This window comes from Piliocolobus tephrosceles, chromosome 10, assembly GCF_002776525.5.
Source record: "Piliocolobus tephrosceles isolate RC106 chromosome 10, ASM277652v3, whole genome shotgun sequence".
Lineage (NCBI taxonomy): Eukaryota > Metazoa > Chordata > Mammalia > Primates > Cercopithecidae > Piliocolobus > Piliocolobus tephrosceles.
The window spans coordinates 17,230,011-17,374,189 of record NC_045443.1 but is presented as its reverse complement, the minus strand read 5'-3'; positions in this window follow the sequence as shown (position 1 = coordinate 17,374,189).

Sequence of the window (144,179 nt, the reverse complement as noted above, 5' to 3'; positions counted from 1 at the left end):
TGATTTTGAATCCTTTAAGATGTGTAGACTTTAAAAACTGAGATAAAGTATTCCTTAGACATAAGATTTTGTCCTTTTTAAATTTCATCAGGTCTTAGCCATTGACCTATTAAGACCATAAACCCTTTGTGGAAATTTTAGGGCAGACTCCTGTGGGTTGGTGTCAATCTCTGTGATGTTTCTTGAGAAATTGCTTTGGCAAGAGAAACAAATGTTGACTACTAAACCCAGAACTGATTTGATAAAAGTGGTAACATAACATGACCTTCACAGTTTTCGCAGGAAGACAGTTTTCTGTCAAGGGTCAAAAGCAAATTTAATAAGCAAATAACTGAAAATGTAAGTAAACATAAATAGATATTAAGGATACAAAAAAGGAAGGTAAAGTTGACATGAAGCAAGCTATGTCAAAATCAATTTCATGTTAGGGGTTTAATGGTCTTGTTATTTATCATGTCTGGGATGGTTACTTTTATGTGTCAACTTAGCTGGGCCACAGTTTCCAGCTATTTGGTCAACCATTATTTTGGTTGTTTCTGTGAGGGTATTTTTTGGATGAGATTGACAGTGAAATCAGTGGACCTTGAGAAGACCATGTTATCCTCCATAATGTGGGTGGTGTGGCCCTCATCCAATCAATTGAAAGCCTTAATAGAACAAGGAGTGACTTCCCTGAGCAAGAAAGACTTCTGCCAGCCGATGGCCTTCAGAATTGAATGACAACATTTGCTCTTCCCCATCCACACTGCAGGTTTTGGACTTGTCAGCTTCCATAATTACATGAGCCCATTCCTTAAAATAAACCTCTCTTCTTTAAATATACACAGGCATCCTGTTATTTCTATTTCTCTGGAGAATCCTGACTAATATAATGTCTATCTGAAGCAACTCAACCAATTTGATTTGGGTGAGATGATCTCATACAAGGTAAATATGACAAAATTAGTATAAGTATATATAGTATATATAACTATAGAGTGAATTGACATGGGCTGGTATCTGAGTTTAACATAGATTCAAATACACTACAATGACCCAGGTTCATAGTGTTCTTCTCCATCAAAAGCCAAGTCACCTTTCTTGATTCCATATTGAACATGGGCAATCCCTAGCTATATCCCAGATTAAAGCCACCTCTTCATTTGTAGACTTTATTCAAATTACTTAGAGATAGTTACGTAGGAAGAAAATGTTCTTATATGCTTGCTAAGCTTTTGAAGCTGTAAACAAACATGTTTAAAAAGTGACCACAGCCAGAGCATATTGGTAATTAGTTACTTGATAAGTCAGATAGAAAAAAATTACTAATTGTTATGAAGTCTGATCTATTTAGCTAACAGCCTTCATAAAAGATAAGAAAAATCACTGACAACACTGAGAAAAAATACTTGTCATGTCTCCAAACACCAAAAAATAAAAGTAATAAAATTATTTAACTGTTAGTTAATATATTGACCAGGTATGGTGAGCAAGCTGCCATCTGGGACAATAGAAAAATTTGGTATTTGATTTCTGTATGAGTCATAGATAGGCCAGTGTTCAAATCATAAAATGAACTGGGTTTTTTTTTTCTATCTCTTCATTGTTTCTTTTCCACAGTGATATTTTTCTAAGACAGTCATTTCTCATGGCTGTAAAGATACTGGGCTACATTATCTCACGTTCTTTCCACTTCCAATCTCATAAGGGAAAAATAGAAATCTCTTTTCTAGCCACCTCTTGATTCTCATTGGTTTTGAAAGAATGATTATGTGGTGACTATCACTTAACTGATTACTCTGTGATGATCTCCTTGGTTTAGGCCTGAGAACCATTCTCTGCTAGCCAGGAGTAAAGCACTTTCTGAAGCACAAGGACTAAGAAATGAAGAGAAAGCCTTCCCCCAGAAAAGCTAGTGTAGGGTTCCGTAAAGAAGGACAAAGGGATACTGAATTATCATACATAGAATTTCTATTCAAAACATAATAAAATACAATTACACAATACTACAGCCAAGGTGAACCTAATTTATGTTTTTTTTTTTTTAAATTCAGAAAACAATTCCCACTAGAATATATATTAATATCATTTCAAAATAACCGCACAGTAGAGGACAGCTGATGGGTGTAGAAATATCCTAATAGCTATTTAAAAGTTTAATAAAGGATTAATTGTGTAATAGCAACAATATAAGTAAACTTACCTTTTCTACAGAGAAAATGTGATATACAGGTTTACAAGGACATACACAGAGCTCCAAATTTAGGATAAAATCTGGAGTAAGGCAAGGATATTTCATTTCCGTGAACATTTACAGAAACCTAACATGCACTAGGCACAGTGTTAAGTGTCAGGAGTACAATTGTTATCTGCTAGAAATAACATTTTAGCTGGGAAGATGAAATGTTCCACACAAAATTGTAGAAGTGGACAATGTCTAATAAATGAAAAGTATGTAAGTGGTACAGGCAATAAGTGAAGTAGAATTTGGACTATGAAGTAATCATCTTCAGAGGGAATGGTCAGTTAACAGGAAGAAGGAAATATTTGGGTATTCATAGGAGAAGATTTAAAACAAAAGGAAATTGAGAATCAAGATCTAAATTAGACAAAGTCTTGAATGTCAATAATTGTTTTCAGTTCAGGAAACTTGGAAACTTGATTGCATATTTTAAAACAACACTAATAGTTATCATCATTTATTTTTTCTCATTTATTGTTTAAAATATGTTTTAAATTATTTTTTCACTGATATGAAAAAATATGTTTTAAGTTTCTAGAAAATATATTTAACTTTTGCCACTATTGTGAGGAAAGTACTCTAGTACCTATTAGGATCACTTCTTCTGTCTTAATTAAATTTAAGCTCTTAAATTTGCACTTTCTTCAATAAGAGTACAATACACATTGAAATAAATATTGCACCCATTCTCCTCTGAACACCCCATAGTGTGTCTTCAACATATGAAAGGTATGATTCTTCAGAGGGAAGGTAATGTTCCAGCAGGGTCTCTTTAGTATAAGTAAGCATGCTTTTAAAGTATTCTGTTTCCTAGTTTCCAAAGTTAAGCTCTAAATTAAGCTCTTTATCCTTTTCTTTACTTCCTTTATTTTTCCAGTTTCTTTCAGTATTCATTAAAAAGTCAAAATATTTTAAAAATTAATCGATTAATCTAAGAACATTGAAAATACATAGAACTGAAAGGAAAAAACAAAATAATTTGATCTGTTGTTATTGTTTTATAATTATGTGAAGTGTGCATAAAAAATCACTTCATAAGTTTGGTTATATCAAACATTTAGTAGGAGATGTATGCTAGCAAGTATATGACTTTTGACACTAGGCTGTAAAAGGCAAGGTAACTTCCTGTTTGTCTCTCTTAGACATCTTACTCTGGTTTAAATTAGCTGCCCATATCATGAGGATACTCAAGTTGCTCTGTGGAGAGATCCACATGACAAAAACCTGAGACCTACCAACAGCCAGCAAGAAATTCAGGACTGTAGAATTGTAAGCCACTTTCTAAGCAGATCCTTCTGCTCCTGTAAAGCCTTCAGACAACTGCAGCCATAGTGGATACTTGACTGCAACTTCATGGCAGACCTTGAGCCAGAACTATCCAGCGAAGCCATTTCCAGATACCCAACTTTCAGAAATTGTACAAGAGAATAAATATTTATGTTTTTAACGCCAAAGTTTTAGGATATTCTGTTACCCAGCAATAGGTAAATAATATAAGATGACTGTAACATGATTAAGTAACTATGATATTTATAATACTTTTAGCCAGAGAATGAATATGATTCGATTTCTAGGATTCTGTTAAAAGCAACAGCAAGCCTTTACCAAATACCAATTCTGCATCAGATTGTACAGGAGTGATATGATTTGGTTCCTGACTTTAAATTGAGAATAGAAGATATACACTAAGAAAGTATTGGAAAGCAATTGATTTTGTTTTGGAGAAACAGATTTATGAAATAGGCAGCACTCTGCCGCAGAAAAATCAGCATGATGGCATGAGTCAGGGAAGGCTTCCAGAAACAGACTGGAGTTGAACTGTTTTTTGACAAATCTGTGAGATTCGCACAGAAGAAGAAAAAGGGAGGTTATTCTTCTTTAGGAGTATGACATAATCAGAGATGTAATGATGGAAACAATATGTGAGCAATCGTATAAATATAAATTTATCTACAGTAGAGACTGACTTGGGAAATAGAAAGAAACAGATTGATAGAGCAGGGTCCTCCAGAAAGGGCCTGAATACGAGGCAGAACATTTTGATTTTAACAGCAGTCAGGGGACTTACAAATGATCTCCAACAGTGAATATACCTTGACATTTCTACTAGTAGGGAATGAGGTTTACTGCTGAGAGAACACATTATATCATTGTACAGGCATAATTCTTAGCAAGTTCTTACTTATCTTGAACAGCAATTTGCCTTCTCTTAATTTCAGTACTTGCTCTTACTTACGTAGCAGAAAATAATTATCAGACACTCTTAGAACATTTGCGTTGGAAAGAACCTGGAATCTGATCTTTTCCAACCACCCAGTTGATTCTTATAAATTCACATAAAACATAGCCATACATCCCATGCTTGAATAACTCCTGTGATGTGATTTTCAACCAGTTCTCCAAGCATCTGTATTTACTTTTAGACAGTTTTGACAAATGAAAGTTTGCCTAAAACTGTGTTTGTCTGTAAACACAGGCCCCAGTTTTAGAACTTTGAGTCACACAATTTAAATAAATAAGTCTAATCCCTCTTCCATATGGCAAGCTGTTAACTATTTAAAGATGGCGTGCTCCCCTTGGAATTAGGGGATAGAAAGATTCCATTCTTCCGGTTTTCCCCACGTGGCACGGCCTAGAATCTTTACAATGAATATTGCACCAGTTCCCCTCTGAACACCCCATAGTGTGTCTTCAGCATGTGAAAGGTGTGGTTCTTTAGAGTCAGGGTAATGTTCCAGCAGGGTCTATTTAGTATAAATAAAAATGCTTTTAAAGTATTCTGCTTCCTAGTTTGGAATTTCTATTTCCTTTTTTTTTTTTCTTTTTTTCTTTTTGTTTTTTAAATTTTTTTGAGACAAAGCCTCCCTCTGTTGCCCAGGCTGGAGTGCAGTGGCGTGGTCTCGGCTCACTGCAGCCTCTGCCTCCTGGGTTACTGTGATTCTTGTGCCTCAGCCTCCGGGTACCTGGGATTACAGTCATGTGGCACCATGTCCGGCTAATTTTTGTATTTTTAATAGAGACGGGATTTCACCTTGGTGGTCAGTCTGATCTCGGACTCTCGACCTCAGGTGATCCCCTAGCCTGGGCCTCCCAAAGTGCTAGGATTACAGGCATGAGCCACCACGTCCTGCCATTTCTTTTGTTTATAAGTTGCTTTCACCAATTATTTATGCTTTTATTTATTAATTTTTTTCATTTCACCAATTCTTTAAGCTTTTTTATGGCAGTGCTGTCAAAGCTGAGTTTATTGTTCTCAAAATTCTCAAAATCAGTTTTAAGAATGCTGGATCTCTACCACATCTCACGGGAGATAGGTAGGTAGGTAGGTAGGTAGGTAGACAGGTAGGTAGGTAGGTAGACAGGTAGGTAGGTAGGTAGGTGGTTTATTTGTGTACTGTAAGACCTAACAGGTCACTCTATTATAATTGAGGTTGCACTGATATGACCTGCCAATCTAAATTTTGAGATCCTAAGTCTATCTCCCTGTGTAGGGCTGGTAAAAAATGTAGACATTAATACTCTAGCCACTCATTATTACAATGAGGAACCTAAACTCCCAGAAAAAATATTATTTGAGTAAGCAAATGCATTTAACTGTTCATAGAAATAGCAGAGTAACTCCAGCCTCATAATATATTTTCTGTAACTGTTTTTACTTTTTCTGCTTAATGTGGATTATGAGTATGAAGAATATGTGCTTTTTTCCTTATCAAAAACAGTACCATTTTTGATAGATTTTTCTCACTCATTTTGGGTTTACTCTATTACTGCTTTGGTTGCACTTGTTAATTTAACACTTAAATCTATTGACTGGGCGCGGTGGCTCAAGCCTGTAATCCCAGCACTTTGGGAGGCCGAGACGGGTGGATCACGAGGTCAGGAGATCGAGACCATCCTGGCTAACACGGTGAAACCCCGTCTCTACTAAAAAATACAAAAAAACTATTCGGGCGAGGTGGTGGGCGCCTGTAGTCCCAGCTACTCGGGAGGCTGAGGCAGGAGAATGGCGTAAACCCGGGAGGCGGAGCTTGCAGTGAGCTGAGATCTGGCCACTGCACTCCTGCCTGGGCCACAGAGTGAGACTCTGTCTCCAAAAAAAAAAAAAAAAAAAAATTAAATCTATTTTATTTACAAGTCACTGCAGCATGTATGGTGTGGCAGATCCAATAAAACTGCATATACTCAGCTTTCAGAGAACAAAAACATGTTTTTTTGTTTTCACTTGTAAAGAAAACAAAGATCCAGAAAGAAACTAAGGCACAAAGATGCAACCTATGTCTTTTTCTTTACTTTGGTAAAATGTATGTAAACATTTTTTGGTAAAATGTATGTAGGTAAAAATGTATGTAAACTAAAATTAACCATTTTAAATATACTATTGAATGTAACTTTAAAAATCATATACAGGTATGTTAACAATCCTCACAAACAAGATATAGAATATGTCCATAACCTTGAAAAGCTTTTTTTTGCCTGAGTATGGTAATCCCTTTCCTCATAGAGAACTTGCTAAAAATTAGTTTCCTGACTCTCCCCATATATTTGTCTTTCCCAGACTATCATAAAATGGCATCAACATAATTCTTTCATTTAGCATATCATCGAGATCCCTCCATGCTTTTTGTATGTATCACTAGTTTCTTCCATTTTGTTACTGAGTAGCACTCCATTGTATAGACATATTACAATCAGTTTTTATATTGACCAGCTAATGCACTGGTTGTTTCCAGTTTGGGGCTAATATGAATAAACCTGCTATGAATATTCCCTTATGAATCGGTTAGTGAGTATATATTATCAGTTATGCCGGGACAATCTAAGGCTGAGATTTTTAGTATTGTAAGGATGTGTTTAACTTTATTAGAAAATCCACAAAACTATATTCCAAGTGGCTACTGTAGTGCTACTGTAACAAAGTACCACATATTGAGTGGCTTAAAAAACAGAAAATATATTGTCTTACAGTTCTTCAGGACGTAAGCTTGAAATCAAGGTCTTGGCAGATTTGGTTATTTCTGATGCTTGTGAAGGAAGAATTTACGTGGTCTCTCTGCTTGGATTGTAGATGGTCATGTTCTCCTTGTGTCTCTTCACATCATCTTTCCTCTATGCCTGGCTTGTGTACTAATTTCTTTTTATAAGGACACCAGTCATGTTGCATTAGGTCCTAACCTTAGGACCTCATCTTGACTTAGCTAATTACATCTGCAATGATCCTTTATCCAATTGAGGGCACACAATTCAATTCATAATAGTGGCTGTACTGTTTAGCATTCTTATCATCAGTGTATGAGATTTCCAGGTGTTCTATGCCCCCACCAGCACTTGGGGTTGTTGTCTTTTAAACTGTAAATTTTCTGATAGGTAAGTGTTTGTGGTATCTCATTTATGGTTTTAATTTGTATTTTCCTAATAGCTAATGATTTTAGCATATTTTCATATGTATTTTTGTCATCCATATAACTTCCTTGGCAAAGAAACTATCCATATCATTTGTTCAATTTTTCACAGATGCTTTGTCCTATTAATATTTAATTGTATGATTTCTTTATATATTCTGGGTATGTCATTAAATATGTATTTTGCAAATATTTCTAGTGAAATAAAACTTTGTGTTTTTATTTTTTTTCAGAGCATCTCTGGAAGAACAGCAGTTTTTATTTTGAATACATTCTAACTTATTAATTTTTTTATTTTATAATTTGTGATTAACTTTGTTCTAGGAGTTCTACTGAACTCAAGTTACAAAAATTTTCTTCTACATTTTATTCTATTTTTTTAAAGTTTTAGATATCCTAATTCTATGATTATTTCAAGTTAACTTTGAAATATGGAGTGAGGTAACATTTTAAATTCATTTTCTACCATATGGATGCTCAATTTTTCCAGCACTGTTGGTTGAAATAATTTTTTATGTCTATTACTAATTACATTCTCTTGGCATCTATGTTGAAAATAAATTGTTCATATCTGCATGGTTCTACTCCTGGAATCTCGATTCTGTTTCATAGTTTTATATGTGTATCTTTACACCAATACCTCACTAACTTGAATACAACACTTTTAGAATAAATCTTGAAATTAAGTAACATTAATCCTCCAACTGTGTTATTTTCAAAATTATTTGGACTATTCTAGATTCTTTGCATTCCCGATCATAATACTCCATGATTAGCAATTTGCCAATTTGTTTTTTTTTTTTTTTTTTTTTTGAGACGGAGTCTCGCTCCGTGGCCCAGGCTGGAGTGCAGTGGCCGGATCTCAGCTCACTGCAAGCTCCGCCTACCGGGTTTACGCCATTCTCCTGCCTCAGCCTCCCCAGTAGCTGGGACTACAGGTGCCCGCCACCTCGCCCAGCTAGTTTTTTGTATTTTTCAGTAGAGACGGGGTTTCACCATGTTCACCAGGATGGTCCCGATCTCCTGACCTCGTGATCCGCCCGTCTGGGCCTCCCAAAGTGCTGGGATTACAGGCTTGAGCCACCGCGCCCGGCTAGTTTGCCAATTTCTACAAAAATTAAATAATTTTATTGGGTTTACTTTGCACCTATAAATTGAGTTGAAAAGAATTATCAGTTATTGCTGTTTAGTCTTCTGATCCATGAACATGCATATTTCTCCATGTATTAAAGGCTTTGTTAATGCATCTTTGTAATGTTTTGTAATTTTCAGTTTAAAAGTTGTGCAAATATTGTAAAATTCGTCTCCTATGTGTTTTAAGGTTTGGGATACTTCAAATTTCTCAAAAAACTGTAAAGTCCAAGTGTCCCATTATATATGTATTTACATGTGTATATATCTGTGTGTGTGTATATATATTAATACCAGATCCAGATATATACAATTATGTATAGCACATCACTGATGTATCTTTCGTTATTGCTAAACTCACCTAGTTCTACACTCGGTTATAAATAATTTGGGAATTTCTATTCAATAATATATTGTCCTTTCTAATTTGTATGGATTTTCTTTTTTCACTTTCTTACCTTATTGCATGGGCTACAGCATCCAATACAATATTAGATAAAATATTAGATAAAAGCAGATACATTACATATTTCCAATTTGAAAGTTTTCCTATGCTATTTTATTGTGCTATGTCCAGGGTTTATAATTTTAAAATGGTAGGAACTAGGAGAAATACTCCATCATGGCCAGAGGTCTGCCTCCATTTTGGGTTATGATTTGTAGTGTGATAGTAGTAGTAAAATTTTGGTACTTGTCCTTTATCAGATTGAAAAATTTCCCTTCCCTCTCATTCTTAAAAAAAAAGCTTTCAGTTTTTCACTGTTGAGTATAATATTAGCAGTGATTCTTCATATGTGACCTTTATTATGCTGAGACAATTTTCTTCTATTTCAAGTTTGCTGAGTATTTTTATCATGAAAGGGTGTTAAATTTTGTCTTGTAAATTTTCTGCATCTATTGAGATAGTTATGTAACTTTTATTCTTTTTTCTGTTAATATGATATATCACATTAACTGATTTTCACTTGTTAAATTATTCTTGCACCCCATGAATACACCCTACTTGGTCATGGTGTATATTTTAAGACGTTTTAAAAGCAATTTCAGATTCACAGTAAAATTGAGAGGAAGGTCAGAGATTTCCTATGTACTCCCTCAAAACATGGATAGCCTCCCACCATTAACAGTATTCTGGGTGTTACAATTGTAACAATTTGTAAGATTACATTGACACATCGTAATCACCCAAAGTCCATAGTAACATTGTGGTTCCTTCTTGGATATATAATGTTTCCAATTGTTTGGACAAATTTGAGAAAGACTGGCATTAATTCTTTAAATGTTGGTAGAATTCCAGCTGTTCCTGGACTTTTCTTTGTTTAAAGTGATAATTATCTCTTCTTGATCATTTGACCCATTTATCATATGTAATGTTCCTCTTTATCTCTGGAAATATTACTTATTCTGATGTCTTCTTCAATATTAATGTAGCCTTTTAAGCTATTTAAATCTACATTTATATTATATACCTTCTTTATGCTTTCACTTTAACCTATATCGTACATTTAAAGCAGGTGTTTGTAGTTAGAATGAGTTGATTCTTTCCATTTTATTCAGTCAATAAAATGTCTGTCTTTTAATTGGAAAGTTTGTATAACGTATCAATATCAGTAAGATTATTTTTTTATCTACCACCTTGCTATTTGTTTTCTATTTGTTTTTCCTTATTTTCCTGCTACTTTTGTATTAGTAGAATTAAATATGATTACATTTTCCTACCATTGGCTTATTGATATGTTATCATTTTTTATTTAATGGTTGATTTAGGGTATATGATATACATTTGTATTTATCAGAATCAACAATTTAATGTATTATACAACAGTATAGTATGTAGTTGGAACCCTCCAACTATGTAATTTAAATTTATTTTTTCCAGTCTTTATGTTATTACTTTTATAGATTTTTTCTTTGTATCTTAAAAACCCCACAATGCATTGGTTTTATTTTTTGTTTTAGTCAACTGTCTTCTAAAGAAATTAGAAATAGCCCAGCCTTCCGTTACCTCATCCCACCTCGTTGATGCCAGCTAAGATGGAAATGTAGCTCACCATTATGCCTGCTTACACAAAAGTGAGGGGAAAAGAACGGGAGCACTGATTAGTCCCAGTTCGTACCACCTTGTTCAGTCTCATTGATGCCAGATGGGGGCACAGGACCACCATCTCTTTTAGTTTTGTTGACATCAAAGCTGAGGGGGACCAAAGTGCTGACTAGACCTGTCTTGTGTGGGCTTTGTTAAGTGTTCCCACTGTTGTGTAGGGCATAGAAGTTCAGTTCCCTGCAGCGTCTCTCCAACATCATCCCATTGTTTGAGCACCTCCTGCTTTTGTCAAGTAGAGGGTAACAGATCAGTTTCCTACCCAGCCCACCAACACAACTTGGAAAGGGTACTGAATCATAGTGCTTTACTATTGCAGGATAAAAGAGATAGGATGAAAGATAAGCTATTTACTCCCTTCTGAATCTGGGTGTAGAGAGGTGGTTTCCTTTTTGGTGTTTGACTGGAATTAGTCAGATATTAGCAGGGAGGTTTTCTGTTTTATTAGGCTGCACTTTTCCTGGTCATTTGACTAGGCAGAACAGAATTTTTCTGGAGATTTTTTTTTCTTTTTTTTAAAACTGTGTATTTTTGTCTGTGTATGTTGGTAGTTCCAGGTTAAAAGTTCCTGAAGTTATCTCTCCTGCTCTCCAAAATATACAGGAAGTAATAAAAATAAAATAAAATAAAAACAAATCCAGAAAACCAGCATGTTGTTCCTTAATTCTTGAAGTCCCTAGACACTTCATCTTCTCTTTTCCAACTTTCAAAAGTTTTCCTATGTTTCCTTTTGTGTTATGTCTAGGGTATATAGTTTTCAGAGGTAGAAATTGGGAGAAATGGAGCTACTCCATCTTGGCCAGAGCTGTAAGTCGTCCTCCAGTTTTGCTATGTCTTTGCTTGGTATAGAATTTTGTATTAATATTTTTTAGTGCTTTAAGGTTGCATTATCCCATTATCTTCTGCCTTGGGTGTTTTCATTTTTCTCTTTTCTTTGTTTCTTTCATGAGAAGTCTGCTCTCATTCTTTCATTATATGTTCTCCCTCACCTCCCCTGGAACCAAGCTCTCTCAAATATTTTTTCTTCTCCATTCTGTTTTCCTCTCCTTCTCCTTTTTGAAGATCATGTACAGTGTATTAGCATGTTTAGCTACAACAGATGTAGTATTGTCACAAAGCTCTTGAATACTCTGTCCCTCTTTCTAAATTTTTTTTCTTTTGTGCTTCACTTTAGGTTACTTCTTTTGATCTATTTTCAAGATCAGTAATTATTTCCTTGCTGTGATCTGTCCTTTAATAACCCTATTCAAAATATTCTTCTTCTCTGATGTGCTTTTATTATACCTTTTCTTTTTAACTCTTGTTTATAGTTTGTATATCTAGTGATGTTTTTCAGTTTTATATGCCATTTCACCTTTGTCACAAAATCCTTTAACATATTATTCATTGCGATTTTAAAGACCCTGTCTGATAGTTCTAACATCTTGTTCATCTCTAGGTCTGGTTCTGCTGACTGATACATATCTCGACAAAGAGTATTTTTTGTTGTTGTTGTTTCAAAATGTATCAGCAAAAGCCAGAAATTTTGTCTGAAGAATAGTAAAAACAGAGGTAGAAATAGACCTACATCTTCTCTATCAGAATGATCATGTGTGAGAATGAATCAACCTAGTCAATAATGGCTCACTTTGATGTTATTTTTGCCCTCAGTGTCCCACAGTGGTGAGATGAAATTTGTCCTCTTACAGACTGCTGAGACTTTGTTCTCAGTATTGGCGCTTCAATACCAAAGAGTCTTTCTAATCTACTCCACTCTCAAGTTTTCCTTGTTGTTGTTTTTGGTTTTATGGCATGACTGCATCTCACAGAGTTTCATTCTTCATTCCTGGTTTTCCCTTATCAATGAACTATTACCTGTTGTTTGGTAGAAGGCAAATGACAGGGGCAATGGGGTCTCTCATTGCACCTGCTTCACTCTTTATCTGAACCAAGACCACTGGACCTCAGCCTCATCATTTGATCTTTCTCAGAATTCCTGGCCCTCCTTGCCATAGGCAAACTCAGACTAGTATCAGTGGAAGGTGTTGGATGGGAGCAGATTTCCTATGCATCTCATAATGGTAGCAGACCCCTGTTCTGAATCAAGGCAGGATTCCTGGCACTTGGGGAGTTTTGCTCTTCTTCCATAGGTAGATGACATTTTCTTCTACCCCTTCCCAAGGGACATTCCACCTTTTCATTTAGCATTTTTCCCCTATGAAATGAGTGTTCGATGAGTAGATGAGTTCTAGGACTCTGTGCAACGAGGAGGGCTTTCTCAAGTTTTTTGACCTAACTCCAATCTATGTCATGAGAATCTTGTAAAGCCGACCAATAAATGGGAATTTTGTATATGTGTTTGGGGGCTCTCAAGGCTTCTGAATGGTCAACCTAACTCACATTCACTTTCAATAATTCTTTCTAATTTCAGCTGTGTCCTTCTTACCTGCTTTTATGGCTCCAAACGCTTCCTCCCATGCTTAGCTAATGGTTCACCCAGTTACATTTCCCAAGGAGTTTATGACTGTTTGGGATCTAGTTTACCTATTTGCCTTGTGACTACTGCTATCTGATGTCTTCACTCTCCAAAAAAAGAAAGGTAATTATTTCATAGATTATACACATTCTCTCAGTGGGAATGACATTCTTATTAGGATTGCTATATTCTGTACAGAAGCAAAACTTACCTTTCTGTTAAAACACATTTTTAGCATACTGTGGGTGCCAATATTCTACTAGGTGATTTATTTATGAGCTAATGTTTAATAAGTTAGAAAACTTTAGATAGTAGGTATTGAAAATAAATTTTGCCTACTATTTTGAAAATATTAATTTATTGGATTGATGTGGAATAGCTCATCAAACTGAAGGAGACTGTAAAACCACACTTAGGAAAGAACAGGAAGAAGAACAGCTTCAGGGCTCTTCTTATCCAGAATTAAAGGACAGGCTCCATAGAACATGCACACTATTATCAGGGAGAAGATACAATTCTAAGTGACTTTCCTCCCAAACAGTAATTGCTGGAGACAAGGTACTCTTGTCAAGAAAAGAATAATGAAGGTATAGACAGGGAAATACAGTCATGGCCACATAATTATTTTATACATTTTCTAATTTTTACCAAAATATACAGCATTTATTTCATTCATACATTTACATTTTTTATTTCTCCTTTTGAAGAATAGATCAATAGACACAAAATTGTAACAGTTACATATCCTATATAGTCAAGTTTCAACTAACATTTCATTCAACAACAGAACACATATATGACAGTGGTCTCATAAGACTAAAATTGAGCTGAAAATTTTCTATTGCCTAATGACGTTGTACCTGTCATAACGGACATTGTAGCTGTCATAAGTCTTTGTGCAATGTATTGCTCAAGTGTTTGGGGTGATGCTGATGTAAACAAACCTAGTGCTTTTCCAGTCATAAAAATATGTATAGTACATAATACTTGGTAATTATAACAGAGGAAACACAGGACACGTGAGCACAAGAAAGGGGGTGATTCAGGGGGTTACTCTAGTAATTCAGGCAAAAGCAGATGGTGGTTTAAGCAGGGAGATAAGAGCAGAAGTGCTAATAAGTGGTCTGATTTTAAACATATTTTGAATGCATACCCAATTGGCTTTGTTGAAAGATTTCATGTGGTAATTGATTGAGAGAGAGAAAAACAACTCCAATAATATTGGCCTGAGCAACTGAAACAATAAAGTTGCCATTTACCAAATTTAAGAAATAAGCAAATGGAATAGATTTGAGGAATAAAATAATGAATTAAGTTTTAGATAAACAAATCTCAAGTTGAGGTGAGAGTTCCACACAGGAAACATAAACTTGGGACTCATCAATCTGTAAGTGTATTTAAAGCCACCAGACGAGATAAAGTCTCCTTGGAGGTAAGTATCAGAAGGATAGAGGCAATCTGAAGACTGAGATATGAGGCACTCTGGAGATGAAGCAAATCAATAAAAGAGAGTAGAAAGGAGCAGCCAATGAGGTAGAGGTACAAATATGAGAATGTGTTGCCCCTGAAGCTGCTTAAGAAATGCACAGATAACTCACCGATAGTAAAGAATAGAGCAGGTTAGCAGGATGCAGGGAAGTGGGCAGATGTGGTCACAAGAGTTGTAGAAGTTCCCTCTTCAAATTACTTCTTTTGTGTGTGTATGAAGCAGGATCATCAGCACCATTTGCAAATAGAGATTTAAAGAAAGAAAATAAGATGCAAATAAGATAGAAAGTAATTGTTAACACATACACAAAACAGTGAAATAAAATATTAAAAATCCCTTCTTTTCAATGAGGCCTTTCATTATATCTTGCTTAAAATTGTTTATTCTGTGGAATGAAATAATAAATAAATAATAAAACCAGGATACCTGGATTGTAGAAATAATGTGTATATTAAAGGGGGGAAAGAGAGAGCAATCAGATGAGAAAAAAATCAAGGGCATCCAAATTGGTAAAAAGGAAGTTAAACTGTTGTTGTTCACCGATGATATGATTGTATACCTAGAAACCCTAAAGACTCACCCAAGAAGCCCCTAGATTGGATAAATAATTCAGTAAAGTTTCAGGATATCAATGTACACAAATCAGTAGCACTGCTATACACCAACAATGACCAAACTTAGAATCAAATCAAGAACTCAATTCCTTTTACAAGAACTGCAAAAATAAAATAAAATAAAATATTTATGAATATATCTAACCAAGGAGGTGAAAGATCTCTACTAGGAAAACTACAAAACATTGCTGAAAGAAATCATTGTTGACACAAACAAATGGAAACACATCCCATGCTCATGGATGGGTAACATTAATATTGTGAAAATGACCATACTGCCAAAAGCAATCTACAGATTCAATGAAATTCCCACCAAAATACCATCATCATTCACAGAACTAGAATAAACAATCCTAAAATTCATATGGAACCAGAAAGAGAGCCTGCATAGCCAAAGCAAGACTAAGCAAAAAGAACAAATCTGTAGGTATCACATTAGCCAACTATAAACTATACTACAAGGCTATAGTTACCAAAACAGCCTGATATTGGTATAAATATAGGCGTGTAGACCAATGAAACAGAATAGAGAACCCAGAAATAAAGTCAAATACTTACAGCCAACTCATCTTCTGCAAAGCAAACAAAAACATAAAGTGGGGAAAGGAAACCTTATTCAATAAACGATGCTAATAATTGGCAAGCACATGTGGATGAATGAAACTAGATCTCTATCTCTTATAGAAAAATCCATGCAAGATGGGTAAAAGACTTAAATCTAAGACCTGAAGCCATGAGAATTCTAGAAGATAACATTGGAAAAACTTTTCTAGATATTAACCTAAACAAAGAGTTCATCACCAAGAACCCAAAGACCAATGCAACAAAAACAAAAATAGATATATGAGATCTAATTAAACTAAAAAGTTTCTGCACAGCAAAAGAAATAATCAGCAGAATACACAGACAACCCACAGAGAAGGAGAAAGTATTCACCAACTATGCATCTGACAAAGGACTGGTATCCAGAATCTACAAGAAACTCAAACAAATCAGCAAGAAAAAAACAAATAATCTGACAAAAAGTGATCAAAGGACATGAATATACAATTCTCAAAAGAAGATATATAAATGTCCAACAAGCATATGAAAAAATGCTCAGTATCACTAATCATCATGGAAATGCAAATTAAAATCACAATGTGATACCACCTTATTGTCATTCTACAAGAATGGCCATAATTAAGAAAAATAGATATTGCCATGCATGAGGTGAAAAGCAAACATTTTTACACTGCTGGTGAGAATCTAAACTAGTACAACCACTATGGAAAACAGTATGGAGATTCCATAAAGAACTACAAGCAGAACGACTATTCCATCCATCAATCCCACTTACTGGGTATCTACTCAAAGGAAAAGAAGTCATTATATGAAAAAGACATTTACACACATATTTTTAGCAGCACAACTCACAATTGCAAAAATAAAGCCTAAATGCCCATCAACATGCCCATCAACCAAAAGTGGATTACGAAGTGTTGTGCATATGCACCATGAAACACTACTAAGCTGTAAAAAGGAATCAAATACTAGCATTCACTGCAACACTGGATAGAATTAGAGACCACCATTCGAAGTGAAGTAACTCAGTAATGGAAAATAAAATATTGCATGTTTTCACATATAAGTGGGAGATAAGCTATGAGGAACCAAAAGCTTAAGAATGATATAATGGACTTTGGGGACTCTGGGAAAAGGGTGGGAGGGGGATGAGGAATAAAAGACTACATATACGGTACAGTGTACACTGCCTGGTGTATGGGTACACCAGAAATCCCCACTAAAGAACTTATCCATGTAACCAAAACCACCTGTTTCCTAAAATCTATTGACAAAATAAAGTAAAATAAAATAAAATAATAAAAGTCATCTGGTTATCATAAACATAAGAAAAAAATAAGCCAGAGGTAGGCACACACAAAAAAAATAAATAAAAAGAAAAGAAAAGAAAAGATGGTAAGGAAGAGAGAAATAAGAAGTCCTGTTGAAGTCAGATAATCCATTACATGAATGATAAGGGTGAAAAGGAATACATGAAAAATGTAATTCAAGAGTCTATAAACCAGTGTGCATAGTTCTGCCTTATTATTTTATTATGACTTGGGTGTTATCTATTAACTATTTCAAGAAAATGCTATTCTTATTAAGCTAATATTTAGAAAATTGAATTTTGAAATTGAGCATACTGCTTTAGATGTAAGTGCAATTTAAATAAGCTATAGATTTCCATCCATTTTAGCTCACATCCACACATGCTTTGAGAAACATTGCCTGTTATATGCTGATTACATGCAAATAGCATACACTGAAGTTATGAGGACCACAATGGGATAAGTGAGCAGGAATTAGGTATATGAGGAAAACTGTTGACTTCAAGTTCTAGATTACCAAGACCCAAGGGATTTATTTACCTCTAACAGTAATCTCTATGTGTGTGTTTTACAGGCCACTTTATTCCATACAAATACCTAAGTAAGATTTCCCATTGACAGGGTTATTTATGTGTACCAAATCATTTCTTTAAACAATGCTTAACACATGATAATTATAAATATTTGCTACTAGGGTTTCAGAAATGAAGGGTAGATTCCATTCTGGGGAACTCACAATATAGGCAGAGTGATGGATAAATTAGTAAACAATTATAAAATGATGACATAAGTGACATGGTGCTATCATTGATGAGCAGGTGCTAGGTAGCAAAAGAAAAGAGTAAACAGCATAAAAATGATGTGAAAAAGCACAGGAATAAAAAGACAGACTGCTGTAAATCAGAGAACTGTTCATTGTTCTGTATAGTGAACGTGGAGTCCACTTAGTCAGGAGGGCTGAGATATGAGAGGTAGTCAGGGAAAAGATGAAGTGAGGTCTCCTACAGCAGTCTAAGAAAATGAACCTTGACATTGAAAGCAGTGAGTATTCTAAGTCAGAGAATGACATAATGAATTTTATATTTTACAAAGACTACTCTAGTATCACATAGGGGACAATTTGAAAAGCAATAATAAATGGGGCGGAAAAGAAATTAGAAGAGGCTTTTGACAAAATCCAGATCAAAGATGTTGGCTTAAGATGTTTACATAAGACAATGGCAATAAGAATATTTTCAAAATACAATTACTTTTAAAGAATAGGACTGATTGTTGACTGAGCATGAAACTAACAAGATTTGAAATCTAACATGATCACATGTTATTTCCTTTGTTAGAAAAACACAAAAATTAACCAAATAACACTTATAAAAGCAGCCCCTGAATGCTGGTCCTGTGGTCAGACTGCACGGTTTATTTGGAAGATTTCTCATGAAGCAGCTGAGTGCACATTCCGTACCTCAGTTCTATCATTTATAAAAAGAAGTCAGAATTTTAATATTTTGGATTATTGTTAGGATGTAAAAAAACATAGATGATGTATGTGAGTTAGAATAGTCTCTGGAAATTGAAAAATCTACTACAAATTTTAAGAAATAATGGAATATGGAACACACTTATTACCCTTTGATATAAAAATGACTATAAAATATATTTCATAATCTTGATTTTGCCAATTTAAAGAGACAGATTCTAATATTGTTACAGGAAAAAAATGTTCAGAATTGTATGAGAGATCTTTTCAGCAAGGAACTTCAGAACTAACAATTTAAAATCATCAACTTGAATTTCCTCTAATATAAAACAAATGAAATATTTAGATTAAAAGAACTTTCATGTAGAAATGCTTTGCATATAAATTTTATAATCCAGAACCCTACACTAATTCTCAACCAGTTTATCAGTTCTTAGGCAAAAGAGGTATGAAGTTTTAAAATTTTTCTCAGAGGTCTGGAATTTATTTCAGACATCGTAAATGATCGCTTTATATGTTTCATAGTTCATTGCATGATTTTCTCTATATAGTACTACATTGAATTTTATAATAAATGACAAATAAATAAGCCACAAAAGCAAAAAAAAAATTATTCTGTAATTATTATGACTGAGACTTAGTAAAAGGATGACCAATTATAGGAATAAAATAAAGTATATTTTGCTTGCACACTGATAGTATTAAATTATGGATATCTTACAACATTGAATGTCTTTGTATATGTACACTAGTCTATATTGAGGATCCAAGACAAACACAAAATTGCTGAAAATGCCATTTGATATCATGTATGACACTGATACATGACAGTCAGGCTTTCCAAGCAAAGTATAATTTATCAGTTGAACAGTGTCAAAAAAGATTTTGAAGACCAGTGTAACCAGATGATTACTATAAATCAGGAAAATAGAGTAACAAACATTCAAGAAATTACAAATCTATGAATGGTAAGTTGTCTTTTCTTAATATTCTCAATGACATTTGGAAGAAAAGTAAGATTTAAGATATAGAAGTCAAAAGTTATTAGTGTCTTGTGTTAGATTTTTAACAATTCTTTCCTTCAAAGAAGTCAAACAGCTATACAGATATGCGATGGAGAAAACAGTCTCAAATCATAGCTTCCTCGTGTTCAGCAATTCACTATGACAATGCTTATTTTAAGAAGGAAATTCGTATCACATTTTGCATCTCTAGAAATGTGGGTACTTCTATCTTGCCAATAACAGGTCACACCACAAAATACACATTTTAATAATTCCTCCTGCTGAAGATTTGCATTCAACATAGAAATTTAGTAGACGGCACTCAATCTACTAAATGAACACCTGCCTGATGATCTTTCAAATTCTTTTAGAAAAACTATCATGGAAGAGTTAAGCCTCTTTCTTAGAATCTTAGAACAGTAATTTTGCTCAAAATTAGTTAAGTGTTAACTATTGACTTCTAAATTTTGTTACAAAGGGAAATTTATCCTGCCTACTACCTCTTTCTTACCTACAAATCACACGATAGTGTAAATTGTTTTTTCCATTATGGTAATTTGTCAAGCAAATGAAATTTCATATTTATAGTGATGGTTATATTACACCGGTTTCACACAATTCAGAAGAAAGAAATAATTTGGTTATTGTTTGATTTACTTAAATTATGGAGTCAGTCCAACAATGTATTTTCTTAATGCTAAATTATTTAAATTGATTTTTAAAATTCTAAGGACATATAATGTGCATAGTTACATATACATTGTCCAACAATTTTAATTTCAAGGTTAATGATACATTTTAAAGAGGTGGCCTGGTATTAAGTTTATAAATTGTCATTTTTTTTAGGTTAATTAAAATGTCTCAGTTAATGAAACTATTTCTAAACATTATTAATATTTAGTTCTTAATTTTTCTATATCATATATCATGTAAGTTTTTAAAAATATATTTGGTAGAGAATTACATATCAGGAAGAAAATACTGCTTATGAAGAGTTTTGTTACTATGCATTAATCTTTTACATCATAAGTGAAAATTGCATCCAGGAAAGTGGATGTTCTCCCCTCAGAAAATCTACATTTTTGGCTCTTGTTGTTATTGTTGTTTACCTTATAGGAAAAAGGTGCTTCATATCATTAATTCTTCAGGTATAACTATATCTCACACTTTTTCTTGAGACTGTGTAGTGACTAGGGACTCCCTGTTCATATTTGATGCAATACTCATTTATTAAGCAACTACTACAAATATGTGTTATTGTTATATATTTAATAAGTCTAGATGTGTAACAAGTAGATTGTCTCTCCGAGAACAATTGATTTCATGGAAGAGCAAGACCTTCATATGTGAAATATTCATATTCATGTTGATGCCAAATCAATACTAGCTAATGTAACTAATATACTTAACATTTCTAGTAGAAGATGCTATTACGAACAGGGTCAGCTTGCAGAAATTTTCATGGAATTTGATTCTATGACTTGAAACTGACCTGGGAAAACAGATAGGATAACACAGGCGAAGAGCAGGGAGCAGCATCCTTGGCAGTGGCAATATTATTATTCATGTGCTCTCTGATTTGGTCATGTGCTGGGTAGAATCTGTAAGTGTAGAAACTAGATCCTGTGACATCTATGACAATGTGTTGTTAAGATCTCCTGCTACGGGGAAGATAACTAACTGATGACTCCAGCTGCTGCCCTTCTGGATCTACCATCACATTTGTTCCTGGGTCATGTTTTCCATGTTTTCCAGGCTGCTCTCACCAATTACTAAGTACAGTGAACTTATAATGCAGCCCCACTGCTGTGAGACACTAGGCTCCTTTAAATGGTAACACTGGCATAAAGATTCCTCATTGGCCCAGTTGCCACTTTCTTGGAAGTACAATGCAATCTGTGATTTTTCTTACCCAATTCTACTTCCTTCCCCTCTCCTGTAGAGGAGTCAGACATGCAGTTCAGTCTGAAGGCTTTCTGCACCCGCTCTGGCTCACTCCTTATCCATCCCAGGCATTTCCCTAAATACTTTTCATGTACTTTTAATTCCATCTTGTCATATGCTTCTAGGATAACTCAGAGACTTCTTGAATAACACAAACTAAAGCAAGCTCTATTCTTAAGAATCAAAATTTTGAGGTTTTAAAAAAATGTATTGCAAACAATTGCAATACAATAAAATTATTGCTCTAGTGAATGTATCATTCAGTCATTTACAAATATTACAGTAAATAAGAGCCCGCTGTAAGTCTAACATAATTCTGAGTCTTGGGGTACAGCAGTCAGATAAAATGCCTGGCATCAATAGATTAAGAGTAGAGTGGGGGATGGAAAAAACAGACAGGTAAATAAAGTGTCAGATGTGGATAAATTCAAAGACTTCACCTATGGTAACTGAGGGATCAAGTCATGTACACATCTTAAGGAGGATCTTTCCAACCAAAGGAAATAGCATTTGCAAAGCTTGAGAAGTTTTTTTGAAGTAACTGACAAATAGCAAGGAAACAGTGAGGACAGAGTGAAAGGCAATGCAGGGGAAAAAAGATGTGAAAACTAAAAGGTGGTATCAGAAAACTGACTAGACCCGTGAAAGCTATGTAGGCTGTTGAGAGGAGTTTGGATTTAATTCTAAGTAAATTAAAATCAATTGATGCATTTGAGCAGAATAGAATATGATCTGGATTATACTTTAAGCAAATCCTTCTGACAACTGTGTCAGGGCAAACACAGAAGTTAAAGGGCTAGGTGAGTAACTACAGCAATGCTCCAGAGAGAAGTGAAAGTGTACAGGCAGTAAGAAATGGTTAAATGCTAGGTGTATTAGAAAAATAGAGTACACTGGATTTTTTGATGAATTGCATCTGGCATGTAAGAAAGAGTCAAGGATGATTTCATATATTTTGGTCTGGGTGACTGGTGAAAATGAGTGACTGTTTACTGAAATAGTTAAAAATAGGAAAATGAAAAATAAAAGGGTTGATGGTAGAAATCAGGAATTTGATTTTAGACCTGTGAAATTTTAGATACCAATTAGTTGTTCAAATGGCTTTTGAAAGATAAAAAAGTGGACAGCTAAAAGGGGGCAAGGTAATGATGGTGTTGGATTTGGATGCTCCTTAGGACTTACAACACACTCTTATTTCTACAGGTGATCTCCAAGATCCTACTCTTCTGTTGCTATTTAATTTGGGTTCAAGTAATAATAAATCATTTCCCCTCTTTCCCTATCTCTCTAATAGCATGTGTATTTCTTCCTACCTGATACCCTTTTTGGGTCATCAAATGGTTCTCCATCTCTTTATTTTGTTCTTTGACAGACAAGGGTGACATTAAGATCCAGGTTTTCAGCAATATAGTGGTTTAAAAAGTTAAAATACTGTACTCTCATCTCCTGAAAGCATTAGATGGCATCTCATTCATATCCCATAGTGATACCAGTCAAAAGTCCATCTCCACTGCCCAATTCTCCAGTACCACCAATCTACTCTGAAGCCTATCACATGCCAAACCCTAAACCTCTGCTTTATGCCCTACCTGTAACTAGTAATCCTAAACCTCTGCTTTATGCCTACCTGTAACTAGTAACTATTCTCTCTCTTCTCCATCTGTCAGAAATCTTTGTGACTCTTTCAACACAGCCTTAACTAGAACTTAAATCTCTTTTTCATAGATTGTACAATATACACAAAAAATAAGAGGCTCTAAAAAAAATTCTCTCCCTCAGTGAGTAGTGAGACATATAAAAGAGGGTGATGTGGTGTTGACGAAAAGGCTTTACAGGCAGGAGAAAGGGAGAAATTATTATATCAGTATATCTTATCTGTTTCTCATAACAAACTATATTCCCTTATGAATATATGTAGATTGCTGATAAGCAGATAGATGATAGATAATTAAGAGAGAGCCTCTGCTAACATTTAGCACAGTTACTCCAAGTGCCAGTGCTCAAAAAGATAATAACTTCTTACTACAAATGTAATGTCAGTGGAAACAATGAGTGTTCTTAATGAAATATGTGGACCAGTAACACGTGGATCAGGCAATCAGTCCATTTATCACACTTTCCGTCAAAGGGTCAGGAGGCACTGATTTAGTGCATGTATACCCAGACCTTACCAATAACCATCCTAAGGTAGTATGACTCTGATTTTTATCAAGATCTTGTATATTGCACAAAGATTGCATATCACTTCTATAATTTTTAAATGCTTTACTCTCAATTATTTTTCTATCTGCTCTCAGTTTAAATACACTTTTATTCTATCCAAGTGCTTATGATTAGTTATATGAAACTTACTCTATTTCTTTTTGGATGGTGTGTTGTATTAAAATGGAAGAAAAATTACTACATGATGGAATCCACACAAAATCAATGAGTTACAGCCATAATAACTATATCTGCCTCAAAAATAAGCCTTTTGTGTCAACAATTTTTTAAAGTTTTTATTGCACTGCCATTGAATGAGGCTGGAATCTCATACCACTTTAAACATAATCCATTGTTCTTACTGAAAATGGGGTTGTTTTAAAATCGGAAAGCCCTGTTCTTTATATCTGTAGCATCCAGGCTATCATTTAAAGTCATATATGAGCTTTTTTTCACTGAGGCATAAATGTTTTACTTTACTTATTCTTTACAATAAATATAATATTTTGTTGATTGTCTTCATTTTCACCATAAGATTGATAAAGGCATTTCTAATTCATTGGGCATAGCATTTTACCACATAAAATTTGCAGTTTAATGTAAGTATTAGGTATAGGTTCCATTATATGTGTGCAGAGTTGTAAATGTCTGCAGCATTTGTTAAATTTTATAGCTGGTCTTGTTCAAAGTAGTCCCTTTGGTTGGAGATTTTGTGTCTAGATATTATCACCAATCATATCTCATTTTACACAGACATGCATATTAGTTTCTGGGTAAAGACAGAATATGCCTTGATTTTTTTCTTCTTTTTTAAAAGTGATATAACTAATTTTGTAATTATTTTAACAACTTTTTATAAATGCTGTTCATATGGAGGTGTTCATATAAATGTGAATTGTAAATGTGATAATACCTTAGGTAATTCAGAATTTTTTTATTACAAATAAAAAGGAAGCCCACAGATTATAGTCAAAAATTAACTTCTCATATATATTTCAGTGGAGTAAAATTATAGACTATACTAATTTAACATGCACTTACAATACTAACTATCCTTTTCTCCAGAAAGCTGGTATCTAAGGCAAGTGAGCCATTTTCTTACCTGTTACTACATAAGGGGTTCATGATTAGCAAGTTACCACATTCATTCTCTAATTTTTTTCCAAAGCAGTTAACTTCTTTTTTATATTGCTCATCATATTCAGAAGTTCCATAGAAAAGGAGGTGAAAGCTAATCTTAAAAATAGCAACCTATTTTTCTGTTCTTTAATAATCAATAACTATCATTTATTAACATGACTTCACAAGTAATGTCACACAGAATACTAAGAAATTATAAAATTGAAGTTGGTAATTTCTTACTAATGATGAAAACAATAAATATATGTATAATTTTATGTCATTTCCTAAACCGTTTTTTCTCATTTAAACTCTAAAACAATCTTGTGAGGTGGGAATTATGAATCATAACATTCATCATCTGCATATAATTTGTCCAGTGTTTTTGAATGAACTTCATATGAACATTTGAGGGCCTTCTTCTGAAAATGATGGAATGGCTTGTGGAAGAACAACATTGCCACATAAAACATCAAGAAACACTGCTGAATATATGCACACATAAGAACATGTGGAGAGCAGGCCGAAGCAACCAAGACTTTAGGAACCAGTATTGCAGAATGGGGAGAAGAAACACCAGTGGAAGTAAGCTGACAGTTTGAGACACTCTACTCTGAATGTATCTGCCTTTACTGGATTCAAAACATGAGCCTAAGAACTCAGATCTTGCCTGGGCAGATGTCCACTACTAGCAGATAGAAAGTCCAGGCCGATAGGATTGGAAAATCAAGATCAGAATCTTGAGATGAAAACCTCTCAGGGAAGGATAGAGAACTAAACTTTATGAATTCTGGCTGCCCCTTAAGTCATTTTACTAAATTCAGAAGATATTTAGGTAGAATCCTAAAAAGTTTACCAGAAGACAGAGTTGATGGTAGTCAGAGAATTATCCCAGGAAAGATGCTGCAATGAACAAACACTCCAGGATGTGCCTGAAAAGAAATGGAACGTCTGCTTTGGGAGCAAGAGCAAAACTGGTCCCTTCTAAATTCTGTCCATTACCGGAATACATTGATTAGTACCAATTCAATTTGCCTAACAGAAGAAAGAGTAAGGCTTCATAGGAGGAAGAACACTTAATCTTTTTGTATAAAACGTTCTGCATTAAATAAAAAACATATAGCCAATTAATAATATAGGATGATAAGACAAAAAATAAAAAGATAAAAACACCTGTACCAGATTTCACAGTTAGAGGGAAGAGGTCTGAAAAGACGATAAATAATATGTTAAAAGAGTAGAGACTACCAAGAGCATAGATTAAAAATATGAAGAGATGATTCAGAGATTTGGTATAAAATTTTAAAAATCAAATGGAATTAAGAACAAAAAGTAGTAATCTTTAGTCAAACAATCTACTTAAATGCAGATTAGACAGAGAAGAAAGGATTGGTGAACTGAAGACAGTCTAGCATTAAAACATGTAAACCAAATGTAAATAAAATGGAGAATAAGGCCAGGCCCAGTAGCTCACGCCTGCAATCCCAGCACTTTAGGTGGCTGAGGTAGGTGGATCACCACTCAGGAGTTCGAGACCAGTCTGACCAACATGGTGAAACCCCATCTCTACTAAAAATACAAATATTAACTGGGCATGGTGGCACACACCTGTAATCCCAGCCACTCAACACCTGTAATCCAGCTACTCAGGAGGCTGAGGCAAGAGAATCGCTTTAACCCAGGAGGCAGAGGTTATAGTGAGCAGAGATCACCCACTGCATTCCAGCCTGGCAACAGAGTGAGACTTTGTGAAAAAAAAAAGGCAAATACTTGGAGCCTGAAGAGAATTAGGAAAGTGGAACATAGGCAATATTTAAAGTGGCAATAACCAAAAAATATTCAAAATTTAAGAAAGTAATTAAACCATAGATTAAGGAGGTTCTGAGAACACTAATAGTTACAAAAGCAACACCTCAGCATATCTTTAACTGTTGAAAACCAAAGACAAAGATCTTAAAAATAGCTGAAGAAAATATAAAATACTTTCAAATGAGTGACAGAGATATTGATAACTGATGCTTAAGCAAACATGATGAAAATTAAATGATACTGAAACAATACATATAAAGTACTAAACAAAAACAACTGCCAAACTAGAATTCTACACCCAATGAGAGAAAAAAAAAATCCTTCAAAGGATAAAGAAAGGGACATCTATATATCACAAAAAATGAAATTTTATCACTAGAAAAAAAATACTTTAAATTTCATATGGAACCAAAAAGAACCCACATAGCCAAGACAATCTTAAACAAACAAAACAAGAAACAAACAAACAAACAAAAACAAATTTGGAGGTACCACACTACCTGACTTCAAACTATACTGCAAGGCTACAGTAACCAAAACAGCATGGTACTGGTACCAAAACAGATATATAGACCAATGGAACAAAAAAGAGACCTCAGAAATAATGTCACACATCTACAATTATCCAATTTTTGACATACCTGAAAAGAACAAGCAATGGGGAAAGGATCTCCTATTTAATAAATGGTGTTGGGAAAACTGGCTAGCCATATGCAGAAAACTGAAACTGGACCCTTCTTTACCACTTATACAAAAATTAACTCAAGATGGATTAAAGACTTAAACGAAAAACCTAAAACCATGAAAACCCTAGAAGAAAACTTAGACAATACCAGTTAGGACATAGGCACAGACAAAGTCTTCATGACTAAAACATCAAAAGCAATGGCAATAAAAGCCAAAATTGACAAATGGGATCTAATTAAACTAAAGAGCTCTGCACAGCAAAAGAAACTATCATCAGAGTGAACAGGCAACCTACAGAATGGGAGAAAAGTTTTGCATTCTATCTGTCTGACAAAGGGCTAATATCCAGAATCTGCAAGGAACTTAAACAAATCTGCAAGGAAAAAAAAAAAAAAAAAAACAACCCCCTCAAAAAGTGGGTGAAGAAGGACATGAACAGACACTTCTCAAAAGAAGACATTTATAGGGCCAACAAACATATGAAAAAAAGCTCATAATCACTGGTCATTAAAGAAATGCAAATCAAAACTACAATAAGAGACCATCTCATGCCAGTTAGAATAACAAGCATTCAAGAAATTACAAATCTATGAATGGTAAGTTTTCTTTTCTTAATCTTCTCAATGACATTTGGAAGAAAAGTAAGATTCAAGAGACAGAAGTCAGTAAAGTTATTAGTGTCTTGTGTTAGATTTTAACAATTCTTTCCTTCGAAGAAGTCAAACAGCTACACAGATATGCAATGGAGTAAACAGTCTCAAATAATAGCCTCCTTGTATTCAGCAATTCACTATGACAATGCTTATTTTAAGAAGGAAATTCATATCACATTTTGCATCTCTAGGAATGTGGGTACTTCTATATTGCTAATAACAGGTCACACCACAAAATATACATTTTTATAATTCTTCCTGCTGAAGATTTGTATTCAACATAGAAATCTAGTAGATGGCACTCAATCTACTATTAGAATTTAGAATCTTTCAACAATTACAATTTAGAATCTCTCAACAGTAATTTTGCTCAATATTGGGAGTGTTAACTATTGACTTCTAAATTTCATTTCTAAGGGAAATTTTTCCTGCCTACTACCTCTTTCTCATCTGCAAATCATGTAACAGTATAAATTGTTTTTTCCATTATGATAATTTGTCAAGCAAATGAAATTTCACATTTGTATTGATGGTTATATTATACTGGTTTCACACAATTTGCAAGAAAGCAATGATTTCATTATTATTTGATTTACTTAAACTATGTAGTCGACCTAACAATGTATTTTACTAATACTAATAACTTAAATTGATTTTAAAAATTCTAAGGATACATAATGCACATATTTACATACACAAACATTGTCCAACAATTTTAATTTCAAGGTTGATGACATATTTTAAAAAGGTGACCTTGTATTAAGTTTATAAATTGTCATTTTTGTAAGTTAATTAAAATGTCCCAGTTAATGAAACTATTTTTAAACATTATTAATATTTAGTACTTAATTTTTTCATATCATATACCATGCAAGTTTTAAAAAATATATTTGGTAAAGAATTACGTTTTGGGAAGAAAATACTGCTTATGAAGAGTTTTGTTACTATGCATTAATCTTTTATATCATAAGTAAAAATTGCATTCAGGAAAGTGAAGTTTCTCCCCTCAGAAAATTTACATTTTGACTCTTCTTGTTATATTTTTGTTTACCTTATGGAAAAAAGGTACTTCATATAATTAATTCTTCAGGTATAACCATATGTCACACTTTTTCTTGAGACTGTGTACTGACTCCCTGTTCATATTTGATGCACTAGTCATTTATTAAGCAACTACTACTACTAGACTTTGCTGAAGTTGCTTATCAGCTTAAGAAGGTATTGGGCTGAGATGATGGGTTTTCTAAATATACAATCATGTCATCTGCAAATGGAGACAGTTTGACTTCCTCTTCCTATTGATAAAATTTCATTTTTGAAATGGCGATCATTAGAAAGTCAGGAAACAACAGATGCAGGAGAGGATGTGGAGAAATAGGAACACTTTTACACTGTTGGTGGGAGTGTAAACTAGTTCAACCATTGTGGAATACAATGTGGTGATTCTTCAAGGATCTAGAACTAGAAATACCATTTGACCCAGAAATCCCATTACTAGATATATACCCAAAGGATTACAAGTCATTCTACAATAAATATACATGCCCAGGTATGTTTATTGCAGCACTATTGAAAATAGCAAAGAATTGGAACCAAATGGCCATCAATGATAGACTGGATAAAGAAAACGTGGCACATATACACCATGGAATACTATGAAGCCATGAAAAAAGATGAGTTCATGTCCTTTGCAGGGACATGGATGAAGCTGGAAACCATCATTCTCAGCAAACTATCACAGGAACAGAAAACCAAACACCACATGTTCTCACTCACAAGTGGGAGTTGAACAATGAGGACACATGGACACAGGGAGGGGAATATCACACACTGGGACCTGTTGGGGGTTGGGGGATAGGGAAAGGATAGCTTTAGGAGAAATATGTAATGTAGATGACGGGCTGATAGATGCAGCAAACCACTATGGCATGTGTATACCTATGTAACAAACCTTCACATCCTGCACATGTATCCCAGAACTTCCATTATAATTTTTTTTAAAGTGTGAAATATGGTAGCAAAAATAAAGGAAAATATCATCAGTCAATTATACATGGGTCGTTATGACCCACCAAAATTATCTCTATATCTAAAAAATCACATTTTAGAGTCATTCATCAAGAATGGAGTATATACACGCATGTATATGTATAAAGGACTGTGTCTGTACATGTATGTGATTTTTTTACATAGTTCAAAGTTATCTCTTTTGCACTGTAAAAACTCTATAATCACTCTCTTACACTTGGTATTTTTGAGGATTAGAATAGTTGTCTTACTTTCTCTACTTCTGAAATTCATATTGGGTTTCTATTGGAAAGCTCAAAGACTATATTCTCTATTAATATTTATTCAAGTCAAGATTAATCTTTCTTTGCTTCGTTAAAACATATCAATCATGGCCTCAACTACCACTTCTTTCTCGATAACTCCCAAATCCTTCTTGAACTACAAACTCATTTCCAATCGCTTTTTGCAGATTTCTCCTGATTATCTGGAACAATGGACATTCTGCTTGAACAAACAGCAGCAACCTTAAATTCCAGATGCTTCAAACCAAATACTATAGCTGCACACATTTGCTGAAATTTGGAATTACACCATTGCTATGGTCTAATTCTCCCCTGCTCAAGTATTGGAAACTTAATTTCCAATGTATCAGCATTGGAAGATAGGGCCTTTGCCAGGTGTTTAAGTCATTAGGGTTCTGCCCTTAAGAGACATTAACAGAGAGAGTCTGTCTCTTTTGCACTTCTTCCTTTCACCATGTAAGGATGCAGCAAGAAGGCCTTCACTAAATACCAGATGCCAGCACCTTGATCTTGGACTTCCCAGCTCCACAACTGTGATAAATAAGTTTCTGTTCTTTATAAATTACCCATTCTCAGATATTCTGTTATAGCGGTGAAAATGGACTAAGATACTTGCACTAATTATCTTGGTTTATGGTAGTCAATCCACTCAAATCTTAACAGCAAGAAACTTCAGTAATAGCTGATTTTCCCCTTTTCTCACTTTATTTAGCCACAGAATCTTGTCAATCTTACTATCAAAATATCTCCTGAAATACACCCTTCTCATCTCTATTTCTATTGTCATTGTCTTAGTTTATCTGCCACATTTACAGAATTCGTTATAGTATTTTTTTGCCATCACTAATTTGATTTTAAATTCCTTGGAAACAATGACTGTACTTTGTATTTTTTAGCTTTCCCTTGATTATAGTAAGTACTTAATTGATTTTATAAGTCAAATCAATCAGTAAATTATTCTGTTGCTTAAATATACAGTAATGTCATATTACAAATCAGATCTAAATCACAAACATTCTGTTTTAAGGTGAAGATATGAAAATGCTCATAAGCCGTTTCTTTAGGTGTTCTTGTTCTGTCTTTAGTTGTTGCAGTGTCTTAAAATATCTTTCACCTACAGAACATACAATTTGTAAACCTTTCATGCAAATTTTTGACAGGAAATTGACTTAGTTTTACAAACTATTCTCAAAAACGGCTCAAATATCCTCACATCCCTAAATCTATTTTACACATAAAATTCTTAGACTAACTTATGTAATTCAAGCCATTTTCTTTAACGACATTTTATTCAAAAATAACCCACTCAAGACATGGGCTACGTTAAGGTAACAAGTCATTTTTAAAAAGAAATGATTTCTGTTATTATTAAGCTTCAATAAATAATATAAGACCATTAACTACAACATAGTTACATACAAATGAGATTTAAGATCAACTGAAAGTGTATTTCTCTTTTCTGTGTTCAATTTTATAAATGACCCTGGATTCCCAAAAGAAAGGCAGATATTCTAACTGCTTGCTTGCTTTCAACTCTAATTCTTAAAAGAATGTTGTCAGTTTAAGTGCATAATGTGTAGTAGATAATTCAGTTAGCCTTAATAGAAGAAAGTGACAGCACACAGTCAACTCTATTGATGTGTACACTCTGTAGGAAATCACAGAGGAGCTTTAATCCTTTGAAGTTTGTTTTACAGCTTGGATAAGAGACTTGTCATTTTATTAATGATGAGTGACCAGTTGTCTCTACACATGAAAATAATGCAACATACTAGTAGGAAACAGTTTTGAGACAAAGCAAATGTAAATACGGTCATGTGCCACATCAGAATATTTTGGTCAATGATGAACTGCATATACAATACCAGTCCAATAAGATTATAATACCATAGTTTTACCGTACTTTCCTCTATTTAGGTATACAAATACTTGCCATTGTGCTACAGTCACCTATGATATTCAGTATGGTAATATGCTATACAGGTCTGTAACCTAGGAGCAATAGGCTATATACCATATAACCTAGGTGTGTAGTAGGCTATATCATCTAGGTTCATGGAAATACACTCTATGATGTTTGCACAGTGAAAAAATCACCTAATGATGCGTTTATCAGAATGTGTCCCTGTCATTAAGCTACACATAACTGTATTCATGATTTTAGGAGATAATTAAAGCTCTTAGGATAGCAATTACAAAAGCCCGCGTGACAAGGTGAATGTGTGTTGACAGAAAATATTCATATTGATAAAATATATGTATGATCTTCTGTTCACAACATAGATGCCTGTCATTTTTTGGAAGGTCACATGTATTCATGAACTGTGTGTAATATGCTAGATTTGTCTTCTTATTACAAGCAACACATGGTTAATGCAGTTAATATAAACTATTTTCAATGTAAATGTATTCTCTATAGAATTTTCTAGGTTTAAAAAAGAAATGTGTAGGGTATTTTTTTCTCTTTGGCTCCAACAAGCCATCAAAAGGGTGTTAAAACCTGAAATACATAAAAGAGAGAAAGTTATGTAAAATAATGTAAAAGCTTCCTTAAGTTTTTCCCATCAAATTTCCTCTTGCTAAATAATAAACTTCAACATTGTAATAAAGTTTAGGACTGCTATACTTTAGAAAATCAAAAATATAAGAACTGTCAGAAATATATAAATAACTAAAATGAGCCACTTATCACATGTTATAAAACTGACATTTAGGATGATTTCAAAGGCATGACCTCAGCTAATCCTGTAGAAAAATACATACTTTTTTTTTTCTGTCAGTTCCACTCTGCCACATCTTTTCTAAGAGGTATCTCTATCCATAGATATTTCCTATGTATCCTCTTGTTACACGATATGATTACCTGTCTATTGCTGCCCTGATACAATTCAAAATCAAAGTAACAACTTATATAGAATAAAGGTAAATCATTGAAATGATATGAATTGAGATTAACAATTCTAAAAGAAACATTGATCACATGGTAATTTGCATGATCACTGTTATAAGCAGGAGATGAGCAGCAGATGGAGTCAAAAGGGTCACCTACTGGCATGGTAGGAGAAGCCCGGCCTTTCTTACTACATTTTCCTTAATGATTTACCTTTTCTGCTGCTTGGAGTAAGGAACGCATTCCACTGACTGTAGTATCCTAGTATCCTAATTTCCGCCTGCTGAAAAGTAATGACAGGTAATTTTTTTGTTGTTGACTTTCTAGGGCACTGCTATTTTAAAACACATAATTGCATATAGATAGATGGAGAGTTATGTGGGGTGACAGAGACAGAATGGAATAGACAGATAAATAAATTAATTGCAAAGATGAGCAGCTTCTCTCTCTCTCTCTCTCTTTCTTTCTTACTCTCTATCTTCCTGAAATACACACACACATATACACAACCCACATGTGCACACAAATACTGAATATTAGAAGTCCACGGCAAATGTAAATTGACTTGCAGAACTTCCTAAACACAAATACCTCAGACCTCACCCCCCCACACACACAAAATTAATCAATCTATCTGGGATCAGACATGGTCATCTTTGATTATCTAGGATTGTTTTTACTCCGACTACCATTTTATTAGAAATAGTGCTGTACATGGACTGACTATAAACTATGATATGATTATTTGCAGGGAATTAAAGAAGGCTTTACTTTACAAAAGGTTGATTATAAGTTTCCTTTAAAGGACAAATCTTTGGGTGAATTCTAGTTCATTTAAGTGGGAAAAAATTTGATTTACAGAGAATTTTTAAACTACTGAATAAATAAACATATACTGGTACCATTTTTGCATGACATAGTTTCTCATTTTGATCACTCTTTGACTCTATTCTAATGCAATGAAAATTTTAATTTGTCAGGGCATGTCACGTCTCTCCTCAAAGCTGTGCAATGTCTGCACGTTTCCCTGGAGTAAACACCAGAGAGAATGTATTGGCCCAGGGATCCCTGACTTCTTTGATACCACGCCCTAACTGCTATGTTCACTTTACTCCACCCACTCTTGGCTCCTGCTCAGAGAACTTTCCAAACACATTTCTGCCTTGGGGTCTTCGTACTAGTTTCCTCTTTGCCAGTTTTGCCCTAGACATCCACTTAAGCAGAACTTCACTCTTTCCAGTTTTGCCCAGCCTCCTTCTCTCATGAGAAGAGAGAGCCTCCTATTTAATATTTCAGCCTACTCACCCACCCCTGGCAGTTTCCAAACCTCATACTCTGCTTTCCTTTTTCTTTAGCCCAACAACTTTTCATCTCCTCTCTAACTTACCTATTTAGAAACTTAAGGCTCATTCTCTGTCCCTCTATGTGAACTTGTAAACCCCACGAAGTAAGTAATCGTGGCCAGTTATATTCAACGGTGTATGCCAAAAGCCTAGAGCAGTGCATGGCACACAGAATAAATTAATTATTGATTTAGAATAACTAAACCAAATTTATTTTAATACTTTAGAGTGTAAACATCTTAAGTTCATGAATATAAACTACAGCAATTTACAACAAATGCTTTCCATGGGACGCTTTTACCTATTACCTCCTCAGAGTCCTGGTCCACTGAAGCTCATTATACCCCACCTGCAGACATTAGCATGAAGTTGAGTTTCTACACCAATGTCACACAGGGTCTTGCTACTTTGGAATTATTGGTTGTTATGATACCTTTTTTAAAACTATCAGTAAGCAATTGACATATGTCTGTCTCCCTAAGTCAAATGCTCAGAAAATTAACATGGTGAGTCATAAATCAGCTCCAAAATGAGAATGTGATAAAGAATACTTACAGGAGCAATCAAATTTCTTTTCTTGAGAACTCTAAATTTGAATAATGTCAGAGTAAGGAAATTGCAAGAATGTGATTTTATTGTGAACCCTCTCAACAGTCACCAAAAACGACTAAAATGCAAATAATATGCAGTTATTTATTTATGAAATTTAGAAAAAGAGACAGAGAGAGAAAGAGAAGAATCCATAGAACAGAAAATAATATTTAATTATTGATTTATTGCTATATGTCTCAGAGTGGTTAAAGGGAAAAGCCGAAACAGTATTTTATGGTGTTTCAGTCTTTTAGATGCCCCATTGATCTTTTTTCCTTCTTAGCATCAAGCCTTCCATCTATAGAAAGGAGAGAGTAGAGAGTGCTGTCCAGGAAATAACTCAGGACTTGACTAAGTCTTGGGTTTTAACTGTTGCAACTGAATATGATATTTGTAGTAAAGCTGTGGGGAAAAAATATGTACATGTAGGTGAATGTCCAGTTAAAATTCAAACCTGAAACATTGGAAGGGAAACATAAATGAAAGGTTATATGTAAGACAAGAGAAAGAACAAAAAAGTAGGAGATGAACTAAGAACAGACTTCTAGACTTATTGTCACTTTAAATGCTGGTAACCCCTTTACTGTTTTCACCTACAGTCATTTGCAAAATCTAGTTTGTGTTTTTCTGTTAACACTAAGCTTAGGAAATAGAATTATTCCTCTGCTTTTACTGGAAATACTATCAATTAAAGCTCACAAACAGCTCCACACAATATATAAAATTAATGCAAATGAGAAAAACATATATATGTATGTACAGATATCATAGAAAACGAAATGCAGGAACAGTATGAAAAGAGAAGGTGATGTCCTTATAAAGCTAACAGGATAGTCTGTGCTATAATGACATAAACACAAAGTAATCACAAAAAAACTGCAAAGAAAAACTGCCAGTAAAAGTTCCAAATTGATATTAAAAACTGTAATGTAAAAGAAAATACAGAATACAGTAAATTCTTGTGTGTGAAGTCTCAGGTTCTTTATAGTCTCTTATAGGTAAGAAAAAAATAACTCCTTTAAAGAAAATTTGCTAAGCCTACATCAGAGTTGGAAAGGACAAAAGTTAGCAAATTTATGTGGGAAGAAAAGATCGTAGAAATTTTGAAAGTGAGCACATTAAGCAAGGCCTTCAGAGAATAAATGGTATAAGCAGTGCAATGTGAAAATTATTGTATTGCTCTTTATAGAAGTGAAAACCATTTACCACCCACTATGTCATTTTTGATGCAGAATCACACTTTGCCTTGTTCTTTTTGACTCAAAAATAATTATCCCGTGTTTGTTACAGTAATAAAGATAATAATAATTTGCTCTTATAGCATACTTTTCCTTCTAAGTTTAAGCACTTTAGAGCAAACTATCTCTCTCATCTTTATAAGAGCCCTGCAAAGTAGGTATATAGAGATAAATGGCCATAAAAGATGAATAAAGGAAAATATTTTAACCTGGAGAGTTGGATTCTTATTCATCTTGGTTGTCTGAGCCGGAGAAATGGAGTTTGCATCATGGATATAGACTTGAAATTCTCAAAAGATTCCAAATATTTTTTTCCTTGATCTTTCAGGTAAATGGTGAACATTTTTATTGCTTGAAATTTCATCCTGACTTAAATTGAGATATAGTGTCAAATTTTCTATCTAATGCATTTTACTGAAAGAATAAAAACACATTTATTTCAAAGGATTTTGTCATTGCTAGTAGCATTGTCCATACTTTAAAAATACTGGCTCATTTAATATGCATGTGTTTCCTCATTACAGTAAGTTTCATATGTTAATCAAGGCCAAGAATTAATAGATGTTAATAGTTGATGATTGTTAGGTATATTGCATTTAACTATTTCCAAGGAACTCATAAGTACGAGATCCTTTATAGGCAATGTCAAGTCGTCTCTAATCAACACAAGAAAAAAATGTTCTGCTGCTGTCTTTCAAAAATAATAATTACGGATTAATTCTGTTGACCCTAAAATGGAAGTTTGATTAATATATCCTGATGCCTAAATAACTTAGATGCATTTTCTAAGATTTAAAATAAAGTTTCAAGCTCATTCACAAGTTCGAAACCTTGGGAATATGTTCAAATATGTGAAAAATCCAAAATTTAGTTGAATTTGCTAAATCTTTTTTTGTTTTATCTTGTGAAATATGATAAATCCTATTGTTTATCTCCTGTAAGTTAAAATAAGAGTAATCACTAGCTGATTTATATTTATAAATGCTGTAAATTTGTTTTTAAAATAATTTCTAACCAAAAAATTGAAGTTATATTTATTTTTTTAACTCTTTTGAACTGATGTATTATTTGTGCTGAAACACTTTGTATCATTATCATTATAATCCAGACAAATGGTTTTAAGCACTTTGGGAGGCCGAGGCGGGCGGATCATAAGGTCAGGAGATCGAGACCATCCTGGCTAACCTGGTGAAACCCCGTCTCTACTAAAAAAATACAAAAAACTAGCCGGGCGAGGTGGCAGGTGCCTGTAGTCCCAGCTACTCGGGAGGCTGAGGCAGGAGAATGGCGTAAACCCGGGAGGTGGAGCTTGCAGTGAGCTGAGATCCGGCCACTGCACTCCAGCCTGGGCGACAGAGTGAGACTCCGTCTCAAAAAAAAAAAAAAAGAATATCAGAATAAAGTATTTACATGTATGTTTACTTATCATGGCTTCATAAAGAAATAAATTCAAAAATTAAGGTTATTTCCAGATTAGCAGCATGAAATGTACATTTTGCAAAATGCTATACACTGTTTTGCATATTAGACACTGTTACAGCTCTCTTATCAAACAACATTCATTATTCCCGTGCTGCCAACTCTATCAATTACATTGGATGGTGAAAAGAAACCCAGGTCTTCTCATGATGATATAGAAATGGGTACAACTATATTCTAAAGTGAGGGAACAAAAAAGCAGTTGAAAAGTACAGTAAAACAGAAGGGTTACATTCATACTCTTTTTGTACAATTGATTAACTCTTTTTTGACAACCGTTAAATTTTAATATCTTTCATATTTTTGCCCTGTGTTTTCAATTCCATGTGGTAACATCAGGTAAATAGGTAGACAAATAGATGATTGATTGATAGACAGATAGATTAATGGATGGATATTCATGGTGGGGGTAGGAAGCGGGGAAGTGGGGCGAGAGGGAAGAGAGGGAAACAGGGAGAGATAAAAACAGCATACAATTTAATCTGAAGAGACATAGTGGAAGACTGTTCTGTCATCCTTATTTTATAAATTAGAAAACTGAAGCTCCGAATAATTAAGCATATTGCCCAACATTACACAGCTAGTGTGTAGGGGAGTCAGAACCGTGTGCTGATCTGGAAAGCATGATGACTGATGAATAGATTCATGTTTAGATTATCGCTCACACTGAATACGAATAGCAATCACTAAGTGTGTCAGGATTGAAGATCCACTGCTTATTTTCATACATTTGTAAGTCATAGAAAAATAAAACAATATAAGAAAGGGGGATTCTAATTTAATATATTGAAAAATAAAACTAGAGATGTATACATTTTAAATTCTTGAAGATTAATAGTATATATTTGTAACCAAACATTTTCAAATAAATTCATTAACATTTTCTGTTCTATTTTGGATGTAAAATTACTCATTTGCCATTAAACAAATTGTCTGGAAAGAAATTATATGTTTTTGTTAGTTTTTCTCATTTTCACCATCTGAATATTCGGTTTTAGAACTTTACAATACTTTTCTCATTGTTGAGTCTAATTAATTGTAAACTTCTCTCTTACTGTTAATTTAGACTATCTATGATCACACAGATGGTGGGGTTACTTTACACTGTGATGCCTCCATTGCCATATACACACTGTTTCCCTTTCATTGCATAATAGTGGGCTAATAAAGTTCATAAGTGGGGAGCATCAGGCTAATATATGGTGTATTAGCCAAGATTTCTGGATGAGATCATCGACTAAATCTACCCAAGTAATAGTGTAACCCATATGTAGGTTTTACAAATACTGAAAATTGATAAAATTAGCCTCATGTTAGAGAAAGTTCAAAGAAAACGATTTGCCTGGTAGTATCATAGCTTTCATGTCCTTAAGCATTTGTTTCTAAGCTCAACTATTCTAAAAGAGCAGATGTAATGCCTCTATTTCCAAATCTTAAAAAACAAAAATCAGTCAATTGTTTGGCTTCACATATTAGAGTTGTTAACTAGATTCAACTTTTAGATTTTGAGATGATGTCTTTGATGATAATAAATTAACACCTGGGTTTTATGTCTTGCAGACAAAAATATGTTCATATTTCAAAAACAAAGGAACGATCTCAATACCAATAGGCAAATGTCTTAGGGAGTTATTTTTTATATAGTCACTCTTTCTAGATATAAACACATTCTCAAGTTACCAACAATTCATAAATTATGTATGTCACAGAGCTAAAATTAGGCAACAGTCTAGAGTGGTAGATCCTATAATCTAACCATTATGATAAATGGACATCATTGTATTACAAAGGATGTCTATGTTATTGAATATACAGCATGAAGACATAAAAGCTTATCTTTCAAAATAATTCTAAGTTTCAAATCAAAGAGAAAATTATGGGCTTGACTCTTAAAAAAGTCTAGTGCCGGTGACTTGATATCTAATGAAGTATTGTGTTTAAAATTATGTGAAATAAGAACAATAAAAATATAAAAATTTGATATGGCTTCAGCTATGTCAAGGTTCTTATTTAACTCTGGGCTTCATGAAGTCTGCTCTGTTCATGGACAAAGCTTTCTGGCAAGTGAGATGGCAACTAAATGGTAAATATGGTGTTCTTTGCAGAAAGCCTTATTATCATCGACCAACTATATAAAGAGTTTATGTGCTCATCACATCATGGCACAGATGAAAATGAACATTTCAAAGAGCCAGAGTCATTGTTCTCTGATGTTGCCCAGTTCAGACCATCATTCAAGCAAAAGAAACGAGACAGCTTAAGGGGTTCAACAATTTTCAACATCAGAGTCGATTCCAAAGATGGTGTCTGCTCTAACAAAGATCTGGATGTCATTTTAGCCAGCGCATTGATTGTACTCAAAGAGCCACAATGCTGCCCTCGGCTGTGACTATGAGATAAGAATTCCTGGTTAATAAGAACAGTTCTAGGACAGGCACAAATGAGATTACAAGACAGAGGCCCAAGTTGTGCCAAAACTCAAGCTGACGGTTTTGTCTTCAGCTGTCACAGATGGGATGGCTTAAAACATGCATACCACATCATCTTTAAAAAATTGTGAGAAAAAAAAGGTTTTCAAGGACAAAATGTTTTAAAATGACGGAGAATTTGGACTTAGAGAAAAAGACCAGAGAACTAAACCTATTACAAAACTGGCACATTACAGTGCAGGATTTTGGCAGGACATATTTATAACAGATTTCATGTAGAGGATAGAATCCAAAAACTACTCCTCCCCTAATTATGAACTGAATTTGCCCCTCTTTAAAAAAAAAAAAAAAAAAAAAAAAAAAAACAGAGGAAGAAATAAAAAATAACTTTATTTTTGGATTACATGAAAATTTGAAAGAAATCAGCCCAGCAGGATAGATTACCAACTGGAAAATTTGGAAGGAATGTATGGTCTGGGATTTCGGGCTCCAAGCTGGTGGACTCCGAATTTGTCACAGAGGTTAGCTCTGTCTCCAAAGAGGAGCCAGGCATACTGTACAAGAGTACCCCCTGTTGGTTGATTGGCCAGAGAACATTGGCAGTGCCTGCTGTGGCAGCTGCTCATTTAAACTTCTACCCTGAAATTTGCTGAAAGGAAAGCAAGAAAGATTTGAGAGAAGGGGCAGGGAGGAAGGAAGCAGGAAGGATACTGTAACAAGGGAAGGCAGGGATGGGATTTTTCTTTCATTCTTTTGTTAAGGTCAAAAAATGAAGGCGATTATGAAAGATAAGGGACAACACTGTGAATAAATCGCATTGAAAGGCATTAAATCATTGTGAAAGCCAGTGTGTTCAGACTGTGGCTTTTGTTACCATAACTGTACCTTTGAATTCTTACGGTGCAAGTCAAATTATCACCCTTCTCCAAAACAGTTTGGCCAAGTGAGTCAGAGGTCATAGAACATATTTTTATGCACAAAGACAATATTATTATTTTATATTTCTCGGCGATTCAAGGAGGGTTGGAAAAATTCCTCACCCTTTTCAACACTCAATGAATGTTAAAAAGCAAGCTGAAAATGAACAGAATTCTAAGATAAGTACAGCTACCCATGAAAAACATGGCTGTGACCACAAGATAATTCTCCATTGGACCTGGCACTTTTGGTCAGTCTGAAGCTGAATCAGATATAAAAGAAGACCTTGAAAGAAAAAAAAAAAAAAAAAAAACAGAAAAAAATACAAAATAACTCCATGGTATGTGCTTACTGCTACCCTCTGGAGTCTAGTCCTGCTGTTTTAATTTCAGCAGTAACATGTAATTGTAATGAAAATAATTCTATCATAAGAAATCTAAACAGTGTTGTGCTGAGATGGAGCATTAGCAAATGCTGGTAGAGTCTGAGTCAGATTTGCTGTAATCTTTACAGAGAGGATACACTGGGGTTCTAAAAGGTTAATGAACCACTTGTGGAAGACCTTTCCTTCACATTTTAACTCTGTTTTATTCCTGATAGAACCATTAACTTCTACACTAACCTTTCTACTCGTTACTATTACACACATTCTAGCCACTAAAGCTTTCTATTGATTTTTGCCAGTGAGGTTTTATAAAATGTAGCTTTAAATACATGGTTTCTGCAATTGTGTTAGCATCAGCCAGTGTGTGTGAAGACAAAGATTAATTATCTGGTTTTAATTATTTTTTTATATTGTCATTCAAGTACTCTTTTTTCATGACTGTTTTTCATGAGGAATTTTCTGCAAAGTTTTCGCATTGATGCTTTTTAAATTTTCTGGAAAACACAGTTTTAGTTCTTATTGTAAATGATATGTTTAACCTAAATATGCTAGAAGGTACATAACTTTATTTTCCTCTTGTTTGACAGACGTTTCCAAATATTTCAGTTACTGTGCGTGTGTATATGTGTGTGTGTGTGTGTGTTTTGGAGTGGGAGATTAGAAACAGATGAAAACAATGTATATAAGTAGACATACAAATAATTACATCATGTTAATTTTTGTTTTGAAGCCTACATGATTTGCTAAAATGAATGCATGAGATTCTTAAATAAAAATATTCAAGGCTAAATTTGGATATGTGAAAATCATGTCAAAAGTACAAATTTAGTATACCTCAAATAAGAATACTCCAAAGAGAAGAGTTAGCTTTGTTATTTTAGTATATGTTTTCTCCTTTATTTTGATAATGTTTATTTGTTTTTTCTTATTTTAAATATCATCTTACAAAGATAATAGACTTCTTCTAAAATCCTTTCCATCAATTATTTGTTCAGTAAAGATATTATCTTCTAATTTAAAGAAAGTAGCATACTAGAGTAGCAGGTAACAACAACAAAAACTATTAATCCACATATAGTATTATCTTATCCCTGAATCAAAGAACAAGCATTGTTTCAAACATTTCACTAATTCAAACTAATTTTTTAAAATTTATCCTATAAAAAATATCCCATGGTTAAACTTCAGGGCAGAGAAGTACTTGATAAATAGATACTAGCATAATGACTACTAAAAGAGATTAAAAGGTCTATGTAGACATGGAAAACTACTAATGTCAATTTTTGAAGTTAAGGTAAATCAAGTAAGAAAACTAAATTCTTAAATGTATAGCATTAGACATTCAGATTATTTGGAATAATCTCTCATTTTTTTAAAGAAAATTTGTTTAGTTTTAACACTTGCTATTAAAAATATTTCACAATATTATCAGAAGACTTTGCTGATTCTGAACATGAAGACTAGAGTATCATTTAGCATAATTATTTTAAGATGATTGATGGTATTTTAGTTTCTCAAACTGATAATAATGTATATCAGTTGTCTTTTTTACAAATTATTGTGAGTTTGAACATTTGGGAGTCTGAATTAACCAGAATATAGCATGTATATTTCTCTTACTAAATAAATTAATATATTTTGTATTTTATCTTTCCCTTAAAATTCTATTGATCATAATAGAATGATATTATGTCTAACATATATACTCGATATATAAATATGTATATAATTTTACAAATCTAAAAGTGTTATGAACATTACAAATAATTAGATATACAATATACACCAAGATCACTGGACATAGTAAGAGGCTGATCACATTGATAGAACCCATTTTCTGTGACATTTTCTCAGTCTCTCCTTATATTCTGATATGTATATGTTTGTATAACTGTAAAATAACTCTATGTGAATCCTCTCAAAGCACCTCAAATACAATCCGTGTGTGTTTGACTGCAAAGTGGAGGCATCAGTTTTCCTCTCAAATATACCCCTTTCTTCTGTTTTCACTGTATCATACACCATTTCTTCACAAAAATTACCTTAAGTAGAATTCTATATTCATTTATTTGATGACATAGTAAATGTGTTGCTCCCATTTCATAGTATAAGCTCAAAGGACAGCTGGAATCATGCATGTGTAATTTATCATTATAGCTAATATAAATGAAACACTAAGTATATATATTTTTAAAGGTGAGATTAATTTACTTTAAAGCTACCACCACTGAAAATTGGGGCAGGTGCCCAATACTACATAATTTGAGGTGATAATGTGTTCAATAAAACACTATTTTATTACCTTGAGCTGTTTTGTTAAGTCAAATTTTCAGTGCTTAATGTTTCATGTGTTTGTTTTGTTTATTGTTTATTTTTCCAAATCTTATTTTAGATTCTACATTTATTTAAATATGCAGGGCTGATTTAATATAATGTTTATCCCCAGACAGCTATTCCAGCTTTTGGTATCTAAGAATAGATCCTGTAGTACTGAAAAAAAATACAGAAGAGGAAACAAAATGTATCAACATAATATTGCAAACTAAATTATTAAGAACATCTTAAATAGAAAATTCATATCTGTGCATATATACATGTGTAAATATGTATATATAAAACAAACCAATATCCAGAGAGAGAGGAAAGGGAAGAGGGGTATAAGAAGGAAAGGAAGGAAAGAGAAAGAGAGAGAGTCTAGGACTATACTTCCTAGTAAGATAATAATTTGGAATCTGTACATATCACAACTAACAACCTAATTCAAATGAGAATAAATGAAGACATCCAATAAGAGGAAAAATATTGATCATATTAATTCTTTTATATTTATTTGCATATGTAATACTTAGAATCAGGTTAGATCATTGAAGATCTCCTGACTAGATTATAAATCTGAACACTTGGGTTTATCATCACTCCTTTTAAAATGTAATATCCTTGCTCAAAACTTTAATATTTTATCTTTTTATACAAAATATTAGAACTCTTGCCTGATGTCCAAAACTGTTAAATCAATCATGAAAATAGACATGACTGAAAAGGTGATTTCATTTGTGGAAACAAATTTGTGGTCTGGATTTTTAATAGAGTTCTTAGTATGGTTAAATAATTAAATAACCGTGTGTGTGTGTGTGTGTGCGCGCGCGCATGTGTGTGTGTGTATTTTTATTTTGCAAGAAATGATTATTAAAGATAGTACTGCTCGGCCGGACGTGGTGGCTCACGCCTATAATTCCAGCACTTTGAGAGGCCAAGTTGGGTGTACTGATCACAAGACCAGGAGATTGAGACCATCCTGGCCAACATGGTGAAACCCATATCTACTAAAAACACAAAAATTATCTTTTCTGGCCAGGCCCGCTGGCTCACACCTGTAATCCCAGCAGTTTGGGAGACTGAGGTGGGCAGATCACCTGAAGTTGGGAGTTCGAGACCAGCCTGACCAACATAGAGAAATCCTGTCTCAACTAAAAATACAAAATTACCCGGCCATGGTGGCATGAGCCTGTAATCCCAGCTACTTGGGAGGCTGGGGCAGGAGAATCACTTGAACCAGGGAGTCGGAGGTTGCAGTGGGCCAAGATCGTGCCACTGCACTCACTCCAGTCTGGCGACAGAGTGAGACTCTATCTAAATAAATAAAAAAAGACTAGCCCTGCTCATTTATTTTTCAGTTAGCCACGCTACATGGAAAGCCTATATTTTGAATGAATTTTATTGCAGCACTTTACAGGCAATTCCACCCATGACACAGCATGACACTGTCAGGTGTGCCGTCAGTCCAGCATACACACAACAGAAAAGCTGACCGAGGTGTAGGATGGAAGCCTTCCTTGACTATTGGTTATTCTACTGAAACTCATGAGGCCAAAGTATAAGAAATTCATGTTAACCTTAGTGGAGACCTGCATAGAAACAGGGATATGCAATCTCAGTTAGTCACTCTTACCTCTCTGCCTTTCTTTTCTGTTCCATTCTTGCCGCTCGAGTATAGGCCCTGTTCCCCAAATATTTGAAGTATCACTGCGGCCTTTAATTTCTTTTTCTCTTTCAGAAAAAAAAAAAAAAAAAAAAAAAAAAGCCAGTTTCTTAACCATAACCTGAAAGGCCTCATATGATCTGGCCTACTGTTATTGTCTGGCCTCATCTCCTCCTAGTCCATCTCATTCCCCACACTGCCCCCGCCAGCCACTCCTCAATATCCTGACGTCCTCATGCCTCTGGGATTTCCTCTGGCTGTGCCTTTGCCTAGAAAGCTTTCCCACCAGATATCTACGTGGTGAACTCTCATTTCCTTTAGGTTTTTGCCGAAATATATCTTGTCAGTGAAACCTTTCCTGGTCAACCTATCTACAACTTCAACTTTCCCCGACCCCTGATATTTCCTATCTCCCTTTCTCTCTTTAGTATTTATTTCTATCAATTTTTATATATTATACATATCTACCTTAGTAAAATCTAAATTTATTTATTATTTATTTTTATTTTTTGAGACGGAGTTTCGCTCTGTCGCCCAGGCTGGAGTGCAGTGGCCGGATCTCAGCTCACTGCAAGCTCCGCCTCCCGGGTTTACACCATTCTCCTGCCTCAACCTCCCGAGTAGCTGGGACTACAGGCGCCCGCCACCTCGCCCGGCTAGTTTTTTGTATTTTTTAGTAGAGACGGGGTTTCACCATGTTAGCCAGGATGGTCTCGATCTCCTGACCTCACGATCCGCCCATCTCAGCCTCCCAAAGGGTAAAATCTAGATTTTTAAAGTAGGAGTTGATAATGGACCTATTGCCAACAAGGTATCTTGGATCATCTGAAGATGAAGTATATAAAAAAATTTAGTTTGTTGGAAGTTGTTGTTAATATTCTAACTTACAGAGTAATAAAACCAGATACGTTTCCGTTTTGAAATGCTGACACCATGCAAGTGCTAACATATTCTCTTTAAAGGAATAACTTTTCACCATAGGACTTTGGATTCTAAGTGAACAGCAATGGTTTCACTTCTAGGTTATTTAAAAATATACGGCAGCTGGGCATTGCTAATCATTAGATGCCATTTTCTTCAGGCAGTTAACTAGCAGTAAAATTTCAGTGTTTTGACATTTAAAATGACAGCTACGATCAGGTCATTTATATCAGGCTTCTGATCATGATATCAGAATCATACGAGATACTGATGAAAGATGGTGAAGAGAAAGATGGTTCCAGCAGACCAACTGCCTTTAAGTGGAGAATCCAGAAAATGCGTAGGTACCAGCAAGCATGAGATCTAGTAAAAGGAGCATGAATATTGTTAGACATTGAATGTCTATGTCCCTCCAAAATTTGTATGTTGAAGCCCTAGTAAATGGGGCTTTTGGGAGTGATTAGGTCATGAGGATAAAGCCCCCATGATGGGTTTAGTGTCGTTATGAGAGAAAGAGACACCAGAGCATCCTCTCTTTACCACATGACGACACAGGGAGAAGTTGGCCATCTGCAAGCCAGGAACAGGACCCTCACCAAGAACTGAACCTGACCATACCTCGACCTTGGCCTTTCAGTCTCCAGAACTGTGAGAAATAATGTCTGTTGTTTAAACTACCCAGCCTATGGTATGTTATTATAGCCCAAGCTGACTAAGACAAATATCAAACCAGTTTTGTGTATATCTTTGTTTTAAAAAGAAGTACATTGAAAAATCATCTGGAAACTGCATTGTACTTGATTCCATAAACCTTATAATTCTAATGTGTGAAAAAATGAATAACATCCCTCCATAAGATCATAAAGAAATCATGGTTTTCAGAAGAAAGCTAATAGGTAGGGCAAGGAGGAGGAGGGAAAATTCAGACGGGTACTTCTGAGGTCTAGGACCACTTTTATTGCAGAATTCTCTATAGATCTATGTGGACAGAAGGTAACTGAAGGGGCCAGGCACGGTGGCTCATGCCTGTAAACCCAGCACTTTGGGAGGCCAAGGCAGGCGGATCACGAGGTCAGGAGATTGAGACCATCCTGGCTAACACAGTGAAACTCCATCTCTACTAAAAAAAAAAAAAAAAAATTAGCCGGGCATGGTGGTGGGTACCTATAGTTGCAGCTACTCAGGAGACTGAGGCAGGAGAATGACTCGAACCCGGGAGGCAGAGTTTGCAGTGAACTGAGATCGCACCACTGCACTCCAGCCTGGGTGACAGAGCAAGACCCCATCTCAAAAAAAAAAAAAAAGGGAACTGAAGGAAATAAGTAAAGCCAAAGATAATTTTGAGAACTTTGAGTGGCATTGTGTAAAATAAGGCCTGTTTTGTTTTCAGGTCCTTGAGTTGACCTAACATATTTCAGACACTACCTGAAAGGTGGTCCAAATTTAAAGATAGGCGGATATAATTTCTTTTTAAAAAAAGTCACAGATAGTGTCAGCTGCAGAAGATGTGCCTGTGGGGAAGCAGGTGGACCTTAACATGACTGAGGGAAGGGGATGGGCAGTCCTCCTAAGCACAGTATTTAATCTCCGTACATTGGTGCTCTGCTTGGTTAGGGACACCTTGTTGTGACTGCTCTCATGACTTGATGTAGTCAGGAGGCTGACATCCTTGTGTAGCTTTTGCGTGATTTCTAATGGTGTTTGGGCAGGCAGCTGTGGTTTCACTTGCATTGCTGCTGAGCTTCCGAATCCTCTTCCTCAGTAACATATGTATCAGTTCTTCTCACTTTGAACAATCTATCTTTCACACGTGACCAGGTCATAGTGAGGATCAGTTGAACTAGATCCTTCAAATGGTCAGAGGGACCTTAGGTGTGACTCATTCATTAGCTCTATATAATATTGATGACAACTAAATTTTATTAAAATTTAACCTGTAATTGATAGAAAAAGGTACACCTGTCTTTGGAAGTGGAAAACTATGTCTACAGTGTCATTTCCATTATCCCAGGCTACGTGTCAAGAATTTGGTAAGAAGAAATAAATAAAACATAACAAATAGATAAAGTATGTCCTTTCCAAGAATCTACTATCTAGTTGGGATGACACAGAATTTTAATCCAAAATACATGTTCCATATGTAAAAGTGCATATAGAACAATGGGGGAACTTATTTTAGACTTGAAGAAGTCAAGAAGGCTTATTAATAAATTATTAATTCAGAAACGTGAGGGGTGAGTAGACAGGAGTGCAGCAAACTGCGCTAATCCCTCAAGGTTAGAAAGCAGTGTTGGCAGCATTCTCCCTAGAGATAACAGGAAGCTTGATGTGTTAACCTAGAGACAAGGTGGGCAAAGCACCCATCAAGTCAATGGGATCCAACAATGTGACCTAATTTTTCATGACTTTGACTTCCATTATTACTATTACTACTACTAATGATGATTATTCTAGATGCAAATCTCCAATACTTAAATCAGAATAGATAGATAGTTTTGAGCATAATAAAATCAAATATAAATTGGTAACATCTACATATGCTCATAGGTGAGAAGATGCCTTTCTCAAAGCAGGAAAATAAGAAAGCGACTGCTTCGGATGAGAAGATTATGAATGGTTTCTAAATGTGATCTATTATTACTGGCTGGAATAGTTGTTTTAACGGTATACATTGCAGGTTTTCTCAAGCAGAGACACATGACGATTAAAGAGCCTCCCTACTCCCACTCCTCATCATTATTACTCTGCTACTACACAAGTCCTCTCAGAACAGAGTTGAATTCTGGAAAAGAAGGAGGAAGTCCCAGCCCAAACTGCTGCAAAGTTGCCACCGTGTTGGTAGAATGGGGTTTCATTACAACCACATTTAAACAAATAACATTAAAGTTCCTCTAGCTGAGTTCATGAGGACATACACACACATAGAATAAAATAATTGCTATTATACAAATTTTTATTATTATTGTATCCACTACAAAAGGGGGCCCTCCTATGAAGATATGTGTTCTTCGAGAGCTGTTAGGTGAAGCTGTGTCTGTATTTTAATGTTCCTTACCTTGAGTAAAGTGCTTTAGACATGGAAGGGGCTCAAGAAAGTTTGCACAAATAAATAAACAATTTTGTAATTATGTAATCTTCAAGAGCCTGAAACTTTAAAAAAATAGGTGGCAGATGTTTTAGAGACTAATTTATTCCAAAGATAATATTAAATGTTTGGCACTGTGTAGGTAGAGTGAGTAGTTGTATATTAGAACATGGTGCTTGCAACTGCTATTCCCAGAGAGTTGAAATTAGAAATATGAGAGAATTGGGTCTTAGTATTTAAATCTGTACCATACAGAAAAAAGTGCAGTTTGAATAATAGCTTTCAAAAACTCATTTACCACTACAACAGGCCATAAACTATGCATTTCTCCTTCTTTATTTTAACTGTGAAGCTATGAAAGCAAATATGTTTTTCTTAAACTCACCTTCTCCTGAAGATGATTTGTCAAGTCATTGCCCTTAGTTTTTGACAACTTAATGAATCCATGAAAATAGAACTGGTCTATATGCCCAAGTCATAAAAGAAATTAGTTATAGGTCCAATGGAAATCAGGCAGAGTGTAAAAAAGAAACATCAGTCCCTTTACTTGCTTTTCATGAAAAGCTACATCTATGACCAAAACTTGAGAATATTTGCTAAAGGTTGTTTTCCTTTCTTCAGTAAAATGAAAGCTATTAAAGATGGTGGGGGTTAAGAAGATGGTTAAGTTGATTCTAGTGATTGCATAAAATTAATTATGATGTTTACTATGTAACATTTTTATAGTTCAAAAACTTAAAAATATTTAGCCAAGTGGCTTGGAAAATTGCCCAGGACCTATGCCACAATGCCTTCAAAGAAAGACTATGTTATTTGTTGAGAAATGCACACAATGTCTCAGCTCTTAAACATCATCCAGGGAACGAATAATCCATAAGAGTGATGGAATAGCAATGTCCGAATATTCAAATCCTATAAAAATAAAATTTAAAGAGTGAGAAGTAGGAAGTAAGGGTCAATACAAATCTCATTGTGAGAATGTTACAAATAAAGACTATTCAAAATATAATCCAAAACAATTATATCCACAAACATTTATTAAAAAGCACCAACTATGTGTCAGATACTATGTTAGCTATTGGTGATCTATATAATTTCTGCTTGGACAGATATTGACAGTCATAAGAAAAATATTACATAAAGAAAGCACATAAAAAAGAAAAACATAATTGTAAGTGAAATTATAAAAATATAACACAAAACATTATTGAATTTCCATTGTTATGAAGCAAGTGATTGCAATAGGAGGTAAGGAAAGAAACTTGATTCTATGATTGTATAGAATTGAGCAAATTTGATAGTTACAGAGTAAGAAGACACAGTTACAAAACATGTATGAAACCTTTGGAATAATTCATAATTATATCATTGTCTCTATCAATTAAAAGAAAAAGAAGAGCAACAGAATATAAGCCAAATAGAATTTTCTGAATAAACTCTCCAAAGTTTTCTCATGAGGTGCTAGCAGTTTTAAAAGTAGTTATGGTATACTTAAAGTCTATTACCTTTTCGCAAGGAATCATCTGTATGCTAGTAATTGTCAGTGAGAGTTCTATACAATTCTTGTCATCTTGAATATATTTTAAGTAAAATATCTTGGAGAAATACTTTATTGTCATTTCCTGAAACTATTCTGCCTGAGGACATATGGGAAAGTGATCAAATTGAGCAGATGTTTAAGGTAACTCTGACCTCAAAGTCTCATGACTGAGCATTATAGCCTTTTCAAGGGATAATTTTGCTTATTGGTGGTTCTCACTGACATAGATGTTCAATTTTTTCCTCCTTATTTCACCAAGATGGATAGTCAAAAATATTGTAGTCATGTTTTCTTTGATAAAAGTGTCTATCTGTAAGGTGCTACAATGCAACTACTGGATTATTTTGTTGGGAATGCTGATACTAGAAAAATAAGTGCTTGAAGAAATGTAAGGTAAAGCAACTTTTGCTGCACCGTTTTCCTTCATCCTTTGGCCATCTGAAAGCAGGAAGCTGCAGAAATGGTTTTAACACCATACATCAAAATCCACATTGACTAGAATAGGACAGCATCATGCCACAAAAACCTCATGTTTATCTACTGAATAACATGAGAAACAATTGAGGATTTCTTCTCTAATCAATCTCAAGTACTAAGAAATATCATTCATGTAAGTCTGAAATATAGATACTTAGTCCATTCTCACACTGCTATAAGGAAGTACCCCAAACTGAGTACTTTATAAAGAAAAGAGGTTTAATTGGCCCACATTTCCACCAAGCTATACAGGAAGCATGGCTCAGGAGGCCTCAGAAAGCTTACCGTTGTTACAAGATCTTTGGGGTGTTGCTTTTCTTGCCTGAAATCTGTGGTCAGTGGCACCTTTGCCTGAGTTTTGGTCAGGCCCTCTAGGCTCATTCTGCCAACTCAGCCTGGCAAGCTGTGTTCAGTTCATGCTACCGTTTCTGATCTCATGCCTCCAAGGGATACTGGAGTCAGGTGTAGAGTGGCAAGGGGTGTGACAGCGAGTGTGGGGTCCAGCCACTGTGCAGTCAGACATGCCACCTGCTGCCAAGGGGTTGACAGCTCCAGGTGCCAGCATGGATGCCAGCTCTCTGTAAGGCTGTGTCTGGACCAGGCACACAGCATGCAGCTCCCGCAACTGGCAACAAGGAATGCAGTGCACCTGGAAGCTTGGAGACACTAGGAACTGCAAGACCCCAAAGAGGGAGTCACAGCCCTGGCTTAGGGAACTATCAGGTCCACCGCTCTTTTCTTCACCTGCAACGTAGCTAGCAAGGGGCATGTTTCAGTCCTGTTTGTGTTACAGCTCCTTTAGCCCCACCATAAGACGGGTCCCAAGTTCTTGTCCTGTCACCAGGAAGAATGAGGTACAGACAGGTGGAGGATGAGAAAGATGAAGAGGAGCTTTATTGAGCAATAGAACAGCTCAATCTCCTGCAGGGGGCAGCTCTTTTCCATAGCCAGGATGTCCCAGTGAGTGTTCAGCTCCTAGCAGAGAAGAGACCCTGGAGTGGGAAGCTCCTCTCTTCAAGTAGGTTACCTTGTCATCTTCCCAGCACTCAGCAGAGAGGAGGCCCTGGAGTGGGTAGCTCCACTGCTTGAGTGTCAGCAGAGAGGAGGCCCTGGAACAGGTAGCCCCTCTGTAGCTGGTCATCCCAGTATCTGCTCAGCTATGGCTGAGCCCGGGACTTTTATAGGCCTCAAAGAGGAGAAAGTACACACCAGTTGGTCTATGGGCAGGCCCAGAAAAGGCACCACAAGTTCCCACTCCTGTCCATGGGATTGGCAGCCCAGCCCCCAGACTTCAGGCCCTCCCTGGCCTGAAGGTTGGGTCTCACCAGGGACTTGCCCCCTTCCACCCAGGAGCCTGCCTGCCTCCTGCTTCTCTTCATGGTGCCTAGGCTGTTCTTGCCAAGGGGCATCTTCAGGCCGATGCCAAGCTGCTCTCAGCAACCCCTTGACTTCTTTCTCATGCTTGTCAGAATCCAATGTCTAGAGGGGACCAAAGCAGTAGGGGGCTTGCATGTCAGCACTGCCCTAAGTGTGTTCACACCCAGCTGGGCCATGACAGTGCCTGGGTGCAGCCTTGACTTTGCTGCAAGATTGGAGCACACACCAACAGCAAGGAGAAGCCAGGCAGTGGGAGCAGGCATTTCTGAGCCTGAGAGGGCAAGGGGCCTTCCCAGGCCCCCAACAGTGCAGGGATGCCTGGGCCTCTAGCCATGGTTTGGATGGCTGCAGCTGCACAGAGGGAGGGGGATGGGGGGGTCACAGGGCTCCCACCTGCTCCATGGAGCAGGAGGCTTGGGTATGCAACCATTGTTTGGGCAGCAGCAGCTGTGCCCGGGAGGGCAGGGCTCCCACCAGCTCCATGGAGCATGTGGTCCCAGCCACACCTCCCTGCTGCAACCAGTGAGATGGCACCCTCTGCTGATGGTCCACCATTTCCATCACAGTCATGGCAGGAGGTGAAGGGGAAGCAGGCACATCTTACATAGCAGGATCAAGAGAAAGAGAGAGAAAGGGGAGGTGCTACACACTTTTAAACAACCAGATCTTGTGAAAACTCACTCACTATCATGAAAACAGCAAGGGGGAAATCCGTCCCCTTGATCCAATCACCTCCTACCACGTCCATCCTCCAACAATGAGGATTATAGTTGCACATGAAATTTGGGCAGGGACACAAATTCAAAGCATATAAAATACAAACAAAATGTGTGAGTAAGAGTACAGATTAAATGTAAAAGGGAAACGACCATGGTAAAAGAACGTTTAACAGAAGGCAGCTGGAAAGGATTGGTCATAGGTGACTGAATTCTGGTTCCAATTATCTCTTTTTAAACCAGTGATAATTGTAAAATTTTTACTTTAAAGACAAAACTACTGGATAAGCAAATGATGTAGGAAGATCTGGAGAAACAGAAAATTACGTATAGGAGTACTTGGTGGTTTAGTTTCCCCACACTCAATATAAACCCACAGTGTTATAGCTGCCTAAAATGTTTCATCCTGAACTGATAACTATGGAGGGGAACGAGATCAGAATTAGTGTACTTTCAGGTAGAAAAGGTCATGCTCCATGAGGAATTACATGTCATGGGTCTCATTTGCTCCACTGTATGCAGTGGGATGGGATGAGTTCCATGAGTATAACCTCTACCTCCAACTGAAACTATCCACCAGCAGTGCTCCTCCATATCAATTCAGTCTTGGATTAGGTATTTGCATCCAATATACTATGATTTGATCCTCAAAGCCACCAATTATGCTGTCTCTAATAACCTCAATCTTAGAGTAAGATCTCACCAATCACAGTTCCATTTAGTGAGTGCAAGAGTAGAAACCATTAGGTGTCCTTATTGCAGTGAATGATTCATCCAATGAATGTAAGTAATATAAATCCCAAAAGATATAAGCTTCTCAGCATCCTGTATTTGGGGCTAGGTCATGAGCTCAGAAAAGCTAGAAAGCCAGAAATTCCAGGGACACATATGTTTATTATGTAAGATATCTTTGAAGACTTCTCAAAGCAAAAATATAGACCTCAGTCACTCTATTGTTGTTCCTGTATGGCCCAAAAAACACTACCCTCTTTCATATCCTGAGTATACTGTGTGTATTCATCTCACATTGATAAGGGTCACAGAAAAAGATCTCAATGTGGATGGGATGAATGTTCCAATAATCAAGCAACAGCCTGGCCTACTTAAAGAAGAGGCATTGTCCACTCAGGAAGTTGGCTTAAACTGGTTTCCTAGAAGCTTAATTTATTACATCATACTATATAATCACATAGGAGAGAAGGAAGATCAACATTGGTGAATTTTCCTAGGTCTAGCAGCTACTGATACCTGGGACTTGAGCATTCTCACCACTTTGAACCCTGCTCTAAATTAGTTCTCCTGCCCCTAAGGAGCACTTTTTTTAACACAGGAACTTTGCAGAAACCTGAAATTGAACTTTTTTTTTTTTTTTTTAGATGGAGTCTCGCTCTGTTGCCTAGCTGGAGTGCAGTGGTGCAATCTTCGCTCACTGCAACCTCCACCTCCTGGGTTCAAGTGATTCTTCTTCCTGCCTCAGCCTCCCGAGTAGCTGGGATTACAGGCACACGCCACCATGTCCAGCTAATTTTTGTATTTTTAATAGAGATGGGGTTTCACCATGTTGGCCCAGATGGGCTCAATCTCCTGACCTCGTGATCCACCCGCCTTAGCCTACCAAAGTGCTGGGATTACAGGCATGAGCCACTGTACCTGGCCAAAATTGAACCTTTTTAACTGGAAATCTTTTGTGAGAAGCCAGAGTGGGAGTCTCTAAGAAGACTCTCAATGGGAAATCAGAAGAGATACACACACCAGCTAAGCAGGAAACCCTCTCCATTTTTCTTGAATTTGTCATAATTTGCCACAGGCATAAAATCTTTTGTCCTAGTCTCTGGACCTGAACAGAATACTGGCCTAGGTATGCTAGACCTGTGGCATACCTAGGCCATTATTCTATTCAGATCCAGAGACGGACAAAATGAAGTGCCTGGGATATGGAACTTATGGACTAAATATGCATAAATCTCTCTGAGAAAGCTACAATGTTTGAGCTCTGACTCGGATTCCTTGAACCAGGTTGGCATTTAATTGGGTGAGGGGGAGTGTCCTGAGACTATGGATATGGGTGGAAGACTATGGAAAGACAAACCAAAAATAGTGTGTAGAGATGAAGTTGAACCCAAGAAGGAAAGAAGAAGGACATATAGAGATTCCAATCCAATGAAGTCCAAGCCCCCGCCAAAAAAAAAAAAAAAAAAAAAAAAAAACATGTCTAGGGTCAAAGAACTTTAAGGTATTAAGGAGGTAGGGGAGGAGAACAAAAGTAGAGTCAAAAAAGAAAAGCATAGGAGATATCTGGAAGTATTGATAGATTACATGGTGAAAAAGGATCAAATGGCAAGTTCTCAGCTTACAGAAACTAATAGGATATAAGATCTGATAATTAATTCCTACCAGAATACAAGAGACAATGTAAAAATAGATTTATTAAAATACATGAGAGCTTTGGAAATATAGGAGAATAAATTAAAGAAATGGATTCAAATACTGTAAAAGTGGATAAGGCATGGTAAAGTGGTCGTGATTGCTTTAGAAAATAAAATTCCACCCATTGCTTAGATCGAGAGGCTTCCCATCACATCTCCTCATAAATGGATCAGTCTCTCATGTTGTAAAGAATTTTCCACTCTTAAAATTGTTCAGAGTCAAGAGTGCTACGTCTCATTGTTCTTACAGATTTTTTTCAAGCCACAAGCTATATGTTCTATAAAGCTCTAAAAAAATCAGCAGCTTAAAAATTACCAAACCAATATTACCATTAGTCACTTGATTTTTTAAGTTCCTAAAGTTCAATAAATCTCTTTTTAAAGCACCAAGCACAGCACAGTGATGAGTAAGCACTTTGCAATTGTTTTTTTCTGATTGAGATCATTATTGAATATTTAAAAAATACTGTGATTTATTCGTTAGTCTGCTCATATGAATGCTTTAAAAAATCACATGATATGACAAAGTTTCAGACTCATTACAATATTCATTGTAAGTATAGATAGCAGTTCCCATCAAAATTTTTCTCTATTTAGTGCATTTAGAATATGTTCTAAGTGAACTAATGCAAGAAGAGAAAGCCAAATATCACGTGTTCTCACTTATAAATGGGAGCTAAACATTGAGCACACATGCCCATAAACATGGGAACAGACACAGCAGATCACTGGATGGAAGATGGCAGGCGGTGTGAGTTGAAAAACTACCGGTTGGGTTGGATGCCAGTTATACCTGGGTACAATATACCTATGTAATAGACCTGCACATCTCCCTCATATCTGAAATAAAACTTGAAATAAAAAAGGCTATATCCAAAAATTAAATATTTAAAAAATTATAAAATGTAAGGAGCTTGAAAGTTTAATGAAGAAAGCCATTCTACATTTATCATTTATTATTGTCAGCGTACTTTTGTAGTGGTAGAAAAAGACAAAATTATTTTAGAATAGCTTCAGTGGCTATAAACTTTGAACTTAGGAATAGACAGATAAGTAAATTCGGTTGTGTCTTTTCAATACTTTTATCATCAAATATTGAGAATATTTTTCTACTCAGATTTCACAGTCACCGTATTCAAATTTCATCCATATTTTTCCTTTGTTCCCAATTATTTTCCTTAACTTTATTTATATGATTTTGAAATTTCCACTGCATTCTGTTCACCCACACATTGCACTAACATTCACATTTGAAAAAAAAATTATTGGCATACAAATATCATTGTTATATAAAGGGTCAGGAAAGGAGTTGTTGGCTGTATTTTCTTAAGCATTGCAGGAAGTTATTTCCTGTTTTGGGCAATACACGCAAACACTTTCTTACGGAGTTCTTCTATTATGTTGAGAAGCTCACAGGGAGATTACAAAAAAACCTTAAATTGGTAAATGAGTCAGTTGGGTGGCATTATCAGTTAGTGCACATTGTCAAATTGCAATGTGTTGGACTTTTACAATTGCACTTTATTTCTGTTAAAGGAATTGTTATTTTCTTCCAATTTGTAAACCCATGGTCTCCTTGAAAAATAAAACTCTGCACTTGACATTTTCAGATTCACCTTATCCTATTTCCATTAAAGACAAGTCTGACTTTGGGAGCACTAAGAATTTCAGAGAATTGAATTCCAGAGAGAAACTCCTATCAGAATAAGTCTGCCTATCCAGGAACACAGAGGACAGCTTTTTCTCACCCCTGCTAATGAAGAGCTAGACTAATGTCCCCTCTTGGGGTCTGCAGTAATACTCTCATGGAACATTCATTTGCCAAAGCTGCTGAGTTAACTCTGAAGTCCCCCATTCCCAGAGCAAGTTGTCTATAAAGACAGTAAATTTAAGGGGTCGGGAAAATGGTGTCTCCCAAGACACTGAGTAAAATGTTGCAAGTTCTTACAGCCCATTTCAAACTCTCCTATGGATTGGTGATGGCAAGATGTGCGTATCTTGAAGAGGTCACCTCCGAGAAGTTTCTACATAGCAGTTATTACACGGACTAGATAACTGTGGAAATAAAGGCACTTTTGTAAGACTTTCCTTTCTGGTGCAATTAAAGTAGAGGTTGTTACTATATACTGCAATACAATTAAGGGTGTAAGACCTTATGTTAAAGGTAAAGGCTAATAAATGAAACCATTAGTAAAAAGCTCTTTAAGTAAAAACATTTAGCATTCCCTAATACATTCTATAGCTTGAGGGAAGGCCTTTCATAAAGAAAAAGGAAAGAAAGAAAGAGAAAGGAAGGAAGGAAGGAAGGAAGGAAGGAAGGAAGGAAGGGAGGGAGGGAGGGAGGGAGGGAGGGAGGGAGGGAGGGAGGGAACAGAAAAGCTTATATTAGAGCCATTAGGAAAAAGAAGTTATAAAAAGTGTTTTGTGGCCATGAATGCTAGAATTTATTTTCAGTTATTTGATAATGTTCCGGAATTTTATTCTAATAAATGTATTATGGCACTAAAACATGAAGTCAGATCCTGTATAACAGAAGAAATTGAACTGAAGCAATCTATTGTTGGCTATGAAGGGTTTCTTTGTTGTTTTTTTGTTGTTGCTTTTTTTCCCACCTAACTGAGTACTCTGCCATCAGCAGGAGATCAATTTATGGTCTCTTTAAGGTGGATAAATCCAATAGTTTTTCTTTCTTTTCTGTTATATTTTTAAAACCTAGCTTAGAATAGTGAGAATTCACTTAATATATGGACTTCAAGAATGATTTTCTCTAAAGAGGATGCTTTATGCCAAGAAGTGTATCTCTCACTGATACTCATTTTCTGGGGACCGGTTTGTGACTTCATGTAACACTAGCTCTTTTAATAGCCACAGGAAGAATTAGTTAAAAATTGACTTTGAATGTAATTCATTTGCTACAAAGTGGGTTTTCACCCCCTGCTCTTCTCTTTCACTCACATCCACATTTTCGTTTCTAGTCCTTTGTTAAAAAATGAACCGCACAGCAAAAGCATGTGAGGATAAGGATTTCTGAATACCATCATGCACCGTGGTGTTCCCAGCATTTAGCCATTAATGCATGACTGCTGTCCTGTGCTAGAGGAGGGATGAGAGGGAGTTAAGAGGAGCAGCTGTCTAAGGAAAGCCCCAGGGATGAGCTCCCAGAGACACTTACCTGGAAAGAAAAAACAGTAACCTTCATGGTGTCTAGTCTCCTCTTGGCTCTCTGCACTCAACTCCCAGGGATATGGCTAGTTACCAGCCATGCCACTAACGTTTGTGTCACTGCATGCAAACTCAGCACAGAAAAAACTGAGAGAAAAATGCTGCTTTATTGATCTACTCGAACTTAAATTAGTAAGAGTTTGGTATAGATACCTTGCAGAGTCAATTATGGGCAAACATTTGAATTGAGTATAGTTTGCTTCAGCCCAGTTTTTTCCCTTTTGTAAACAGTCAATGTTCACGTATTGACTTTGTTCTCTCTAAAATTCCACCATAAATACCAATCAAGGGGATTGTGGTATATTTTAATGTACATTTAAATCAGTGATAAGACCCTTTAAACTTCTGCTTAACTTGGAAATTAAAAAGGTCTTTTCTACTGGTCAAAGAACTGCAGGCACCACCGAAGAATGGGGGAGTAATCTTTTGAATCACTACAATATTTACTCATAAATGAGCTAAGAAAGAGTTTTACTCTACATCTACCATAACCAATCCATTTGGATCAAGAAGAAACTTGTATGGCTCAAACAAAATATATTTTTAACTCATATCAAAATGTTTTCCAGGGCTTGTAGAAATAAAAATGATGTGGGTAATTATCCTCTACTTTAGACAACTAGATAATTTACACTGGTAGAGATGGTTGTTCATAATCTTTAATAAGGGGTCACCATCGCCTATTTCATTTGTATAGGATTCTTGGTCCTGATTCCTTTTTTTTTTTTTTTTTTTGAGATGGAGTCTCTGCCACCCAGGCTGGCATGCAGTGGTGGGATCTTGGCTCACTGCAACCTCTGCCCCCCAGGTTTGAGTGATTCTCCTGCCTCAGCCTCCAGAGTAGCTGGGATTACAGGCACGCACCACCACGCCCAGTTAATTTTTGTATTTTTAGTAGAGACGGGGTTTCACCATGTTGGTCAGGCTCGTCCCAAACTCCTGACCTCCTGATCCTCTCGCCTCGGCCTCCCAAAGTGCTGGGATTACAGGCATGAGCCACCGCACCTGGCCTGGTCCTGATTACTAATCTATAATGTAAGGTGAAAACAATGCCACCATTTAACTGTTTTTGTAAGACAAATGAATATTAACACAAAAGACAATCAGGCAAGTGTTGCATCTAAGATTATTTTGCAGTTGGATATTGGTTTTATTCAGAAAGCAAGTGAAGCATTAATTCCACAATAATAAATAAACATCTTTAAATCTTTTTTTCTACTGGCTTCTTCATTCTTAGGAGAGTCTAGTACAGTAAGATTTCATTACTTCTGGAATCCACATCTTTCAAGTAGAAACATAAACACTCATTTTTATCCTATTACAGAGTAGTATTTATAAATAAATACATAGTTTTAATAAAAATTCAAGTTTATATAGAGAAATAAATGCTACCTTGGATAATACATTTGATTGTACCTCAGAAAGTGTATCAGAGCTTTGTAATTAACATAGAAAGTAAAAGTCCAGTTATACACAGCAGTGAGCCCCAACCTTTCTGGCACCAAGGACTGGATTCATAGGAGACAATTTTTCCATGGACCAGGGGTGACAGGGATGGTTTTGGGATGATTCAAATGCATAACATTTATTGTGCACTTTTATTATCACATTTTAGTATATAATGAAATGATTATTCAACTCACTATAATGTAGAATCAGTGGGAGCTCTGAGCTTGTTTTGCTACAACTAGATTGTCCCATTGTGATGGGAGACAGTGACAGATCATCAGGCATTAGATTCTCATAAGGAACACACAACCTACAACCCTCACATGTGCAGTTCACATAGGGCTTGTACTCCTATGAGGATCTAATGCAGCCACTGATCTGACAGGAGGCCAATCTCGGGTGGTAATACAAGCAATGGGGAGCAACTACAAATACAGATGAAGTTTCAATCGCTTGCCCACCACTCACCTACTCCAGGACCAGTCCATGGCCCAGGGGTTGGAGATCCTTGATATGAAGAATCTAAGTCCCTTAAGAATAATCTCAAGGAACATGGAAAAAACAAAAAACGAAAAACAAAAATAACAGTAATTCAGAAACTGAACATTGTAATACAAACGTTTGTGTCTTAGTCCATTTGTGCTCCTATAACAGAATACCACAAATGAGGCAATTTATAAAAAACAGAGTCTGGGGTGTCCTTGAGCAAGCTGTGAGCCATTTTGGTGTCTAAGAAGTGCTGCCCTTTGCTACTGAAATGGTGTTTTGTTGCTGCATCCTCTAGAGAGAAGGAACAGTATGTCTTCACATGACGGAAGGTGAAAGGGCAAACTAGCCAAACACTTAGTGGGACCTCTTTTATAAGGGTTTTTTTTATCTCACTCAGGAGAAAGAAGTCTTCCTGGCCTAATCACCTCTTAAAGGTCCCATCTCTTAAGACTATCACATCGGCAACACCTGAATTTGGGAGGGGAAACATTCAAATCATAGCACTCTAATCTTGACCTTCTCAAATTCACGTCCTTCTTACATAAAAAATACATTCATTCCATCTCAGTAGCCCCCAGAAGCCTTAACTTATTAACTAAAAGACTGTGATATCAAACAAGTTGTGTGTTTCCAAAATACAACAATGGGACAGGAGTAGGACGGACATTCTCACTCCAAAAGGAAGCAACAGGAAAGAAGAAAGGAGTAATAGGTCCAAAGCAAGTCCAAAACCTAACTAGGCAAATCACACTAAATCTTGAGGCCTAAGAACAATCCTCCCTGACTCTCTATTCTACCTTCTGGACATTCTGGAGCAGGAGTTAGTCCCCAAATCCTCAGGGGACCCTGTCTCATGCCTTTGCTGGGTGCAGATCATGTGCCATGACTCTCAGAATTTAGAGTTGGGTTTCTGTGACTCACCCAGGCTGGCATTGCATGCTGGTGGTTCTACAAGTCTGATGTCTTAGGGCCAGACCTACCTCCGATGGCATCACTAAGCATTGTCTAAACTGGGGCTCTTTGAGGTGACCACAACTCCGGTTTTCCTGCACATTTTCCTAGTGGGTTCTTTGCATGGCAGCCTCACCCCTATCGCAAGACTCTGCCGAGACCCAGAGGCTCTCTGCAACAACCTTGAAATCTAGATAGAGACAGACATGTCTCCACAGATTTTTCACTCTCTGCACCTACAGAACTAGTACCATGTAGGAGTCGTCAAGATTTATGGCTGTACCTTCCAGAACACAGTCCAAGCAGCACCTGGGCCCACCTTAGCCACAGTTAGAGTGCTAAGGAGCACTATACCAGCATGTGAGGAGCGACTTGAGATGGTGTTAGGCAGTGAGCCCCACGGTCTCACAGACACCCTAGGTCTCTCCCTCAAAACCATTCTTCCATTGAGGCTCCAGTATTCTGGGCCTGACGGATATGGTAGTCTCCAAGATCTCTAAAATCCCTTCGGGGTCATTCTCCCATTGTGAATAGCACCTGACTTCTCTGTATTCATGGTAATCTTCTTATCAAATAGTTGGTTAGGTAGCTTGAACACAAGCCCTTGGTTCTCTCTCCTATACGTACTTTTTTATTTTTTAAATGGTCTGGCTGAGAATTTAGAAATTGTAATGTTCTGCCTCACTTTTAAATTAAAAATTCTACCTTGGAATCATTTTCCTCTTCTCATATTTTACTCTAAGCAGTTAAGAGAAGGCATGCAGCATTCTGAACACTTTCCTTCTTAGAGATTTATTCTGCCAAATATTCAGGTTCAGTCATATCATCTGGCAGTCCCAACACTGGATATTTATCTGAAGGAAAGGACTTCAGTATACCAAGGAGATATTTGCAACTCCATGTTAACTGCAGCACTATTCACTATGGCCAAAATAGGAAGTCAACCTAAATGACCAATAACAATTGAATTTAAAAAATGGTGTGTCCAGTTAGAATGGCGATCATTAAAAAATCAGGAAACAACAGGTGCTGGAGAGGATGTGGAGAAATGGGAACACTTACACTGCTGGTGGGACTGTAAACTAGTTCAACCATTGTGGAAAAGTGTGGCGATTCCTCAAGGATCTAGAATTAGAAATACCATTTGATCCAGCCATCCCATTACTGGGGATATACCCAAAGGATTATAAATCATGCTGCTATAAAGACACATGCACACGTATGTTTATTGCGGCACTATTCACAATAGCAAAGATTTGGAACCAAACCAAATGTCCATCAGTGACAGACTGGATTAAGAAAATGTGGCACATAAACACCATGGAATACTATGCAGCTGGATGAGTTCGTGTCCTTTGTAGGGACATGGATGCAGCTGGAAAAGTTCATTCTCAGCAAACTATCGCAAGAACAGAAAACCAAATACCACATGTTCTCACTCATAAGTGGGAATTGAACAATGAGATCACTTGGATACAGGAAGGGGAGCATCACACACCGGGTCCTATTGTGGGGAGGGGGGAGGGGGAAGGGATAGCATTAGGAGATATACCTAATGCAAATGACGAGTTAATGGGTGCAGCACACCAACATGGCACATGTATATATATGTAACAAACCTGCACGTTGTGCACATGTACCCTAGAACTTAAAGTATAATAAAAAAAATGGTGTGTATATATATAAATTATATTCAAATATATAATTTTTAATTTGTTGCTATATATGTATATATATAATGACATACTATTTATCCTTTAAAAATAATGAAGTTCTCCATTTGCATCTACATCGATGAGCCTGGAGGACATTATATTTAGTGAAATAACTAGGGCACAGAAAAATAAGTAGTATCATGTGTTCTCATGCATTTTTGAGACTTACACATAAATTAAGCTTTTAGAATTAGTGAGTTAAATTGTGGTTATTAGAGGTTGGGAAGCACAGGGGGCATGGGGGATAAAGAGAGGTGAGTGAATGGATACAAAACGACAGCTAGACAGGAGGAGTAGCATCTAGTTTTCTATAGCACTGTAGCACAAATATGCTTAATGATAATTTATCGTGGTTTTAAAATAGCTAGAAGAGAGGATTTTGAATGTTCCCGATGCACAAAAATGATAAATGTTTTAGATGGTGAATACGCTAATTACTCTGATTTGATCACTACACATTGTATATATGTATTGAAATATTGCAAATAAGTATGTACAATTGTACATATCTATGTGGTACAGAGTAATTGTGTGTGTTTGTGTGTGTGTGTGTATATATATATATCCTGGTTCACCACTTTCAAGTTCTGTCTTCTACAAAATCCTAAAGACACGGACACAATTCAGCCAAGTTCTTTGCTGTTTTATAACAAGGATGGCCTTTCCTCTAATTTCCTCATTTCTATCTGAGACCTCACCAGAATGGTCTTCATTGTCCATATTTCTACCAACATTCAGTTCACAAACACGTATATAATTTCTAAGAAAAATGTAGCCTTCTCTACAGCTCACCTCTTCTGAGCCCTCACAGGAATTGCTTCATTTATAGGAATCTTAGCTTTTTCTAGCCTGCCCCTCCAACTCTTCCAGCCTCTGCCCATTACCCAGGTCCAAAGCTGCTCCCACATTTTTAAGTATTTTTTATAGTAACACTTCCACTTACTATCAATTAGTGTCTTTAGTGCATTTATGCTGCTAAAGCAGAATACCACAGACTGGGTAATTTATAAAGAACAGAAATTTATATCTCACAGTTCTGAAGGCTGGGAAGTACAGATTAAGAGGCTGAAAGGTTTGTTGTGTGGTGAGGGCTGCTCTCTGCTTCCAAGATGGCATTTTACTGTGGCATCCTCCGGAAGGGAGGAACTTTGTGTCCTTAAATGCCAGAAGCTGGAAAAGCAAGCTAGTGAATACTGCATGAAATCTTTGTGTAAAGGCCTTAATCCCATTCATGAAATAATAGCCCTCCTGGCCTAATTAGCTCTTAAAGACCCCACCTCTGAATACTATCACATTGGCATCCCCTGAATTTTGGAGAGATCACATTCAAATCATTGTACTCAATGAAGGAGTTGTTATTTGAAAAAAAATATTTAGTTAAATCTAAATAAAGTACAAATGTACAAAGTTTCATTCAGTTAAATGAATGCAAAATTTTAGCTGTAATCAATTAAAAAACATAACTATTTTATGTGATCTTATTTTTAGATTTACAGAAACCTAAATTCTATGTATAACTAAATGAAGTAGCGGATATGATTAGCATCATATTTGGTACAAAGTAATGCCAAATATAATCAACCATCAGGTATTCATTATTTTAATATCTCTTAGCCAATTATAGAAACACAAAATGACAATTAGGGTATCAGCAAAGGAAATGTATCTTCAAGAAAAAGGAAAACTTTTCAATGTAGAAGCTTAAAGTTTACCAGCAAGTAGAACAATCCAGATGGTTATGTATGGTTTCAGCCTTTTCATGATGCTCCAGACACACACTTTCAATTTCCTTCTGGTATTCCCAAGTCAAAATTCACATTGTTAATAACCTAGCAATGCATTAAAAAGTAAACTTGGCCGGACGCGGTGGCTCAAGCCTGTAATCCCAGCACTTTGGGAGGCCAACACGGGCGGACCATGAGGTCAGGAGATCGAGACCATCCTGGCGAACACGGTGAAACCCCATCTCTACTAAAAAATACAAAAAAACTAGCCGGGTGAGGTGGTGGGCGCCTGTAGTCCCAGCTACTCGGGAGGCTGAGGCAGAAGAATGGCGTGAACCCGGAAGGCTGAGCTTGCAGTGAGCTGAGATCCGGCCACTGCACTCCAGCCTGGGCTACAGAGCAAGACTCTATCTCAAAAAAAAAAAAAAAGCAAACTTAACATTTTTCAATGTACCCTTTTGACTACTGTGGTGTGTTAAAGGATGCAATATTATATGTATGTGGGGTGTGTGTATAAACAGAAAAACAGAAAGAAAAGGAGAAATTTTAATTTACACATTACAATTACACATGTAGTTTCTCTACATGATTCTACTATAGGGTTCAATTTTTTTTTAATTTTATAGATCTTAAGGTTGATGAAATCCAAAACGCTGAATTGCTGGTGAATATTCAAAGTGCAATTATTAGAATGGAAGAGATAGAGAAGCTAAAATCAGTTGTTAGTTGTGTCCATAATGTAGACTTTTTTATTTCCAAGTATGATGACTAGAGAGAGGATGGGAAAATATCCCTATGCAAGGTTTTTAATTCATCAAAAGAAAAAGAAAGGAATAAATACATAGTGAGAATGGTTACTTATAGTACATGTAACATGCTTAATATAAAATAAATAAAGGAACTCTTAACAAATGTTCATTATTATAATTGTTTCATTATGTAAATCAATGAAATTTTTAAAAAGAGAAGTTACTTTAACATATTAATACTTACAAAGATATATTCTAAGCAATGAAAACTGGGAATGTGAATTATAGTGAATAACCAAAGAATGAGGAAGTTACTATATGACGGAACTTGCATACTCAAATTTGTTACAAATTTCCTAAAGAAAATCATCACTTAAAGAAATCACACTTGACATAATTAGTCACATCAAGAATTATTTTAAGAATGTCAATTTTAAAATAGCATTTGGATGAAATTTTTTTAAAAAGGAATTTTGTTATACATTGATATTTCTCATTATAGCAATGTTGTAATTAGAGAAAGGAATTGCTCCAGAAAAAAAATGTTCTCTCAGGCAAGATTCACTGTCTACTTTAGAAATATTACAAAATATGAATGGATAAACCCTAATAATTACGACAATGCAAAAGATAGAGAAATATTATTTGAATTGTGAGTCCATTTCATTTTGGTATCTCTCCTTACTGTTCATGTTTTAATAGACATCTGCCACTGTTCAATAAAATAATTTAACAACCTTAGTAAATAAAGGGCAAAGAAATGCTGTGAATAGGTGACGATATAGTTGAAAATGGTAAAAGCAAAATGAATAAGAATATCTATTTTATTTTTCAAAAAAGGCAAAGGAAAACTGGAGCTGTGTTAGCATATAATGATGAACACAAAAAAGTAAGCTAAATACTCAGTGGAAGTAATGAACAGAAACACTACTATTTATTTCATACTTTAGTGTTTTAGTAGATGTAAATGTTGTGGTAATATAAGAGAAGTGTGGAATTTTTATATTTTGTGTGAGAAAGGAAAATGAAGATTAGTGGGTAAAATTTATAAGAATATAAATTTATGTTAACCTAGGAAATATGAGTGGTAATATTTAGAGGCTCCACTTTCAACCGTAATGAAGTAACAAATGCTGAACTTGCCATCTAGCTGAAATCAGCTATAAAACTGAAAAAAAAAATTATGAGACAACTCTTTCCATTCATTGGAAAGTCAACACCAAAGAATTGTGAACCATTATACAGGGAAAATAACAACAACGGGTGAGTCATATGGATGCCTTGGCCTTCTGCATGGAGTTAATTACTGGACCCTGGCCCTCAGAGAAGTAAAATAAAAATGGTTTTGTAATCTTGCTGAATTGAGTAGTCTGGAATTAGATATTAGCAAGATTTGGAGAACCAGGATTTGGTAGACAGAGTACTGACAAAGGAAAAGCTACTCAAAGAGAGTTTTAAAGATCTGCATAAGGGTCATCTTGATGCTTGGCTGAATGTTCTGTTGCACATATGTAGAATGACTCCACAGGACCAGGCAAAGAATAACATTAAGAAAATACAACTATGGCCTGGGCGTGGTGTCTCCTGCCTGTAATCCTAGCACTTTGAGAGGATGAAGTGGGCGGATCACAAGGTCAGGAGCTCGAGACCAGCCTGGCCAACATGGCAAAACCTATCTCTACTAAAAATACAAAAAAACTTAGCTGGACAAGGTGGCATGTGCCTGTAATCCCAGCTACTTGAGAGGCTGAGGTAGAAGAATCGCTTGACCCCCAGAGGTGGAGGTTGCAGTGAGGCGAGATCGTGCCACTGCACTCCAGCCTGGGCAACAGAGTGAGACTCCATTTAAAAAAAAAAAAAAAAGAAAGGAAAATACAGCTCTCATAGAGCCATAAAATAAAAATCCTCTAGAACTCTCATGGGGTTGGAGTTTGAATTTAACAAACCAGAGTGAAGAGACCTCATGGAATACATCGAACATTTTGTAGAGATGTCAGATGGTTTACACATTAAAATTAAAACTAAATTAATTATAATGTAAGTCTACTCTAGACCTTAACAGGGATGTTTAGAGCCATTTTATAATGATAAGTAGGCAGTTGTTTAAGAGGATAAAACAATATTGAATGTATGTGCACTTAATAACACAAGCTCATTTTATTAGTCTGTTCTCATACCACTATAAAGAACTGTCTGAGACTGGGTATTTTCTGAAGAAAAGAGGCTTAATTGACTCACAGTTCATCAGACTGTAAAGGAAGCATGGCTATGAGTTCTCAGGGAACTTACAGAAGGTGAAGGAAAAGCAAGTATATCTTACTACAGTGGAGCAAAACAGAGACAGAGAGAGAAGGCAGAAGCACTATACTCTTTTAAACAACCAGGTATTGTGATAACTCATTGACTATCATGAGAACAACAAGGGGGAAGTCCATCCCCATGATTCAATCACCTCTCACCAGGCCCCACCTCCAACACATGGGGATTACGACTCAATATAAGACATTAAAATGTGTAGAAGCAAATGAACTGTGCTTATAGAAAACATTTACACCTTTAAGTTATTATATTAGAAAAGAAGAATGTTCTAAAACATTTAAATTTTCACCTTAAGAAATTAGAATAAGAACAACAAATTAAACTCATAGTTGTAATAGGAAAGAAAATAAACATATTAGAAATCAGTAAAATAGAAAACAAGGACAATATACAGAAACACTGATGAAACTAGAAGTATTTTCTTTAAAAGGAACACTAAAATTCATAAAACTCTACCTAGAGTAATGAAGAAAAAAAGTAGGAAAAACTAAATTAATAATGAAATTGAAAGAAGAATATCACTAAGAACCTACAGATACTGAAATGATAATATGAGACTTATGAAAAAACATGTTCATTAATTCAATAACTTAGATGAAATAATACAAATTTTGAGATAAACTAAAGAACTGACATAAGAAGATATAGAAAACTTACATTACCCTGTATGGATTAAACTATATGTATTTTGTTTTGTCTCTCTCTATCTTTCCCTCTCTCTGACACATAGATAGATAGATAGATAGATAGATAGATAGATAGATAGATAGACAAACAGACACACACACACACACAGAATCTCCAGGACCAAATTCCTTTACTAGTGAATTTTTAAATAATTTAATAAGGTCATATTTCAAGTCTCACATAAACCTTTCAGAGCATTCAGGGGTACAGAATATTTCCAAATTTAGATAAATATATCACAGAAAAAAATACTAATATATTTCATGAATATTCATAAGCTTTAACAAAATATTAATAAATCTAACTACAATTACATACAAGGAAGATATCTGGGACCAGTTTTGTCCCAGAAATGTAAGGTTGTTTTGATATTCAAAAATCCATTGATATAATGCACTACAGAATGAATGAACTTACATTTAACATAGTAAATGTAAATGTATATGAACTGGACATCCTAGTTCATATAGTTAATAAGAAATAAAAAGAGGTACAGGTGTATAAAAATTAAAATCATCTTTATTTTCAGACAATGATTGTGTGCATGGAAAATCCTAAAATCTACCAAAAAATAAAAATAAGAAATTATTAAGTGAAATTAATGAGGTCAAATGACACAAGGCCAGTATATGCAAATAAATTTTACTTCCAAGCAAAATCATTTTGAAAATGAAAGAAATTTAAAAATCATCATAATAGTATCAAGAAACATAAAATACTTAGGTATAAATTTAGCAAATATATGCAAGGTTTATATAGCTAAAACCACAAATTACTGCTGAAAGGTATGAAAGAGAGCTTAAATAGTTGAAATTATATGCAGTGTTTATGCATAGAAGGACTCAAAATTTTTAAGGTATCAATTCCCTGTTAGTTAATCTATAGATGCAATGAATCCCAAATAAATTTCTCTTGGACTTTTATTGAAAAATTGATAAATTGATTCTCAAATTTTACATGTTAATGCTAACAATCTATTCTAGCCAAACTAATCTTGAAAAAAAAAATATGTAGAGGACTTACATTTTCTAATTTCAAAACTCAATATAAAGCTACAGTAATTAAGACAGTGTGCTTTTGGCATAGGATATATAGACATCACTGGAATAAAATAAAGTGTTCAGACATAATCAGACACAGATATGGTCTTTGTATTTCAACCAAAAAACCACAGAAATTTGGTAGACAAATAATAATCTTTTCAACAAATGATGCTGGGATATTCTGGATTTCTGATTGAAAAAAAAAAAAGTAAAACTGTACCATTCATAAAAATTAACTGATAAAATGGATGATTGCTCAAAATATAAGAGCTAAAGCAATGACAAACATAGGAAATAGCATAAGAGAAAAATCTATGACACTTTGAGGGTAAAGAAGCATTTCCTAGCTAGAACAGAGAAAGCACTAACTGAAAAAGAAAATAATAATCAATTGAATTTCTTCAATATTACAAACTTCTGTTTGTCAAAAAACACCATTAAGAAAATAGAAAAGCAAGCCAGCGAGTAAGAGAAAACATTCTTAATGCACATATCTGTCAAAAAAGTTACATCCATAATACTTACACAAATTACACCTCAATAATAATAATAAATCAAATAGCTTCATAAAAAGTAATATATAAAACATTTAAATACTTTATAAAAGAAGAATGTGAAAAGTTGGTTAATATTATAAGTCGCTAGGAAAACGTAAATTAAAACCACAATGTAGTACCACTGCACCTATACTAGAATGGCTGAACTTTAAAAATTTATACCAGTTGTTGGTGAGGATGTAGAGCAAGTGATACTCATATGTAGCTGGTGGAGTATAATAAGGTAAAACAATTACTGAAAATAGTTTATGGCTTCTAATAATGTTAAATATGGTATTATGCAATTCTAAGCAATTCCTCTAGTATTTGACTCAAAGATGAAAACATATACTTATAAAAAAGACCATATACAAGTGTTCATAGTTGATCTATTCATAATCACCTAAAATTGGAAACAGTGTAAATATTAATTAATCCATAGGTAGTATAGTCACACAGAGGAACAGAAAGGAACAAAATGATGGAAAAGGAAGAAATAACTAATAAATACAAGAACATGGAAAATCTAGAAAATATTTAACTCAGTGCAAAAATTCAGGCCTCAAACTGAATATTGTCTGACTCCTATTATATAAAGTTCTCACAAGTATAACTAATCTAGAGTGAGAGAAATAGTATGGTTGACTGAGAGGTGAAGTGGCAGGGACTGGCTGCAACTCATGAGGAAAGGTTTGGGGGTTATGAAATGTTCTATATATTAATTGGAGTTGTGGTTACATAGGTTCATAGACTGGTCAAAACTCAACCCATTTTTTTTTTCCCTTAAAAAGTGACTGCATTTCCTGGTATGCAAATTGCATCTCAGTAAAGTTAAAAAAGAACACAAAGCATATGATGTCTAAACTCATTTTTTTCATCTAAACTAAAAATGGAACAGGTTCTCTTTCAAGCTGGTTACCTTTTTATCACAGATATTTTCATGAAGCCTCAGTGAGGTATGGGTATCTCTGCCACTCAAATCTAATGTGTCCAATACGCTCTTTTCAATAACTAAAACCCTGCTTTGCCTTTTGTATTATTTATCTTGATTTGATACCATCCCTCACAGCAATTTGTTGTATGAATATTTTGCATGACATATTGAAGCAAAGGGCCAGGGCCAGATGACTACTAACCTCGCAATGTTGGCAAAAGTATTCTTGCATTGGATATGAGGCTTAACCTAGCCATTTCTATTTCTACAGTAATATCAATAGTGGTTGCCTTTCTAGATAGTTACCAGAAAACTGTTGTGTATTATCTGTGGGATTGTTTCTGAGCCCTCTAGGATTCTCTATAGCATCAGTGGGACAGCAGCCTTGTTTCACTGCTTCAGGTCACCAGCTGCAATAGATTGAGCCAATTCTACACCCAGCTGTCCTCTATTATCACAGATTTTCTTCTGAGAGAGAGGACTATCTGGTGTATTAGGTTTTCCATTGCTGACATAACAAATTGCCACCAATTTAGCTGTTTAAAATAACACGACTTTGTTATCTGTCAGTCAGTTCTGTAGATTAGGAGTCCAGGCATATAGCCCAACTGTGTTCCCTGCAAAGAATTTCACAAGGCAGAAATAAAGGTGGTTTCAGGGCTCTGTTCCTATCTGGAGGCTCTCAGGAAGAATCCATTTCTAGGCTCATTCAGGTTGCTGGCAGAATTTACTTCCATGTGGTTGTAGGACTAAGAACACCTTTTCTGTGGGCTGGCAGCTGGGTTTGTTCTCAGCTTCTAGAGAAGTTGTGTTGATCCGTAGTTTGTAGATTTCCTCAAAGTCAGGAGTGACAAGTTGTGTTCTTCTGATTTAATTCACCCCGACTCCACCTTCTGCCTCATCTTTTCTGCTACAGCCTCTGAAAGACTCTTCTGACTTTTGCTTCTAAGGGCTCATGTGAATACCCTGGGTACTCCCAGAAAATACAAGACAATCTCACTCTTTTAAAATTAGGTGATTGGTAACCTTAATTTCATCGGTAAATTCCTTCAAAGCAGTACCTACACCAGGGTTAGTTACACTGAATAATCAGGAGACATGAATCTTATGGAGTGAATCAACTTTAAAATTTTACCTACCATATATGAGTTCATAATTCTTTAAATCAATTTCATCAAGTGTTCTCTGATCAGTACTCATCAACATTTGCCAAAGCTATCTTCTCTCACCATTACTGCTGCTACTTTGATCTCAATTTTTTTGTCTTAAGTTTTTTAGTAAATAATACATTGATGCTACGGTATATAAAATTACTGCATATGAGTTCATAGTGCAAACCCTTAGGTCCATGCATAGGGAACAGAAATTGAGGGTATTAGCCCATTTTCACAGTGTCAGAAAGAAATACCTGAGACTGGGTAATTCAAAAAGGAAAGAGGTTTAGTTGACTCACAGTTCCGCATGGCTGAGGAGGCCTCAGGGAACTCACAATCCTGGCGGAAGGCAAAGGTGAAGCAAGTACCTTCTTCTTGCTTCAGGCGGCAGGCGAGAGCATGAGTCAGCACAAGAAAAGCTGCCATTTATAAAACAATCAGATCTTGTGGGAATTCACTCATTATAACGAGAACAACATGGGGGAAACCACACACTATAATCCAGTCACGTCCCATCAGGTCTATCCCTAAACACCTGGGGATTACAATTCAAGATGAGATTTGAGTGGGAAGACAAAGCCCAATCATATCACAAAGTACATTATTATTTCGGTCTTGACTACTCTCCTCCCCCACAGGCACACACCTTTACTCATCTTCCTTATGTTGTAAAATTAACCCTATGTATGAGAGAGAAAAGTAAATAACTGTTTATGTTTGACTGATCTTTAATTGAAAGGGCACAGGATGCAAGCCCACTCCACCCTGTTGCTAAACCTTTGTCCTGCTCTCACAAACATATTGTAAAGATGTTGTAAGTTCCTGTTTTTCTGTGGCATGGCAGGGTCACAGGACGCGTTTAAGTATTACCTGCTAAACCCGTTGTGAAACCTGTCACAATATGATTAACTGCCTTTGTGTGAGACTGCTTTCCCGCCTCAGGTTTGCGAAAACAAGCCCTGCCCTGTCCTGTGAGCCCCTGATAAACCTCATCAGAGTTTCAAAATTAACGGAAATATCAGAAATGGCGGGAACCAATCATAATAAGCCGAATCGCCTTGTTCAAATATCAGCCAATCATACATCCAGTTTGTACAATGACTCTGTGCCTGTTTACCCCAGACTATATAACACTGTCCTGAGCCCAGTTGGGGAGCTCTCCTGCCCGGCTGGTTTCACGAGTGAGTGAGAGCTCCAGGTTCGAACCTGTAATAAAGATCCTTGCTGCTTGGCTTTGACTCTGGACTCTGGTGGTCTTCTTCGGGGAATAAACAGTCTGGGCATAACATAATGTTATGAGGGTTATAGTTATGGGAATAAGTCATATTTATTGTTCTATATTAAGATAGTCTATGACTTTTGGCCACCTCACTCTCGAATGTTTTTCTTATTTATAGAAAAAAGATAATTCTAGAGGATGTGAAGAAAATCAAGTTAAAAGTCATGAAGGCAAAAGTTTAAGTATTATCTGAGGACCGCGAGATGCCAAGGGAGAGATTTCTATCTGAAAATGGTGACACAGATGGACTAAGTTGGGTCAGGACCATTATGAGAGGTCTTTCCCCATAATATTCAGATGTCAAAAGCACCTGACCCAATTCAACGGTGACAATCTCAAAGAAGTGTCTTATTTTTTTATGTCCCTGGTTCTGAGTCCTGCCAATATTCACATTCAAACTATCCAAACATGGAAAGAGAGAAATTAAAGATGTAGATGCAAAAAAGGAAGAAAGAAAAGTCAGTTTACTAGGGCATCTCAGTACAAATGAAACTGGGAAAATTTCATTTATATATATCATAGTGATTCAAATTTTGCTTTTTATGTGGCTTTATGTACAGTTTCTTCTTTACTGCCCTGATGAGGCTACTTGGCATGTAGCATGTTCAAGATCACACCAATTATAACACACTCCATAAAAGTTTTCATGACTGATCTTGTTGAAATAGCTTTAATGTTTTCCTCAAACTACTAGATACAAACATGAAATGCAAAGAAATCAGTATTCATTTGTTATCTGTAAAATGCACTCATAATTTATTTATGATAAAAATCTTAATAAACATATTTTAATGTTTTCTAGTTATCTGACTAGATTGTATCTATATACATGAGTCCAGCATATACATTTTCTTATATTATGAATTCGTAAAGCATAGAGACTGTCCCTGTAGAGTGCCCAGTGTCAAATAGCTAATAGAGCATCATGCTCAAAGATGTATTTAATGAAGTCATAAATAATTTCTTGTGATCATGACACTCAAAATCCTTAAACCAAGAAGAATCTGTTATAACAAACTAATAACCTGAATTTTAAAGTTAGATCATCCTAGTCCTGATTTTATTACTCTTTGACTTTAAGCAAGTTTTTTTTAATGTGCAAAAATGGACATTATAGTAATTTAGCAAGGACCTATTAATAAAACATTAATTATTATTGGTTTAACATATCATGCAGAGAAGATAATGTATGACCAGACTGAAGGTAACAGAATGAGGTATCCTTTGAAAATGATCCTTAAATGTTATTTGTTCATTCCAGCATCAATTTTTCCAAAAATAACAGAAGGAGAAAAATATATCAGAATTGAGCAACAAGATACATGAAACAAAATGGAAACGTCTGGAGTGAGTCTAAGTGAGTATGAAACGTCTGCATAATTTGCATTTAGACTTGAAATACTATTGTGTAAGTATTACTCTTTAAAAATAAAACATAAATTAAACTTAATTCAGAAATCTCATTTCCTTCCAATGTTATTTCAATAGTTATGAAGCTTATCTCAGTCAGAAACTGTATGTAGCTAAGAAACTGTGCTTGATCTAAAAAAGCCCCCTGGAATAAAACTGCTTCACAACTGGTAAAATATTATCATTCATTTTGCCATTTTGCTTGGGATTTTCCTATCACTTTGAGTTGTCTTTCTTGCTTCCCAAGACATCTCTGCTCTGACAGTAAGAAAGGGGGATCCCCTGGGTAAAATTCAGACAGACCATGTGGCTTGACAATTTGAACTTACTCTTTGCCTTTCAACTTCTCCTTCCACCTCTCTTTTCCCCCAAATCCCCAGGGATGCACAAATTTTACCTTCACTATGTGAAGATGTGTTTTGGGAAAAGAGGAAAAAGTGTTTTTCACATACAGTTGAACATGACCAAATTATATCAGTGAAACCTGATGAGAAATTAAAAAAAAAAAAAAGTTAAAAGATAAATCTTATTTTACTTTATCCGGAAGAAAATTTATATGGCTACTATATAAAACTCCCAACTATTTATCTAAGATTATTTTAGCAGCCTTGGAAATTAGTGTAGTTGTTGCAGAGGCTGAAAAATCACTGTGAGAGAAAATAGTTCTCATCATCGCTTTACTAGTATTCATTCTCTTTTTCATTGGAAGCAAAACATAGTTCGGGTATCAGGCTCAACATTTTTTTTAGGTCAAAAGAAGAGTAGAGATTCTTTATCACATGAGGTATATGATGGATGAATTCTCTAAGGTCCAGTTTTGGACTTGAACTTAATGCAGTATCTGTAAACTAGAAAAACTATGACAAAGTCCAGCTTATATTATTTATCATCATTATCATTGTCATAGAATATATATCAGGTGCTGTTTCCAGTGCTCTGCATCTATTAATTTATTTAAACTTGAGAACACAGTCTTCTACTGGCACACCTACAGCTCCACCCTTTGGCCTCATTTGGCTTTACTTGATTGTAATGTCCCTTTGCGTGCCCCTATTCAAATCCTTGACTTCCCTAGTCATTCAGACATAATGCATTTTTACATTCTAGTCCAGACAATGTCTCTGAACTGGATATTTTCTAACGAACATCTAAAAAACCCTCTGTGTTTTTAAGTTTTCCAAAAAAACTTCTCCATTTGGATGGCACACTGGCACTGCCAGCTCAAAATATTTTCTCTCCCTCTGTGTTTGTTGTCCTGATTACTTGGACAGCATGCCTCAAGTCACCCAAACAAGAACGATTTCAGTCATCCCACACACTTTTCTCTTTTACTTTTAACATGTTTAGTAAAGTAAAACTAAAAAAGTAATACTTTCGCTTTACTGATCATTCTCTAATCTAATTAATTCAAGTTAATACTGTAGCTTTTGTTTATCTTTGAGTCTGCTTCCCCATGGCAAATGTTTTAAGCAAACACCGTGCTTCTACTTCCTAGGAGAAATATTATCTCACCATTAGGAGTACAAACACTGGATTCAAGTATACATGGGTCCAAATCCCATTTTCACTGCTTTCTGGCTGTGTGAACTTGGACCCATTTCTTAATCTTTGTAACAGGAGTATAGAAAATCAATTATTTTTATCAATATAATAAGATGAAGGAAGAGTAAAAAAAAGTTATAAAAATTACTTGGCAATAAACAAGAGACCTCAAATGAGATGTTAAAGTAAGTCCAAATAAGTCAGAAAATAAAACAAATGTAGAGAAGTAAATTTAGTTTTAAAAATTCAGAGATTATGAGACTGCATTTTAAAAAATCAATTTTGTGTTACTCACAATAAAAACACCTAAAAAATGCAACATTAAAGGATGCAAAAATAAGATATGCCATGAAATATCAACCATAGGAATGTCAATGTATCTACATATATCCCATTATAGAATTATAAATAATAAGTGGAATTTAAAGTTTTGTCTCTCTTTGCTTTTATTAGTAGGTAATGTATGTGGCAATTCATAGACACCTAATTGAAAATATCTTATATAAAACAGAGAAATCATTGGTTTACATACTAGAAAGTTCAGTCCTGGCTTTGGCTTAGACATAGCCATACTCAGGAGATTAAATGTGGGGTTTATTTTCTCTATCTTTTGGCTCTACTATCCTCTTCATGTTGCTTTAATTCAGCAAATAAATTATCTGCACATGGCAGAAAAGGTACCACTGTGAGCCTCATTCACAACCTGCCAGCTTACCAATCCTAGCAGGCATAAAGGGAAAGAGACTTCTCTCTTCCCATGCCCATATAGCAACCTTGGGACAAACTCTGTTTGGACCTGCCAGGGGGAAGTCTATGGATTATTTCTGACTGGGACTCATGCCCAGCTGATTGACCGTAAGTGAGAATAGAGACTGTGATTGACAGAAGTACTTGGATTATATGCACATGAAGGATGGAATAGCACTTTAAAAGTAATAAGTACTGAACAAGAAAAAATGTACACTAAACCTCTTTTATTGACTATTGGTTATAGTAAGGCAATACATACCAAGACCATAGTGAGAGATGAAGAAAAAGATCCGAGAAGGCCTATGTTTAAGACATATGATGGGCTGGGAGACAAAAGAATACTCCTGTGGCTTACATATGATTCAGCCCAATTCACTATGACTTATTTAGATGTAAAATATGTGTTGAACTTTTGAACTCCATGATAAGTTCCTCAGATCCTGTGACAACAGGGAGCTGATTTCTAGCTTATGTCTGTCTTCTCCTTAGATTAATGACTAAAACACATTTATTTGGAAATACAGAGAGAGTGTAAATAAATGACATTTTAATTGTTCTTTCTGACTATAGGCATTCACCAGTATCACAGTATAAACCTTAATACAGTATAATAAAAGTGTAAAAGTTTGTTTAAAGTTATTTTGTGTAGCATTGTGCTTTGCTTTCTTCCTTTTACATGTTTTTCTCCACATATTGCAGATTTCCAGGGGCAAATGAAATTAGCCTTCAATGGCTTAGGTTTTAGTGACCAGATCACAGATTATTTACTGATGCTGCATTTTTGATTCAGATAAAGCCTTTAGGCAAACGTCACAAACCTCTGTAACTGACTATAACAAAGGGAGTTAAAGGATACCTATACATTGAAGTGAAAGATAGTAGTAAGGGAAAGAAAAGTCAACATAAGGGGAAAATTGGAAGCATATAAGAGAAAGCATAAAAGTTTATAATAGTTAGGTGTCCAAAATGAAACAAAAGCTTCTCTGGATAAAATAATAGAATAAATACGATTTCAATGGCATCTTAGCATCCCTAGTAGAACAACAGCTTTTAATCCCTCATAAGTATCTTAATGCAATTGTTATGCTAATTTCTTCTATTTTTACTATTTTTTTGAAAACAGATTGCATATGTAATAGAAACCTCCAGAAAAAGTGGAAATTAAATGATACTAACTTCTAAAAGATTTTTTATTTGAGACTTTCCATTCATTCTAATTAGCCCTAAGGCATGAAAATTGACCACAGTGACCTTTGCTTTTGAAACAGTGGTCCCCAATCTTTGTTCTCAAGAACACTGAGTCTAGAGAGAGGCATATAGGGGCTCTGTCACATACCTCTTTGGAAAGTGTCACAATATAAAGCTATCACCAGTTATACCAAGTAAACAACCATAAGAATTTTCATAGTAAAGAAAGTTAAAAGAAAGTTGACATCACATTAATAAAAAAAATTTAAAAGTAATAGGAACAGCTGGCCAAGGTTGAAAAACTGATATTAAATTAGTCCTCTTGCCATTAACACAAAACAAAGCAAACAAACAACAACAATGCCCTAGGAAATTAGAAAAGCAATATGAAAAGAAATCTGTCACATATGTTGGACAACAGACATAACAGACCTAGGATCCCTGAAAGAAGGGGAAAAAATCAAATAAAGTATCAAGTACACCCTACAGTTGCCAGACTTTCTTGCTAGAATCATTTTCAGAACAATGTGCAGGGAAAGGAGATCCAAGCAGAATAAGAAAGTCTTCCTGAGGTTAAAAAGGCTGAGATGATTAGAATTTGTAGAGCATGTTACTATAGAGGAGATGGATACAGAGAGGAAGATACATCCAGAAATTTTAAAACAGCCTTACTTAAAGCTCTGACTAAATATTAAGATGAATATGCCAAGTGTGACACTCTATGAAGCCAGGCAAAGAACTCTAGGAGTAAAGACTTATAAAGGAGCTATAAACCAAAGTAGTGCCTGAGCTTTTAAGTTCACATCCACTGAGATATGCTTGAGGTCACAGTTTCAAAGACATCTCATCCAACATCCAGGCAATTCAGTGGATGCTTCAGAAATGCCATACCTTAGAATAAGGACTAAACTAAGAGGAGATAAAAGACTACACTGAATGGGCACTAACAAAGTGTGAAAACAAGCTTTAAAAAGATTAAGGTGATTGGCAAATAATTTAATGGTTTGCAGAACAAAACCAAACACTAAAGAAAGGCAACAGTATTCATACACCCAATGATGTTCAAACTGTCCAGCAGCCAATCAATAATTACTAAATAGGCCAAAAACTCAAAAATGTGACACAGAATCAGAAGAAAATTAGTCAATAGAAACAGAATAAAAAATGACAGGGATAATTAAATTAGCACATAAAAACTTTAAAAGATCTAAATAAATATGTACAAGTACTTAAAAAAAGCATAATGTGATAATGAGAAATATAGAACGTTGAGGAGTGAATGGAACTTATACACCTGATTATGTATCTGACATGGATGAACTTTACAGGAAATTAGTTTTTCTCAAGTAAGACATAAGTAGATTTGAAAATATGACATTAGAAATTATCCAAACTAAAACATAAGAACAAAAAATAAAACACTGAAAAGATGTAAAGTTTTGATGATTTTTGGACAAAGTTAAGTAAGTTAACACATATATAATTCAAGTATCCTAAAGATTGTGGGTTAGGTAAATGTTTGACAAAATAATATGTGAGAAAATTTTCAAATTTGATTTTTAAAAATTAATCCAGAAATCCAGGAAATTTAATGAACCTCAAGTAGCATTACACCAAGAGACATGATAATCAAATTGCAGAAAACCATTGACAAAGAAAACAATATCATAAAAGTAGTCAAAGGAAAAAGACACATTACGTCTAGGGGAAAAAAAATTAAATGACTACTGAATAGTCATCAGACAGAATTTAGCCAGAGACAATAAAATAAAATTATTAATGTATTGAAAATTGGTTAGTCATACTAGAATTCTGTACACAGTGAATATATTTTTCAAAAGGTATGGCAAAATAATGCCATTTACAACAGAAAAAAAGTTAAAAATATATAGCAGTAGCCAACCTGCACTACTTGAACTTCTTTGGGATAAAGGAAAATGTTATCAGATGAAAACAAGTCAGAATCATATTTGTCCATTATATAAACAAATATAAACAATTTTTATGTTTTCCAAACTTTCTAAAATACACTTGTCTGTTTTGATAAGAAGTAGTACTTTTTACCACTCAAAAAGTATATACCACTGTAAAAGCAGCATTTTGAGTGGTATATATCATTGTAGGAGTACATTATATGATAGAAATACAAGTACATTATATGATACAAAAGACAAGTAGTGTAGAAATATACTGTTGTATAGGTAAGTGACATTATTTGAAAGTAGATTGTAGTAAGGTCTAAATATATATTGTAAACACTGGAACAACTAACATATTGTGCAACACAGTCATATAACAAAAACATCAGAGAAGATAAAAAGGAATAAAAGGATACTAGAGGTATTCAAGTAATCCTAAAGGAAAAAGGGAAGATGAAAAACAGGAACAAAATAGATGGGGCAAACAGAAAAGAAATACTAAGATGTAGACTGCAATACAATATCAATAATTACATTAAATATAAATGGACTAAACATACAAATCAAAAGAGAGCAATTGTCAGACTGCCTAAGAAAACAAGATCCAATTATATTCTATTTACAGAAAATACTTTACATACAAAAACACATTTGGGAATGAAAAGGAACAATCTACTGACACATCCAACAACTTGGATGAGGCTCAGATATATATTTTTAATAAAAACATTCAGGTACAATTTTTATAAGATTTTAATAAAAACATTCAGGCACAATTAAATGCATAATGTATATTTTCATTGAAATGAAGTTCTAGAATAGAAAAAAATAGGTCAGTAGTTGGCTGTGTCAGGTATGAAAATTATAATTTACTATAAAGGAGCAGGAGGAAATATTTTAGCATGATGAAATGTACTATATCTTAATTGGGATGATGATAACAGACAGACACATAAAGATATCAAAATGTACTCTTAAAATTGATGTGTTTCATTTAATATCAACTATTCTTCGATGAAATTTACAAATAAAAATATGACAACTGGAAATATTAGCCTTGAGTAAGAAATCAATTTAACTATTTAATTTCCTCTCTAATCTATCAATACAGTTAGTTGGAAAACAAAATAATTTCTATAGTCATTTGTGGCAATTGACTTAATATCCAATTTGTTGAGGTCTGAAATAATGAACATTTTAAATATTTTAATGACAGTAGAACTAAAGAGTTTATTTTGCTGCATGATTCTCTGATATATCAGAAGCTGTAACTTTCACATATCATGAAGCACATTGATTTATACTGTGGATATTTGCATATGACAAAGCAAAAGGCTCAGTTGATTTTATATACTTGGAGGCCAAAAGGATTTAAGTAAGATAGATTTAAAGCTGTAAAAACTACAATTGCTGAACTTCCAAGATCTTTTGTCATTAAAGGTGTTTTTTAAAACACAAGATAAAATTTAGTTTTTGTCTCTTATTTCAAGTCATAAAATTATAACTGAGAATAAATTGTCATATTTATACCAGCATATATTTCACCTGAAAGGAAACAAAGGCGTTAAAACTTAAAAACCTGATTGAAGACAGCTGATATTCTTCCACACAGAATCAATTTAAGGAGTTAGAAAGTAATATCATAAAGGAAAAGAGATAATCAACTTTTTGTAGGATATTTAAAATCTTATTATAAAAATGAAAATTATTAACAAGTAGAAAAGAAATAATATAACACCTATGAATTAGAAAAGGATCTTGGAGAAAATCCACAATGAAACCAAGACTACTGAGAAGTACAAGTATAAATAGAAAAACGTAGCAAAGAAGTTAGAACTTAATATTTTATTTTAAAGTTCAGATTGAATTAAGAATAAAACCTATGCAGATTTTAAAAACAAAACCTACCAGAATTGCAAATAAGAGAGATAATGACAGAGTTGTCTGAGTATTGGCTACTGGGGGAAAAGAAAACCATAGTTTATAAATGTACTGATTCATATATTGATAATTAAATATTTCACAATTATACTCAGTGGAAATCTTCTTATATGATCTAGAGCAGGAGTTGCAAACTATGCATATATGAACTCAAACTTGTTTTCATACATAAAGTTATCTGGGAAGACATCTATGCTCATCCATTTATGTATTGTGTATGGCTACTTTTGTGCTACGAGGAAAGATTCGATGTAGTTACAGCAGAGACATGGCCTGCAATACCTAAAATATTTATTATCTGTCTCTTTAAAGAAAAGTTTTGCTAACCCATGGTACAGAAAACAAAAGTAGATCTAAAAGGAAATATATTTTCAACAGTGATAATATTAGATAGCTGCATTCAATGGTTGTGGCTGCTTCTCATGATACAATCAACTGGTGTTAATTCCTTGTGTTAGTGAAAGGAACGATGAACAAGGCTATTAAGAGATATTTTTTGCTGTTGTTGAGGGCAGGGAGGAGAAAGAGACAGAGACAGAAAGAGAGTTCCACAGAGAAGATTGTTATTAATGACATAAAACATCCACAAAGTGGCTTTTTGTCTTTTTCTTTAGCCTCTTACTTTAATTAATACAATTATAATTTTTTGTGAGTGTAACTTTTCATAACATTTGGAGAGATGCTTGTATATTTCTAGAATGCCCTTTGATTACTGGTTTTACTGGATTGTTTTTTAATTGAAGGCCTTTTGACTATCTAATGACATCTCTTGGCCCTTTCTCTGAGAAAATGCACATAATCACATACCAAATTTTTTTCCTGTTTGATTCAGTATATGAAACCTTTAATACTTACTCATTAATCCTTGCATTGATTTCATAGCAAGAATTCTTGCTCTGGATTAAACATATTCATACTTTTAGTTCATCATGAACTTAAATATCTTTTATTTTAGTCTTGATTCTTCTTTATATTTTGTACATTGTAAATAAAGACATAAGTCATTTTTGAAAGCCATAAGAAATTGGATGCTGCTTTATGAAATTAAAAGAGAAGAGGCAACAAATAGATTTTTAAGATCAATATTAGCAAAATTAAAACATTCTAAAATTAAATTATTCAAAATAATTATTTTTAAATAATTAGCATATTACTTCATAAATGAAAACAAAACTCTTGCACAACATTCATAGTTGAAATGGTCAAAATCCTTTGCTTTTAACTCAGAACCTTAACTCAAAATCTCTCCACTAAGGTTTTCCAGGAAACTAAACAAATAGCTATGTGTATGTCTCTCTCTAAGCAAAGTTTTATGACAAAATACTTTGCAGACTTAAAGTTGTTAAAATGTGCTTTGATACAGGCTCATGAGGGAACACATTTCATTTATTCATCAAATATATTTCACCAGTAAATCATTATTCTTACAGAATGTATTAATGCTTAGAGAACAGATGTTTCTTGAAGTAGGTTGGGATCTGCTGCTCTAGTCCAGCAGTCTCATCTACCAAAGAGAAAATGAAAAGTCGAGGAGGTAAAGTCATTGCCCAAAGTCTCACATCTTAACAGCAGAACTCAACCTGAGATCTGGGTTTCCTTTCTTTGTCTAATGCTCTTTTCTTTCTTCTTTATGAAATAACTTAATATTATCCCTCTTTACTCTTCATTTAAGTTCTACCGGTGTCCAGATTACTGCAATCAGAATCATTGTACATTTAGTTGGTGAATTCTTCACCGCTATGATGAGTAAGGAGAGTTTACTTCAAATGCACTGTGACAGGGAATCATTTATCTCTCATAACCATTTAAAACACCACTTTAGATGCCTGCATGCAGGCTTCCTACTCAATGTTGACTGCTGAGGCTCTGACAGAATGACAATCCTTAACTGGTTAATCAGAGGATGTAAGTGATGTAAAGGTGACAGTCACTACTCTATTAGTGTTCCCAAAAGGAAGATCAGAACTTCTACTCATGATGCTTGAGAAAAGTTTTATAAGAACTAAGGCAATCTTTATCATAGTTTTTAAAACAAAAGGTTTTAAGTATCAGATGATGATACTTCCTGGCCCAAACATTCTCCTCATTGTTGGTCAAACACAACAATTCTTATCTGACATATGACACCATCATAGCATGTTGTCAATCATTATAGGGTATTGAAAGTGAGTTTATTTTTGTTTGTTTTTAGTTAGTTTGTTTGAGAAAGGGTCTCACTCTGTCACCCAGGCTGCAGTGTAGTGGTGCAAATTCAGCTCACTGCAACCTCTACCTCCTGGGCTTAGCAGTCCTCCCACCTCAGGATCCCAAGTAGCTGGGACTACAGACACGCATCGCCATGTCCAGGTAATTATTCTGGTATTTTTCGTAAAGACAGTGAAACTGTCTTTCGCCGACACAGGTCCCAGACTCCTGGGCTCAAGCAATCTGCCCGCCTTGGCCTCCCAAATTGCTGAGATTACAGGCGTGAGCCATAGCGCTCAGTCCAAAGTAAGTTTCTAATAACATTTTCATTGCCAGATTAAAATAAATTACATTTTATTCAATGTTATTACTAAGTTAATTATCCTTTTCAATTGCACTCAAGATGCAAGAGGTGGAGAAAGAGAAAGGGGTGGAAGTGAAGGTATTTTCCAGGTAAATACATGAGAATTATTTATACATGTCATTGTCATTCTTTACATGTGCAGCTGGCAATAAATAGAGAACTGTTGCACGAAGAAAGTGCTGACAAGTTTTCTTTCAGGATACATTTATTTCACGTTACTTGTGGAGTTTTACACACACATACACATGCACACACACATCACAGAATCTAAAACTGTGGATTGCCATGAGCATCTCCCCACCTCCAACATGTTTCATTGTAGGCTTTGAAATTCTATCCCCTCAAAATTCTCTCTCTCATAACACATAGACATTTTTTTCAATGTTGAATAACTCCACAAAGGAATTGAGATGACCAAGAAATAAGGAAGGGTAAAAATCAATGTACTCTCTTTTTCAGAACAGAGCAGATATATATGTGAGTCTAAGATATGTATATGATGCTGTTTATATGGATTCTTCAATGCCTTTTAATGAGCTAGACACATTCAGAATGTTTCAACCACCTGCTACTTCGGTAACAATGTATGTAATTCCAGATATTTTCACTAAGTAGCAAAGAGTTATAGGACACCAGGGTGAAAAAATTAGAAATTGATGTTCCATATTTTAGTGTGGGAACAGGGTAGCCGTTATACAAAATTTTTAAGCTATGTGTATAGTTTTATATGTGTGTATATACACCTTATATATACCTCTCGCTATATATACACATTATATATTATGTATATTACCTATTATCTGTATAACATATATATCTATATTATACATATGTCTATTCTTTAATATTAGATCATGGGAAATTAAGATATGAGCAAGCTACTCTGAATATCACAATATCAACCAGTCTCATCGCATGATTTTGAAAGGAACTAAACTTAGTGTAACTACATATGAGGAATATTTTACTTCCTAAGAAGCTTCATCTTTTATGTTGTTGAAGCCAGAAGGATTACATTCACAGTTTCAGAGTTAACCGGTGCCTGGATAGATATTGATCTAAATCAGTTTGGTCTGGTCATATTCTCTCTCTTGTGATATGGTTTAACTTTTTACCATGAGAGATTTCCTCCAACCTGGAATGCATCCAGTGTTCAGATAGCTGAAGGGGGAAAGTACTGAAGAAGCTACTTGCACCTACAGGCTTCACCTACACGCTAAAGTCACTACACAGTCAGCTTGGGTGAAATTAGAGAGAAAACTGCCCAAGCATGTCAAATGTCTAAGCTTTAAGACCCGGGGTGGAATGAAACAAAAGAGGAAGGAGTCCAGGGGTGTTTTAGCATAATCATGCTGGCTCATGCCGCTGAAGGCACAGCTGGGATTGAGAGCTCACCGCTGTGAGGAAACTTGCAATTGTATTCCCATCCCACAGTCACCGGTGAACAGGTAGGATGTGTGTGTGTGTGTGTGTGTGTGTGTGTGTGTGTGTGTGTGTGTGAAATGTTCCTGATAAGAAAGCAAAAAGAGAAAAAATTCAATACCACAGAAAGTAATATGTTTCTCATTCCTTTATTATAAATGTGTGATATCTTAAATATCTCTCAGCTCTCTACCCCTTAAGTTTCACTTTTGACAACTTGCTAAATGATACTGTGTGGTGCATAGCATTTGAATACACTTTTATTCAATGTGAAATTCTATTAGAGTATTCCAGAAAGTAGTAGTATTATACATGGAATCTGTTGTTGTTGTTGTTGTTGTTTTTCTACATGTGGTATACATATGGAGAATAAATTATTTTTGGTAAATACATGAGAATTTTTTATACATGTGTCATTATACCAATTTATGTTACGGTTGTTGTTTATGTTTAGTGTTTTTAGTGCTAGGAGGTGGTGGCATCTGGTAATTCAAAGTACTGGATGTAAGCCCAGGTATCAAGGCAACATTGTCCTTTGTTTCCTTACATTCCCATGCTCCCATTTTGAGGGCTTTTCGATCCATCTCTATCTCCATTTGTAGATTTAGCCATTTGGTAAAGCTGACTGACAGCAAAGTCAGACACATGAGAAAAGACATCAATGGTACTTTTTGGAAATAAAACACATTAATAGGACCTAAAACCCTGTAAGTGGCACATCACGTATCTATTTACCAGATACATTTATATCTATTGCAGAGACCAGAGTTAGAACTGGATAGGTGGAGAGGGCGTAAAGTTATACACCTCAATGAAAGTAAAATAACATTATCTGAACCGCTTTCCAAAATGAGAAAAAAATATCTACAAACAAGACTCACATGAAATATTCCTGCAGAATATTACCATGATATTTAGCCTTCTGTAACGCAATTTATAACAAAACAGTAAGTGGTTTCTAAGATTTGTGACAGATGCTTATTTAAAATGCCAAAGTTGGTTATGTTATACATTAATTACTATAAAAGATGTATGACTAAATGGAACAACTCAGACATTCCACACTTTCATACACACACTCATATTTTGACCCTTAGCCCAAAGTCAAATCAGATCATTAAGGGATTTGTATAATTTCTAGTGTACTAGGAGTTATTTTCCTCCTTTCAATTAGTATAGCTGCCCATGACATTCTGGACGAAAACTTTTGTACTAGACAAGTAAGTATAACATAAGTAGTTAAATTGGTTTATATAAGGATGCTGTATCTCTAGAAGTGAATTTCATTCTAGAAGTTTTAGTATTACTAGGCAGATATGAGTTAAAAATCTGATTCTAACTGAGACCATCCTGGCGAACACAGTGAAACCCTGTCTCTACTAAAAATATAAAAAATTAGCTGGGCATGGTGGCAGGCGCCTGTAGTCCCAACTACTCGGGAGGCTGAGGCAGGAGAATGGCGGGAACCCGGGAGGCGGAGGTTGCAGTGAGCCGAGATGGCGCGGCGACAGGGGGGGCCCCCCTCAAAAAAAAAAAAAAAAAAAAAAAAAGGTCTGATTCTGGGCCAAGCAGATAAGAGGAGTTGGGCATTTTATTTTGTTTAACATTTCATTTTGCACATTGGTATATACTACTTACTTCACAGAGTTATGAGTAAGTGAGCAAATGCATGCCAGTCATGGAAACTATAGCTGCTGACACACAGAATTTAGTTGATATAAGTCATTCTTTATTCATTGTCATTATAACATAATTATAGTTATTCAGAGATACCTACACATTTAATACATATTTAATTGGCTTATTTGTCCTCTATTATATAATGTATTTAATATCTATAAAATACCCAAGATCTGGTAGACACACCAAAATATGTAAGTATTAACGTAATACATGTAAATTCTCAACTTTCTCTCCCTTCAAAAAAAAATAGAATCTCAAGAAATTCTTAGAAGTTGTATTTAGATTGAATGAGCTAACAGTTGAATTATTTCAAACCCTTATGCATATTTAAAACCAATGGACCAGTTAATTATTGTATTGCAGCCAAATTTACTAAGTTTCTTTTCAAATGACTGATTTAATGTGTGAATTTTTTAATTAAAAAATAATTAGGGAAAATTTAGTTAAAATAGAAATCTCTCAAATGCATTCGGATATCCAAACCAAAGCAGTAAAGCCTATAGATTATGCACACTGATTTTGATATCAGACAGACCTGGCTTGAATCACAATTTCATCACAAATAAACTGGTGGTTTTGGAAAAAGAAAATGTAAGTTGATTTCTTCTTCTGTAAAATAGGGATAATACTGGGATAGCCTCTTGTCCGAGTATTGCTTAGCATATTAAGTGCCCAATAAATACTATTTATTATTGTTGCTATTGCTATTGTTATGTGTGTGATACGTTAAGCTACCTAAAATTACATGAACAGAAAAGTAAAATTTAGAAGGTTGATTGCATTAATATATCAGAACTATATTTAAGTTAAATTTAAATCAACTAAAATATTTCTTATCTGCATTCAGTTATTCCTTGATATCTATTTATGGAGAATTGCTTGCAGGACACCAAAATTAGCGGATGCCCAAGTCCAGTAGAGGAAATGGAGCACTATTTCCATATAACCTATGCATATCCTTCCTTATACTTTAAATCATGTCTTGAGTATTTATAATACCAAATACAATGTAAATGTGCTATAAATAGTTACTATTCTGTACTTTTTGTGTGTACTTTTAAAATTGACTTATTTTTAATTTTCTTTAAATACTTTTGATTTGTGGTTGGTTGAATCTGAGGATATGAAAGCTACAGATGTACTCAGAAATATACTATCTTTATGATATCTTTTAATTTTCACCATATACTTTGAATATGCCATTACATCTGCTTTGAATATATTTTTTATAGAATTATGACCTTTGAACTGTTGGACATTTCTTATTTTCTTGATTTGACAAGTTCAGTGTTAACAGAATGCCTGATCAGATTTCAGTTTTAAAAGTCATGTCTTCAGGTAAGTTTTCTCAGACTATTACATTCAAAATAACAAGCTATTTTACATTTATTTATTGTCTTCTCCAACAGACTTTAAACCCCATAAAGAAAGGGATACGTTTTGTTCACTGATATGTTCGCAGAACTTAGTTACCTGGCATTCAGTATAATAAACACTTTTTTTGTGGAATGAATAAATTAAGTAATCATATATAATAGACTTGTAGTTAATAGAAAAGGGGCTCACAAAAGAGAGAATTTTTACCTATAAACATTGTTTGTGGGTTATGCTGCTACCTTGACTTTTAAGAAGATACATATTTTCTTCTGTTGAACTTAAAAAAAGAGCTACTCAAAATTTTGTTATGGAAATATCTCATATACATTTAAAAGGCAGAAAAATATTCACAATGCCATACTACCATCTAGGGACAATAATAACTAATAACATTTATTGTGCTCTTGCTTAGTGCCAAGTCCTGTGCTAAGCATATCATTCACATAGTTATTCTATTTTATGTTCCATAAAACTATAAGGTACAGGTTATTATCATCACCTTTTAGATGAGAAAACTGGGATACAAATGGAGTAAGTAAATATTCAAAGACACATAATTAAAGTGGTAAGACAAGATTTCAAACTTAAAATATTTACAAACCTTAGCCTTTAACCCTGTATTGTGATGTTAAAATATTTTTGCCTATTTCATACGTTTGCAGACTTCCTTGCAGTGTATTTTAGAAGCTATGTAGTTCCTTAGAATAAGAATTCTGAGCATTCCCTTCTGAACTATACATCCTTCAACATTGCATTTTTAAATTGATACTTTTTAACAATTCCTCTTTTTGCAGGACACTTAGATTATTTCCTCTTTTTGAGTATTGTAGTGAGGCACTGGTTAGTTTATCAGGGTAGTATGATTGTAGCAAAGCCATTCGCTATATTAAAAGAGTATGAGCATTTTTAAAAATCTCGGTTTTTGTTGCCAAATGTTTTTGAAATGTATACGTTTTACCTCTGGGATCATTGTTTAAAGTATCTATTTTATATGTCCTTGATAGTCTTTTGGCATAAATATTTTTCATAAATCATAGTTTTGAAAGTGAAAAATAATGTCTCAATATTTTAGTTTTTATGTTTAACATGGTTTTTATACCTTTACTGTTTTTTAAATTGTTCTTTTTAAAATTGACATTTCAACCCTTTCCCAACAGTTTTTCTTTCACAGTTACTTGTTTTCAATTTTGTTTATGACAGTAGTATTTCTCCATCATACAGATTAAAATTTTTAAATTCTAGTCCAATTGTGGATTTTACTTTTGTTTACTACATTTGGTGATATGCAGAAAATTTAGCTAATTTTTTTCTATGTTATTTCTTATGTTATTTCGGTACTTAAAATTTTTTCTCTAGGACAAAATCTATTCTACTTTTATTTATGTCTAATATATTTAATTATTCAAATATAAAATCTATTTAGTACAAATGTGTAATTATTGCAATTAATTAACTCTTTGTCACATCATCATATATTGACATATTTATATTCCCTAACAGATTTTGATGATATCATTTATATTTGTACACTTTTATATATATGGTTTTCTGCTTCTGGGCTACCTATTTTGTTCTTTTTATCTTTATGTCAATTCTTTATTAATAGTCTCTTCTTATTATCACTAGAGTTTTATATGATCTACTATCTTGTAGGCAATGACTTTTATTTGTACTTTTTTCCAGATAGTTGCCTCATTAAGTTAATTTTCCAGATGTGCTCTAGAATTATTTTGCCAAGGTCCAAGTAATCTCTACTAGGGCTTTAATTAGAATTGTATTCAATATGTTCTTCAATAAAGAAGAATTGACACCTGTGAAATATTCAGAATTCTTTTGTGTCTTTTTGTCAGATTATATAGTTTTACTCATATTGCTTTTGATCATATCCTGCAATATTGGTTCTCTGTATCTTATGCTGACTTGTGAATTAAGACATAAACTGGAACCAAACATAAGCAGTGGTAAAACTCATAAATTTCATAACCATAGATATTACATCTTAATCATGGAAATGATGCCACCCAGAATTTAGTTAAATGTCAGTTTATCTATATGGTAGATCACACAAAAACACTTTTGCCTCCCCCAACACCAATCCCACCCACATACATTGGATTGAACTCAAATTTATACAACTCATCTGCTTCTTCGCTATTTCAAATCCCCATGGAAACAGTCAGGGTATCAGTTTTAAACAATAACCCATAAGTGTGAGTTTTGTCACACCAAAGTGTGGCACAAGCTATGAAAAGTGGTTTGAATCCTAGCCTCGTATTTACCAAGGTGCCCTTCATAACGTTATTTAATATCTGTAATTTAATTTTGCTCATCAAGTAGAAAAGTAATAAATCTTAAGTCATAGGATTGTGGTAAAGATTAAATGAGGTAAGCGTTGTTAAAAGAAAGTTTGGAGTATAGTAGATGTTTGATGCAGATTGGATATCTTTACATAAACTCGGGTACTTAGGTGAAGAGAAAGGGACACAAAGCATATGATACCTTTCTTTTAATTCAAAATTCTAATGGCTAGGCTAACTGAACATGCAGTTCGCTGTCAGAAAAAAAAAGAAAAAAGAAAAAAAGAAAACACCCAGTATATAGCATCCTTTTGCAACTAGTTATTTTAAGAACATAACAAATAATGCTATCAACATGAAATGATAATATGGAGAATTTTGCACTGAGGACTATTTCCTAGCTGTCTCCTCCTGTTTGATTAACTATTAGCTTTAAGTCAGTGAGAACCTTTGACTATCAAAGATTCATAAGCATGGAAATACTCAAGTCCAAGAGAAAATTATAACTCAAAAGTAGTCATATAGTTTTCCAGCCTTGTCTAATTTTATAGATAAGGAGTGGAATCTTGGAATAGAATTCTCTGAACTTCTTAGATATGTATCATATTTAGGCAAAGACTTAAATTTAAACTTAAAAATTCAGCATATGCCTGCTATATATATATATACACATATATACATATTTATATTTGCAAGTAGTATATATGTATAACTGTACTAATAAAATATCCATATTATAAAACATAAGCATAATGCAGTTTAAAAAACAAATAAAATAATATTTTTAGATGACTTTAAAATCCTAATGCTTCATGATATTGTTAGTTAAGAACTCATAGTTAAATATGTTCTTAGGGTGAGGTTGACCGTTACTAATATTGGATTCAGATGCATATTTCAAATAGACTCCCTGTTATGTATAAAAGAATTTATTCAAGTTTTTTTATTACATCATTTTTTTTCTTCTGGTTTTTGCTTTCAATCTCTTAATGTAGAAGACAGGGAACTCACATTCAAAATAGAGGCATGTTCGTTCTGCATTCTGCATTTCTTTTTTATTATTCTCTTTTGCATACATATTTAGTATTACCTCATTTGTATGTTGTCTTGGTAAAGACTTTCTCCAGGCATGCTTGTATTTTGTGAAATTTTATGACTTAAAACTAGGTGCTATAAACCACAAATTTAAAACGGCACAAACAAACTGTGATTAGTTGAAATATGTGAAAAGTGAACTGAAGAATTAGGCCCCCTGATACCTCTGCCCCCAAATGTGGAGTACACTCACTCTTTGCTCATGTACTCTACACCGTGTCTGACACACTAGCCAAATGTGGTTTCCAGTGCCATTCCTTGTGCTGAATATTAGGAATGCTAAATGTTTTTCTTATTTAATTAGTTAAAAATCAATTTGAGCTGATAAGAGAAGTTTTCCTATTTCCTATCCAAATCCTAATAAATCCTTGCATACCCCACAATGCTAAAAATCAATTGTCTACTTACATTAGGCCATTCTCCGTAACATTAAAATTTTTAAGTTTTATAATTTGTATTAAAATTTAGAAGTGAAGGAATTCTAGCTACGAGGGACATACCTCCACTCAAGACCTCTGTGTGTCTGACAAGCAAAGGAAACGTGTGGCAGATGGGTGCAGAGATCCCACATTCTGCCCTTCTTCCAGAAGCTTTTCTCACCTCCAAATCTTTTTCTCCATTAAAATACATTCAAATATAATTAGTGTAACATTAACATGGAGGAAATTTTGCAATTGCCAGTTGTTCTGTAGCCATGGTTACATCAAAGATTTATAGCAAGTAACTCCCGGCTGGGCACGAACAAGCAGTTAGCAGGAATAGTAGTAAGAAAATGTTTGTGTGCATGTGCAGGTGTGCTGACGTGAATGTTCGCCAAAAAAAAAAAAAAAAAGAAAGAGAAGAAAAAAAGAAAGAGAATATTCAGTGACATTTAAGGTGCTAATATCTGGAAGTCAACCTTTAATTTGACAGCTTTTAGTGCTAGTTAATTTCATTCATCCAGGCGAGGTGTAGGAAATTTGCAGCACATTTAAATTATCACGTTTTTCCACACTGCCTCGGGCCTATGTGGAATACCTGAACCATACTTTTTTTTTTTTTTTACCTTTTTTTTTCAGGTCAGTTGAAGTAAAACTTTCATTCCCTTTCTCAGACAATTAATCTTTAGCTAATTGAAGCAGGGATGCTGCAGGATGGGTTTCAGTGGGGCCTGTAAATCTCATTTAGCAAAGTGAATTCAAGGCACATGCTGCACCTAATGATGTGACAGGTGGACTGCACTGCAAGACAGCAGCCTCGGAAAAGTTGATTCTCATTAGACCTGCAGAGTCCTGCAGTCAGTTTTCTGATGGCTGAAGAACACTAATCGCATCTGTTTGCTACTGGGGTGGGTGGGGGGAAGCAAGGAAGTTGAAAGGGGGAATGTGAAGGGAAGAAAACAAGAGGAAGGGGCAAAATTATCTTCTATTCTTTCACGAGTTAATATCCTTGACTCCTGCCCAAACACCAGCAGGTCTACCTCCCACCAAGCGATCAGCCTCGGTTCTGCTGACTCCAACAGGGTGCACCCTTTCTCTAATTAACTAAAATGGCTATGGAAAGCAAAGGAGGCCTTGTGTTGGGTGAACCAATTATTTTGAAGGGTATTAAGTCATCAGATTTACTTTTATCTTGATTGCATTGTGGAAATCGTGCATAATTAATGGTGGGAGCTTATTAGGAAAATGATTAGGCAAATTACACAGGTGTCGGATGCATTTTTTATGATAAATTTGCTAGAACAATCCTGCAATTCCATCTGTTCAGCTCACATCAGAATGTCACTCTGAAGAAATTAATGGTGCAGAGTTACACAAAGTTACTACAAGCTTTGGTTGCAGATTTAGGTAAGCTATGTATAAATATATAAATATATAAAAATGTATGTAATTATATAGCAATTACTAACAAGTTTTTGATGGTACAGCTCAATAAATTTCTTATTTAATCCTGAAAGTAAATGATAGTCAGATGGAAACAAAGAAGTAGAGCAAATGTAAACCTCATCTCATCATTTTGATGTGTATGTAAATAAAAATAATCACAAGCTATAATAGCTCTTTGCTTTATGTAATGACTGCAGATGAGATACCAGCTCACTAGTAGCATGAATACTTGTTTTGTCCCAAAATATCCAATCTTACGTGCAGCTGTTCTCATTTTCAATTTTCTTTCAGTTTTAAATGTAATCACCTTAAGAGTCACAGTTTATCTGAAGCCTTTTTATAAGTAGTGCATATAGTATATCCATATAAACCAATTTTTTATCGTCTGGGAAACCAACCTCCTTTTTGAATGCCAGAAGAAAGTCAGGTAGGAGACTTGATAGGAGCTTCCATTCTACCTGATCATTTATCAGCTGGGATCAAATCATGCTTATTCTCTCTATTTATGTATGACCAAGTTATGTCATGTGTTAATATTCTCCAAAAACTTTCTGATATCACAACCTGATGTAAATCTCTGATCTGAAATATCTGCTCTTAAATATCAGGGCAATATACTTCACAGTGTCTTATTAAAAATGTCAGACCTAATTCTGTTGTCTGATCACAAAAAAGTAGTTAATTCTTAGTAGCATTCAAAATACCTTCATACACCCCAGCCGTCAGAACATGCTTATAGTTTAAATTATTAGTGTACTGCACTAAAACAGCAAGTCCCCCTTGCTTTTGTATAGCATCCTGAAAAGAACCATTACCATCTTATGGTCTTTGGGCTCTTCAAATTCCAAAGCAAATTGGAACATTTATGAGCATTGACATCGTAGATACACTCACAGTGACATTCACCAAAGCAGCATTTTTGAATTACAAAGAGAAGATATGAGGTAATCCAGGCCAAGAAAAAGATCCAACTTCCATACTTCATATGTATTTTATTTAAGCTGCATATTCTCAACCAACTGATGCCCAGTTGTCTGTTTTTCCTACAAAACTCTCAAACTCAACAAGATAGAAACTGAATTCATTATGACTACTTCCAAAATAGTTCCCATATGTATATATGCAAAACTTTAGCAAATGCCATTATATCCCCCACCTTATTAATCAGGCTTGAAATTTGAAAAACATCTCTTTCCTCGGTCTCAAGTCCAATGTCCAATTTGCCACAAAGTTCAGTCATTTCTACCTCTAGAATATCTTCCCCTATCATCGATATTACCTCAGTTTGGAATTCATTGCTTCCCTCTTGTGTTAATTTGATGCCTTAAAAATTGTCTTTTTGTTACTTACCACTTTATACCGCTAATGAAATTATTTTCTAATATTCTACCATTCAATATTTCCACATTGCTTATAAGATAAAAATTCATCTTTCTTGGAATAAAGGCCTTTCTTGATTTGATGCTTTGCCTAGTTATTTTTTGCCACTCCCCTACAATCATCTTGAACTACCTGTGGTTCAGAGTATGCCATGCATTTTAATGCTTCTTCTCTTGTGCAAGTGCTACTGCCTCGGCAAGGAGTGCTCATCCTTAATGTTCTGTTGTCTGAGTGTTCTTCCTCAAGTCTCTGAATAATGCCGCATCTTCTGTGAAATCTTCCTGAATCCCACAAATGCAGTTTTTACCTTTTCCTCTGTGCTAATATAGTACATTGTATTTAACTCAATATTACCATTTTTCTTAGCAAGTCCATCTCTTCCATTGAGGTGTGAGATCTTTAAATGGAGGGATTGTGTCTCGAGCTCCACTCTATAGCTGCTGCCCTGTGTATTTTCTAGTATATAATATAGAATAATTATTATTAAGTAAATAAATAAATGAATGAAAGTATATGTGTAGCCAGACATATCTGAATAGTAACACCGCAACCAGCTTCAGCCACAGGAGATGTTGATTCATAGATAACTAAATTATTGATTAACGAAAGCAAGACATTTTATGCTAGCACTTATCCTAGAAGTCAAACCTGGAATAAATTATAATTTTCTCTTACTTGCATGCTTACACACATACACAAACACGCGCGCGCGCGCACACACACACACACACACACACACACACATTTGTTCACTTACCACAGGTAGCACCGAGAAAGGCATTTTCTAGTAGCAGCAGCAGAGAGCTGTGCTGAGTGTACATATTGTCTTGCAACTCAAAATGTATACCAGGTCCAGTAGGGTTGGCCTTTACCTGTTAGAAATGCAAGCTCTTAAAATATTACCAGGTGATGTATAGCAAATAATGTTTTTGAGAGGCACAGCATTGGAAGACACATCTTTCACAAACTTCAAGGATTTATGTAGTAATAAATAGATATGCAAATGTAATAGAGGTATAAATTGAAATAGAGAGTGAAAAATGTAAATTTCAACGTTGATCAATATCAAGCAGATACTGAGAATTTTCTGTATTAATAATAGGGCCTCTTCTTATATAGGGAGTAACTTTTGCTTTTTATATTCCTACAGAGTGTGGATCAGCATTAGGGTGAGAAGTATTAGGTTGGTGCAAACGTAATTGCGTTTTTTGCCATTACTACAGAATCAAGGAGAATAGAAAATAAAGATCTTTGCGGAATCATGACATGGCTATTATCTATCTTTTAAGCTACTTTATTCGGGTATGATTTATGTACATATTTAAGATATACAACTTGGTGACTTTGGAAATAATACCATCACCACAATCAATATCATAAACATATCCATCACCTCAAAAAGTTTTTTCTTTATTATTATGTTATGTATAATAAGAACACAAGAATTACCCTCTGTGAAATTTGAAGTATACAGTACAGTATTCTTAACTGTAGGCACTCTAATATACAGTAGACATCTAGACATTCATCTCATAGAACTAAAGCTTTGTACTATTTGACCAACACTCCCCATCCTCCTCACCCTAATCCCTGGAAACCACATCCACACCAACATCTATTGTTTTTTGATTTTTTGATTATGGCCATTCTTGCAGGAACAAGGTAGTATTCCATTGTGGTTTTGATATTTTGCATTTTGCTTATAATTAGTAATGTTGAGCATTTTTTCATATGCTTTTTGGCCATTTGTGTATCTTCTTATAAGAATTGTCCATTCATGTCCTTAGCCCACTTTTTGATGGGATTTTTTTCTTGCTGATTTGTTTGTTTGTAGCTTCTTCATATTAGTTATTTGTTGGATGTACAGATTGTGACGATTTTCTTCCACTCTTTGGGTTGTCTGTTAACTCTGCTGATTATTATTATTATTATTTTTTTTGCTGTGCAGAAACTTTTTAGTGTAATTAAGTCCCAACTATTTATCTTTGTTTTTATTGCATTTGCTTTTCAGTTCTTGGTCATGAAGTCTTTGCTTCAGCCAATGTCTAGAAGGGTTTTTACAATATTATCTTCTAGAATTTTTATGGTTTCAGGTCTTAGATTTAAATCCTTGATCCATCTTGAGTTGATTTCTGTATATGGTGAGAGATGAAAATCCAGTTTCATCCTTTTACACGTGGCTTGCCAATTATCCCATCAACATTTGTTAAATAGGGTGTCCTTTCTTCACTTTTTGCTTTTGTTGGCTTTGTCGAAGATCAGTTGGCTGAAAGTATTTGGGTTTATTTTTGGATTCTCTATTCTGTTCCATTGATCTATGAGCCTATTTTTATACCAATACCATGCGTTTTGGTGACTATGGCCTTGTAGTGTAGTTTGAAGTCAGGTAATGTAATGTTTCCAGATTTGTTATTTTTACTTAGTCTTGATTTGGTTATGTGAGCTCTTTTTTGGTTCCATATGAATTTTAGGATTGTTTTTCCTAGTTCTGTGAAGAACGATGGTAGTATTTTGATGGAAATTGCATTGAATTTGTAGATTGCTTTTGGCAGTATGGTCATTTTCACGATATTGATCCTACTCGTCCATGAGCATGGAATGTGTTTCCATTTGTTTCTGACATCTACGATTTCTTTTAGCAGTGTTTTGTAGTTTTCCTTGTTTCCTTGTAGAGGTCTTTTACCTCCTTGGTTAGGTATATTCCAAGTATTTTATTTTATTATTATTTTTGCATCTATCATGAAAGGAGCTGAGTTCTTGATTTGATTCTCAGCTTGGTTGCTGTTGGTGTATAGCAGTGCTACTGATTTCTGTACATTGATTTTATATCCTGAAAGTTTGATGAATTCTTTATCAGTTTTTTGAGCTTTTTGGAGGACTTTTTAGGGTTTTCTAGGTATATGATCATATTATCAGCAAACAGCAACAGGTTGACTTCCTCTTTACTGACTTGGATGTCCTTTATTTCCTTCCCTTGTCTGATTGCTCTGGCTAGGACTTCCAGTACCATGTTGAATAGCAGTGGTGAGAGTGAGAATTCTCATCTTCTTCCAGTTCTCTGGGAAAATGCTTTAAACTTTTCTCCATTCAATATAATGTTGGCTGTGGGTTTTGCACCAATGGCTTTTATTACATTAAGGTATGTCCTTTTTATGACAATTTTGCTGAGAGTTTTAATCATAAAGAGATGCTGAATTTTGTTGATGCTTTTTCTGTGTCATTTGATATGAACATGTGATTTTTGTTTTTAATTCTGTTTATGTGGTGTATCACATTTATTGACTCATTTATTGACTTGTATATATTAAACTGTTGCTGTATCCCTGGTGTGAAACCCACTTGATTATCATGGATTATCTTCTTTATATACTGTTGGATTTGATTAACTAGTACTTTGTTAAGGATTTTTGCATCTATATTCATCAATGATATTTGTTCGTAGTTTTTGTTTTTGTTCTGTCCTTTCCTGGTTTTGGTATTAGGGTGATGCTGGCTTCATAGAATGATTTAGGGTGGATTTCCCCTTTCTCCATGTTGTGAAATAGTGTCAATAGGATTGGTACCAATTCTTATTTGAATGTCTGATTGAATTCAGCTGTGAATCCATCTGGTCTTGGGCTTTTTTCTGTTGGCAATTTTTTTCCTCACCATTTATTGGTCTTTTCAGAGTTTCTATATCTCCCTGGTATAATTAGGATGGTTGGATATTTCCAAGAATTTATCCATCTCCTCTAGGTTTTCTAGTTTATATGGGTAAAGATGTTCATAGTGGCCTTGAATGATCTTTTGTATTTCTGTGGTATCGGTTATAATATATTCTGATATGGTTTGGCTGTGTACCCAACGAAATCTCACCTCAAATTGCAGTAATTCTCACATGTCAAGAGGAAGGGTCAGGTGGAGATCATTGAAACATGGGTGTGGTTTCCCCCATACTATTCTCATAGTACTGAATAAGTCTCATGAGATCTGATGGTTTTATAAATGGGAATTTCCTTGCATAACCTCTTTTGACTGCTGCCATGTAAGAGGTTACTTTACTCCTTATTCACATTCCAACATGACTGTTAGGCCTCCCCTGCCATATAGATATAGGAGTCAATTAAACCTCTTTCCTTCATAAATTATCCAGTCTTGGCTATGTCTTTTTTGAGAACAGTACATTGGTACTAGTACAGTAGGGTGCTGCTATAAAAATATGTGAATATGTGGAAGCAACTTTGGAACTACATAACAGGCAAAGATTGGAACACTTTGGAGGGCTCAGAAGAAGACAGGAAGATATCAGGAAGCATGAAATTTCCTAGAGGATTGTTGAATGGTTTTGATGAAAATTCTGATAGGGATATGGCCAATTAAGCTCAGGTTAAGGTGGTCTCAGATGGAGATGAGAACTTGTTGGAAACTGGAGCAAAGGTTACTTGTTATGCTTTAGCAAAGAGACTGGTGGCATTGTGGCCCTGCCCTGGAGATTTGTGGAATTTTGAACTTGAGAAAAATGATTTAAGGCATCTGACAGAAGAAATTTATAAACAATAAGGCATTCAAGATGTGACTTGGGTACTGTTAAAAGCATTTGGTTTTATGTATTCACAAAGATATGTTTTGGAGTTGGAACTTATGTTTAAAAGGGAAGCAGAGCATAAAAGTTCAAAAAATTTGCAGTCTGATGATACAGTAGAAAATAAAAACCTATTTTCTGGGAGAAATTCAAGCCAGCTGCAGAAATTTGCATAAGTAACAAGGAGCTGAATGTTAATCACGAAGACAATGGGGAAAATGTCTCCAGGGCATGTCAGAAGTCTTCACAAGCAGCCCCTCCCATCACAGACTCAGAGGCCTAGGAGGAAAAAACGGTTTCATAGGCCAGGCCTAGGTCCCTGTGCTGTGTGTAGCCTAAGAACTCAGTGCCCTGCTTCTCAGCCACTCCAGCCATAGCTAAAAAGAGCCACGGTACATTCAGGAAGTGGCTTCAGAGTGGTGTTCCAGCTACTTGGGAGGCTGAGGCAGGAGAATGGTGTGAACCCAGGAGGTGGAGCTTGCAGTGAGCGGAGATTGCGCCACTGCACTCCAGCCTGTGCGACAGAGCCAGACTCCGTCTCAAAAAAGGAAAAAGAATGTATATTTTGCAGTTGTTGGGTAGAATGTTCTATAAATATCTGTTAAGTCCATTTGTTCTAGGGTACAGTTTAAGTTCATTGTTTCTTTGTTAACTTTCTGTGTTAATGACTTGTCTAATGCTGTCAGTGAAGTATTGAAGTCCCCAACTATTATTGTGTTGCCATCTAATCTCATTTCTTCTGTCTAGAAGTAATTGCTTTATAAATTTGGGGGCTGCCATGTTAGATGCATTTTTAGAATTGTGATATTTTCCTTTGGGACAAGTCCTTTTGTCATTATACAATGTTCCTCTTGGTCTTTTCAAACTACTGTTGCTTTAAAGTTTGTTTTGTCTTATATAAGAATAGTTACTCTGGCTCACTTTTAGTGTCTGTTTGTATGAAATATCTTTTCCACCTCTATACCTTAAGTTTATGTGGGTCCTTATATGCCAGGTGAATCTTCTGAAGACAGCAGATACTTGGTTGGTGAATTCTTATCCATTCTGCCATTCTGCATCTTTTAAATGGATCATTTAGGCCTTTAAATTAAATGTTCATATTGAGATGTGAGGTACTATTGTATTTATCATGTTCTTTGTTGCCTGAATACCTTGTTTGCTTGTTTTTTAATTGTGTTTTTGTTTTATATGTCCCGTGAGCTTTAAGGAGATTCTCTTTTGCTGTATTATTATTTTGAGAATTTGTTTCAAGATTTAGAGCTCCTTTTAGAAGTTTTTGTAGTGCTGGCTTGGTAGTAGTGATTTCTCTCAGCATTTGTTTGTCCGAAAAAGATTATATTTTTCCTTCGTTTATAAAACTCATTTTTGCTGGATACGAAATCCAAGACTGATAATTGTTTTGTTTAAGGAGGTTGAAGATAGAGTCCCAATCCCTTCTAGCTTGTAAGATTTCTGCTGATAAATCTGCTGTTAATCTGGTAGGTTTTCCTTTATAGGTTATCTGATGCTTTTGCCTCACAGATCTTAAAATTCTTTCCTTCATCTTGACTTTAGATAACCTGATGACTGTGTTCCTAGTTGATGATATTTTTGTGATAAATTTGTCAGATGTTCTTTGAGCTTCTTGTATTTGGATGTCTACCTCTCTAGCAAGGACAGGGAATTTTTCCTCATTTGTTCCCTTAAATATGTTTTCCAAACTTTTAGATTTATCTTCTTCCTCAGGAATACAAATTATTCTTGGGTTTGGTCATTTAACATCATCTCAAACTTCTTACAGGCTTTGTTCATTTTTTAAAAAATTCTGTTTTCTTTGTCTTTGTTGCGTTGAGTTATTTCACAAACCTTGTCTTCGAACTCTGAAGTTTTTCTTCTGCTTATTTGATTCTATTGCTGACTTTTCAGTGTGTCTTGCATTTCTCTAAGTTTATCCTTCATTTCCAGAAGTTGTGATTGTTTTTTATTTATGCTCTCTATTTCACTGAAGATTTTTCCCTTCACATCTTATTTTTTTTATTTCATTAAGTTGAACTTCACTTTTCTCTGGTGCCTCCTTGATTGACTTAATAATCGATCTGAATTCTTTTTCTAGATATTCAGGGATTACTTCTTGGTTTGGATCCATTGCTGCTGAGCTAGTGTGATTTTGGTGGGTGTTAAAGAATCTTGTTTTGTCATATTACCAGAATTGATTTTCTGATTCCTTTTTTTGGGGGGTAGATTATGTCAGAGGGGAGATCTAGGACTCACAGAGAGCTTTTCAGATGCTTTTGTCCCACAGGGTGCTCCCTTGATGAAGCACTCTCCCCCTTCCCCTAAGGATGTGACTTCCTAAGAACCTAGCTGCAGTGATTGTTTTTGCCTTCTGGATCTAGTCACCCCGTAGAGCTACCAGGCCTTCTGCATGTACTGGGGGGGGGGTGCGGTGTCTGCACAGAGTCCAGTGATGTGAACCATCTTCAGGTCTCTCAACCATGGGTACCAGCACCAGCTGCAGTGGAGGTGGCAGGAGAGTGAAATACACTCTGTGAGGGCTCTTAATTGTAGTTTTGTTTATTGCTAGTTTTTGGTTGGTTGGCCCCCAGCCAGGAGGTGACACTTTCAAGAGAGCTAGGGAGGATCAGGTGGTGGGCAGGCTCCTACAGCTCCTAAGAGATTATGTCCTTTGTCTTTGGCTACCAGGGAGGGTAGAGAAAGGCCATCGAGTGGGGGCAGTGTTAGGCATGTCTGAGCTCAGATTCTTCTTGGGTGGAGCTTGCTGCAGCTGCTGTGGGGAATGGAGGTGTTGTTTTCAGACCCACTGAGTTATGTTCCCAGGAGAATTATGGCTGCCTCTGCTGTGTTATGCAGTTCACAGGGAGGTGGAGGAAAGCTGACAGTTGCAGGCCTCACCCAGCTCCCACACAGCCCACAAGACCAGTCTCACTCTCATCGTGCCCCCCACAACAGCACTGAGTTTATTTCCAGGCAGTGGGTGAACAGGGCTGAGAACTTGACCCAGGATCCCTGCCTCCCAACTGAGAAAGCAAGCAGAGCTTTCAGGTTTTACACTGCCTGCTGTTGCTTGTATGCTGTGTCTGCACTCTCGCTTCCATGCCCTTCCCTGAGTTCTGTCCAGGAAATTTCACTTTCAGTCAAAACTGTAACAAAGTTCAGCTAGAAGTTTCTTTCTCCCAAAAGAAAATGGTCTTTTCCCATTTTCTCTGGCAGCCCTCCCCAAAGACCTCTGAGAGACAAAGTCAGAAATGGCTTTCCTGGGAACGAAGAGAGCCCACAGGGCTCTTCCCACTGCTTCTTCTACCCCCATATTTCACTCGGGTCACTAAATTTGTCTCAGCTCTAGGTAAGGTCAGTTCTTCACCTGTGACCTGGACCTTCAGGTTCCCCAATGTGAGTCTGTGACTGGGGGCTGACAATCCTCCTTTCACACTTTGGGAACTCACAGTTTTTCAGTTGTCTCCTGGAGCCTACAGGAGCAATCTACTTTCTTTAAAGGGTCTGTGGACTCTCTCGGCTTCCCTGGTATGCTCCTATGGTAGTTCTTGGAGCAAAAGTCACAATGTCAGTCTCTACACCCTGCTCTGTCCATCTGAATGGAAGTTACAACTTGGTTCTGCCTCCTATCTGCTATTTTTCCCAGATGAATTAATTCATTTACATTTAAACTGGTTATTGTTAGGTAAGAACTTATTATTGATACTTTATTTGTGGTTTTATCTATTTAATAGTTATTTTATTTATCTCTTCCTGTCTTGCTATTTTTCTTTGTGATTTGATTATTTTTGTAGGGATATACTTTTATTTTTCTTGTTATTTATTGTAGGTTTTTTCTTTGCAGTTGCCATGAAGTTTGCATTAGATTTTTTATAGTTGTGACAGTATATTTTAGGCTAATACCAACTTAACTTCAACCACATACAAAAACTACACTTTTATATCCATCCCCCACACATGTTCCACTTTAATGTCAGAATTTATACCTTTTTATATTGTATTTCCATTAATGCACTTTGGTGCTTATTGTTATTTTTAATATTTTGTCTTTTAACTTTTATAACAGGATTAAAAGAGGTTATACACCATCATGATAGTATTGAAATATTATGTATCTTTTATATATTCATCTATACCAATGAGATTTAGACTTTTGTATGCTCTCATATTGCTGTTTAAAATCCATTTACTTCAATTTTAAATCTCTATTTAGCACTTCTTGTGAGGCAGTTTTATCAACGACAAATTCCCTCAATTTTGCCTGTCTGGACAGACTTTATGTCTCTACTTTTTAGAGATACGATTGCCCAATGTAAAATTTTTGTTTGGCAGTTTTATTCTTTCAGCCCTGTGAATATATCATTTCATTTTCCTCTGGCCTGCAAAGTTTCTACTAAAATATTTGCTGGTAGTCTTATGGATGCTCCTTCTGTGTTATAAATTCATTTTATTTTGCTTTCAAAATTCTCTTTTTGTCTTCAACTTCTGACAATTAATTATAATAAGTCTTGTTATGGACCTTATCAGATAAGTCATGTGGGCTTCTTTAACCTGGATGTCCATTTCCCTCTCCAGATGTAGGAAGTTTTCAGCTATTATTTATTTAAATAATTTTGTATGTCCCCCCTTTTTTTCTGAGATTCCCATGATACCTGTATTGTTTCACTTGATAGTGTCCCATGAATACCACAGGATCTCTATATTATTTTTTATTTTTGTTTTTCTGACTGTATGATTTCAAATGATCTGTCTTTGAATTGGCTGTTTCATTCTTTTGCTTGATCGAATTTGCCATCAACACTTCCTATTGAATTATTTAGCTCAATCCTCTTCAGCCCAGAGTTTCTGTTTGTATCTTTTGTCATGGTTTGTATCTCTTTGTCAAACTTCTCATTTTGTTCATGTATTGCTTTCCTAATTTTGTCTAATTGTTTATTTGTGTTCTCTTGTAGCTCCTGAGCTTAGGAAAAAATATTTTTAATTTTGTGTCAGGCAAGTTGTAGATTTCTGTGTCTTTGGGGTTACTTACTGGAGCTTTATTTTGTTCCCTGTAACGTCAAGTTTTTTATTCTTCATGATCTTTGTATCCTTGCATTAGGGTGTGTGCATTTAAAGATGTAATCATTTCTTTCAACCTTTAGGGGATGGTTTGCCAGGAAAAGCCCTTCAATAGCAGCCTGGCCAAAGATTCTGGGCAGATAAGTTGGCTGGGTCCATGGGCAATCAAGATTTGGGGACATGCAGTCAAGCTTGCTGCTGGGGTTTGTAAGTGTGCCTGCTACCAGGGCCTATGGGCTGGCTGTGAGATACACAGCCAGAGACTGTGTATCTCAGTCTAGGTTGTTGAGATACGTCATCCCCCTTTCTTAGTTATTCTGCCTTCAATCAATCTAGCCATGCAAATTCCAGTGGTGATCTGGGTGAAGCAAAACAGAATTAGCCCCCTTGGGCCCCATTCTTAAATTTGGGGTATGTTGGATCCTCACTTTGCACTTTTTTTTCCTCCATGGAAGAAACTGTGGGCCCATGGGATCCCTCTTGGCACTGTGCTTTGTCAGCTTGTGGGAGAGATGGTTTGGGTAAAGTGAAACCAGTGTTCTTACCTTTTTAATAAATCTTTTCTCCTTTCTGTATCCCACCTGGGTGTTTTAACCTCTAATCTGAACTCTAAAGACCTCATGAAGGTATTTTTCCCATGAATAGTTGTTAAATAAGTCTTCCTGTGAGGGATGAAGGCTGAGGCCGCCTGTCCTACCATCTTTATGACCTCTTTCCCATTTTTCAAATCAAAACTTATGCCAATTTCTTAACAAAGAGTGGAAGTTAATACTCTTTTCCCATGTATGTATGTGGGATGTACATACACAACTAATAATGCTTCACTAAATTTTTTATATTGCTGCAGATTTTTTTTGACTACAAAATATTCTTTTTCTTTTTCTTTTTTTTTTTGAGACGGAGTCTTGCTCTGTCGCCCGGGCTGGAGTGCAGTGGCCGGATCTCAGCTCACTGCAAGCTCCGCCTCCCGGGTTTACGCCATTCTCCTGCCTCAGCCTCCCGAGTAGCTGGGACTACAGGCGCCCGCCACCTCGCCCGGCTGTTTTTTGTATTTTTTTAGTAGAGACGGGGTTGCACTGTGTTAGCCAGGATGGTCTCGATCTCCTGACCTCGTGATACGCCCATCTCGGCCTCCCAAAGTGCTGGGATTACAGGCTTGAGACACCGCGCCCGGCCAAAATATTCATAACAGTATAAAATGCTGTAAATCTGAAAGTGGATGAATCCATTTTTAAATAGTATTTCTGTTTTCTTTCTAAAGTTTCAAATAATAATATCTTTCAATATTAGTGTGGTGTACCTAAACAAGATAGAACCAAACTGTGTAGGATAAATTTACCAACTGAGGAGCACCTTTGACAAAACAGTGCCTGAACAAGTTATCTATCTGTTTGGAGGTGTCCCAGTGCCATCGCTGAAAGTCAGGTCTACCAATCAAGGGACAATGGAAAATCTGGAAAGCATCTAAATCATTGTGCAACTTTTTCTCAGTTAACCATATATCCAAGGCAAACATTTGCTTTTATTTCCTCAAAATAGACAAGGCAATATGCCTGGTTGGGTTTAGTCTAAACTTAATACTACACTTAATTTAATGAATAAATGAAGCATAAAGGGAAGATGATCTCACAATTCAAAACCCTAGACATAACACTATTTTTTATATGTAAGAAGTGGACTTTTTATGTCATTCGGGTCTTTTTTTAGTATGAAACTTGTCTTTGCTTTCTTTAAGTAGATGCGAAAGGTGGGCACATTTTTATAGAAGTTTTTTTTTTTTTTTCCAGTCAGAGATGTGTAAGAAATTTTGATTATCCATTTTATTCAGCATATTGTTATTATCAGAGTACAAAATTAATGTTTCCTTGTAATTTTGCTGGTATTTTATAGCATGATTGTAAAAATTGTATTACTTCTATATTTTTTCCTAGCCATAGTGCCATGTTTTGGATCTAGTTGGCTTATCTTATTCAAAACTGATTATAACTATAATAATCATAATAAATTTGTATCTTTCTAAGATTTTAAAGATTCTTTACAAGCCATAAAAATATGTAGTAAATACTAATAAAGTGAATAAGTACTTTATTGACTTTTAAAATATGTCAGAATGCATAAAATGCTAAACATATTTAAATGTAAACTTATTTGCAATGATTTTCTTTTTCTGCCAACAATGTAACTTTGGAAAATCAAATACTCTCCCTACTACAACAGTGATAATTCACCAAAAAGCCTGATATCGTCTCCAATTCAAAGAACTCAATTGTGTTGTTTCATCACTGTGGAAAACTACATATTTGCATATAAAAAAAACGCTTCATGGAAAATATAATTTCTCTTGAGATTTCAGTGAGTACCTAATTATAAATAGTTATCTAATTTATTTAATTATAACAATAAAGAATAATCATTAAGATGGTTGTTTTCTAAATAATTGATGTCTTCATAAGCAAAACAAAGGTAAAAAATGGTCACCATAGGCTACATATCCCATGAATACTACATTGAAGATCACCAAATCCCAAAAGAGACTGACACTAGATGCAACTTTTTCTCAGAAAACCAGATATACAAACTGAACATTTGCTTTTATCCCCTCAGAACAGACAGGGGAATATGCTTGGGTGGGTTTAGTCTAAAATTAATATTTCATTTAATGAATAAATTAAGCATGCAGAGAAAATGATCTCACAATTGAAAGGTTGTAGATATAAGATGATTCTTTACATGTAAGAAGTGGATGACTTTTTTTTTTTTTTTTTTAACATAATTCGGTGTATTCCACAGCATTGCGTGTTCTAAGTCAGTCTCCATGAAAGCCTCAAAGAGACAGCCTTTTGCTAATTCATTAAATTGTTAAGGCATGAGAAATCACATAGCAGGGAGTAAGGATTTTCTAAAGATAGATTATTGTGGGGGAAAGGTGCTTTTTCTGAAGACTTTTCGGAGAAAATGATCTTCGCCACAACAAATAAAAAACCAGAACAGTTCAATAGATATTTAACATTTTGCAAGATATCCAATGCTATCAAAATTCATCCCAAATTTTCAAGATTGAGTTCTGGTTATCCCTTTTAAATCATATATGCCACCTAGCAGCCTCTCTCACTTACCTTCATAGTTCTATCAGACTTACCTTCATTGTTCTATCAGACTCAGTTCTTCGTAATGGAAGCAAACATCAAATAACGTATCTTCTAAGACGCATTTGAGACCCAGATACCAAAAGTAGAATAGCATTCTATTTTGGTCACTTTACATATTCAAAGAGAACCCAAATAAAGCAAGTATTTCACTTGAAAGTGGAGCGTTGACTCTCTGGAACAAAATAAGATATCTTAATTTACTGTGATAATAAACAATTTCCTATATCCTGATATGCAGAAAAAATGCAAGAAAATACCTTTTGTAAAAATACAGATTGAGTGTAGATTCTGCATGTCTTTCAAGTGTAACTTCCCCAGGTCTATCAGTTGTTATCTCCCATAGTCAATCAAACTTCAATTCAATTCTTTATTAGTAGTGTGATCTTAGAGAAATTCCTTTTCTTAGCCGCAGCTCCCCATCTGCAAAATGGGATCGTTGCTACTATTTATTTCCTAGAATTATCTTCAGCATGAAATAAGATCATACACGCCACCATCCTCTAATGCCACCTTCAGTACCACCATCCTCACCACTAAAATGATGATTCAGAGATTATATCATGATTGAGAAGAAGTAAGGAAACTCATTTGCTAGTCATACTTCATTATTATAATTGCAGCTTTGTTATGACTATCTCAAAGTTTGATGTCCTGGAAAAAAAATAGCATTACCTTTCTCCCAGATTTGTCTGCCCTTTGTTTATTTTCCTCTTGTTATTCAGCATGGATATAAACTGACATCAAGTGCCAGAATTTAGTTGCATATCCCATAATTTTGAAAAAGATAAATTACTTGCTGTGGGATAATTTTAGCATTCAGCACCTGTGTAATAAAGTTCTGCATCTTTTATCTTTGTGATCGGAAAGACCCATAGCTAGGCATAGAAACCAATGTTTATAACTCTTATAGAATTGGAGTAACTTGGAAGCAATAATAGAATGCTAACAACAACAACATGAAAAAAAGAAAAAAAAAAAAAACATTAAATTTAGAAAGGAGAAAAAGAGAAGGCAATAATTTGATAAAACTCCAGTAAGGGATTTCAGTTGCCATTAGGATATGTTCCAAAAATAAGGACCCCAGGGAACTTAGATTAATCCATCATTTATCTTACCCACGAGGTGGATCTGTAAATGACTTCATTGATCCACAGCTGTGTTCAGTATCTTACACAACAGTGGATCAGGCAGAAATAAGATTGTGTGGGCAAAGGGGCATTAATAGAAAAGATTGAGCTAGAATTAGTTTCTCAGATTCTTTGCTGGTGTGTCCTGACAGCTTCCACCTGTTTGGTTTTAAACTCAAAGGAAATTTCTTCTTACATGATTATTATCATGGAATGCTGTTCAACGCTGAAGCAATTCCTTTAATTTTTTTCCCCACTGGCCAAATAAAGGAGATTTCTAAACACAGGCTATCAAATCATTTTCTCATCACCGATCTGCAATATTTATAGTTTAGTGGCTATTTACAGGGGACTTTAAGGTTGATCTGTAAAATTTAAAAATGTATATTTTAATTAAAATCAAATTCAGCTCAGAGGCAACAATTTAAGATTCTTTGTGACTAAATCTCAGAGAGGTCCCGGATTAGCATAGATTCATGTTCCATGAAATTCAGAACATCTTCCAGATACCATCTTACTGTTCCTTCAAGATTAGAAAAGGAAATGTATTGGCATTATGTACTGCTCTAGGTATAATGAGTGTGTCTTACAGAAGTAGCTCTGGCAGCACAAGGTTGCTACAAATCTCTGACAATATTACCATCTGACCCATGTGGGTTTGTAACTTCTAGAACAATCATTCTGGTACGCATTTGCAAAGGTTACCTGAAAACATTACTGAAGCAGAATGTCTATGTGTTTCCAAATGAACTCAATTTCGGTTCTGACGTGGCAACACTGAGAATCAGCCCATTGAGAGATTTGCTTAATTTCCTATATTACTTATTCAGGCCAAATTTTTTATTGGAAAGCAGTCTGAGTTTTGAATAAAGAATCTAGGAAGATTGAACAAGATTTTTATGCTGTCACACAGATGAACTGTTTCTCTTTCCCAAAACAAGTTTCTACTTTACATCTTTATCAGTGCACTTTTCCGTTATTGCCCTTGCTTATGAGAGAATTGGTGCATGACTCAAATATTGACTAGACATGTGGTCCTCTTGCCATCAGATGTAATTTGACTTGCCCAGTGGTAACTCTATGCATGTGGCCACTTGTGGGGAACTCGCATTGATATTACATCTCTTCCTTTTATTGGTTAGCAGAGATTACTTTGTCTCCTAAAGTATTTTCCTGGAAATTCTTAGTTTGGTATGAGAAATAGCAGGCAAATATCTGTAGAACAAAAGAGAGCCACATATCTATTATTTGAACTTCTTTTTAAAATGCAACATGTGGGCAAAAAAGTTGTTTCAAAAGTTGGTTGGAGCCTGTAATCCCAGCACTTTGGGAGGCCGAGACCGGTGGATCACGAGGTCAGGAGACCGAGACCATCCTGGCTAACATGGTGAAACCCCGTCTCTACCAAAAAATACAAAAAACTAGCCGGACGAGGTGGCAGACGCCTGTAGTCCCAGCTACTCGGGAGGCTGAGGCAGAAGAATGGCATAAACCTGGGAGGCGGAGCTTGCAGTGAGCTGAGATCGTGCCACTGCACTCCAGCCTGGGCGACAGAGCGAGACTCCGCCTCAAAAAAAAAAAAAAAAAGTTGGTTGGTTGGTTATGTGACCGGTTGTTAATGATAATATCTTGAGTGCAATGCATGTCACTCTGTGTCACCCAACATGACTAAAAGCTTGATATGCATATACACTTTGTGTGAAAGGGTTGAGTGAAACTAAAATGGAAAACCAGAGTTACAAGTCTGAGTAGGCATGAATGACGAAAGAGTCAAGTAAGGTGTGATAAAGGAGACTAAAAGATTAACAGAAAAAATGGCAACCTTGAGAACATAAATTTTAAAGAATTGGCAAAAATCTTGGAGAATACAAAGCAGTTTTAAAAGATATTGAATTTTAATTTAACTCTCAGATATAAAAGAGCAGTTGATAATATTTGGTTACATAATTTAAACAATAAATAATTTCTTTTATTTTTTATTTTTTATTTTCTGTATAAATAGCTTTATTTCTGATTGAGTTTAGCATACTTTGGTCTACAAAATGAGACCAAAATGAGGCAGGAGGATTTTTCCAGTCTTTTATAATTTTATGTTATCCAAAAAGTTGAAATGTATACTAAATATAATGTGGGCGTAAGTCAGGACTACTTCTGTGCAATTGACAAAAAGAAAACAAACATATACTAGCAGAAATATGAAAACAAATGTATTGCCCTCTTTATCTGGTAAATTAAAGAGCATTCAGGTCCAATGGTTCAAAGAATGTCACCAAGTTATTTATTCTTTTAAGTGCCTTCTTGTCATCTTTTGGAAGGCAAACTCTTGGGAAATAGTGAATTCCTTGTCAATGTAATTGTGCATGACAAAATTGAATGATTCACATATTATAGAGATAATTTTAGGCTATGGATAGAGGTCATGTGTATACCCAATGAGATCAATGTCCTTGAAACCTCATGATTCCATGATGCTACTAATTCTTTTATCAAGAGCCTAGAGATAGAGACTTTAAACTGTTAAAAAACATACGCTTGATAAGCATTTAAGCTAATGCATATGGGGCTTAATACCTAAGTGATGGGTTGATAGGTGCCGCAAACCACCATGGCACGTGTTTACCTATGTAAAAAACCTGCATGTTCTGCACGTATATCCTGGAACTTAAAATAAAATTGAATTCAAAAAAATCTTCCTTTCATGCTATCACCCCCACTCGACTGGTCTTTCTTTCTCTGGAGACCTTCGAATGCTTTGACATTGGCATCAAAATCATGGCTGTCCCTGCCCCTCATTGCTAGATGTGAAATGCTGTGGTGGTGTGAAATATAAAAGCAACAACATGGAAATGGTGCCCTCTCCAAACCTTGGGACTGGTCTGGCTCTGGCCCACCCTAGGGGCCCTAGGGACAGTGGGTCATTTTCTACAGCAGCTCAGGCCCAGCTTTAACATCAACCCCAAAGCCAAAAAAAGATTCCCATTCCAGAGAGGGCCCTGCCCCATGCCCAGAAGAAAGGAATGCTGCCCAGAGAGGCCACGAAGAGTCTAGACAGACAGGCTCTGGTGGGCTCCCCGACTCAGGCTATTAGCATTAGATCAGACCTTTTTTGTGCAATCGTGTTTCCACACAGCTGTCCATACTTTGTTGAACCTAAGCATAAAAATGGAAAATCTCCTCTATATTTTTGAGCTTTCATTCTGTGTGCTTTCATGTATACATACATGTTAAATAAATTGGTATGCCCTCCCCCCATAGAAAAACAGATGTTTTAGTGACTGTAGTTAATGATAAAGTATTGCATGTTTCAAAATAGCTAGAAGAGAGGATTTTTAAATGTTCTCACCACAAAGAAATGAAAATATTTGAGGCAATGGATATGCTGTTGATCATCACGCAGTGTATAGATCAACTTATGGGGATCAAAACATCACGTTTCACCCCATAAGTATATACAATTATTTGTCAATTAAACAATAAAGTAAAACTTTAGAGAAACAAAAACAGAGACTTACAAAATCAATTAAAAGAAATGATAAATAATTTATGCAATTATAATGGGAAATCAGTTTTAAAAATCAAATTCCAATTTACATGCAGATTCTCAGAAATAATATCAGTATTTTAATTGACAGGTAGTTACTTTTATTTTGTGGGAGGAGGGACAAGATTTTAATACCCCATCCACCCAGACAGCTAGCCGGTCAGGCAGCCATTTGTTACTCATTTATAAATAAATGTTGAGCAGCAAATATATACCAAGCCTTTTTCTAAGAGCATGAGATATTATCAGACATGGCCCCTGCCCTCATGCAACTCATATTTCTAGTGGGAAAGGCAGACAGAAAGTAGGTTCAAAAATAAATACTTTACATTAGAATGGGGAAGGAGTTATATAGGATGGTTGAAAGGTCTCTTCAAAGACCTGACATTCAACTTAAGGTGAAATTTGAGGTCTCAACCTTGAGCAAAGAAAAGCAAAGAGTATTCCAGTAGAACGAGTATCAACAAAAGTCTTGAAGGTAGCAAAGAACTAGCTATATCAAAGATATGAGGAAAATCTTTATCATTGAAGTCATAGAGAAAAGAATGATATTAGATACAATTGTGGCAGGAAGTCAGTGCCAGATTATGTACATTTGGAGTTTGGACTTTATTTTAAATGCAATAAGAAACCATGGCCAGGCATGGTGACTCACGCCTGTAATCCCAGCACTTTGGGAGGCTGAGGCAAGTGGATCTCTGGAGGTCAGGAGTTCGACAGCAGCCTGGCCAACATGATGAAACCCCTGTCTCTACTAAAAATGCAAAAATTAGCTCAGTGTGTTGGCAGCCGCCTGTAATCCCAGCTACTCTGGAGGCTGAGGCAGGAGAATCTCTTGAACCCGGAAGGCAGAGGTTGCAGTGAGCAGAGATAGCCAGATAGCACCATTGTACTCCAGCCTGGGTGACAAGAGCAAAATTCCATCTCAGAAAAGAAAAAAAAGAAAAGAAAAGAAAAAAAGAAACCATTAAACCGTTTTACATAGGAAAGTAGCATGATATTATTTATAAGAAACTTCAAAAGCAGATGAGTAGAAAATGTATTGAAAGTGAGAAAAAGTAGAACCAAGGGAAAATTAATGGATTTGAGATATAACGTAAGGTGAAAATGATACCATATGCTACTAAGTTGAAAAACTATGTTTTAGGCAATGCTGAAACCATAAACCAGTTTGAAAACTCTGTGTAATAATAAAGACATCACCCTCCCTCCAGTGGTAGCAGCCCTGCTATCATTTTCTCTTTGTTAACAATAAGTTCCCACTAAATAATAGAGAAAAAGACTCATAGCAATTTCCCCAATAAAAAGCAATATTCTGTGCTGATTGAGTCAATACCGGTTCTGCTAACTTCCTAAAATTTTCATTATTCTTCTAGGCAATGACTACCAAATTGTGTGGTGAAACGGTTAACAATAACACTTTAAAAAAAAGAGAGAATAACCTGTATCTGAATAGTAGTTTGCCATCATGTTTCTCCTTCATTTTCTTGAGATATTACACATTTGTGCAATAGGTATTATTATTCATGTTTTACAAATAGAAGTAACTGAAGATCCCAAAGGTTAAGTGACTTGCCTAAGGTTGCAAAACTAAAACAGCAACAGTCCTGATCAAACCTAGGTCTTCTGACTTTTAACCATTAACTCATTCCAATATGTAACACTGCCTTCTCCATGCAAATTGGATCTGTCCTGCTTTGTCTCATGCTTAAATATGAATTTGTATGAAGTGACTATATTCGAAATTTGCTTGTAATACCAAGCCAGCAGTAATAGTCACAGAAAGAAGAAGCGAATTTAGCCTCTTTAGTCAAGCCTTGGCCTTTCTGTTTAGACTGCAAATTAGCACTGATTGTGTTAGAGGTTTCCATGGTGTAGGCACTAGTCTCTCATGAACTGAACTTACATCATCAACATTTAAAGCTGAAAACCATTAGACAACAGCAACTCAGGTCACTTGTTACCATTAAGAATTTATGCAGCACTTTATATTTGGAAGGAGGTCAATGAAATGTAGACAGATTAGAGTGCTGCCTAAATGGACAAATCTGTGCTGGCGTCCCAACAGCACAGTCACTTCATAATACAGTTTTTATCCCCTTTGATTTATGACAGAATGTGGTAATGTGGTATTTATAACACAGGGCACAGTTTAATGTGTACAAACCTTCACTCATACTAAACCAAAAAATATCATATTTGTTTTAAGTTAACAGCTTTATCATTAACTATTCCTGGGCATCAGTAAACTTGTAAAAGATCCAATTTATTCCTTGGTCCCCAGGTATTAAGGAAAAAAAAGAAAAGTCTTAAGCATATCAGGCTTAGTTCATATTGAAACCATTTAGTATAGTTTGATAGTTGTATTCTTTGAAGTCAAGGCACATACAGCTTTCAATTCTTTTGTCTGACCTGGTAATTCTGTGACTTTTACGTAGGTCATTTAACTTTTCTCTATCTTTAACAGCATTTTTTAGGGGTTAAAGAAAACATATGGGTATCATTTATGATCTTTGGCCACCTAGCCACTAATGTAACTCCCACTAATCCTAAGCTGCTATTCCCAATATTATACTTACTTTTTTAATCCTTCCTTGTGGGTATGAGGCAGACACTTGAACTATGATTTGTCAGTCACCAAAGTCACCCTAGATATTGATTTAGGATCTAGTGATCCAAGAATTAGGGAACCCCACAGAAATGGCAGGCGCTGTATCTCTTTTTCCAGGGGCAGAGGTAGGCAGTGTTGGCAACAATGTCCACTGTTGGGTACCCATCTTGTCATTTGGCATACCAGATGCCATGTGGGTATAGTGTACCGGAAGGAAAGTGGGACTGTCACTAAACGGATTCTCCCCCAAGCTTTTGGGTTTTCCTTCTGGTTCTTTTTGGCCCCTTACAGTTCTACTCTGGGTTTTCCAATCCTTTTTCAAATAACCTTTTTCTTCTGGCTAAATTATCCCAATCATCCCTTGTTGCTTGCACCAATGAACCTTCGACTTAGAATAAAAGTAGGGAATTGGGTATCTGACAGTTTTAGGTATTAGCTTTGAAGGTTTTCAAGACCTTTCTTATATATTACTTCCCTTAGTCATTGCAGTAATACAATGAAAAGATTAACAATTTATTGAAGAGACTGGTGGTCAGAGAGGTCACATGAAGTTCCCAGTTTTACATTTGGGAGCTACCAGAATTAATTATTTTATTTTCCTGAAAGTATATTTGTTATTTATTATTAAATCATAACTGTTCAGACATAACATCTATGTTGGTTCTTGGGTATCCATTTTAATAAAGAACAAGAATGCATATTTAAGTCATAAGATGTTGCATACAAGACAATTTAATTTATGTAGAGCAACCAGCCACCCTCAAATAGCACACTTATTATGGCTATTATAACATCAAGCTTTGCATAAAGTAGACATTTTGACAAAATTCCATCAGTTTCCAATCTCCTATCATGCTTTATAAAACAAAAATGTATGATTTTCTAATTTGCAAGAAGCAGAGGAACATTATAATGTAAAAATTTCATATTTATTATAAAATATCTGAAGTTAAAAATTTACTGATTCCTATAGAATATAAATTTGTGACTTTAAATAAAAATCCAGAAGTACTCAAAAATAATCATTTCCTAGAAGTTCTCAATATCTCATTCAAGATGCATTACACTACACATATGTTACTTATTTCTTTGAGAACTTAAAAATATTAATTGTAATAGTCAACAAATGCCTCACTTATGGAAAAATCATATTGTATGCTAAGATTTCAAATTGGTACAACAACTTTAGTTAATGACACAAACTCAAGTTGAACATGTGCAAACTCTGTAACTCAGAAATCCCCCTTCTATGCATGTACTTAGAGGAACGATTGTATCTGTCTAACCATGAGAAGCATACAAGAATATTAATTATGTCACTGCTTATAATGATAAAATATCAGAAATAAATCAATATCAATCAACAGGAGAATGGAAAAGTTGTAGTATGTTTTTACAATGCATTATAAAACATTAGAAAGAATAAATGATAGCTGCACACAAAATGGATGGATCTCAAATACATAGTATTAAGTAGAAAAAAACCAGCAAATCAGAAAACAAAGTCATACTTTATTATTTCATTCATCATAGTTCAAAACCAGACAAATCTAAATGATATATTTAGGGTTGCATATAAATGTAGCAAACTGTAGAGAAAAGTGAGATTTTAAAAACTACAAAATTCATGGTAGCTTTTGCTCCTGAAAAAGGCAAGAATGTGGTGAACCTTTAAAATGTATTGGTGGTATGATTAAATAAGTGTTGATTTTATTTGTGTTTTAGTAACTTAAACTGCAAGTATGACCAAATTCTTCAAATAACAGATTTTTAAGAAAGAGTATATATGTGAATTACCTATTAATCATCCTAAGTATTCAAGTTTTAAAAGAGTTCACAGATCTCAAATAGTTTATGCTCATAGAACAGCTTTATCACAGGCAAAGGTACAATATAGCAAGAGCAGGAGAAGTCTGCATTCCGGGGGTCCTCACTTTTAATGCAGTCTACATAGTCTACATGACTACAGCGTAGTCTTCTTTTTCCTACCTCCACTGGTCAAATTGCACAGAACACATTGTGTCAAGGTCTCAAACTGCTACCTTGTAGCTACATCACTATCAGAAAGTTCAATGTCTGTCTTCTTCCAGGGGATTCTCTTATAGTGAACTGGTCTGTTCATAGGTGTAGGCACATTCTAATTTTCTAACTGTGTGACATTTCTTAACCATTAAAACAACATCTACCTGCTTATGGTGGCTCAAGCACATACCCACACACTCCTCTACCCTGCAACCCACTTCCCAGGACAGGCTCTGCCACACAAGTTGCAAACCAGAAATCCATTTAAAATTACTAAGTAATGCTGATGGACTAATGCAAATTGAGCAACTAAGAAACCTGTGGTCATAGAGCACCATTTATCATAATTAATAGATTTCATAGTACTGGCCAAGGGTCAATACTTCTGGGTATAAGTATGGGGTCAATCCAGAGCAGGTGAGAGTAGCACATGCTATGCAGTATATATTATGACACATGTGCACCACTGATATGGTAGTATTGACTACATGTCAAAAATATGAGTAATTAGTAACTGGTCTATGTGTTTCCATATCCATCTAATCTTGATGGCTAAGCCACTTAACCCCTACCTCTAGGCTTAGTTCAGCTGCTGATTTTTGGAAATCCTCTGTTCCTAAGTAGAAGCAATATAGGGAGTATTTTCTTCAGCCAGCCTCAAATGTGCCTTCTCAGTGGTGTTTTTTAACAACTTTGTTTTTTTTTTTTTTTTTATTTTAATTTAATTTAATTTTATTTTATTTTATTTTATTTTATTTTTTGAGACGAAGTCTGTCTCTGTTACCCAGGCTGGAGCACAGTGGCACAATCTGGGCTCACTGCAAGCTCTGCCTCCCGGGCTCACGCCATTCTCCTGCCTCAGCCTCCCGAGGAGCTAGGACTGCAGGTGCCTGCCACCACGTCCAGCTAATTTTTTGCATTTTTAGTAGAGACGTGGTTTCACCGTGTTAGCCAGGATGGTCTCATTCTCCTGACCTCATGGTCCGCCTGCCTCAGCCTCTCAAAGTGTTGGGATTACAGGCGTGAGCCACTGTGCCCGGCCTAACAGCTTTGCTTTTAATAATGACTATGATAAGGAACACCATGTAGTAAGAACCTTTTACATTAAGCACCGGACTTAATATAAAACACACAAAAAAATTATTATCTCATTCAATGTATACAACAAGAAAATTGGAAGAAATTGAGATTCCGGGTATTTGCATAACTTTCCCAAGGCTATTAAAAAAAAGCATGTCAGTTAGACACGCTTTCAGTTGCAAGTATCAAAAACTTCACTGTAATATGCTAAACAAATTGGAGGTTATTCTTCTCTTATAGCAATAGCTCTGGCCTAGGTTGTACAATGACATCAGCACTAGGTTCTCTATGATATGTTCAGCTTCTAAAGTTTCAAGAGAGCTGCTACAGTGACATGAATTGTATTTGCATTTGAGGCAGGAAGGGGAAAGGGGCAACATCTTTCAAAAAAAAAAAAGAAGTCCTTCTTATTAGGAAAGTGAAGTAAAATTTTCTACAGAAGCTCCCAACAAATTCTCCTTAGTTCTTATGTAGAAGTCTCACACAGACACACTCAACTGCAGGAGCGAGGGAAAGAAGAAAGTATTTAGACTTGGATGTTGTGTAGGCCAACAAGAGTGTGTGTTAGCCAGTTAAGGATAGTGCCTGAATTTAAAAATTAGTATTAAGCAGCCACTTCTCTCATTCTCTTTAAATTAAATTGGTGTTCCACAATCAGGTTGTATTTTTGGTTTGTTGTTTTTATCTTGAATTTGCATCCTTACCTTGATTCCCTATGAAGAACACTAATTTATTCGAGAATGCTGTCCCATTATCTCTTACTCCACTGACCATCCGTTCTTTGCTCCTCAAAGCAGAGTGTGTACTTTTCTGGGCATCTATAATATTTTCTTATTTCGATCTGCTGGTTTGATCCATCCTTCCAGTTGATACAATTATGGTCATTTGTTTTTCTCATTAGTCCATTTATTGCACCCAGAATATAACCTAGCTTTTTCTCTTAAGATCATGCCTGGGATGGCCTCTCTTCAATGACCGTCAATTATTCCAGCAACAACACATTATCATATTGGAATTGTCTCAGAACACCACACCTATAAACAGATCTCTATCTATTCTATGAAGAAAAGTAGAATGTATTGTGTGCCATTTGTTTGAAAAATAATCTCTTGCCCTGTGAAATCTGTTGATATATTTGTTATCAGGTATATTTTTTTTTTACTTTAAATTTTAGAAAAATACAGTTTAATAGAAAGAACACTGAATTTATAAATTGCTTTGGGCAGTTTAGCCATTTTAATGATGTTGATTCTTCCTATCCATGAGCATGGAATGTTTTTCCATTTGTTTGTGTCATCTGTGATTTATTTGAGCAGTGTTTTTTTAGTTCTCCTTGTAGAGATCTTTCACCTCGCTAGTTAGTTGTATTTATAGGTATTTTATTCTCTTTATGGCAATTTTGAATGAAAGTTCATTCCTGATTTGGCTCTTGGCTTGACTGTTGTTGGTGTAGAGGAATGCTAGTAACATTTTCCACACTGATTTTGTATCCTGAGACTTTGCTGAAGTTGTTGATTTGCTTAAGAAGCTTTGGGGTTGAGACAATGGGGTTTTCTAGATATACGATTGTGTCATCTGCAAACAGGGATAGGTTGACTTTCTCTCTTCCTATTTTAATGCTCTTTATTTCTTAATCTTGCCTGATTGCACCAGCCAGGACTTCCAGTGCACAGGAGGTACAGGCAATGCCAAAGCTCTGCATCAGGCAAGGCTTGCATTCCTCCTTCTTCCTTCATGACCCACAGCCTCATCACCATGAGATGCCTTGGAATCTGTCTAAATTAACTCTATTACACATTTTGTTTCTGTTTACTTCAGTTCCCAAAGGAAGATAACCTCTTGTTATCTCTCATCACCTAGAATCCCACCCTTATAAAGTTTCATGCATCCCTAGTGTCATCTTTTCTTTTGCTCTTCACCAATTCCCAAAACTCTTCCATTATTCTGCTTAAAACAGCGGTACCAACTGCTTTATTCTGATCTTTTCTGAGCATTGTCTTCACCCTCCAGTTTTAATGGAAACTTGACCATTTTCTAAGCATACTGGTTTCCTGGAAGTCCTCTTACATGCTACTTGTCTGTCCATACCTTTTCAAGTTACCAAGCTTGGAAGTGCATCAAGTATTTATCATTGTTACTTGCAGACCATTTCTCATTTCTGCTCTCTTTACAAATAGAAATGGGAGAAAACAATTTTAAAATCGTGTTAGTAGTTTTGTCAAACTCTACTCTTCTTTTGTACAATTTATCTAGAAAATGTATCTTTTTATATTCATTGTTTTATCTCCACATTCTCTCTTATATTTCACCTGTCAGTATTCTTGGTAACTTTAATAATTTCACAAACAGTCCTTCAAATATAGCCTCTTAGTTTTTTAACATTATCTGCTTTGATCATCTGATCTGATCTACCTCTACTTTAAACATACACTCCCATAATTAGATGCTAACCTCTTCTATTACCAGCAACTAAAACCCCTTCGCATAACATCAATGGTAATAACTTCTCTCTGACAATCTCTGATTTATCCAGCGCATCCTCTCTAGAACCTTTATTCAACAACTTTCTTTATATCTAAAAACTATGAACATTTTATCTAATCATTTTTCTGCTGTAGCCTTCCACCTTTGTATCTCATTAGTTGTGCTTTGTAGTTCATGGTCTATTATTACAACTATTGCTAAAACATATCTACATATCCCCACATTTCTTGCGCTTTCTCCTTTGTTCATATCTCCTGGATAAAGCCCAACCCTGGATTACTACAACTCTTTTACTGTTCTTTGAATGAAATCAAATAAATGTGGTTTGGAAGCACATAACCCCAAAGACAAAAACATATTAATTGGTCTCAGGCCATTAAATATAGGTGTTACTTGACATTTCTGTTATATTGTGTTGTCCCTATTATCATTATTCAATCTCTCTTATTAAAAACTATTTTATACTTTCTCCAATACCTGTGCCAACAAATCCACTCTTGGAAAATAACCTTAATTCCTATTTCACTAATAGTATAAGCACGATCAGAAGATATATCATCTATAATTTCTTCTATACCCCTATCAACCTACCTGCATCTGTACTCCAGCTTACTTCCTGTAACCACAGGTGAACCATCACATTACTATTTAATATCAACTTTTGCATATGTGTATATTTTTTAACTCATTCCTCCTATTTGCTAAAAATTATCTCTTCAAAACTTTTGCCCTCTTTATCATTAATTATTTCCTTCCTACTAGATCATTTCAACAGCATATAAACATGTGATAGCATCTTCCATAATGAAAAGGTAATTTAATCCCAATCACATTGTCTCATCTATTCTCCTTTTCAAAGTGCCTCTTAAGAATAAAACTCCCAGAAATGCACATCTATATTATTTAAGTTCCTCTTTTGCTCTTCAGCCAACACCAATCATTCCTTCTTCCATCCCTTCCTAGAAAACTGCTGTTTCAAGGTCATAAATCATGAATTGTTCAGGCAGTGGTTTATTAGGAGCCCTCATCTTGCTTTACCTAAAGCATTTAACACAATTGTTCATCATCTACCACATGAAGCAATTTGTTCACTTGGCTTCCAGAATATACTCTTTCCCGGTTCTACTCCTACTTACAGGCTGTTCTTCATCTGCCCCATCTGCTGCATCCTCATCTTCTTGGAGTCCCTTAGGGATGTGTCCTTGGACCTCTTCTCTTTTATTTTTCATGCTCATTCTGTTGCAATCTCATCAAGTCTCATGGCTTTGATACTGTCTATATACTGATGACTCTTAAAAGTGTGTCTCCATCCCAGACCAAGATCATGAGCTCCAGATTTGTTTACCCAACTATTCCCTCAGCATTCTCACTTGGATTTTAGATAGCTTAACGTGTCCCAATTTGAATTTTTAATTTACTTCTTCAAACGTGAATTTCTAATTTACTTCGTCAAATGCGATCCTCCCTTGTGTTCTGCAGCTCAGTGGGTGGCAATCTTTACCTTCAGTTGCTTAGGTTAAAAATTGTAAGTCATTTTGACACCTCTTTCTCTTCATTCCACATCTAACTTGTCAGCAAATTCCTTTGACTTGGATTTCAAAATATATAAAATATCCAATCTTATCTCATAACTTTTGCTATTATCACCATAACTGGTGTTACCAGGATTATTGCAATAATGTTCTAACTCAGAGGTCTACAGATTATTGCCTGAGGGCTAACTTATTTGTTCATATCTTTTGTGCATTTTGACATAGATTGTTTATCTTTTACTTATTGATATGTAGGCAGTAGTCATATATCCTAAATACTACTCATTTGTCTGCTGTATATTTTGCAGCTGTCATCTTCTAATCTTTAGCTTACTTTTTACCATGATTTATAGTATTATTAGTGTATAATTTTTCACACATTTTACCAGCTAACTAAATTTTAAATTCCTTGAGGACATTGGTCCTTGCCTGCTACAACTTTAGTATCCTACTATGGCTAACTCATCATGAGTGTTTAATCAACATTTGTTGATGGATTCATCCAAAATATTGCATTTCACTTGAGGGAAATTTTCAGTACACAGCACACAGATAACAAAGTTATAATATTCAGCAGTCTACACTAGCACTGACCTGTACCCTATCAGCAGCCAGAAATGAGCTTTGGAGGATAAGCTGGTTTCTCATGTTTCACTGTGTCAGAACTCAGGTACACAGGGCAAGAAGTAGGAGGCAGCGTATAAATGCACAGAGGATTCCAGACAGAATCTTAAAGTAGTAAATGCACTTTCAAAAATGAAAAGGTTCGCTTCAAGGTCCTGGTTCTTTACACTGTTAGAAATATTATTCAGGAAAAGTCTTTTAAAGAAGCTCTGTTCACATAGTGTGCAATTTCATACACACAGGACAGTCAAGCTACTAGGGACTAGTTTTGTATTCTATAATTCATTTGCCACCTTCAACTGTTAGCTTGCATGTATGTTTATGTAAGACTCTATTTTACATTTACTACCAGATCAAATAATATATATGCAGCACCAAGAGAATGTATTCCTACTGCCCCTGCAATAATATCATTCACTAAAACTTTAAAATATAGAAGAGATGCCTTTCTAGCTATACACTTACTCTGTCTCTCTTTTTCCTCTCACTGTCTCTCTCTTCTCTCAAAAGGAAATAACTATCTTGGAATTTTACTGAGTTCATAAGGCTGCAAATAAGTTATCCTGATATAACAAAAGTCAGGAGGGACAACATCTGAGCAAGATAAATCTGAGGGAAGAGAAAAGGAAAACGTATACAATGCTACAAAAACTATGAATTAATTAACATAAGACTCACACTTGATTTTACATATGGGTTTTGTCTGGTTATTGCATCTGTGTGTCTGCCTAGAGAATGTTTTTAATGATTTCTCAACATCTTAAGTCTGTTGGAAAACTACTATCTTATATAGAAAGAGTAAGCATAACATAAGTGACTAGTCTGACAGTAGCAGACCTAAAAGGAATAGATGAACATTAGGAAGGGAAGTACTTGAAGACAGAGACTAAAAGAGAAACAGGTGTATAGAAAGGAGTTAAAGCAACAGCCAGTTCTGAAATGAAAGCTAAGATGACATAATATTTTGATATAAATGATTTACATACTCAACACATTATTGCTATTTATTTATTACGCTGTGAAATATCAGCTAATGTTCTTAAACTTGCATGGTTAGAAGGATCGCCTGGAGAACTTTTAAAACATGATTCTCCAGATCTATTCCTCTGTCTCTGAACCTCCACCCCACTTTATGGTTCAGGATGGCAGCTGGTCTTTTATGTATATATTTATTTACTTTTAAAGTATCTTGGCTGTTTATTTATATACAAATGCATTATACAAATACATCATATATGTATGTATTAGGTTCAGGAGGTGATCTTGATTTCCAAAGAGGTTTGGGAACCTCAGACTAATTTTGTGGTAGGAAGATGTCTAGTTTTTTTCTCTGCCTCCTTAGCTTTTCCTTCAAAATTAGAAGAAATACTAGTCACATTGAATGAGGTTTCAGGCCTGCCACTAAAACATAAAATTCACTGGATAAACTCTCTCTTCTGTTAGACTGATAAAAGGACTAGGATCTGAAGTTCTAACAAGCAGATGTGGCCAACATACTTCTTTCTCTGTTCCATTTAATCAAGATTTCTTTGATCACTTCAATGATTTGTTTCTTGAAATCAATTTGAGGTAAGGTTTGGACTTATATGGAGAAATGGTCCTAAGAATTTCTCTCAAAGTAGTTAATTTATAGCTTTTACAGTGTCAATTGTGACTCTGTAAAATAGAGATAATAACACCTATCTTCCTTTTGGTTTTGAAAGAGTATAAATAAATAATGTATATGTATGGCTAGAATTTAAATATGTTAATATGCTAATATATTTAGATATGCTAATATGTTTATATATGCTAATGTTTATATAACACATATGGAAAATAGCATGTAATATTATTTTTATAATTTGTCAAAGATAGAATTGTGTTTCAGCTACCAAACTAGACTTATAAAGTGCCCCGTAGTTTTTGATCATTTTTCTAAAACAAATCACACTGCATGGTACATGTTCTCTGGTTGCTGACCCAGCCCAATATTTTCAGACACATAATATATTCATCATTGATACTATTTTTAAAAATTCATTAAATTCTTTATTCCATCTGCATATACAAAGAAAAGGGAAATCAGACTAATTCATGCTGTTGAAAAGTATTGTGAGGTATGCAGCCTCGGTTATCAAAATAACAATCTTGTAGTCAGAGACTTCAGATTGCTGAACCATGCTAAAGTAAAAGGGAAAAAATTTAAATATATATTTCAAAAACAATTTTAAAAGAGTTATAAGAGACTTCAACTATCTTACCTGCATTTGCTAATAGTCTTTGAATAATTATTTAACCTTGTTAGGTGAAATTTTCTTTAGATTTAAAACATCACAATGATTATCTCTACCCTATTTGAGTGTTGTAAGGATTAAATGTCATCATTTACATAGAAAACACTGTATCATTTCTGGCATATTTTAAGTGCCATACACAAGTTATCTATTTTTATTTACCATTATACTAATTTAACATCATTATAACAGAATTCATACTCCAAAAAGTCCTCTGTGTATTCTAACCTACTCCTTCAACTATTATTTTACAATGTGCTGTTTATTCTAGTTAGTCATTCGTCTAATCTTTTTTCGAGATTTTTAGCTTCTTTGTGATGGGTCAAACATCCTCCTTTAGCTTGGAGAAGTTTGTAATTACTGATCGTCTGAAGCCTTCTTCTCTTAACTCATCAAAGTCATTCTCCATCCAGCTTTGTTCTGTTGCTGGTGAGGAGCTGTGTTCCTATGGAGGAGAAGAGGTGCTTTGATTTTTAGAATTTTCAGCTTTTCTGCTCTGGTTTCTCCCCATCTTTGTGGTATTATTTACCTTTGGTCTTTGATGATGGTGACGTACAGATGGGATTTTGGTGTGGATGTCCTTTCTATTTGTTTGTTTTCCTTCTAACAGTCAGGACCCTCAGCTGCAGGTCTGTTGGAGTTTGCTGGAGGTCCACTCCAGACCCTATTTACCTGGGTATCACCAGCAGAGGCTGCGGAACAGCAAATATTGCAGAACGGAAAATGTTGCTGCCTGATCTTTCCTCTGGAAGCTTCATCTCAGAGGGGCACACAGCCATATGAGGTGTCAGTCGGCCCCTACTGGGAGGTGTCTCCCAGTTAGGCTACTTGGGGGTCAGGGACCCACTTGAGGAGGCAGTCTGTCCATTCTCAGATCTCAAACTCCATGCTGGGGGAACCACCACTCTCTTCAAAACTGCCAGAAAGGGACGTTTAAGTCTGCAGAAGTTTCTGTGCTGCCTTTTGTCCAGTTATGCCCTGCCCCCAGACGTGAAGTCTACAGAGGCAGGCAGGCTTCCTTGAGCTGCAGTGGGCTCCACCCAGTTCGAGCTTCCTGGCTGCTTTGTTTACCTACTCAAGCTTCAGCAATTGCAGACACCCCTCCCACAGCCTCGCTGCCACCTTGCAGTTCGATCTCAGACTGCTGTGCTAGCAGTGAGCGAGGCTCTGTGGGCGTGAGACCCTCCGAGCCAGGTACGGTATATAATCTCCTGGTGTGCTGTTTGCTAAGACCATTGGAAAAGTGCAGTATTAGGGTGGGAGTGTCCTGATTTTCCAGGTACCATCTGTCATGGCTTCCCTTGGCTAGGAAAGGAAATTCCCCGACCCTTTGCGCTTCCCGGGTGAGGCGATGCCCCTCCCTGCTTTGACTCAGGCTCCCTGGGCTGCACCCACTGTCCGACAAGCCCCAGTGAGATGAACCTGGTACCTCAGTTGGAAATGCAGAAATCACCCATCTTCTGTGTCGCTCACGCTGGTAGCTGTAGACTGGAGCTGTTCCTATTTGGCCATCTTGGAACCTCCACCTTTACTTTTAAGGCTGAATAACATTCCATTGTGTATGTCTGTGTTATATATGAAATTTAAAAAATAAAGTGTGTACACATACTTTATTTTTGTAATCTCAACTTTTAGGTTCATGGGAGTATGTGCGCAGGTTCGTTATATGGTAAGTTGTGTGTTTTTGGTGTTTGGTGTACAAATGATTTCATCAGCAAGGTAGTGAACATAATATCTGATAGACTGTTTTTCAACTCTTTACCCTCCTCCTAACCTCTTGCCTCAAGTAGGCCCCAGTTTCTATTGCTCCCATGTTTGCGTCCATGTGTACTCAATATCTAGCTCTCACTTGTAAGTCAGAACATTCAGTGTTTGGTTCTCTGATCTTGCTTTAATTCACTCAGGAAAATGGCCTCCAACTGCTTCCATTTTGCTGCAAAGGACGTGATTTCATAACAAAAAAAAGAGCTGGTAACAATCCTATTGAAATTTTTCCAAAACATCAAAGAGGAAAGACTCCTCCCTAGCTAATTTTATGAGGTCAGTATCTTTCTGATACCAAAATCTAGCAAAGACACTACCAAAAAAGAAAACTTCATATCCCTGATGAACCTAGATGCAAAAATACTCAACAAAATACTAGCAAGCCAAACTGAAAAGCACATCAAAGAGCTAATACACCATAATCAAGTAGACTTTACCCTTGGGATGCAAGATTTGCTTAAGATATGCATGTCAATAAATATGATTCATCTCATTAACAGAACTAAAGACAAAAACCACATGATCATCTCAATGAATTCAGAAAAGGCCTTCAATAAAATCCAACATTCTTCATATTAAAAACCCTCAACAAACTAGGCATTGAAGGAACATAGCTCAAAATAATAAGAGCCATTTATAACAAACCCACAGCCAACATCATACTGAGTGGACGAAAACTAGAATCATTCACCTTGAGAACCGGACCAAGACAAGTATGTCCACTCTCACTACTCCTATTCAACATAGTACTGGAAGTCCTAGTATGATACAGGCAAGAGAAGGAAATAACAAGCATCCAAACAGGAAAAGAGGAAGTCAAACTGTCTCTCTTTACAGACGACATGATTCTATACCTAGAAATCCCCATAGTCTACCCAGAAGCTCCCAGTACTGATAAACAACTTCAGTAAACTTTCTAGACACAAAATCAATGTAAACATTTTTTATTCATTTACCCCTTGATGGACATTGAAGTTGCTTCCATCTTTATTGTGAATAATGCTTTTATAAACATGGATGTGCAAATACCTCTCCAAGCTCCTTCTTTTAATTCTTTTGGATATATACCTAGAATTGAGATTACTAGATCATATAGTAGTTCTATTTTTAATTTTTTGAGGAAGATCAATACTGTTTTCTATACGAGTTGTATAACTTTACAAATCCACAAACAGTGTTCAAGGGTTTTAGTTTCTCCATATTTTTACCAATACTTGTTATCTTGTGGTTTTGCTTGTTTTGTTTTTGATAGCAGCTATCCTAATAGGTGTGTCTTTACTTTTGAAAGATCATTTCACTGTGTGCAAAATTCTAGCTTGGCATTTTTTTTTCTTTTAACACTTAAATATTTAATGTATTGTCTTTTTTCCTATATGGTTCCTGAAGAGAAGATTCATGACAGTCTTATTCTGGTTCCTCTATTGGTAAGTTTTTGTTTCTGGTTGCTTTTTATTCAAGTTATTTGTCTTCTTTGGTTTTCTGCAGTTTAAACATAATATCCCTAGGTACAGATTTTTTTTAGTATGTATCCTGTTTAATGTTTGCTTCTGGGATCTATTATTTGGTGTCTCTCATTAATTTTAGAAAATTCTCACCAATTATGACTTTAAATATTTCGTCTACTCCTTTATGTTTTTTCCTTTCTAGTATTCCCACTACATATATGTTACATCTTTTGTAATTGTGTCACCATTCTTGAATATTTTATTCCATTTTATTCATTATGTTTTCTCTTTGCATTCAGTTTGGAAAGTTTCTGTTGATGTATCTTTAAGTTCAGTGATTCTTTTCTTGGCCATGTCCAGTCTACTAAAAAGCCCATTGAAGACACTCTCCATTCTCTTACATTTTTTTCTAGCATTTACTTTTGTTTTTAGATATTTTACCTTTCTGCATACATTATCAATTTTTCTTACATGCTATCTACTTTTTACATTAGAGCCTAAACATATTCATCATAGTTATTTTAAATTTTCTATTGAATGATTCCAAAACTGGTGTCATATATGAATCTGCTTTGTCTTTTTGGACTCATAGTGTGCCTTATAACTTTTTATTGAAAGCTGTTGATGACTGATGCATCTGGTAATAGGGACATTTAGGTATTTTCTTACCACTTACTGAATCCAATTACTTCTGCTCCTAGTAAGCTAATTTTGGCTGTGATTCTAAACATTTGTCTATCTCTCTAGTTTTTAGGATGGTGACTTCTCCTGTGACCTCAGTTCTCTGAAGGATCTAAGAAAAGTCAATGGTTATCTAACAGGGGAGCCAGCCCCCAGTATTTCAATGTAGATTCTTTTCTACTTTCCCTAATTGTCAGCCAGTCTGAGAAATAAAGAGAAAGAGTATAAAATAAAGAAATTTTACAGCTGAGTCTGCAGGGGTTACATCACATGTTGGCAGGTTCCATGATGCCCCCGAGACACAAAACCAGCAAGTTTTTATTAGCGATTGTCAAAGGGGAGGGAGTGTACGAATAGGGTGTAGATCACAGAGATCACATGCTTCAAAGGCAATAAAATATCACAAGGCAAATGGGGGCAGAGCAAGATCACAAGGCCAGAGTGAAATTAGAATTACTAATGAGGTACCATGTCCTGCTGGGCACACATTGTCGTTGATAAACATCTTAACAGGAAACAGGGTTTGAGAGCAGACAACCAGTCTGACTAGAATTCACCAGGCTAGAATTTCCTAATCCCAGCAAGTCTGGGGGCACTGCAGAATGCATTCGTTTCCCAGGGTTATTCCTAGCTAAGAAACTAATTCAGCGATATTTCTCCTATTTGCTTTCTGAAAGAAGAGAAACATGACTCTGTTCTGCCCAGCCCCACAGGCAGTCAGATATGGTTATCTCCCTTGTTCCCTGAAAATCGCTGTTAACCTGTTCTTTTCAAGGTGCCCAGATTTCATATTGCTCAAACACACATGCTTTACAAACAATTTGCACAGTTAACACAATCATCACAGTGTCTTGAGGTGACATATATCCTCAGCCTACCAAGATGACAGGATTAAGAGATTAAAGTAAAGACAGGCATACGAAATTATAAGAATATTGATAGGGGAAGTGATAAGGGTCCATGAAGTCTTCACAATTTACGTTCAGAGATTACAGTAAAGACAGGTGTAAGAAATTGCAAAAGCATTAATTTGGGGAACTAACAAATGTCCATGAAATCTTCACAATTTATGTTCTTCTGTCATGGCTTCAGCCAGTCCCTCCATTCAGGTTCCCTGACTTCCCACGACAGTTATCAGCTTATTCAATCTTTTTTTTTTATTGTGAATGTAAGAATGATGGCTTCCAAGCTTCACGTTCTTTAGATTTTGGAACTGAAACAAGAATTCCTAAGTGTTGCTTTTAATACTGTGGTTTTATAATAGAGCTATTATTTTTATAAACACCTAAATATACATTTATAAACTTTTTGTACTTCTTTTAAAAATATATAGAATATTAAAGTTTAATTAAAACATAATTCTACCTCTCTTTTACCCAAATTTTACAAAATAATAAGTGAACATTTTGACCTATTCAACTCCTTGGCTTTTCCACTTTACTCCACTCAGGGCTAATTATTATTTTCTGATTATTATTATATATCTTTCCTGACTTTACCTAAAAGTATGCAGATGTATACACATACTTTTAAAACAACGGTAGAATCATGTTTTACCAATTGTTCTGTAACCTGAAGATACTTAACTCCATAAAGAAAGATAGTGGAAATAATGAAAGTAATAGGACCAAATTACATTTTGTTACATAATAACTCTACCATAGGTGCTCTTGACTAGTTTTGTAATGGTTATCATCCAAAGCAGGCACTTGTTGAGCATCTATTTTGTTCAAAGCACACTAGTAGATGCTGCGATAATAAGGGAGGATTGCAGAAGCAAAACATATATATCTGAATATTGCACTAGAAATTAAAGAGAGTATGGTATTAAAAATCAAAACATTAACACAAATATATAACTGCTGTAAGTTATAGAAGAAAAACATTACTATCTTATGCAACTGTGTTGTTTTCATTTGGGTAAGATATGGGTAGATGTGGGTAGAAATATAATAATTGGATATGAGAAGCCTATAATTCAGGGAAGAAATCAAATAGTAAAATTTTTGTTAAGCTAACTTATATTGACCATCTATCTTGTGCTTTTTCTGTTCTAGAAACGTTGCATACATTAATACATTTAACATTCAACAATCCTATGAAATAGATACTCTTCTTATCTCCAGTTTCACTCTCAGGAGACTAAGACATAGAAAGAGCAATAACTTGCCCAAGTTAATGCAGGTTTTGAAGCAATATATTCTCTAGATCCAGTGCTTTTCATAATGCTAAATCCAGAAGGCGGACACATATATCATTTGGGGAGGGGAAAAGAGAAATATTGGAAAGGTAAGTTAAAGCTTAATTTTGCTGGCTTCTGAATGCCAAGCTAAGTATTTTAAATACTTTTCCCTCAAGCAATATGGAGTCAATGAAAACTCGACCAGAAGAATAGCTTGTTCAAAAGAGTATTTTAAGATCATTAACATAATAGCAGTATATGGAATGATCTGAGTCTGAAATAGACAAAAAGCAGAATAATTGTTGAGAAATTTGTTTCAATAGTTAAGTAGTGAAGGGGTGAGTGCCTATTTAAAGGTAATGGCAAGAAATAACAAAATCAAAGGGCAGATATTTCAGTCATATTAATCCTTTAAGTCTACCAAAGGCACTATTATTATCACACCAAAAAGAAAAGAAAAAATGGCTTTCATAGTCTGAAATGTCAAACACAAAAGATCTTGCCTCTTAGCCTAGCCAAATACAAGATTGGGTAGATGGAAAAAATTCTCAATTGCCATTCAATGCATTTGCCAACATTTAGCACTTTCTAAAAGATGTTTTATAATATGAAATTGTAAATGATGTATATATTTGAAAAGCTGAAAGATAAAGATATTCATGATGAGGTCAAAATACATATGTTAATGTACCATATATTACCTTTAGTAAAGGAGTCATTCTCAAAGAGGTAAACAGCAAAAGTCTTTTAACTGAGGCAGCACAAATAAGAGGAGCCTCATTAAAGCATAAGCACCTGAGAAAATGAAAGAATACAAAAATAAAAGCAAGATCTGAAAAACAGATATTTTCAGGCAGAGAGCAGAACATTCAATAACATAATAAGAAAAGGCATTATAATAGAAAAAGGAGAAAGCATAAACACCTCTGGTACACAGACAAAAATAATAATTGTTTTTGGAAACCAAGAGATGGGTTCCAATTTCCATAACTTAATAAAAAGACACTTTACATGCAAAAGAACCCTAGAAAAGATTAGAGACTGAGTGATCTAAAATAATGCTTTAGAAGAGCCCCCTTTTTGTCAAAATTTCACATTATTCAATATAATCATATGTACAAAAGTAATCTAGCAACAAATTAATTTTTAGATGCCTGAATATAACAGAGAAGGACATGTGCAAATAAACTCAGCAGGTAGTTAATAGCTGGTTATTCCCAAGAACTGATTGTCATCTTTACATCTGAAAAAAAAATCAGGGTTCTGCCTTTGGGAATATCTCTATCATATTTATATGGCTGATGCACTTCACTAGTTAATGGACATCAATATCCTGACACCAAAATAGAAATACTGGAAAGAGATTAAAATGAGCTCAAAGAAAACATCCCTAAGATAAATACTATGAAAATATAGTAGATTGCAGTTTCTTGGGCATAAATTGTCATGTGTACACACTTCATTAAAAAACGAGTTTAATATTTAAAGAAACTATTCTTGTTACATCAGTAATGTGTTCATTCTCCCCACCTCTAGTAGCAGCACGGCTTAGCTGATAAGTTAAATGCTAAAATAGAAGAAAAAAAGATTCTGCAATAGTAGAGCCAAGAGCTATTAGAGGTGGCTTAATGATCACAATTAAAGTACATAATTTTCCTAGAAAGAAATCCAAATCCAAATCCCACTAGCAATTCTACCTTCTTGTCTTGAAAGATAAATGAACTAGATTCCAAATACCTCATTTTATAAAGGTGCTTTACAGAGGACTATGAACACATAGCATTGTCTTAGGAAGCATGGGTGTAAAATACAAAATTTAGTTTGTAAAACTGTATTTTCAAAATACTTTTGAATGTTACAATTACATTTTGTACAATTGTCTTCTCTTTCTATGGATTTATACTGTGATCTCAGTTTAGAATATAGAATTTTATAGTTCCGTTAATCAGTAGTTACTAAAAAATAAAAAATCTAGTTTCAGTGAACCAATCCCTGCCAAAGCTTCATGGGTCTTCTCTTCCATCTGTGCTTAATTAGCTCATCTGGCTATCAAAATGCTGTCTACAAGACTGTCACTTATTGCAGGCCACAAAAATGTTTCCAGATACATGATGAGTGTGGTTCCCAGTACCCCGGGAAGTACCAAAACTGTATCATCCTGGAAAAGTTATGTTAAGACTGTATTTTGCTCATACTAAATGAAATAGTTGAACTTGATCTTTTAGAGACTTTTCAGCCTTTGGCTACTGCATTGTCATGCCCTCACCAGTATTTTCAGATTCCAAACTGATAAGTAAGAATGTCAAGTATGATGAACTGAGTGTTTGACAGTATTCAACCACTGAAATTCTATTAGGAGTTAACCGGGACAAAGTTATCCCTGGTCAAGTTATTTTCAACATATTAGCTTTGTACCCCACCATGCTCAGCAGCTTTCTGTGCATGTGGTAAAGATGCTTTTATGTTCTCAGTCAAATTCAAATTCAACCAACACTGACCAAGCAAAATCTGTGTGCCAGATACTATGCTGAGTTCTGTCACATAAATTATTTAACTTAATTATTACAAAATTTCTAAATTGTGTTGTATCAGCATCATCATTTTACAGTTGCAAAAACTGATACGACTAGAGGCTAATAAAGGGAAGAATAAAATTTTGAACCCCAATCTTCTGGTCCCTATACTTAAAGAGATTCTGTGTGTGTATGTGTTTGTGTGTGTGTATGTGTGTGTATAGTATTTATGTATGTACCTTTATTAGAATATTAGCTATTGACCAGACATTGTACTATATGAGATGTGTGTGTGTGTGTGTGTATTGCAAGGTAGAGATTATGTAATAGATAAGACACAGAGATTTAATAACTTGTCCAAGGTGACAGAGCTCTCATGTGGAAGAGCAAGATTCAAACTCTAACAGATTTGATTTTAGTGTCCATGGTCTCAGCCACTTCATTACACTGCCTGCACACAGTATGCTTATTTCCATTCCACTTTTCATTAACTTTCATCACTACTGGACCACAGCTCAGAACAATTTTGAGGTTATTTGAATCCTACACAAGGGTATGTGGAATAGACAAATATTTTTAATTATCTTCTAAAGTCACCCAGCTTCTGTCAGATTAACAAGATGACAATGTGGAGAAAATGTTTCTTGCTTGATCTTTGCTTTGTTTTCTAGATAAAATTAAGAGATTTCCATATGCTAATTTGTCTAGTCTGTTTAAGGAAAAGCAGGGCCTGTTGCTCTAACCTCTGTGGTAGGGACTGTGAAGATCTTATGAACATTCTGCTCTTGGCCTGTGTTCCATTTGCATTGAGTGTGTGTGTGGAACGGGCAGGGAGGACACACACAGGGCTGTCCTACACCACATCTGACCTTTCAACCACCATCTAGAAAAAAGTGGCCTTCAGAATATCACTGTGTTTAAATGTGAATTCCGTTCAGCACAATCACTTGGATGACTGGCCATGCATTACTGGGTGGTTTTACACTCATAGATATACTCTCAGTTGCAGCTGTAATCTACCTCTAAATACCGCATTTTTCCTCCAGATTTTTTTTTTCCTTTTGAAAACTTAGCCTCAGTTCTCCAGAACAAAATTTGTCAATCTCCTTTGTTTTCAGTAGCAACAATGAAAAAAAAAAAAAAAGACAATTTCTTAAATGGAGAATTGACAAGTGACAGTGATTAATGACATTTTTGTTTATTGGCTTGGCTGTAAGCCAAGTATGGAGCAGTGCTTCCCTAGACCCCTTGTTGCTAAAATTGCAGTTAAAAACAGGTGCAAAAACATTACACATAATGTAGTAAAAGAGGGCTTACATCCAAGAAAACCTACCCATATTAGTTTATATATTTTGTACTTCGCTAAAGGAGAAATGTAAATCAAATTTGTTCCAACCCAGTTGGAAGCTCTACTTTCTTTTTTGGTCTATATATTGTTTAAAAAGCCAGTCAAGATAAATGTAAAACACTTATGCTAGTTTCTATTTTATAATTATTTTTAAATTTTTGATGGTTCTTTACTTTTTAATTACTTTTTCAAGCTACTTTTATCTTCGTAGCAAATATACTAATTATCAAATCAAAGAGTATTTATCGTCCAGGTGCGGTGGCTCACACGTGTAATCCCAGCACTTTGGGAGGCCAAAGCAGAAGGATCAGGAGGTCAGGAGTTCGAGACCAGCCTGGCCTATATGGTGAAATCCCGCTACTACTAAGAATACAAAAAATTAGCTAGGCATGGTGGCACATGCCTGTAGTCCCCAGCTACTCAGGAGACTGAGGCAGGAGAATTGCTTGAACCCAGCAGGCAGAGGTTGCAGTGAGCCGAGATCGCCCCACTGCACTCCAACCTGGGCGACGCTGTAGAGCAAGACTCCATCTCAAAAATAATAATAATAATAAAAGAGTATTTATCAAACAGTAGCTTCACTTTCCTCTTTTTATATTCTACAGGACATAGTCTCTGTCCTTGCAAAGCTTCCATTCCAATCAGAAAAACAAAACTTTCAGCATGGGCTGCTGTCTTCCTTAACTAGACAATAGCTCCTGCAGCTCCATTAACATCCCATATGCTTCAGTTACACTAGTTATTTCTCTTTCAACCATCTCTTTCCTTAGATTCCATATTTGAATTATTAATGCATCAAATGTTCACATTAAATTTATTGACTGTGCTGTCCTCATAGGAGAGAAAGAAAAGTCAACTCAGGCACTCACAGTCTACAGGCACAGATGAAGGAGATAAAAGACAAGAAAAACACAGTGAGTGACTCATTTTCACTGAGGGAAAAATAAAATGGAAAACTTCAGATGAAAAGAAAGCCCATAATATGTAAGTACTCAAACAGGTACATTGAATTAATAAAAAAGAAAAAAATTGTAAGCCAAAATAGGCTTATAAAGAAAAAAAATCATAATTTTAAAAATGTGTATCTGTTTTATTTAATATCAGACATCTTGGGGCCACCTCTAATGTTCCTCAACATTTTCTAAGAATCATTCAAGTGCTCTAAACTATTATGTGAATTTCTCCTGACATACTCTCTGGATTTGAATATTATTAAAGTATTTATTTCTATCAATTAAATGAATATATCTCCTGTGAAACCAGTACCTAGACTCAGGTTTGCAACCCCCTACTGTACACTAATATTGTGAGAAAGAAATAAAGTTGTAATAGCAATAACTTTAATATGTTAAAATTTTGTTATGACTTTTACAGTTCTTTACCCTTAAGGCGTTTTTAAACCACAAAAGTTGAACAGAGAATTTGAAGCAACACCAGAATCCTCACCAACTGTTTAAAATGTAGTTCAGTCAAACATATCCAAACCATCAATCCCCGTTTCATTGTCAAAATTACCCTATAATCAGACAAACTAGCTGAGTAGTTTCCAGTCTCAAGAAATTCAATCCATTAGGAGCATTTGAAAATGAGTGGGGACATTTTAAGCTGTCTAGCAAAATGATGGATTGTTCCAACAAAATTTCCAGTGGCACCCCTACGGAAAATAACTGCCCAAATCTAGCTCTTTCTTCATAAAAATACAATAAAATAACCCTAAAACCTAGAAATGTCCTACATGAGCAAATGTCAACCCTAGTTTTGTGGGCACCCCAGGGTATCCCCAGTTATCTCAAGTGGAGTAATGACATTTTGCAAAAACCCCTCAAAGTGAAGGTTTAGGACCTATTTAATGAAAATTCTGTGCTGCATTTCATGGTAAGAAGGTCTTGAGATCAAGCTAGGTAAGGTACCAAAACTTCTAGTTCAAGAACCTGTGTTAAAGAGCCTATTACTTTACAGCTTCCTGCAAAAAGTAGGCTATTGTAGGGGCAGGCGCCGTGGCTCACACCTGTAATCCCAACACTTTGGGAGGCTGAGGCAGTCGGATCATGGGGTCAGATGAAACCCCATCTCTACTAAAAACACGCACAAAAAATTAGCCGGGCGTGGTCGCCGGCAACAGTACTCCCAGCTACTTGGGAGGCTGAGGCAGGAGAATGGCGTGAACCTGGGAGGCAGAGCTTGCAGTGAGCCGAGATCGCGTCCCTGCACTTCAGCCTGGGCGACAGAGCGAGACTCCGTCTCAAAAAAAAAAAAAAAAAAAAAAAGTAGGATATTGCCAATCATCTATAGCTTTGCAAGATCAAATGAATGAACTAGATGAGTGGGTAAATATTTTGAACAATGCAAAGTGCTGTAAAGAATGTCAATTAACCAGGTGTTTTCTTGTTCTTCTGTAGTTTTGTAGTAAATTGAGGAGAAACTAGTAACTATTTCAAAAATTTGAATGGAATAAGTACCTTTAGAATACAGAAACCAAACCTATTGCAGGTTTTTCTTGAGAATTCTGAGAATCGTCCAGGTGATAAGGTGACAGGTAAAGCTTTGTCCCTTGTATGACTGTTTCAAAGAAAACAGGTGGGCAGAAATGAAGACGAATGTTTTTTCTAACTTGTTGTTTTGTGAGTTAGCCCCTTAGTACAATAATTTTTAGTAAATTTATAATATCTTCTATTAATCGGTGAATTAAAGAGACAAAAATAATGTCGGTGTAAGAAGTTCTGAAAGTTTGATTATTAATTTTATTTTTTAAGATTTTAAAGTGTATTGTATGTATTATCTTGGGGTCTTGATTATAAAATGTTTCCATTTACTCACTGATTCATTGATTCATTCATCCACCACTAAAAAGGTTTCTGTTATCCAAATTTATGGGCAAAACAGTTTGTCCTGTACTAGACAATTTAGGAGAAAACAAACACATATAAGACAGAAGACCTTAAAAGACCTACTCTCTAAGAGTTTACAACTTTCAGGTCTTCTTTGACAAAATAAATAATAAAACATTCCACAAAGATGTTGATTTGACAGCAAATAAATTATTGCTGAGGTATTATACTAGGTCACTACTATATCTTAATATAAATCTAGAAATGCCATCTAGAGAGAGTAAAATAAATGTCAAATTTACTGTGTTCCACAATGTCCTAAGTGCCCTTATGAAACCACAAATTAGCCTGAAATAGCCTAATCATTTCTCTATTCACCAAAAAGGGGTGACACCAAGTTTGCATTCTCTCAGATAAATGTTCATGATTTGCCATTTTTGCTCTGATCCTAGATTTCAAATAGGCATTCCAATCTAAAGTAATGACAAAAAAAGCAAAACTGCAACATTAGGATGATTGACACTTTTATGGTATCTTCAGCAGACATATTCAGTAAAATACTTTTCTGTATGTCTTCTTTTACTTTTCTACTATTATTCTGTCAGTCTTCAGTTGGATACAAATTTAAAAATATGATTGTCACAAAAGTCTGTCCCCTCCTCTCACATATCTGTGTGTGTGTATATATGTGTGTATGGGCATATATAGATACATGCACACACACACACATATATGTGTGTATATATATAAAATAAGTATAGCTATATAGATGTATGTATATATGCATTTATTTACTGACACACACCATTTAGGTGCATATTTAGATAGATAGATATAAAAAGAGAGAGAATAAGAAAGGAAGAACAGAAAAAAAGAAAAGGAAGAAAGGAGAGAGGAGGGAGGGAGAGAGCAAAGATATCTTTACCACGTTCAAATGTGTAGACCCAACATTGTATAACTTTATTTTAGGTAATTTCATTCCTAAGAAAAGACAGCCATGTTCCTTTTTAAAGTTCTTAAACCATGGATACCATTTTTCAGGGACTAATGTTCCAAACTGAATTACTTAGGCCTTTGGATGTTCCTCTTTTTTCCTGCCGTCTGTCTCTGGATAACTTCACAGATCAGTACATCAATCAAAAAACTAGAAAAAAATGTTAGAGATGAAATTAAAATCTTTAAATTCATTTTGTGCATATCTCTGGGCAGGAGCTTTGGTTAGTGAAAAATTAAAAATGACTACTGCCTCATTTCATTTGGGTTTGTTTGCTTAATTTTAACAGAGACAGCCTAAAACAAACACACCAAAACTGGCTCTCCTTCAAACTAAGATCCATCCCCATTCTCTCCTTTCAAAATCAGATCTGCTGAAAAACTGCCTTTACCCACAATTTCCCTCACTGATTCTCTGGCATTCTGTTCACACCCCTATCATTCTATTGAAATTTCTTTCTTAACGGCCATCTGTAGGCTATTCTTTGTCAAACCCAATGACCTTTTCTCGATTCTCTCATTTTACCCTCTGCGACATTTTCCATTCTGTACCATTTTCTCCCAGGATCCTTTCTCTCCTGCTCTTAGCAAAAACATCTCGCAACTCTCTAGTTTTCTATCCTCTCTGAATGTTGGGCATTCTCCTTCCAACCAGCCAACAAGCCTTACTCACACACACACACAACTTACAATCAGCTTTTCAGTGTCTTAATCTTAAATACGAATGCCTAGCTAAAGTCATAAGACATTTGAAGAAAGCCTTCAATGTGAAATAGCACAGAAAACATAAAGGAAATTAGATAAATTTGACAAAATGCACTACATAGGAAAAAAAGCAAACCAACAACAAAAAAACTTCTTTCTTGGTTTAGTGATTTCTTGTAAGTTTGTATCCTTTGTCATATGCAGTTACTGAAGCTATAGCTTAGTGGTCAGATAAAAATTGGTCAGAGTTTTCCTTAACTGCCTGGAAACAGTAAGTCTCCCAGTCCTTGCTAAAGTAATTTGTGTGCATTTTGAGGCACATTTTTGACTCTCAAACCCATTGGTTTATAACTCTGCCTTAGCCTTCACTTCCTTCTTCAGGTGCAACTCCAAGATTCCCCAGAAGTTGAATCCCAGGGTCCCAGTTCTTTGCTGACCATACACATAATTCTCAGCATGCACAAAACTGTTCACATGTACATCACCCTCTAGAATCCTAGAAACATGTTTTGAGGTTTTCAAAGTCCCTATAGACATCTCATTTCCCTAGATTTTCCTGTCAAGCTTTTTGATTTGCCTCTTGGTTGCCCAAACTTTTACTCAAGCACCCACAATGTTACAAATTGAATCAATGCATATCTTTCAGTGGTATTTTACTTTTTCTACTGTATAACTCTGATAAAAATAAAATTTAAGAAAACTAAGTAAATAAACATTTAACAAATGTATAAATACAGAAAAAAAACTTCATATTTTCATATGTTTAATGAGGAACTACACTTTGCTCAGTTAATCCTTCCCATCCTACAAGTCTTTGTGCAAAGGCTGTTTCCTTAAGGAAGTCCCCTTTAACTTCCCATCAACCTCCAACTATGTTTAACACTACTGCACAGCCTCCAAATGTATTAGATGAAACTTATCACAGTTGATATATCTAAATATTGGTATAATTCTTTGACTACTGCTGTTAGCCTAGTATAAGTTCCCCTTGGGCACATATCTGCTTTGGTTACCTCCGTATCCTTACAACTTACTTTACTTGCTGTCACATAATAGAGTGTTAAAAACGTGTTGAATAATTGCATCTCTACATTCTAGCCATGGGAGAACTCACCTAATTCCATGACTTTATTTCCTCTACATACATGCATAACTCCAGTCTCCAGAGGTCCATATGCTAAATTTCTAATTGTCTGCTGAACATCTCCCCAAAGGAGGTCCATTAGGAACACAAACCTAAATGTCTTCCTTTTCAAATATGCTTCTCTTTATCCAATGCCAACTTATTTGTATATACCCTGCAGCTACTACCATGCTTAGAACATATTCGTTATTCCACATCAATTTATGGACTTACAATCACTTCATAAAAGCTGACATACTTCTCAAATCTTGAAACCCTATACTATTTATTTTCTATATAATGACAAATAGATAAGCCAAATATCTAGTTATTCACTATTTCCCATGAAAATAACATGGAAGAGCTCTATTTTATCAAAATTTGTAAGTCATGTAAATTGCTGTGTTGTAGCATCAACATGGAAATCTGATGCTATAGTGTGAACTAAAGTAGTTTACCATATTGTAGTTGTTTACTTATTCTAAATTTATATCCAGAGACTCATTTGTTAAACAAAATGCACAGTTTTGTTTACAAATTTTATTGTAACCTTATTTTTATTTATTTTTAAATTCATTTTAGACAATTATAATGCAGGTACCTAATTAAAATTTTAAATAGGACAAAGGGGTATTCAAATGCTAATATTTATAGTGTTTTTCTTTTCTTTTTTTAAATTATACTTTAAGTTCTAGGATACATGTGCAGAATGTGCAGGTTTGTTACGTAGGTATACACGTGCCATGGTCGTTTGCTGCACTCATCAACCCATCATCTAAATTAGGTATTTCTCCTAATGCTATCCCTCCCCTAACCCCCAACCCCCTGACAGGCCCCCAAACAGAGAGTTCCCCTCTCTGTGCCCATGTGTTCTCATTGTGAGAACACAAGGTGTTTGGTTTTCTGTTCCTGTGTTACTTTGCTGAGAATGATGGTTTACAGCTTTATCTGTGTCCCTACAAAGGACATGAACTCATTCTTTTTCAGGGCTGCATAGTATTCCATGGTATATATGTGCCACATTTTCTCTATTTGGTCTATCATTGATTTGGGTTGGTTCCAAGTCTTTGCTATTGTGAACAATGCTGCAATAAACTTACGTGTGCCTGTGTCCTCATAGTAGAATTAGTTATAATCCTTTGGGTATATACCCAGTAATGGGATTGTGGGGTCCAATGATATTTTCAATTCTAGATCCTTGAGGAATCAACACACTATCTGCCACAATGGTTAAACTAATTTACACCCCCACCAACAGTGTAAAAATGTTCCTATTTCTCCACATCCTCTCCAGCATCTGTTGTTCTGTGACTTTTTACTGATGGCCATTGTAAGTAGCATGAGATAGTATCTCATTGTGGTTTTGATTTGCATTTCTCTAATGACCAGTAATGGTAAGGTTTTTCATATGTTTCTTGGGTGCATAAATGTCTTCTTTTGAGATGTGTCTGCTCATACCCTTTGCCCACTTTTTGATCAGATGGTCTGTTTTTTTTTCTTGTAAATTTGTTTAAGTTATTTGTAGATTCTGGATATTAGTCCTTTGTCAGATGGGTAGATCACAGACATTTTCTGCCATTCTGTTGGT